At 33.1% G+C, this 140,000-nt stretch overlaps 6 protein-coding genes, 1 long non-coding RNA gene and 1 pseudogene across 10 annotated transcripts; 6 read left to right on the forward strand and 2 right to left on the reverse strand.

Annotated features, from left to right (window-relative positions):
- Positions 1 to 14,403: 14,403 nt before the first annotated feature.
- LOC130814517 (uncharacterized) lies at positions 14,404 to 15,536 on the forward strand. The gene is made up of 2 exons (XR_009042432.1): positions 14,404 to 14,485; positions 14,554 to 15,536. It is a non-coding gene; the product is annotated as an uncharacterized LOC130814517 (long non-coding RNA).
- A 12,508-nt stretch (positions 15,537 to 28,044) lies between these two features.
- LOC130814518 (uncharacterized) lies at positions 28,045 to 37,662 on the forward strand. The gene is made up of 5 exons (XM_057680611.1): positions 28,045 to 28,273; positions 31,589 to 31,820; positions 32,601 to 32,715; positions 34,725 to 34,843; positions 37,249 to 37,662. The coding sequence occupies exons 2-5, from the start codon at positions 31,597 to 31,599 to the stop codon at positions 37,298 to 37,300; spliced, it is 510 nt and encodes a 169-aa protein (XP_057536594.1). The 5' UTR covers positions 28,045 to 28,273; positions 31,589 to 31,596; the 3' UTR covers positions 37,301 to 37,662.
- Positions 37,663 to 64,758: 27,096 nt separating this feature from the next.
- On the forward strand, positions 64,759 to 66,345 carry LOC130815067 (umecyanin-like). Its single transcript, XM_057681403.1, has 2 exons — positions 64,759 to 65,018; positions 65,656 to 66,345. The coding sequence occupies exons 1-2, from the start codon at positions 64,835 to 64,837 to the stop codon at positions 66,096 to 66,098; spliced, it is 627 nt and encodes a 208-aa protein (XP_057537386.1). The 5' UTR covers positions 64,759 to 64,834; the 3' UTR covers positions 66,099 to 66,345.
- A 909-nt stretch (positions 66,346 to 67,254) lies between these two features.
- Positions 67,255 to 80,675, reverse strand: LOC130815056 (uncharacterized). Of its 2 annotated transcripts, XR_009042534.1 has the most exons (6): positions 80,335 to 80,675; positions 80,083 to 80,197; positions 79,860 to 79,980; positions 78,407 to 79,333; positions 76,980 to 77,235; positions 67,255 to 67,359 (listed from the first exon to the last, which is right to left on the reverse strand). XR_009042534.1 is itself a non-coding variant. In XM_057681391.1 (5 exons), exons 1-5 carry the CDS (start codon positions 80,433 to 80,435, stop codon positions 77,210 to 77,212), a joined length of 1,290 nt encoding a protein of 429 aa, XP_057537374.1. In that variant the 5' UTR covers positions 80,436 to 80,675; the 3' UTR covers positions 74,583 to 77,209. The 2 variants fall into 2 exon arrangements, 1 of the variants encoding a protein (XP_057537374.1); XM_057681391.1 differs by lacking the exon at positions 67,255 to 67,359 and having other exon boundaries at positions 74,583 to 77,235.
- On the forward strand, positions 70,166 to 73,052 carry LOC130815057 (blue copper protein-like). The gene is made up of 2 exons (XM_057681392.1): positions 70,166 to 70,665; positions 72,114 to 73,052. Exons 1-2 carry the CDS (start codon positions 70,485 to 70,487, stop codon positions 72,749 to 72,751), a joined length of 819 nt encoding a protein of 272 aa, XP_057537375.1. The 5' UTR covers positions 70,166 to 70,484; the 3' UTR covers positions 72,752 to 73,052.
- A 1,550-nt stretch (positions 80,676 to 82,225) lies between the features above and the next one.
- On the reverse strand, positions 82,226 to 87,729 carry LOC130815844 (protein LURP-one-related 12-like). The gene is made up of 2 exons (XM_057682348.1): positions 87,230 to 87,729; positions 82,226 to 83,377 (listed from the first exon to the last, which is right to left on the reverse strand). The coding sequence occupies exons 1-2, from the start codon at positions 87,467 to 87,469 to the stop codon at positions 82,964 to 82,966; spliced, it is 654 nt and encodes a 217-aa protein (XP_057538331.1). The 5' UTR covers positions 87,470 to 87,729; the 3' UTR covers positions 82,226 to 82,963.
- An 18,366-nt stretch (positions 87,730 to 106,095) lies between these two features.
- On the forward strand, positions 106,096 to 107,095 carry LOC130815517 (probable galacturonosyltransferase-like 3; annotated as a pseudogene).
- A 148-nt stretch (positions 107,096 to 107,243) lies between these two features.
- On the forward strand, positions 107,244 to 133,700 carry LOC130816161 (uncharacterized). Of its 3 annotated transcripts, XR_009042718.1 has the most exons (21): positions 107,244 to 108,387; positions 111,063 to 111,531; positions 111,849 to 111,936; positions 112,041 to 112,222; positions 112,385 to 112,521; positions 114,506 to 114,572; positions 115,218 to 115,386; positions 116,337 to 116,451; positions 121,813 to 121,888; positions 121,972 to 122,154; positions 122,585 to 122,745; positions 123,659 to 123,752; positions 125,307 to 125,511; positions 125,620 to 125,897; positions 125,996 to 126,117; positions 129,610 to 129,754; positions 129,871 to 129,963; positions 130,503 to 130,576; positions 131,008 to 131,111; positions 131,327 to 131,380; positions 133,006 to 133,082. XR_009042718.1 is itself a non-coding variant. In XM_057682819.1 (20 exons), the coding sequence occupies exons 1-20, from the start codon at positions 107,384 to 107,386 to the stop codon at positions 133,304 to 133,306; spliced, it is 4,017 nt and encodes a 1,338-aa protein (XP_057538802.1). In that variant the 5' UTR covers positions 107,244 to 107,383; the 3' UTR covers positions 133,307 to 133,700. The 3 variants fall into 3 exon arrangements, 2 of the variants coding, with proteins under 2 accessions (XP_057538802.1, XP_057538803.1); XM_057682819.1 differs by lacking the exon at positions 131,008 to 131,111 and having other exon boundaries at positions 133,006 to 133,700; XM_057682820.1 differs by lacking the exons at positions 131,008 to 131,111; positions 133,006 to 133,082 and adding an exon at positions 132,858 to 132,988.
- The last annotated feature ends 6,300 nt before the right edge of the window (positions 133,701 to 140,000 follow it).

A 140,000-nucleotide genomic window follows, 5' to 3' on the forward strand; every position in this document is an offset into this window, starting at 1 on the left:
TTATTAACTAAAAGTTTACAGAAGAAGGCTAAAAGCTTGGAATTAACTCATGGAATCTTATTTTAGCTTATAAATTCACAACAAATGAGTCTTCAAAAATACCTTAGTATGTGTTACACAAACAAAACACAGATGTAGCAATACATATGGTACGATTGAAGGATTTTCAACTATTAGTATTTTCAATGGTCATCAAAAAACATAAAAGGTTACTAATTTAAGTATTGTTTTCCAAGATATAATTCTAGCATCTGGTTTAGGACGTAAAATCTAATCACACTACTATTCAACTATATCACTATAATAACATCATTAGCACTTTAATTAAGTATTATTATGATTAACATAGTATAAATTTGCTATTGCTTAATTGATAATTATCATGCATAATTACGAAGTAGTGAAAGATTATATATGAGGACTTTGTGCAATTTTGACAAAGGTCCTACATGTTATAAAGCCAATTATCTATAAAAAAACAAAAGTAAACTTACATACACTGTGCACATGTATAATCCTAGTAACTAACTAAATTATAATTAAGCACTCATTAATGATCCAATTCATTTAGACTTAGTGGAGTGTTTTATTCTTTATCATATCCCCTCACATTATTTCATGTACTCCCTATTTAAAATCAGGCTTGTATATTCTTAATATCGAATTATCAATAATATTGTATGTGATTATGGAACGATGAGTAGACAATCAAACAGTCTTTGTGATAAGATATTCCCTAAAAGTACTTTACGTTTCCTGTTTATTATTGTAATTTTGATGATAAGAATCAGTTGCAAAAATATGCAATTGAAATTATATCAGAATTATTGGGGGTGTTAAAGAGATGAGGTTAGATTATTTTTAGGTTCGGATTATATATAAATGGGTTAATAGAGCATTAATCTGGACCTAACCTGTTTATTTAAATGGGTCAAAATTGAAATTCCGACCTGATCTGTAGCAGGTCGGGTCAACCTGCTAAAAACCCATTTAGCCTGTGTTTTTTTTTCGTTTAATTACATTCGGGTTTTTCGGGTCATTTAACCCATATTATTCATGTCATTTGACCTATATACTTCAGTTGGGGGTTTTTTGAGTGCGCGCATCTCTCCTTACTTCCTCCTTAGGGGAACGAGTATGATTTGTCCGCATCTTTTAGGAAAAAGAAAAACCCCCACCTGGACCCTGCCTTGTGCGGGATACTGGGAATATCCTTTACTTTTACCTTTACTTCAGTTCATGTGACCCATTTTTCAAAATTTTAAAATTAAACATATAAACATTCACATTTCATAATAAACATGCTTTAAAGTTCAACTATCATCATTCATCATATTCATAACAAGATAATACTAACTTACTAAATGGTTGCATACTTCCTAGTTAAAAGTCTTTAAAAGTCAACAAACAAAGCAAAATATCACAATTAATTGTTTAGCTTTTTTTTTATTCATGTCATTTGGCCTGTTTAGCTTTTTTTTTTTTTTTTTATGTCAAAGTTATATAAAGTTTTAGGTAAAATATTACATGGGTCAATATCAGATAATATGGGTCGACCGATCTGATCGACTCATTTAATAAATGGGTTAAATAGGTTTTTTTCGAGTTTAAATATTCAACCTGAACCTAACCCATTTAATAAATAGATCAGGTCGAGTTGATCCATTCAATTAATTGGGTCAAAAATCTAAACCCAAACCCACTAATTTTAAATCGATTTCAGATTAGGTTAGTAAGTGGGGTCAGCTTATGTCAACCCTAATAATTATAGATTAATTGGACACTACATAATTTTCTTTATTTTTTAAATAAAAAGTTATTCGTCCATCTAAACCATGTTTTTTCACTTAAAATAAATGAACAAAAGTACATGGCAAATGAATTTTGACTAAATTAGTTACAAGATATATTTTAGTATTATTCATATAATTCGTAATTATCATTATTCATATAATTCGTAATTATCATTAGAGTAATCTTCTGAGAGATATGGCTCTCAGGAGGTCCAACCTAAAAAATTGATAAATTAAAAAAAACGCTAATAACTTTTTAATATTGTTGTAGTGAGAATTTGATATTAAGTAGAAATTTTAGGTATACCAGTAGGTATTTAGGTTATTAAATAAGGGTTTGAGGGATATTAACACTACAAAAAACTATCAAATTGGCGACAGACAGTTTCGTCGCCATTTGATAGCTAAATGGTCAAAAATAGGGTTGGCGACAGGCTGGCGACGGGTTATTTGGTGGTCGCTAATTTCTTCGTCGCTAATCCTCAAATGGACGCCCGTTCGTCGCCCATTTAAACGAAGACTTGGCGACAAGCAGGCGACGAAATTATCCATCGCCCAAAAGGTACACCTGGCGACAAAAGGGCGACGAACAATGGTGTCGCTTTTGGCGAAAAACTGGCGACCACTAAGCCGTCGCCCGCAGACATGACTGGCGACCAATTATATTTCATAGCCATGCCGTCGCCTTATATTTTATAGTATAATGTGTTTATATTTTAAATTTTTATATATATTAGTTATATATATTTTATATTTTATGTTTATATTAATTATATATATTTTATATTTTTATATATTTTATATTAGTTATAATTATAAAACAAAAATATAAGCACATAAAACAAATATATTAAAATGAAAAAGCTGAAAATATTATATATAAATGTAATATTTAATTACAAATTCACAAAAATTACAAATATTTTTAATCATTCATTGAGGAGGTGGAGGAGGGGGTTGATTCAAATTAAAATGCGATTCAAGGAATTTCATAAATTGTTCTCGTTCTCTTGCTATTTGTTCAGTCATCCTTTGATGATACTCATAGGCTGTCTGAGCATTTCCTCTTCGTATCGCTTCCCATAATTGATTATTAAACTCCATTTGCCGGGCTTCTAAATCCGCAAACCTTTGTTGTATAATGGCGTCATAATCAGGTTGTGCAGGCTGAGAATACGGAATATTCGTTGGCTCGGGAGGATAAATAATCTGAGAGGCGGACCCAACCCCAAAAACCTCTTTGCTTTTTTGTTTTTTTTATTTGACCCGCTTTCTACGTTTTTTATTGCATCTATATCCGTTCGTGTAACAGACATTGTAACTCCGAGCATGTTTTAGTGGTTCTTCAGCAATCTGCTTCAAAATGTCACTGTTCACTCGGTTATCGAATGATCCTTGTCTTGCCTGTAACACAAATGGAAATAACTTTATGAATTTAATTAACGTAATACTGACATACATACATAATAACTAAAGTAATAGATGAACAACATACTGCAGTTCTGAACGCATCAGTGAAATTATCTTGCACAAATGCTTCAATCCTCTGACTTGACCAATTCGGTTGATGTCTTTGAATTGAACTTTTAAACTCAGATACAAATACATCCACCTCTGGACAGTTCATTAACACGTATCTATGTGCAATCTCGTAATCTCTTTCATCCAAAATATATGCTACTCCTTTTCCATGAAATCTTATTGGATGACTGAAGATTGTGAATACACCAGTTACAACATTTTTGTAACTTCCATCGTCATTCCTAGGAAGGTCTCTGACCCTACATCGCACATGTGGCTCAAAATAATGGGAAACAAAATGCGATGCTTCCTCGGTTAAATATGCGTTGCATATCGACGCTTCAACATGAGCTTTATTTTTGACATTCAGTTTCAAATGTCTAAGGTACCTGTACGGAAAAATTAGTTCACTGGTAGAATAATGAAAATTTTAATTACATATGATTTATATACCTCTCAAATGGATACATCCATCTGTATTGGACCGGTCCTGCAATTCTAGCCTCATATGCCAAATGGATAGGAAGGTGCTCCATGCTATCAAAGAATGTGGGCGGAAAAATAGTCTCTAGTTTGCAGATGATAACCGGAATATCTTCTTCCATTTTCCTCAAATCCTCCACACATAGCTTTGTGGTTGTCAAACTTCTAAAATATAAGCTCAACTCTGTAAGAGCTTCCCAAACCTTCACCGGTAGCAATTCTCTGAATGCAATTGGAATTAAGTGTTGCGTGAAAACATGACAGTCGTGACTTTTCATGCCGAACAATTGATGCTTGGCCATGTCAATATTCCTTGCCATATTGGAGACATAACCATCGGGAAATCTAATACTCTTCAACCATTGAAGCAAGGCACGTATTTGTTCTTCATTTAATGTATAGGAAGCTCTAGGAATAGACGTACCTGTATATAATCATAATAAGATGTTATATGAATTATTATTAATTATTAATTAAATAAAGGTTTGAGTGTACACGTACCTATAGGATGCAATTCTGAACGTATACCAAGTTCACGCAGATCGTGTCTACCCTTGATGTGATCCTTTGTTTTACTTGGCACACACAACAAAGTGTTGAAAATGTTATCAAAAACATTCCTCTCTATGTGCATAACATCCAAATTATGTCGAATCGTGTTAGTTTTCCAATATGGCAAGTCCCAGAATATGCTCCTCTTCTTCCATCCAGCAGAGTATTTACTAGCCTCTTTATTATGTTCCGGTGCATCTTCTTCATTGACTCTCAAAAAACCAAACTGGTCTAATTCGTCAAGCAATTGAAGTCCTGTCCGAATGATAGGTGGGTCTCTATTCTCAACAATGCCTGCTCTGAAATTTGTTCTATTTCTCCTGTAGGGATGACTTTTATCTAAAAATCTTCTATGACAGTCAAACCAACACACCTTCTTGCTATGCGTAAGGTAGAAAGCTTGGGAATCATCCATGCAGTAAGGGCAAGCATATCGGCCCGCAGTACTCCACCCGGACAACATCGAATAAGCCGGAAAGTCATTGATCATCCACATTAAAGCTGCTCGTAGTTGGAAATTCTCCTTTCTTGACACATCAAATGTACAAATACCCTCCTCCCACAACATATTCAACTCTTGTATTAGTGGTTGAAGATATAAGTCAATGTTGTGCTTTGGGTTACTCAGCCCAGGGACAATCACGGTCAAGAACATATACGGCTTCTTCATGCACATCCATGGCGGAAGATTTTACGGTGTTAAAATGACAGGCCACGATGAATACTATTGACCCGAACTTCCAAATGGGTTAAAACCATCTGTATACAGACCAAGCCGCACGTTTCGAGTCTCCAATGCAAAGTCTGGATGAATGTCGTTAAATTTCAACCACGCTTCAGCATCGGACGGATGTATCATCTCTCCATCCTTAGTGCGGTGTTCTGCATGCCACCTCATATGCCTAGCTGTTGCCTCTGAAGCATACAATCTTTGTAATCTAGGCCCTAGGGGAAAATAATGAAATTGTTTCCGCGAAACCTTATCACCCTTACTATTTCTTCTCCATCTAGAAGTTTCACAAATGTAACAGCAAGTTGCATTCGCATTATTCCCCCAATATATCAAACATCCGTTAGGACAACAATCTATCTTCTCAACAGGTAATCCAAGAGCAGCTATTTGTTTTTTCGTTTCGTAAAAGTTGTTTACCATCGTATTCTCTTCTGGTAACACTTCGTTCAGAATACCACAAATATCGTCGTAACACCTCTCAGTGAGACGATGGTCTGTCTTCAGGTTTGTAAGTCGACCAATAATAGACATCTTCGTGTGATTTTTACAACCTTCATACAGAGGACTATTTACAGAATTTAACATCTCAAACAACTGTTGACACTGTGGGTTTGGATATTCGTCAATGTGTACCGGTGGTTCATTATCTACTGACTCTACATTATGCTGTGAGGGAAAAAAGTGATGGTAATTGTCTGGAAACACACTAGCTACTGCATCATGCACCATCTGTGAGTATGGATTTGGATTGTTTGACGATTGCTCTCCGACTTCCGCTACAACATCAGATGTTGTTTCTATCTCTGTGTTCTGATGATATTCCCACTCATAGTAATTTTCAACAAACCTCCTTCTCATTAGATGTTCCCTTACTTCATCTGCTTCCTTAAAACAACAATTTTTACACTTTTTACAAGGACATCTAATCTCAGAACTCATGCTTTGTGAACGAGCAAAATCTAAAAACTCTTCCAACCCTCTCATTAATCTTAAACTAAACTTTCCATTTTTTCGTCGGTTGTACATCCAACTTCTTTCTTGCCTACAACTCATTTTTAACACCTAAATATAATATAATAACATAATTATTCAACTTATCAATAAAATAAGTTAATGACAATAACAATATATGACAATAATAATATAATTATTCTAATAAAAACTACTAAAGCAAACTAATGTCAATAAAAATAAAATATAAAATAATAAAAAATATAAAAACTCAAGAAAATAACAATAGAAATTAAATAATAAAATTAAATCAAGTAAATATAAAACTCAAGTAAATAACAAAGTAAATAAAATATGTATTAATTCAATAATAAAATTAAATTAAATTAATGACAATAGAAACTAAAAATAAATAATAAAAATAAATAAAACTAAATCATATAAAAAAAACAAAAAACACACTAACCTCTTCAAATTCTTTAGCTTTCAATATATACTACGATACAACAATCGGGTTATTTATAGAATAAAATGGCGAACCCAGAATTCAAATTCAAATACATGGCGACCAAAGGGCTACCAAAGAAACTGTCGCCTGCTATTTGAAAAATGGACCGTCAAGTGAAAACAAAACTGGCGACGCATTCGTGAGAAACTCTGCCCGTCGCCAACATTTAAAATTACAAACAAAAAGGAAAAAAGAACTTGGCGACTAACGCGCGACGACGGAACCTGTCGCCCAAAACAGGGAAATTTAAAATTAAAAAATTAAAAAGAAATGTCTTCAGTGGCGACGCCTGGGCGACCAAGAATCCTGTCGCCAATTTGCTTTTTGCCTTTGCGACCAAACTTTCCCTCGCCTATTCGTCGTCAGTTTGCTTTTTGCTTTGGCGACCCATCTTTTGCTCGCCATGTCGTCGCCATTGGGCGACCAACACTTCCCCTCGCCAATTTTCCATCGCTAATTCAAGAGTTTTTTGTAGTGTAAGTAGGGGATTAACATATATAAAGCTGATATTTGAGGTATATCAAGTAGATATTTTGGGTTGTCAATAGGTTTTGAGGTATATCAGGTACGTATTTAATATATAATTAGGTATTTAGATATACCCAGTAGGTATTTGAGGTATGTAAAGTAGAGATTTGAGATATACCAAGTAAATATTTAGGGTTTACTAAATACGTATTTGGGTTATCAAGTAGGTGTTTCATGTATATTAAGTATGTGTTTTGATATGTAAATTTTGAGATATGTTAAGTAGTTGTTTGACGTATGTCAAATAAGTGTTTTGGGGTATAGCATGTAGGTGTTTGAAGTTTATAAAAATCAGGTGATTAAATACAGCTATTTGACAACTTCAACATGCTAAAAACACCTACTTTACGTACTGTGAGCCCTAACTTGACGTATTCTAAATGTATACTTGAAATATTTTAAAATCGTATCAAATAAGCATATCGGTACACTATATTTTCCTTTTTTAAAAAATATAATAAACGTTTCAATTGAGAGAACGTCTCTCCCAACAAGTTGTGTTAAAAGAGTAATCAAAATAATCGAGCGCATGGAATTTTAATAAGGTCATTTTTGTATTGTGGTCTGGAGTATTATTTTTGTGGTGGGTTGACTTTGGGTGGGGTAATGCTTGGATATGATTATCCTTGGTTTGTGTGGGTCCGAGTAACTCGATTCGTCAAGGGTTTAATAAATAATCTTTGTATCATTAAAATTAAAATTCTAAAAAGTTATAAAATAATTTTTAAAATTTTAATTATTTAATTTTAACGATAAAAGTAAATTAGCTAATATATGATTTTAAACTTCAACAATAAAACATTAACTCAAAATCATAGATTTATAGTTCATCATAGCTTAAAGATGATAACTTGAAAGTTACAAAATTAAAAAGACTTAAAATAGTCAAATTTGACATATTTTAAGACGTTTTGTTCCTGAATCTTTTGGGGAACAATTAATTATGAATTTAATTTCTAATAAGGCTTTATCAGATGATTATCTTGCCAGGTTATGCAATAAGACCACTCCTGAAGATGTCTGCTCCTGCAAAAGTAACAAGGGGTTAGCAGGGTCCGGAGTGATTTTCCAGGAACCCACTCCGAAGCCCAAGTTAGTATCTGAATGAAACAATTTGCCTAATAGGTCCTTCCAAGTATACTGTGACAATAAGGTGGATTACTACTTAGGACTTTATCTTTGTGTGAGGGCCTTTGTAGAAAAAGGATTGTTTGAAAATTATTAATAATCTTCTTGTAATCTTGTTTTAAACGTTGTTTTGAAGATTAATGTGAGTATTTGAAAAACAATTGCAACAAATTATCAAGAGATTTGCTTCAAGTATACTTCTTTGTAAAAGAAATTAATTACCTTATTTATGGGTCTATTTTGGAGCATTTAAAACCTATCATTTGGTGCATGGAATGTGAACAATGTTCGTACCCCTCAGAACATGGTCCAAGCCCAGAGGAACTACAAGCTGTTCCCAGCAGACAAGCTGTTCCTACTGTTCCTGTTCAAAAGCATATTACTAAACACCCAAGTCTTGAGCATGATAAGAACAACAAGACACGCCATGATCAAGATGCCCAAGCCTAAGAAATTCACGAGAAGCCCAGAGATCACAAAACATACTCAAGCAGCCAAAGTACTGACCAGCAGCCTGTTTGCGACAAGGCCACTTTGCACGTGTTCCTGAGACTTGAACACACGTGCCCTAATACAAGTCAACATGGAATTGGCATCTTTGCACCTGGGCCTAGCCATTATGGACCTAGGACCCTCCTAGTGATCATCACAGAACTCTAAAAGTGCTGTCCAAGGTGCCCCTGTCAGAAGAACAACTCAAACAAGCCTTCCAGTACATAGCCTAGTTTCTGTTTTCTGTTTTTAATAAAGCTTGTGCTAGTCACGTGTGTAAACTAGCCGTTAGTTCTTAGAAAGCTATATATAGGTGCATAGGCCTCGTGTAATAAACACGTATTGGTGATTAATCAGATTTCAATTCATTTCATTTTCAAAGTGCATAGCTGAGATTCTCTCTTCTTTTCATCCTTGTGTGTTTGTGTTCTTCATTCAATCAACTGGAACAAAAGAGCGTGGAACGCTCCTGAGCAATAGGCTGTTGAATAACTGTTGTGTAACCTTCAATCTTAAGGAGTGAAACTCCAAGGTAAAGGCGTGGGAACATCCTGAAGGTGAGTGAAGCCGGAAAAAGGGAACCCACAGGTTGGCCTGAGAACCAAGAATTGGTTTCTTGGGTAGGTTTTGGTGATCGTGAGTGTTAGGAAGAGTCGAGCAATTTGTCTCCGAGTGAAGGGGCTGATTGTGTGCAAGTTTGTGAATTCGAAGGACACAAACTTGGTGCAAATTGGTATCAGAGCGTAAGTGACGAGAGGGCACAAGACACCATCGTGCAATTGTTAATCTGGATAAAGGTGATTTCGAATTAGTCATTATTATAGTTTTCATCGTTCAATTCAATTTCTAATTGATACAATCGAAGTTTTTAAGATCTGGGAAAAACGTAATCTGACATTTTTGATTTTCTGATTTTCATTTTCCTGATTAAATTGGATTACATTGATTTGTTTGTTGGTGTTTACATATTGTTTTGCATCATTCAATTACGTTTCTATACAATTACATTGATAATAAAGCATTACACGGTTTTGATTTCAGAAAAAGAAACTCGCATTCTTGCATTATCTGGCATAACATTGATTGGCTTTTGTCTGCAAATCTTAAATCAGTACAACTTGTTGTTCATCTGCGAATCTTTATTCCTTCTATGCTATAATTTATATGTTGATCTTGGATTTGAATATTTGTTGATTATATTGGCTATTGTGTGCTATTGTTATCTTTGTCAGAATCTGCTGTGATATTTCTTTATTGATTGTGCTTTGTGTGCTGGAACATAGCTGGGAGACCTAGAGCCTGTTGTGCATTGCTTGCTTGTGTGTGTTTGTTTTTGTGTTGGTATCTAGCTGTTGAGACCCATACCATGGATGCCAGGTTAGAGACCATTGAGGAAACCCTATATAATATCACCCAACTCTTAGCCCAGGCTGGGATAGGCAACCAAGGGAGACCTCCTGTCCACCACCACGAAGACCATGAGGATAGAACAGTGAGGGTTGATCTAAGTGATTTTGATGGTCAGTCCAACAAGCCTGGAGAGTACATAGAGTGGAAAGCAAGCTTGGATAGATACTTTGAGTACAAAAACACCACACCTGAGGAACAATACAAGTTAGCTAAGATCAAGCTTACAAAGTTGGCTGCTATATGGCTTGAAGGTCTGCAGAGACAGAGGAGAAGAGAGGATAGACCGAGGATTGATACATGGATAAACTGAAGAAACATTTGAGGAGGAAATATGTGCCAACCAATTATAGCCATCAATTATACATTAGATGGAGTACCTTGCATCAAGGGGGGAGAAGTATAAGTGAGTACATCCAAGAATGGGAAAAACTGGTTGTGCTTTGTGAAATAAATGACACAGAGAACCTGAAGTTAGTAAAATTCATGGCTGGTTTAAGGGAAAACATTAGGGAACAACTTATGACTATACCTAATCTTGACCTACAGCTAGCTTTCAACATGGCCCAAACTATTGAGCAATCTTACACTAAAAGGAAAATGTTTAAGAACAATCAACCTAAGTCCCCTAAGAGCCTCACACCCAGGAACAACAGCCCTAGTCCACCCAGAATGCAGAGGAAAACAAAGCAACCCTCTAGTGCACCTGGAAAGGCCACTGTACCCATGAGAAAAATAGTTTGCTTCAAGTGTCATGGCCATGGACATTATAAGGATTCTTGCCCTAATACTAGAGTGTTCACTGCCCAAGAATGGAAGGAAATTAGGAAGGATATTAAACCTAAAATGATGTTGGTAGCAAGAAATGGCAGAATAGAAGAGGATTGGCCTCCTGTACCTGAGGATGAACCTGATGGGTCATATAGAGTGAATGAGTCAGGGAGATTGGTCAAGTATGAGCATAGCACTGATGAGGAAGAATTAGAAGAAGTAAGAGAGAGAGTTATGCCAGAGGATGACCATTATATCTTGATCATAAGGAGGAGCTTGCACTCAGCATCTGAGGAAAAAGAGAGCGATCAAAGAGACAACATTTTTCAGACCAAGTGCAGAATTGAGAATAAAGTATGTGATTTAATCATTGATGGTGGAAGCGAGTCCAATTGTGTTAGCCTTGACTTGGTGACTAATCTTAACCTCAAGACTAGACCTCACCCACATCCTTATAAGCTCAAATGGCTGAATAATAATACTAGTGGTTCCGTGACTAAGCAATGCCTTGTGGGATTTGTCGTTGGGTCATATAAAGACAGGGTTTTATGTGATGTTTTGGAAATAAGTGCTTGCCATATGCTCTTGGGAAGGCCTTGGCAATATGATAAGAAGAGCATACACAATGGGTTCACTAATACATACACAATCAGACATGAGGGGAAACTCAAAGATTTGATTCCTTTGCCATCTCATCAATCCATGCCATCTCCTGTTAGGAAACCCGTTCATTTGATGAGCAGGAAGATTTGTGAGAAGGAGTTCAAGGGCAAGAATGAGGTCTGTGTGTTGAGCAATAAGGAAGTAGACCAAGATACAGACACACCAACTGAAGTTAAATCCCTGTTGCAGCATTGTACTGATGTGTCTCTTGATGAAATAACTAAGACACCTAAACCATCCTTACATTTAACCTATGGAAGGAAGCGTGACAGAGAGGTTAAGGGAAAGAAAGAGCTCTATCTGGTATCCATTAAGGAGGACAGTAGCCATACAACTGTATCACCTAAGCTGAGAAAACTCAAGAATCAATATAGGGATGTTTTTTCTAAAGGTTTACCACCCGGGTTACCACCTGAAGACCTACCTAAGAATACCACACAACACCCATCCCTTCAACATGTATATAGGGAAAACCCATTGCTGCCATTTAATCTCACACATGTTAATTTTTATGACAAGAAGCAAAGGGATACCAAGGAACAAGCTGAAGGATTGCTAAAGCTGCATCGAGTAATTCAAGAGAATATCAGCAAGGCTAATGAAGGATACAAAAAGAAAGCTGATAAGAAGAACATGGGCAGAGAATCATTGAAGGTTGGAGATCTAGTCTGGGTGCATTTAAGGAAAAAGAGGTTCCCACAATTGAGGAGGAACAAACTCATGCCCAGAGCAGCAGGACCCTTCCCCATTACTGCTAAGTTTGGTGACAATGCCTACCAGGTGGACTTACCTGCAGACTACAATGTCACCAACACTTTCAATATCGGGGATTTGCAGTTATATACAGAGAAACAAGAATTGAGGTCAATTCTTCCCCAAGAAGGAGGAGTTGAACCATGTTCGTACCCCTCAGAACATGGTCCAAGCCCAGAGGAACTACAAGCTGTTCCCAACAGACAAGTTGTTCCTACTGTTCCTGTTCAAAAGCATATTACTAAGCACCCAAGTCTTGAGCATGATAAAAACAACAAGACACGCCATGATCAAGATGCCCAAGCCCAAGAAATACACGAGAAGCCCAGAGATCACAAAACATACTCAAGCAGCCAAAGTACTGACCAGCAGCCTGTTTGCGACAAGGCCACTTTGCACGTGTGCCTGAGACTTGAACACACGTGCCCTGAGACAAGTCAACCTGGAATTGGCATCTTTACACCTGGGCCTAGCCATCATGGACCTAGAACCCTCCTAGTGATCATCACAGAACTCTAAAAGTGCTGTCCAAGGTGCCCCTGTCAGAAGAACAACTCGAACAAGCCTTCCAGTACTTAGCCTAGTTTCTGTTTTCTGTTTTTAATAAAGCTTGTGCTAGTCACGTGTGTAAACTAGCCGTTAGTTCTTAGAAAGCTATATATAGGTGCATAGGCCTCGTGTAATAAACACGTATTGGTGATTAATCAGATTTCAATTCATTTCAGTTTCAAAGTGCATAGCTGAGATTCTCTCTTCTTTTCATCCTTGTGTGTTTGTGTTCTTCATTCAATCAACTGGAACAAAAGAGCGTGGAACGCTCCTGAGCAATAGGCTGTGGAACAACTGTTGTGTAACCTTCAATCTTAGGGAGTGAAACTCCAAGGTGAAGGCGTGGGAACATCCTGAAGGTGAGTGAAGCCGGAAAAAGGGAACCCACAGGTTGGCCTGAGAACCAAGAATTGGTTTCTTGGGTGGGTTTTGGTGATCGTGAGTGTTAGGAAGAGTCGAGCAATCTTTCTCCGAGTGAAGGGGCTAATTGTGTGCAAGTTTGTGAATCTAGAGGACACAAACTTGGTGCAGAATGTTCTTTCTGACCTTCGTCAATTCCTAAAATTCCCTTGCATGCCCATGTAGTTAAATCCTTAACGTGTGAAACCTTTCTCTCTCTTCTTAGTGGTTCTTTTTCCATTTAGTCGGCTGTTTTGGTAATGAAACAAGGAAGTACAAGAGACACTTGAAATATCTGAAGTGAAAGCGTTATCAAGATCAACGGTCAACGAACTGAAAGTGTGATATAATTATTCCACGGACGCAACCTAAAGTCATGCAACACAACACGTTAGCCTTGCTCGGGGGTGATTTCCCGGAAAACCCCTCTGACGCTCAAGTCAGATAGGAGATAAGAAATTACGAGTTTATTTATTTGACCCCATAACACCGGCATTTCTCTCTTTATCGCTCAACACGTGTCCCACTATCTTTGTATTAAATCCCAATAGTGTACAACTGTACTAACGAATTCACGTGGACATTTCATGTCATTATTTCTTCTTCCACTTTAATACACTCTTTTCTGCCTTCCCAAATACGTTACTAACTGCTCCCAGATATCTAACTCATTGTTTCCAGATTCCCAGAAACTTAACTATTTCCTTCTAGATTATTCTACATTTTCTTCTCCCAGATAATTTTCTGTCAGATTTACTCGACATTAATAATTTACACATACACTTCTAGTTATCACTAATATGATAATCCATCAAATATAGCAATAATCTAAAATAATATAAATTTAAAAATTAAGAAAATAGAATAATATTGGTCCAATAATTTATAATGATGAAAGAAAATCAAAGATAAGAATTGACAAAGCAATCGATTCCTTGTAATCTCCACAATTATAAGAATATATTGTATCTCCATTTTTCCCTTGAATATCAAAAATTAATGTGCATCACATGCATTATTCTTATATACACATCTACAAGAATCAATATACTCCTACTTGTGTTGACAAGAATATATTCTTATAACCACTTTCTAAAAGATAGGAAATTAAAAACGAAATTATTGATTCCATTTCTCATTCTATAAATTTGAATTGTTTTGAAAACTAGATTACTCCAATACAATTACAAACACTAACAATTATAAAACATTTGCGTAAACCATAAGCAAAAATGGCTCAAAAAACAAGATCATGTAAGCATTTTCTTTTTCCTTTTCAATTTCGTTTTTCGTGTAACTCTTTTAAACATTTTTTGAAACAGTTAGTCTGTTGAGAAGACATCTCTTTGAGAGACGTATTTCAAGCCCAACTCATTAAAAGATAATGTCTACTTACATTATTCTTAATGCTTACTTACCGTATCCTTAATGCGTATTTTAATATCGTAAATATTTACTTATATCAATCTTAATGCATACTTACAATATTTTAAAAAATATATAATGAACTTGCCCAATAAGAGATGGTATCTCAAAGAGACTATCTCTTACAAGAATTTGTGTTTTTTAATGTGTATATGAGGTTGTCCGATAGACAAGTAGGCCATATTATTTGTGTGTATTGATAGCATTCTTTTTAATCTAGTTGATAAGATTTGTATATTTATTAAAAAAATTTTGAAATGATACGATTTTATGATGATGTCATCTCTATTGGGCTAACCTATATATTAAAATAATCACTTATAATTTTAAATGAGACGGTATTATGGTGAGATAGTCTACTACAAGATGAGTTGTATTAATTATGGTTTTTTATATGTATATACTCACTCCGTTCTTTTTGGTTGTCCACTTTTGACAAAAAAAACCTCTTATAAAATAGACAATAAAAAGGAATTAAGAGAGTATTTGATTAGATTTTTATATTAGTTGTGTTTATTGATAAAAATTTACTTAAAAATAATAAATAATATGCAAGGAGAAAACTTAAAAGTTTGAAGAAGCATTTGAGGCAGAAGAACAAGAGATAATTGGTGCTGTAAATGATGGATCAATGGTGAAGAAGAAAAGGTATGAAGCACTTGTGTATAGGAATTTGGATGAGGGGAAAGCACTCATTTCTTTGAAGCCTTTCTTGCAAGACAAACAACGTATGCTACTTGCCTACGCTAACTAATTACACAAATTAACCTTTGAATTTTTTAAAAGGTTATTCACATTTGGTGCTTTGTACTTTATTATTACTACACTATTTATGCACCATTATATGTTTATATATGTTTATAAATTAACCTTAAAATGAGATGTTTTTACAAATATAAAATATATGATTTATTCGAACAAAAATTATTACGACCTTACTCTGACACGAATAAATCTTTTAGAAATAGCTTTTAATTTTAAGTTAGAAAATTAAACACAATAACATAAGTCAGATCACAAGATGCAAACTTTAACCTGCATTAAATCAATATATGGCCACTCGATCACTTGAATAACTAATCCAAAAATTACAACCAACATTTATTCAATCCTAATCGAGTATGAGCTATAGCACAACTAATTTGACAATCAACCCAAAATTTTTAAAACTATCCTATTCAACACCTCTAATCACTAAGGATGGTACCAAGTAGGATTTGGACTGGGTTTCAATGGACCCGAATTCAAATCCATTTTTTCATGGAGGACAAAGACTCGGAACTTGATCCGCGGGTTCCAATTTTTTTAAGACCCATATTCGTATCCACTTCCTACTGATCCAGGATCACATTAAAGTCTAAAATGGGTCAAAAAGATTATTTTCAAACACTTAATTGAATTTTGCTACGACTTGCGATGGCGATAGAGATAAAGACTTTAATTAATTATAATAAAATTTTAAATTTTAAATAAAATTAAAAGTACATCCAATAGTATGCTCTCTTTATTATTTGTTATTCTCATTCACTTTTTACGCAGATTCGAATAATAAATTTAATTGTTAGTTTAAAAAATTCTAAAAAGTTGATATTTAGAAAAATATAGATTTAGATGAGTCTATCAAGATCCCACATGAATATTTTTTTTCATATAGATCGATGATAAATCATTATTAAAATTTAACATTAAAATTCGTAAATTCTAGGAAAAATTACCAAGAATAATCCAACCTATTCGTGATTTTCCTACAATAATTTCACCTATTGATTTACAATGAATAATCCCAATTTTAAGGGGTATTTGCCTAGAGTAAACTTGGGTAATCCGATTACTTGCTATAGTAAGTAATTCACCAAAAAAAATAAGATGAAAATTAATTTAAATTTAGAGAAAAATTTTAAAATTTTACATAAAAAATTCTAAATAATAAAAAAAAAATCATAAAAATTTCTTGAACATTTTTTTTGACATTTTATTTTAATTAATCTTTTTTTTTTACTAAAAATTGCTATAGCAAGTCATCCGGTCACCGGCTTTACTTTAGGAAAATACCCCTCAAAATTGGGATTATTCATGATTAATCAATAGGTGAGATTATTATAGGAAAATTACGAATAGGTTGGATTATTCTAGATAATTTTTCCTAAATACTATTTGAGAATAACATGTAAAAATGAAGAGAATATTAATTAAAATTCAAAATTAACAGCTTTTAGTAATGCAATAAATGCATGTACTTAATCAGTTGCAAATTGTTAGTATATAGAGATCAACAAATCAGCAATGGATGATGCGAGTTGAACTACGAGAAATTTTTGAAATCAAAGTTATTAAAATTGAGATTCTATTTGAAATCGTTTAAAGAAGTAGAATTGAATCGGTAAGATTGAATTGTAGAATCGTACGATATTATAAATAAATTTAAATATGCTAATATATTTAGTGCCCTAGTATTAATTACTCATTTTAAATGTTTAAACTTATGAATTCAAGTTTTATTTGAGTTATTTTTTAAGAATTAAACGGAAAAACATATAATAATTAGTTTAAAATAAAAATATCGATAAAATTTTTATTGTTTTTAAATATGATTATGGATTTTTGAATAATATTTGTGGATGTAAAAGAAATTAGGGAAAGATATTACTTATCAAAACTTAATAACAATTGAGTCTAAATTTGCTGGATCGGATCGTTAAATCGTAAAATTGTGGAATTATTTTATGATTCTACCTCTCAAAATTTTATTTCAATAAAATTCGTAAGTAACTACCAACGCTACGATTCTACCTAAAATCCGGATCACTTGCTTGTTTTTAAATCGTAAAATCATAAAACCGTAGATAAAAATTGCGATTTTAACAATGGTCTAGAAAATTTTGTGGAACATAATAAATTTTCGTATCATATTTTCACTTCCTTTCATGTGTTCTAGACCAACTAAAATCTGTAAACCTGTTGGGATGAGTTATCCCACATCGATAAATTGAAAATGGTGTGCACGCTTTATAAGCTATTAGAGACCTTCTTCCCATTGTCATATGGTTTTGGGATGATATATATTTCCTTGGCTTATGAAGTGTGCACTTGTGTCCCCCCGTTAATATGCTGGCATTCACAATAAGTACAGCCTAATTTAACATGGTATCAGAGCCGATGGTTCGATCAACAATTTAAAAATGGTAGGTTCGAAAAGAATGGCGTTCCTACCCTAATTGATTACTCCCACATGCGAACTTTACGGGAGTTCGCATGTGAGTGGGGGTGTTGGGATGAGTTATCCCACATCGATAAATTGAAAATGGTGTGCACGCTTTATAAGCTATTAGGCTGGACTTATGAATGCCAACATATTAACGGGGGGACACAAGTGCACACACTTCATAAGCTAAGGAGATATATACCATCCCAAAACCATATGGCAATGGGAAAAAGGTCTCTAATAGCTTATAAAGCGTGCACACCATTTTCAATTTATCGATGTGGGATAACTCATCCCAACACCCCCCCTCACATGCGAACCCCCGTCAAGTTCGCATGTGGGAGTAATCAATTAGAGTAGGAACGCCATTCTTTTCGAACCTACTATTTTTAAATTGTTGATCGAACCATCGGCTCTGATACCATGTTAAATTAGGCTGGACTTATTGTGAATGCCAGCATATTAACGGGGGGACACAAGTGCACACACTTCATAAGCCAAGGAGATATATACCATCCCAAAACCATATGGCAATGGGAAGAAGGTCTCTAATAGCTTATAAAGCGTACACACCATTTTCAATTTATCGATATGAGATAACTCATCCCAACAAAACCTTATTATTATTCTAATATTAGTTTGATCTACTTTGATTACTATGATTAGTAATTGACAATATTATTTCTAGTTTAGAATAAGGCATGTTGAATCATTGTCCTGCCTCACTAGTCACTACACACCACAGGTTGAACTATTAGCTTCTTTGCTTTATCTTAATGAAGGTTAGTATTTTGTGTTGGTGAACAAGGTTGCAATTTATTATGATGTGTACTTGTTGGCCGGCTCATGCAGGCCTGTTTCTGGACTTTCAGTAGCCTAGGGGTAAGATTCGATTTAGGGCCCTTATCACTAAAAAAATTCAATTACTATCCTCATAAAGGTTTTCATTGTATTAAAGAAAAGCCAAATTATTTGGTGATTCTAGTATTTATTGAATTCGTTTTTTTTTCTTTTTTCACAACAATAAGTATATTTTTGTGACAAGATTATTATAATATAATAATATAAATAAAATTAATATGGAGCAATCTAACCCGATTCTTAAATACCGAGTACCAAGCTCTTCCAAATTGCAATCCCTTTAATTTAATAAATCCTAAACTTTACATGCCAATAATATTCCACTATCACTATTAATTATTTATTTTTTATATTTTTGTTTAAAGATTTTAATTTAAATTTAAACCTATTTAATATCTAAAATATGGGGCCTTGGGTCTTTGCCCCACCTGCCCCTAGTCAAATACGTGTCTGGGCTCATGCGTGAGCATCGAGAAATAATAAGGCTATGTATGAGGCCGTATGATTTAAAAACAGTGTCGTTCCTGACATTTTGTAGGCCCTAGGCAAAATAAAAAATATTGGCCCTCCCGGTAGTTTATCAATTCTGATTTTTAATAAGTACTTGAAAAAATAATACAGACGAATTCCTTTATATTTAAATAAATTATTTTAAAAAAAGTTCATCTTGGCTTCTTCGTAGAAATGTCTACTGTAGACTCAGGGATTACATTGAAATTAGACCCTTTAACTATGCTGGGTCGCAGGCAACGACACTTGTTGCCTACCCTCAGGAACGACCCTGTTTGAAAAGTGAAATGGATTGAATTAGGCTAAAGATACTACAAAAACTGCAACCACCTCTAATTATTAGTCGCAAATCCCCACTAATACGACAAATTTTTGCGATTCAAAATTAAAATACAAGGAAATATCCGACTCACAAACTTAGCTCATGAATATATACAACTTCACATCTAATTTTATCAATACACAACAAAAATTATTGTTATTATATACACATTCCATTAACATTTGATTTACTTAATTAATTTGTATATTATAAATTTTTCTTGGTGTTTGTCGAGCCGAGTGGGTCGAGTCTGACGGGTAACCGCCCATTAACAATTCTACTCCAAATCAATGAATTCCATATATATAAATTAAGTCTATACAAACAACGATGAATTTCAATCTTCAAAGATAACATTCATTTTATCACAAAATATTGAAAAAAATAAAATATAAGAGTTTAACTTCCTAGCATAAATCCGATAAACAAACCTTACAAATGCATTATTATGTATAGTACCGATTTATTCATAATTATGACTCCATTAATTTTACAATGCTTTATAACTTTACAATGTATAGACTATAGAATAATTATAAATAAATTATTGTGAAAGAATGTTTGAATCAATAATGATAAAATAATAATAAATTAAGGCCCCAAAAAAATCTAACCTAATCATATAAATTTACTATCAAATCATAAATAATAATTAATTTTGTTGTTATTTACATGAAAATCTATCCAAAAGCAACCTAAATTGATGAGGTTGACAAGGAATTTGGATGACACCTTGTTGATGATACCCAAACTCATTAGCAGATAAATCAAGTAAACCAAGAATAGTAGGATGGTTGATTAGCTTAAGAGGCAACATAAATCTCTCTTCTTCTTCTTCACACATTCCTACCAATACAGGCACATACCCTTTTCTATTTTCATCATTTCTATGATTAATATCATCCAATCTCGAATATCGAGGCGATGATGATGATGATGAAGATTTCTCCTTCTTTCTCACCATCTTCTTCCCTATCAAATGCTTCATTTTATGATATTGTGAATCTCTAATTCTTAGTTTCTCTCTCTTAAATATTGATGAGAGAGAAAGCATGCATGCATGCATGTTTGCATGGAGTTTTTGGGCTTCTTATATCCAATACAGAATATATTTATATTTATATGTACCAAAAGTGGTGGTATCTCCTTTACTGTTGTCTTTTACTATAAGAGGTTTTGAGCATGTTCAACATGTTAGATCGCATAAGATCTCAAAAAATTAGAAATCTTATTATTAGACTACGTAGTATATGTTAAGTGTTTAAAGATATAAAATTATTATAAATATATCATTATTTTTTTAAATTGCATAGAACATTCAAAGAATTAGAATTTCTGAATTTTTAGTCAGCCACTTTTTACAATCCCACAGAATAAACGAGTGCATATTGTATTGTTTATTAGAATGTTGACTTGGTTAGCTCACAAGTTTGGAGCATAAGTCAATTATTAAGAATTAATTAATATTCCATAACTAACAACGTTATTATCCACCATTTATATTTGATATGACATTCTTCCATAGCTTATTGCCTATCTTTGTTGAACTACTACTTTATTGTGCTTGCTTAGTCAAGTTTTCAACGTGTCAAAGTTAATTATTGATTTATACCATCATTACATTCCAAATTTAATTTTATCTTAATTTTCCGTTTAGTGTATTTCATCAACTTATCCATTTTAATTTTTTTTCATGACCCACACTACGCCTTTGATTGCGATATACACGTTTAATTTACTTTTTCATTAAATTTATACATTTCTCTTATTTTGCATAAAAAGACACTACAATGGGGAATTTTCATGGGATAGAAAGAGTAAAAGTTGTGACTAATATATACTACTCTACCCATTTCTAATAAATTGCAACAATGACATTTTACGTGCAGATTAAGCTACGATGTGACTAGGGCTAGCCCTGAGATTTAAAGGGCCCGAAGCAAAAAATAAATTAAGGCCACTAATTATCAAATATATATTTATTATTACAAAAATTTATAATATCAAAAAAATGTTACAGTACACTAAAAAAAGAGCTCGATGTTATCCACTTTTTGTTTGTTAATCGTGCATTTATAATTTAATAATCAGTAAATAAGGTAACAAATATCATTAATAACACTTTAACTTAGTGGTTAAATGCATAATTTAATCACATAAGGTGTCAAGTTCAATGCATATAAAGGCAAAATTTATCTACTTTTTCGTGGGCCTTAAGCATAGGCCCTTCTTGTCCTTGCCTAGGGCCAACCCTGAATGTGACTAATTAAATTGTGTGGATGATGTAAAATAAGAGTTGATATGTCTGGATGAGAATAAAAAAAAATTAATAAATAACAAATTTTCCCATAAAAAATATATATATCTATAACTATTATTAAAACAAAACACTACTGACATTAACATTTTTTAATATTGTTTACGTGACACAACTTTAACAAAATTTTTTCCTCCTAAATTCAATGATGATGTCATTATTATTATGACTACTATTGATATCTTTTACTTTATTTTTTTTAACTATGACTATAATATTATCCATATTGATTGATATTATACTTTTCTTACCATATCTTTTAATGTATTAGAAAACCATAGATTTTATTTTATTTTTCAATTATTTATAAAGTCTTATCGGTTTTATTTATTAAATAAATATTTTTTAATTAGTGTATTGGATATTTTGAGATGGTTAAAAGATAATATACTTTTATTAGGATTTTTTTTATTGTTACTATTGGTTACTTAGATGAAATACTTAATTATAATATGATTTAGGTTGTGACTATCTTTATGCAAGTCACTTATAATTTATACGACGAACAAATTATTATTTTTATGTTTAAACGATTTTGAAGTGTGTTATTAATAGTTGTAATACTTTATAGAAGTATAAATTAATGTAAAATTTGTTTTTATTAGCATATATTGATTGGTACATTTTATTAAAAATACTCATAATTTTGAATTATATACTTCATGTACGAACCATTTTTGCCCTTTTATTCAAAATAAGTTAATAGAAATAAAAATATAACTATACTAAATATTAATCAAATTTTTTGTTTTTATTGTGATTTATTTGTCATGAACTAAATTTTTACAGTCATCTGCGCACACAATACATAGATGATACAAATCATACAATGTATGTAATGTATACAACTATCCTAAGTGAAAAGAGATATAACTAAAGCATAATTTAAAGATGATACAAATCATACAATGTATGTAATGCAAAGATGATACAAATCATACAATGTATGTAATGTGTATAACTATCCGAAAATTTAATAAAGTCGTGTATTGCACGAGCATTACCTAGTATTATAAAAAAGTAAAATGGAAAAATTAAAATATTGTGGCAACCTGATATGGACTCTAGAGGATCTATTAGTCAATTTACAATTTATTCCATTTTCCTACACTCTCCTTCAGATGGGTTATGGGAACCTTAGCACTCAATTTGTACAAAACATCCTTTAATAAATGAGCCCTAGATATTTTAGTTAGTATATCACCTACCCGATCCTTTAATAGCACAAATTAAAGATTTATAATATTTTCTTCTTCATTATCTTCTACAGAGCCGTTCCGTTTATTTTTGAGGCCAGAGTAAAAGATAAAAAGGGCCTCTATAAACTTAAAGCGTAACAAAACATATAATACACCTTTTGTTTTTTATTATTGATATTTAAACTACTTTTAAAAAATGCATATAACTCGGCAAAAAATAAAAGTACATCTAAATTAATTAAAATTAATATCACTTATATATATATAAATAAGTTTTTTGCGCCCCAAAAAATTCTGGACCCTAGACGGTAGCCCACTTTACCCTTACTGGCTTACTAGTCGATCGACATCATCTTCTATAAATTGTTTGTTAACTTTGACATACTTTTTTCGAACAAGTTGAACTAAATCGATATAGATGTTGAGTGCTACCTTTTTGTTGCAATAGAGTTCAAGACCTTTTTTCAAAGGGAAATCTAGTTACGATAGTACTTATTTAGCCAAAGAAACAAAGTAGTTCCTTTCAAGATGCCCTAGATTCAACTTTCGCACTATACACATAGCAATACATTTTGCTTTTTAGTATTTCACGTTGCGAAGTTCCTTTCAACCAAAGTGAAATTACGTAAAGTAGACTTATTGTTCTAAAGATCACTTGTTTGCATTAGTATAGGGGTGGAGATCCACATGAAAGTTCATCTTAAACAATACTCATCTTCCCTAGAGTAATTTTGAGATATGCTTTATATGGTGAGTCTGAGATTTATGTATGAATATCGTTACAACTCCAATTATGTATGCTATAACAAGTAAAGTATGTTACAACTTATTGTTTTGAAAATGAATGTGAATAATTTTATAACAAGGAGTTTTTAAAATCGTTTGTACAAAAAACAAAATTAAAGTAAGAAAACAAAAACAATATATATCTTTTATGTGGAAACTCTTTAAACCCAATAGAGAAAAAAAAAAAAAAAAAAAAAAACCACGATCTACAAGGGATTTACTAAATGGCAACAATAAACTCAATTGCAAACTCTGGTACCTCGCAGCTCTTTGACCAAGTAGAGTTCCTGACTTGAATATTTAAAAAAAATAAGAAAATATTAATTAATGTTTTACATTTTCAATTCATGATTTGAATTTATTAATAAAATAAAATTAAAATAAACAAAATTACCATTAAAAGATAATGTCAATCGTAACATTAAGTTGGAAGAGCGAGGTGACCTTGTTCACCCCAACTCTCGTGTTCGCCATTTTATGCTTTTTTTATTTTTTTTATTTTTTATACTATGGATATGCTTTGTCTCATTCTCGGAATTTCAAACAATTCTTGGTTCCATAGAGAAGTATATGAAGGTGTTTGACAAATGACTGATAACTGATTATAGTGGCTGATTTGATCAGTTGATTTTATTTATAACACTTTCAAATTTGGTAGCACTAATATATAACACTTTAAAATTAGTAACACTAGTATGTAACACTTTAAAATTAGTAACACTAGTATGTAACACTTTAATAATTAATAACACTAAATGTAACACTTTAAGAATTTGTAACACTGATATGTAACACTTTAATAATTAATAACACTAAATGTAACACTTTAAGAATTTGTAACACTGATATGTAACACTGTATAAATTAATAACACTAATAGGTAACACATGCACTTTAAAAATTGGTAACACAAAATGTAACATATTTTATATTAGTAATATTAATAAGTAACACTTTTTATATTAGTAACCCATTTGTAAATTTTTTTACTTAATTATTATATTTATTTTTTTAATTTTAAAAATTAAAAAATAGAAAAAATTATTAATATTGAATTTTTAATTACTTTGATCCTTTTTTCAATATTAATAATCAAAACTATTTTTTAATAATTTATATCCTAGCAAGCTAATTAATTTTTCAAAATTTACCACTACTAATTAAAGAAGAGAAAAAATAAATTTAAAGAATTTAACTCACCCTAAAATTTTTAAAGAAAAGGAAAAAAATTAAAATTTTAATGATAGTTCAATCTAAAAATCTTAATAAAGAGGGAAAAAAAAATATAATTAAAAAAATAATTAAACCTAATAATTTTAAAGAAGAGGGAAAAAAAACTTGTAACAAATTACATTTAAACCTGCAGCAAATTACGCCCAATTGCAAAAAACTGATCTAGATTGAATTCAACCTATTATTCTATTGAAATTGAAATTTGAACCGCCAGGCTGTTTCTTAGACCTGCAGCAATTTCCTTCAAAAATAAACTTATCCAATTCTTATATATCGCCACCCCTTTTATTTTATCGCCACCCCCTGAATAAGTTATCAATTTATCCCTGGATTTTAAAAAAATTACGAGTTTGCCATTAAACATAAAATTTTCTATATATACTACACTCCCACTAAAATTATTCTCACCACAACTAAAAATCAACTTACAAAATCTAATTTTCTGAACAAAAATTAAGTTCAATCTGCAAATTATTAATCGAGGTAAGTTATTTTTAATTCAATTAGTTGCAAAAATTTTTTTTAAAAAAAATAAAAATATGATAGATAATATATTGTTTTATATATTGTTTTATATATTGTTTTTAATATTATAGTTAATAATAATTTAATTTATTGAAATTTAAAAAAAAAATAAAAAAATAGGTGAATCACCCAGATTTAGGCGATTGAACCGGGGTCCAATCGCCTAAATCTGGGCGATTCACCTTAATTTTTTTTTTTTTTTTTCGTTTGTTTTTGATAAATATTAATAATTTTCTTATTTTTATTATTGTTTCTATTATTGTTATCATTATTATAATTATTGTTATTGTTATTATTACTTTTATTTTTTTTTATTTTTTTTGTTTTAATTTTGATTGTTAAATTTTTTGTTGTTAAATTATTATTTATGTTTGAATTATTAGTTTATTATTTGGTTTTTTTTTGGTTTTTTTTCCATTTTTAATTTTTGATTATTATTTTTTTTAGAAAAATTATTATTTCTTTATTTGTATTATTACTGTTGTTATTATTATTATTATTATTATTATTATTATTATTATTATTATTTGTTATTATTTTTATTGTTATATTATTATTATAGTGCTTGTTGTTATTATTAATGTTATTAGTTTTGTTAATGTTGTTATTAATGTTCATCTGGTTAATGTAACGTAAATATTGATTATGTTCATTTATTTTTAATATTTAATGAAACTGTAAAAAATTGTAGAAAATGGCTGGTAATCAAGGAAAAGGAAAGGTTTTTTTAGACAATTGTTGAGAGGTAATAGTTCTAGGCCTACCTTACTCAGAGGGGATCCGCATGAGGGGGGTAACGGGTTCTGCTCGGAGGGCTAGGCAGGAAGAGGCTGCCAGACACAGTGAGGCCCAACGGTCGAGTACGCTGAACCAAGTGCGTATTCCTTTTGATGACCAGGCTAACAACCTCCAGAGTAGTTGGGGGGTTTATAGTGATGATGATAATGATGCTGATGATGTTCAGTTCCAAGGTCCTGAGTCTCGCCCATTGGACTGGACTGTTGTTCATACTAGCATAAAAACCAGGAAAATTATCTCTAATAGAATTCATAATAAAGGTCGGTTGCATTCCGGTTGCACTAAGCTGTCGTATGTGCTCCCGAATATCTACATTGATCCTATTCGCCCTTACATGACCATCTCTGTAGACTAAGAACGGGTGGTTATGTTTTCCTTTTTCATCAGGACACACCTTTACCGTCCAAGGTCTTTCTGGTGGTTTGCGACTACTTCCTACAATCAAAAATTTACACTCGCAACTTCTACTTTTAGAACCACGTCGGACAGTATTATCTAGATTATGTACATCACCCCTAATATTACCATAGCGGTGACATCTTAAATAGACACTAACTCTAGAACGTCCTTCTTTCTTTTTATAAGAAACATGTGTAAATTGAAAACTGATTGTTATTGCTATCGCATCGGCCCAACTATATAACTCATCTACGGAGATAAATTCCCTACCCGTAACAAAGCTACCGGAGTAGTCTACATTGTCTCCAAAGTTTTCAAACTCCTACAAATTTGAAATATAAATAATATAAATTAATTACATTAATGATGTAAATATAAATAATAATTATAACAAAAATTAATACAAATATAAATACTAAAAAAAATTAATACAAATAATTATAATAATAATAATGACTACAATAATAATAATAATAATAATGACGACAACAACAACAACAACAATAATAATAATAATAATAATAATAATAATAATAAATAACAAAAAGTAAAATTAATAATGACAACAACATTAACAATTTTAATAATAATAAAAAAATTACGTAAATAAAAAATTGAAAAAAAAAATTATCAACAATAATAATAATAATAATAACAACAACAATAACAATAATAATAATAATAATAATAATAATAACAATAATAAAAAATTAACAAAAACTAAAACAACAACAACAATAATAATAATTTAAAAAAATTAATACGTAAATTAAAATTAAAAAAAAAATAACAATCGCACAAAATGGGGCGACTGAACCATGGTTCCGTCGCACAAAAATGGGCGACTGGACCATGGATCAATCGCCCAGTTTTGTGCGATTTATTTTATTTTATTTTTTTTAATTTTCAACAATTCTAATCGAAAACTTTGCGTACCGCATCCGACTCATAGTCGCTTTCGTTAGCCATATTTAACCAACTACGGGTTACAACTTCTTTAACAATTTTTAGAGAGATAGTACCGTGTTTGAATTTGTACTTCATACGCATCTCAGAATTCGATATATATAAATAAATCTTTAAATTCTTAATAGTGTTATTAAGCGTGATTTACATTTATTAATTAAGTTTTAAGTCTAGTGGTAATTTTGTAATTTTTTAAATTCCAAGGATAAATACGTAATTTTGAAGGGGTGGCGATAAAATAAAAAAAAACGAATTTTAGTAACACCCTAAACTTATTCATGAACCGCAGCCCTTTCTTCAAGAAATAAACTGATCGAGATTGAATTCATTCAAACTGAAACTGATCTGAAACCGTCTCCTTCAATCTTCCCTTGCAATTAAACGCCACAATCACCGGCCGTAATCAACCCGGCCAACGGCGGCGCTGCTTCTCCATCAGTCAGCAATTACTGATCTTCCCGCCATTGCTTCTTCCTCGTCATTCCCAATAAAATCTGTGGTAAGTATATTGCCGTCATTAATCTCTCGATACGAATTCATATTGTTTAATCTGTAGTTACGGTTCGGATTCTGCTTCAATGACCTATTTTAATTTGCTTGTTGCCGATTAATTTCTTGCTTGTTGCCGTATTAATTTTTTGCTTGTTGCCGATTAATTTGAGTGACCTATAGTTACAGTTTTGATTAAGTTCTTGCTTGTTGCCGATTAGTTTCAGTGACCTATAGTTACAGTTTTAATTAATTTCTTGCTTGTTGCCGTATGAATTTCGTTATCTATGTGAGAGGATATTGACTATTGTGTTATTAGCAAACAATTACAGTTATTGACCTGGACTTTGTTTGCTGTTATGTTTCCAGTGCTAGGTAATTAAAGATGTATTATTGCTAGGGTTTTCGGTTATTTTATAGCTAATTTTGTGTATGATTTTTAAGGGATTGTTCACTCAATTTGAATTTGTATTGTTCATGCGAGTATACTGATTCATTTTAGCTTTAGTGTGAGACACCGTCTCTCCTACGATGACCTCAAATAAGGAGCCAATTCTAATAATTTGGATTAGTTGGACTATAAGTAGCTGTGTACGAGGTGCCTCTCAAAGTGAGACGGTTCGTATAATAATTTGTGTTGAATTAGTTATATCGCTTTTTTAGTGAGCGGGTATTGACTATTGTGTTACAGTATTAGCAAATCAATGAAAATAAACGAAAATACATCCATTGGTATTCGTCACTCAAAAATTGGCATCCACAAAAAGGAAAATGCATCCCGTTTTTCTATTTGATTCCCTCAATCCAATCCATACTACGAAATTTGGTAATAGTTGCGATTGCGGTCCTGAAAGTGATGCGGTTATGTATTGCCAAATATCGGTCGAAACTCGAAAGCATGAGATATTCCTTGAAATATTTTTGCACTATCCAAAATAGTGTGATAACATGTATGTAACGGGTGACTCAAATTTCATTGAACTATTTCTATCTTACAACATTTGGGATCTCAAAAGTCATACCAATGTTGAACATTTGTTAAGATGCTGAATGAGGGCGATGATTTTAATACTTTTTAGTTGAGATATTTATTTGAATTTGGGCTTGCTTTGATAGCTTGTGGAGAGAAATATGGATGATATTGAGCTCTCCTTTATATTGAACAATATAATTTTTGTGGCTCATGGATGATGTGAGCTACAATTTGATAAAATGAGATGGTTGTTTGTATTCACACTCCCGAGACATTTATTTTACCTGATCCAAGAATTTGGTTTGAAAGGATGATGTGTAACCTATAAACGTGTTGTGTAAGATTGCTAATAGATGAGTTGTAAAGGAAATGAATAATATTCGGTGAGTTATATCTAGGGGCGTGCTAAAGAAATGTTTTTATCAGTTTAATTAAGTTGAATTATATCCTTTTATATTCAGAAAAGTTATATTATGAAGTTCTTTTTGCGCAACAATAAATGCAAAATAGTTTAATTATGTTCTAATATGGGCAAATCAGGTTCAATCTACTCCATTATTACCTCTTATAGCTGAAATAAGAGTAAGATTCATGATTTTGAGGTGAAAAAATGCTCTTGGGTGGTTGATAAGTTGATGTCATTTAACTTTGTTTTTTAATAGTATATTCCTATGAGTTCACATTGTGCTTGATTTCACCAATTCTTTTTGTGTGAACTTAAAGCCATATTTGTCTGATTTTGAGTGTTGCCAATTGACAATAGTTGTAAAAAGTATGGTTATGACCTAATAGAAGTAGCTGGACTTAAGAGTTATGAATTCCATGGACTATGGCTTTTGTGAAAACTTTGCTCCAGTTTTTGCACATCACTCAATTCTTAAATTGTGTTGATGGAAATTTCTTGGTTCTTTTGGTTACAACCTTTATATTTCAATGGAAATGTTACGTACCTATACATTCTTGGACACTTAAGTTATGGATTTAGTTTTGTTGCTTCATTGTTTAATGTTTAGCTTGATGTTGAATTTGTGACTACCTCTTTGTAAGATGGCATGAAGCGTTAAAATACCACCTTTCTTTTTGTTCAAACTATAAAGATGAAATCGTGAAGGACACTGTGGCACTATTATTGGCGTTGTTCAAGCAAAATCTTCCTCCTGAATCGTTTAAATGGTTTGGTCTACGGTCTAAATAGTCTGGTCTTTTTTTTCATTTTAAAAATTATGGTTTTTGGTCTGGTCTAGGTTTATGAAATTTTTAAACTGGATCAGACCGGAAACCGTAATATTTCTCGATTTGATGTATACCGTAAACCAAAGATGGTGTAATTTTTTTTGAAAGAACTTCTGAAATAAACTTTACAAAGTATGCTGCTGTGCGTGTAATCTCGTATGCTCCTTTATTATTTTTATTATTTTATAAACATTGATTCAATTTTCTTTAACTTTCATTATCTTAACTTTCATTCATTAGTTCTTCTGCATAGACATTTTCTTCTCCTCTTCACTTTCATTATTTCAAATGTGTTGATAAAATTTTCCAGTAAAATATTGGCAGTGGATTTGATCTTGTAATGTCATTCATTTAAGATTTTTCTATTGAATAATTTGTTAACTATGAGTTTAGTGGTTCAATAATTTTCTTTAAATTAATGGGTATGTTTGGTAATTTAAAAAATGCTTTATAAAGAAAAAACCGTAGACAAGCCAGATCAAACCGTTCTAAAACGGTCTGGTCCGGTCTGGTCTGGTCTAAAAAGTTTCCAGACCGGAGTTTTTGGTCTGGTCCAATTTTAGTGTCGAACCAGATCAGACCAGACCATGTGCACCCGTAAATAAGACAATCTTAAGTATTATTGTGACATTCTTAGTGAATCAAATGTGAATTCATTGGTATTCACATTATAAGCATAGAGCCAAATCTTAAAGGAGAGATGAACATTTTTATGTGTTTGATCAAGTATAACTTTTGTTAGATCTTTGTGTAAAATTTAAACTAAGGTTTGCGTAATATAAGAGACATGTTTAATCCAGTGGGAGTTCTACCATCACACGCATGTCATATTGTGTGTGTTGCGCTGGTCGCTATAGGGAGTGATAATAGAGTATCACTTTTTTTTTTATTAAGTGTGATCTTATGGACTTATGTTATATATATTTTTTTCTTTTTCTTTCTTTCCATAAAATCTTAAAACTTGTGCAATTGTTATATATTTCTCATTTTTTAATGTTAAATGTTAAACATTTTTTGTTGATTCATGATTATTGATTATATAATACCCCATCTCATTCTATTTTATATCTAAATTCACATTCAAAATTGTCTAATTTTGTGATTTTGTTTATTGATCAGAGAGAAAAATGCAGTTTTTTGGAACAACAGAGATAAACCCATCACCACCAGCTATAACAGCTGCAGGAAATAATGCACACATGATGTACATTTTCAATAGAAATGGGGTTTGTTTGCTTTACAGAGAATGGAATCGTTCACTTCGTACTTTAGATGCTCAGCAAGATCAGAAACTCATGTTTGGTTTGCTCTTTTCCCTCAAATCTCTCACCGCTAAGATGGATCCCACTAGGTAAGCTATTAATTTCATTTATGGGGTTCCACGAAGTTTGTCAATCTTTATTTGACTTTTTTTTTTTTTTTCATTTGATTGATTGATTACACAATATTCAGGTAATTGATTTAGGTTTTCATCATAAACATGATTTTTTTTGATATGACAATGTTGTTTAAGATTGCATTTATTTGCTAAAATTTTGTTATGGTATGCAGTGAATTACCCAGTAGCTGAACTTTAGGTTTTGTTATAGAAAAAGGGTAGTTCTTGAAAGTCAATTTAGTTAAAGATTATTCTGTTTTATCCAAATTTTATTCAGGTGAGTTAATTGCTTAATTTCAATTTAGATGTAGTTTTTAAAAGAAAAATCTATAAAAATGAGCAAATCATATCAAGATACTAAAACGATGTAGGTGTAAATTAGTTTAGCGGTTAATTTTTGATGTGTATTGCTATTCATCTGCGTACGTGGTTGAAGATAAAAAATGTTTTTGTCAAAATGTTGTTTTGGTGGATCAATTGTTAACTTTCAATAGCAAATAGGAAAATAGTGCAAAAATTTTAGACATGACTGAAAATCGTGCCATAACCATCCATACTGATTGCGTAGTTGTTCCGTGATGCTTACCGTGACTATGACTGAAAGCGTATTTTTGCATTATAATTACCCCTTTTGTATTTGTGTTAAATAATATGTATCTCAATTTTGTTTGCTTGTTTGGATACTTCATATTTGAAATAATTTTCACATGTTGGTTGATGAGAATGTTGATGGATTTTGTGAGCTTTGAACAGTGTGGATAAGGTTAATCTTGGAGTACCTCAATTGCCTGGCCAAGGGTGTTCTTTTCATAGCTTTCGTACCAATACATATAAGCTTAGCTTCATGGAAACTCCATCGGGAATTAAGGTATATGAGCATGTTGTTGTCTCATTTGACGTATTCATATAAATGTACATCTTTCATTGTATTTATATGAAAGCTTATATTTATAGCTACATCCACCGAGATCATGATTACACCTATCAAAATGGTGGGTTAAAGGAGTTTGGGGTCGGCTTGCATTGGTAAGGTTCAAGTTTTGGCTGACCCAAAGGGTTAAGGTGTTTTTTTTGTAATAGTATTCTCTTCACTAAAAATTTTCAAAAGGAATTACAATAAAATATTCTCTTTGGTCTTTATAAAATTTTCTTGTAAAAAAAAAATCAATATATCGCCTTTGAGGATTCAACAAAGAAATATTGAATAGTCTCGATCAAAACATGATGATTGAAATTGACAAAATTGACAAATTTGAGAAAATATGTCAAAACGGTTGGATTTGAGTTATGGTCAACCCTATTTTTTCGGTTTTTTGGATTCGGGTCATTTTCTGATTACGAATTATGACCCACTAATTTTTTGTCTGTTTGTTTTGGTCTATTTTGGTTCAGATAAATATTTGACAAGCTTTCCCATATTTAGTGGCTTTTGCTTCCGCTTGCGTGAGAATTTTTGGCTATTTAACAGATTGTAGAATCCACACATCATATTGTGAACATATTAGTTTTGCAACCATAGACCCCTTTACATGCACCTTCATTCGTAGCTGGATCATATCATTCTCATTGTCAAAATATCCATGAACTTATGTTATGATAATTTGAGCTTGCATTTTTTGGTTACCTTTATTGAGAAGCTATTGGTTCCGTTCTTTTCATGACGGTTTGCAAGAACAGGAAGCTGTTGACTTATGGTTCTTCAATCTTACCAAAATAATATATAATGTAAATTTGAATTGAGAAGGAAACCAGAAATCGAAATCATAAATTTTGTCGAATGTACTAGTAATCTTTTGAGACGGGTCATGAGAGATCTATCTATGTAAATGTTTTTGTTTTTTTTCTGTCAGAATAATGAAACATTTGTATTCAGAACACATATTTGAACTGCAGTTATTTATCACAATTTTACATGCTAATAAAAATAAAAAAGTCAAACTGAAATGTTTTGGTTCATGTAGCCGATACCAATCTTTTGGGATTAAGACTCTGGAATTGTTGAAACTGTTGTAGAATTTGCATTTCTCCTTTAACGTTTTTTTTGTTCATAAAGTATATATTTTAATGTTACATTGCTACTCTTTCATTGTCCAAACTTTGTTTTGTAGCCAGCGCTACTATCTAAACTCCTTTTACTTTGCACCGTTATTTCTCTTACCAATTAGTGTTGTTTAAGTGGCTGCTGCCTATAAGGGCCACCGACAATAGATGGGGTCATAATCTCTATAGTTATGCTGATTAGAAATTCATAAGTTAGCTTGGTATGTAACAGCAAACAAAATTTTTTTAAAAAAGTTTAGTTTAAATCAAAATTTTGAGTTCATAATATGAATCTATTGTAATATATTAAAGTGGTAGCTGTGCAAATGTAACATGTGAAGAAAAAAAAAATAGCATATCAGGCATAATGACAAAAAGAAAGAATAGGAAAGGGGAAGAAGGAAAGAATGTTAAGAAAGATAGTAGCAAATTTTGAGCAACTGTAAGGCTCCCAAAGATAGTCTTTGATTCATTTAATTTCATTGCTCCTCTACATTATTACGACATAGGTATTTATAGCCATAATGGCCTAACAACCTGATATTAGATTTTCTTCTAAAAGACCCACTTTAACAAATTTGATGACAATCCATTCCCATTTAAGCTATAACAAAATTGTTATCAAACTATCTCTCCAACTGAACTCATTAATATTCCCCTTAGTTATACTTATACAACTAATCATATCATTTTCCATTAATCACATCAACCGTCTCTAACTTTTTTTGTAATTTAGTTCATTGTAGTATAACTACATCATACGTCGTTTTTGACGTTGTATATTTGTTCCGTTGGAAGTATTATTAATCTTATATTAATAGTTTGTTTTTCTCGCAGCTTATCTTGGTCACTCATCCTCAAACGGGTGATCTACGAGAATCCCTCAAGTACATTTACAACTTATATGTTGAATATGTTGTCAAGAATCCACTTTATACGCCTGGAACTCCAATTAAGTAAGTTTTTTACATTGTTGATTGTGTTCTTATATCTCTGACTTTCCCCTGAATAATACAATCTGTGTCCGACAATATTAATCAAATTCTATAGTCTATAATATAGTAACATACTGCTACTTCGAAGTTATCCCTAGTTAATCTGCCTTGTTATCACTTTTTGAAATGGTCTTTTATGTGCCCTCTCATTTTTTATGCTATAAGCTGTCCTTCCCATCCAACATGACTTTCTGTGGATTATATTTTAGTTTCTACTTGAGAATGATCTAATTTAGATCTTGTTCCACCTCTAAATTTTTCTATTTGCTCTAGATTCTGTGGTATGTGTTGGTTTTAGGAGAAGGCATAAAACCAAAGTGTAGTTGGCTTGAGAAATTGCATGTTTGATGTGTTCAAAGAGAGTGAATAGTTCTGATTCTGAAGGTCTTGGTAATTGGGATTTTTTCATTTAAGTACTCCACTTCCTTGGTAGATTATTCATAATTCTAATCTTATATACTTTGGATTAATATCCATACGTTCTATGTTCGTCGAAGAAATATGCTAGTTGGTAGCTTTTGGTAGTTTTGAATAATATTTTATTGGGCTTTTGAGATACAAATGTGTACTATGGTTCGTAACAACATTCCAGAATATTTCTTAGGTAAGAAAAAATTTATTTGTAAATTAAGAATAACATAAAAGGTTAGGGATGAGGAATCCCTAAAAAAAAACGTGTAAATTACATGAAAATTATCCATTCATTCCTATAATGATCATCTCTGAAACAAGCCATTTGACTTGGCCCAAAACATGGCGAGGAACTTGGCTCTTTCCCAAAGATAATCCAACAGAAGAGTTTTACTCTTATGTACCCCTCCCGATAAAGTGATAAAATTTAGATTTGAAGAAAAAAACAACTTTGTTTACAATTTCTTAAAGATGATAATTGATCGTGTATATATATATATATATATTTTTTTTTTATTAGAAATAATTGAAGTAATTTGGCATGGGAGCCAAACAAATGACTTAAAATAGCATTAATCAACTATAATTTTTTTAAAAACTTAAATACATATGCTGTCATGTCTCCTTTCTTATGTCTAAAATGTTAAGCTATGTGTCCAAACTCCAAGGCATTTCATAACATATATATAATCCGATTAGTAAACCAAGCACCCTTTGCTTGAGCAATTATGTTTGCACTCTTTTTGGTTGGAAATTTACAACGAAAGACTTACTTGCTCATTGTTTGAATAGTAGTTAGTGCTCTATAATGGGAAGCAAAACATGTTAGTTATAAACATGCAATAAGTAGTTTTAGAGGGAAACTTTCCTCAGCAAACAATAAATCGGACATGAGATAATTCAACCTTTTCTCACAAAATTTTGTCATGAAGATGCTAAGTGAGGAAAGAAAATCTAAAGGCCCGTTTGGTTTTTTGTACAAAATGCTGGTAATGAGAATTATATGTAGTGTTAATTTTCAGTGCAATGTACTATGTCATTCCATGATGATAAAACTTTATTCATAAATTTTTTTTTTTTTTATCTTCATAATTTTCCAATATCAGCTTATACCACCTCTCCAAATGACAATATGCAGGAATGAATTTTATGAAGAAAAATAAGATAATTGAAGTAGGACAAGAATAACTATCAAACTTGTTAATAAATTTTCCAATCAAATTACATTAACTTTCCATTACCATTCCCACCTTTTGATATTGACAAATAAATGCGCCGTAAAATTTATAAATTACATCAGATAAAGTTAATCCTGTGTAAATTAGCTTCCTTAACAACTATTCTACTGAAGTTATGCCGAAACTGTCTAGATTAAGCTTTGAACACAATTCCTCTTCAACTGTTGAGTCTTTGCCAAGAATTACTATTCGTTGTCAGCTTTACTATGTTGAAGCTTCTTTATTCACATAAATTATCCATCTAAGATTTAACAGTTGGACATCCCTCAAGTCCAAGGTGATCATGAATGTGTGAACTATGAGGCTTTTAAATTATCCACTGCCAGAAGGTATACTCATGTTGAGGGAAGTCTTGAAGCTTTGGTGCGTGGATTCAGATATGATCATCAAACTTCTCGACCATGACTCATGAGTGTCTGAAGCTATGACCATAACTAGTGAATGATGCTTTCGTCTATCGGCATGCTTGGATATTTTTTGTGGGGTACCATCAACTAGTCTTGATTGTCTTGTGATACATCCCCACATCTTTAATTATGCTAATTATGTTCCCAAATAACCCCAACTAACTCATCATAAAGTTCCCAAACGAATCCCTCATACGATGTTTGTATATTGTTGATACTGGATTATGTTTTAATGCATTGTTTACCCTCTAGTATCTGTTGATTTCATGTTTTCTGCTACTGATTGTTAAATCATGCCACCCTTTCTTAGGTACGAACTCTTCAACACTACGTTAGATCAATATGTTCGAGGCCTGGGTTAACGTCCAAGAGATCATGAATGCATTCTTTATCCTGAACCTGCTTCGTTTACTGACATGAATTCTGTTAGCACTTTCTTGCATCACCTTCATCTTCTGCAAGAAATCGACTTTACCTTAAAGCGAGCGGGGATAATTACCTTCAAGAGATGTTTTCTCAATTATATACTCGGGTTGAAGTTGTATTCTTGGTAATGTCACTAATATAGTTATCTATTTTAATAATGTAGCGTGCTCGTTTTTATATAAATTTGATGTGTGGGTTAAGGACCAATTTGAAATAACCTCTTTGTATTACAAGGGTAAGATTGTACCATTGATCCCCTAAATTTCACTTCGATGAAAGTTTAATGGTATTGGGTTGATGAAATGTATTACATTAACAACTGGTCTTGGACGAGATGACCTCATAATGAGACCGTCAATTTGGGCCGACTCAATTCGCACGTGTAACAACCTGGACATTTTTTTCATTTTCTGGGCATTTTTCAATTTTGATCTTAAAGATATCAATCTTAACCTTAACGATATCATAATGATAAATGCCTAAAAAATTAAAATGTTGTTACATGGGCGAATTGGACCGGCTCAAATTGACGGTCTCATAATGAGACCATCTCGTCCAAGTTTTTGTGTTACATTAAATACCTTAGTTTATTGTAGATGGAGGGAGATTGATGAATGAACTATGAAGTCTTTTTTTTTTTTTTATTTTAGTGGCCATAGTAGTAGTACATAACCTAAATCATACTTGGATAATACATCATTTTGCTACACAATAAAGTTGTGATGTACTTGGAAGCCCATTTATTTATGTAGTGGCTATAGTCTATAGTAATAGTAGTACATAACCCAAATCATGGAGTATCCGTGTTAAGGGAATTGTATGTGGGTTAATGATTTAGTTAGGGACCAGGGCAGTGGCATTCTCTTGCAACGTAGGCTTGAAGTCTTCCAATTTCATGATGTTGTTCCATTCCTCAACGAATACTTTTGCTTCATACTTGCCAACAAAGGGAATTGGTCCACCATCAGAGGCCTCAACATCTACGTAATATAACATACCGACTACCATTTCTTGTTCTGCTTTCAAAGCATTTTCAAATTTCAGGCATGCTTTCTGCAAGTAACTAACACATATAAGCCATTAGCCATCCACCCTCAGACAATTTCACAAATTATTAAATGATACAAGTCTTTCCAAGAGATGCTCTTTATATTTGGGTTAAATTGCTCTCCTTATACTTGGGTCAAATTGCCCATTTAATATATAATATGAAAAGATAGGCTTGTTGTTTGAGGTTATCTCACCGAGAGACGATCTCTCACAACAAGAGTAGCTCATACAATTTTATTTCATTAAAAATGATGACCTCTTATAGAATGACTTTTCACGCCCAACCCATTAGCATTTTATGATAACAATAAAACTTTAAAAACAGCACACACATTATACTTGTTTTAACCTATTAGGAGTTGGTTTTTAACTTACTGAAATTGGTATTTTTAAGCTATTTGAGTTGGTATTTTAATGTATCAAAGTTAGCATTTGGAGTTGGTGTTTCAGATGAGAAGAAAATTGTCAAGAAGAAGTTATAGTTCTAGGGAAGATTATGTGGGGGAGACTTAAAGGGCATGTGGTCACAACCCTATCAAGCAAGATAAATTCATTGGCTTACCCAAGCTAGTCTAATGATGCAAATCAAATGTGGGTGACAATTGCAGAAACCATTCGAAGAATGGCAAAAGCGACATTGGCGGTGTCATCGGAGAAACCAAAAGTGAACAATGAGGTGCATAAAAAAATAAAGGACAAAAACAAGAGATTTAAGGAGCTTATGTCTTGCACGGAGGAGGAGGTTAGGATAAAAAAAGAGAGAGTTACAAAGAAGCAAAGCGGGTAGCAAAGAAAGCAATAGTAAAGGCAAAAAGTCGTGCCTATGAGGACTTTTATCAGAAGCTTGATACCAAAAATGGGGAGAAGCATATTTTTTAGGTTTGCAAAAACTAGGTCCAGGCAACAACAAGACTTAGAGACTAGGAAATACATCAAAGGTGAGGGAGGACGAGTTCTCCAGAGATAAGAGGACATCAAAATAAAATGGCGTCAATATTTTTCTCAACTGCTCAATGAGACTAGGGCGCCAAAGGAGGAGGATAGACAAACTACCGACTTCCAAAGACCACATGACTATGGGTCAATGAGTGACATTACCACAAAGGAAGTAGGAGAAGCTCTCAAAAAGATGCGGAGAATAAAGGCAATTGGATCTGATAACATCCCAATTGAGGTGCGGAGGGGTTTAGGAGTAGAGGGCATTCGTTGGCCGACTAACCTCTTTAATGTTATCTTGAGGACACATAAGATGCCAGAATAATGGAGGAATAGCACACTAATACCACCGTATAATAACAAAGGCGATACACAAGTATGCGGGAACTATAGAGGAATCAAACTTGTAAGCCACACAATAAAATTGTGGAAAAGAGTGATAGAAAGGAGAATTAGACAAAAGACGATGATTAGAGAGAACTAAATCGGTTCCATGCTAGAAAGGTCAACTACTGAGGCTATTCATGTTTTAAGGAGACTGAAGGAAAAATATAAGTGCGGAAGAAGGATTTGCATATGCTGTTCATCGACTTGGAGAAAGCGTATGATAGCATACCAAAACACATCATTTGGGATAGCCTCAAAGCTAGAGGTCTTTCATTAAGGTCATTTAAGTTATACGAGATATCTATGATAGAGTTTCGACTAGCATTCAGACACCGGTGGGAATAATAGAGCCTTTCCCAGTTAAAGTAGGACTCCATTAGGGATCTGCACCAAGTCCTTTCATTTTTGCGGTCATTATGCAGGAGATTTCTAAATGTATATAGGAGATGGTATTGTAGTGGATGTTATTCACTAATGATATCGCGTTGGTAGAAGAAACTAAAGAGGAAGTTAAAAATAAATTGAGAGAGTGAAAGGAAGTTTCAGAAAGTCAAGGGTTGTGCATAAGCCGTATGAAGACTAGATATTTACGATGTGACTTTAATGGGACATCACAGATTGGGGAGCCAGAGGTATCCATTGGTGAAGAAGTTGTTACAAGTACAACCAAGTACATATATTTGGGATCGATTAGTCAGAGTAATGAAGAGATTGACGGATATGTTACTCATCGAATACAAGCGGGTGCTTAAGTGGAGAGCAACCACCGGGGTGCTATGCGATAGGAAGTTTCCAAGTAGGTTAAAAGGTAAATTTTACTGAGTGGAAATCGGGCCTGCTTTGTTGTATGGACAAAATGTTTGCCCGTAAAGAAGACTTTTGAACATAAGATGAAAGTACAAAAATGCGTATGCCGAGGTGGATTGCAGTCACACATTGATAGATCGAATTAGGAACCAGGAGTTTAGAGAGAAAATAGTGGTTCCCTCTATTTCTGCAAAGATGCACGAAAATAGATTGAGATGGTTTGGACTTTTACAGAGAAAGACTTTTGATACCCCTGTGAGGAGGACATAATGCATCATAGTAGAGAGTAAGAGAAGTCAAGGACAACCTTGGAGAACTTGGGAGGAGCAAATAAAAGTTGACTTGCATGAGTTACACCTCTCTAAGGACATGACTAGGGATAGGGGTAGTTGGAGATGCCTTATTGGTGTTCTTGATGTCTGGCTTTTACTCTTTTTTATTATTTTTTCTTTTATGTTTTTATTTTATGTTTAAGGGTCACGCTTGTGTGATAAGTTGTAGGCTTGCGGCGTTGGTTTCAACTTCATTCAATTTTATTCGTTGCGGGAACTTCTCTTGAGGGACTCTTTGGTCGCGCTCTCCTTTATGGGTATGAGTTGCCGTCTTTTTTCCCTCCCCAGACCGTGCACATAGTTTTTCTATGGGCGGGATACACTGGGTATGCTGCTGATGATGATGAAATTGTTCACCTATTGAAGTTGATATTTTAATTTATTGAAGTTGGTGTTTTAACCTGTTGTAGTTGGTAATTGTAGTTGGTTAAAACAACTATAAAATACCAACTTCAACAGGTTCACATATCAATTTTATTAGGTTAAAACACCAACTTTAATAGGTTAAAATACCAACTTGGATAAATCAAAAGAACAACTTAAGCAACATAAAACACCAACTTAAACAAGTTAAATTGTCAACTTTAACATGTTAAAATACTAACTTCAATATGCTAATAAATTTTCAGGTTAAAATACCACTCCAAGTAGGTTAAACACCAACTTTAAAATATCAATTTCAACAGGTTAAAATATAAACTTTAATATGTTAAAATACCAACTTAATAGATTAACAATTTAAAAGGTTAAAACACTAACTCCCAAAAGATTAACATACCAACTTTAATTGGTTAAAACACCAACTCGATTAGGTTAAAATACCAACTTCAATATGTTAAACACCAACTCCAAATATGTTAACACATGTAATGAAACGTATGTTTGTTAATTTTTTTTTATGATATATTGGGCAAGCTCAAATGGACGCGTCTCTCGAGAGATCGTCTCTCACAATAATTTGTGTATTAAGTTTGAGTCCAAGTCAGAGTTATTATTGACAACTTTGCTTCTCTGCACTTCCATGGTTTTGTTAAAATTTGTGAGCTTAACAAACTTTTATTTAATATTATTCTATTTTGGTAAGAAAATTTGTTTAGTGTTTTTCCCTTTAAAGTTTATTATGCTAAGTTTTAGAAACTGTATCGGATGGATCGAACTTCGAATAGTGGTTTCATCATTACTTATTAGTAAACTTAACATTAGGATGTTGACTAACACGACAAGTCATAGATCCTAGTTTTCTAACGTGGCTATACAAGTGTTTTTTTTTTAAATTTTCTTATTAATTTGCTTATTATTAGTTTTAAATTTATTATTTATGCATTAAATTTTATTATAAATAAAATTTTAATTTATTTATTCATTTATCGGAGGGAATAATTTGTTGTCTTTGAAGAAATACTGCTTCTTGCCCAACAAACTCTCTGCCTATCACCTCCCAAGTGCTTTTAAAGAATAAGGCATTAAACCCATCCAATCCCAGAGCTTTGTTTTCCTCCATCTCGAGTAGAATAGCCTTAATCTCACTATCAGAATTATCACGGGTGAACATCCTAACGTCACGAGCTTGAGCTTGGGTGGCAACCCTCATGACGACTCTATTGATCATGTTAGTGCTATTGAGCTAGAAGGGACTTCATTATGAATATCTAAGGTTTTGGTAATGACCTTTCCATAGACGTTCTAAAGCACATAAATTTTCCTCTCTTTGATTGTGGCATGGAAGAACTTAGAACTCTCATCTCCATGCTTTAACCAACTGATGCGGGCTTTCTGGTGAAGAGAAAACATCTCAATATATCTCCAATGGCGAAGCTTTCCCAAGATATCCTTTTCATGTCTATGAAGGTCCACCTGGAGGTGATCCGCAACCAAGGCGGTTTGAGAGTCATTAAGATCTTTCTCAAGGGTTCTGATCCTATCTGTAATGCTGGAGAGCTCAACTTTGTGAAGATTTTTGAGCTGCATCTTAACCCCTTTAAGTTTAGCCCAAACTTATTTCATTTGCCTGCTAATAAACGGGGTGCTCCAAGCCTCTTGAACAATCTTTACGAAGGCCTTCACTGAGATTTTAGGGAAAGAATTCATCCACTCCAAGTTACCAAGAGCATGGTTAATTTTGGAACAAATTCGGTCGTTACTCTCCTCCTTATTTGTGTACAAGAACTCATTGCCTAACTCCTTAAGAGGATTATGTCTCTTTTTTTGTCTTTGAATTTATCTCCTATGTGTCTCCTCATGAAAATCACATGTCAACACGTGAGAACTAGCGAGGATAGTGGCATCTTGATTTTCAGATGCATCCTCAATGCTCCTTGTTCTACTTTATAGAGATATAACCAGATTATGCACACGGTCAGGCTTAGCGGTTGAGGGCGTCAATACTATACTCTAAGCCTATTATTTTAGCTTATCTAAAGTACATTCCTCTTTGAAAACCAGTAGAGGTAGTGGGTTCTTCAAAGTTTTCCATAGGTTTAAAATATAGCTTTTGGATCGAAACTTTATTCTCCAAAAATAGTTTTGACACTGTATCAAAAAACTATACAATTTAATAGTAAAACAAAATTATCAAATTATGAAATTTTATGTGTGCGTAGAGCACAAAAGATATGCAAAATAAAAAATTATTGATTTTGACTCTAAACCTATATATGGCCTCTGCTATCTAGTACTGAAAACTGAAATTCTGTTTGAATTTGTTTTGTGGTGTTTTGGTTTATGTTTGAGGTTGTTTTATGGTTGAAAACATTCCAAAATCACAATTGCTCTTATACCAAGATGATACATAAGTTTTACGATGTATTGGGCTCTAAGTGTTTAAATTATAATGATAAAGAAAGGATGGAAAGTGAACTGATAAATAGCATTCTACACTCACTAAGGTTGCTACAATCAGTTTGTGTATGAAACTAGTATAGCTATCAAACAGAAATACTTCTTAATAAGTTAAACTAGTACTTAAACCCCAACAACGTATAAACTTGCTTTTATGTTGATAAAGGTATTAGGATTTAAAGACTAACTACTTACTCTTACAAAGACGTAAATGCATCAAACACATAAATTATGACTGTAAGCACAATGCTTGTATTTAATTCTCAAAATTGTGATTTTACAATGAAATTTACGTGACTATTTGATGGAAAAATAACTTAACACTAAAGGAAAACTTTTAATTTGAAGAAAATAATAAAATAAATCTAAAAAGATATATTGTAGCTTAGTCTTTTGTTGACAACTTTCTTTTTCAATTAGAGTTCTATGTCATGACTTGTGCCACATATCTTAGCTATAAGGTAGCTATGATGAACGAAAGAGGTAAGCCTGTAAATTTTTTAAAAAGAGTGGGAAAATACCAAAATATGCTCCTACATATTGCTAGTTATCTAGGCGAACTGCAATATATAGTGCAATATTATATGTTGCGGTTCTCAAAGAACCGCAATATATAATGCCTTTTATGCTCCGGTTTGTTTCAAATCAGATCAGCAAATAAACTAATTTGTCGCTATTAAAAGTGCTTGGGGCCTAAACCGCAACATGTAAGAGCAAAAAATCCGCAGCACATGACTTTTTTTCCACTAGCGTTAGGTAATTGAGTAACTAGTTTAAGCAAATATGTGAGCTTTTTTCATGGTATGAAAACCTCCTTAAGTGACATTACATTATAAAATATCAAACAACCTGGGGAATCCGTTAGCGGGATTATTTCTACTTGATCATTATTAAAGGAAAAGATTCATCACCTTGTCAGTTCTATTAACCAATATTATTAAATGCCACACCCATATCACATACTCAGGATTATATACTTATTTTTACTACTATACGCTAGAATTAGTTTAGTTTGGAGGTTCAACTTTTAACAATTGAATTTAGATAAGATTATATAAATTATCTCAATTTATTTTTGCAATAATTAATGCGCCTAATATTAGGTTCCTAATTATAAATAAACACTCTTAACGTTAAAACAAAATCTGCTAAAAAGGTTTGATGCACTTTATTTCCACGCTATATGATTGAAGAATACTACCTTAAGTCCTTAACCAAATAGATTTCTGCAAAAGAACATATAATTTTTTTTTCAAATATCATTAGTAATTTAAATAAATGTTTTACAGTACTATTTCCAAAAAAATTAGAAATTATGGTAGGGTAAAATCGAGGTACCTATTCTTTATCAAACTCCAAGCTCTTGTATCTTTGCACTTTTCGGATCAATTGGTACACGACCTCCTGGCTTATTTTTGTGAGAAAAACAACTCATTTCTGTATCTAAAATCTGTGTTTTTTTTAATGGATCCTATCTCTCAATTTATAAGAGAGAGCAAAAAATCAAAGTCTTTTTTTTTTCTTTTTCTTTTTACCAACTTTAGCAAAAAATTCATTATATTGTTACTATCAATTGATTCTTTTTGTCGATAGTATATTTTTCATTCGTTCTTTTTTGTTCTAAAATGTAATCTTTATATTTTAGAGCTAAATTTTGATTCTGAATTCTAATTAATCTATTATTGTCAACCCCTTTTCATCTTCTCTTGAATTACCCTCATCTAATACCTTAAGAACATCTTCTCCCCCACCTTCCACATTATTATTAGCCTCGACATTATCTTCCACAACAATACTCACATTCTTTTGAACTTCTTTCTTATTCTCCACCATCATTCCTTCCTCTTCCAATTCAAGTATTCCTTCTTGCTCCCTTATAATGTGTATGTTGTGCATGTTCTTATACGTGGTTTTTGATGTTTGAATGTACTAGATTGGATCTCAATTCATAAAGGGTCAATATTCAAGTTGTGCAGTGAATCATGTTATAAAGGTACATACAATGCATGTTATGCTATAGGAAGCTTGTTGAGTAATATTTTATTCATTCATGATGTATATCTTATAAGGACAAAGATACCACAAATAATTTATAAGAGTTTTAACTTGAAATTTTATAATTAATGGTTGTTATTAGTTACCCACAAGGGTTGTTATTTACGAAATTGGGCACCCTAACAGGTTGAGACTATGAGGTAGAACTCTGGTCCGTCTCTAAATCGGGTAATATTTTTCTTTGACTTAAATAGGATTAAACTCCTCGGGTTGGGTAGAATTAGGGGCAAATTTGGACTGTATTGTCATCCCTAATTTCACAAAAAAAAAATAATGTAGTTTTTGAGAATCAATGCTAAAATAGAGTTAGAAAAGATAAATATTCGCACTTTGGTGTTTATTGAAAAATGTTTTCCAAACCGGTGTTGTAGGTAATGAAGAGCTATATTTTTTTGGTTTGGAGACTTCAAACCTCTAGTTTTTTTATATTTGCCAAATTAGTTTTTTTGTAAGGAGATATATTTATTAAAATTTGGAGAATTTAAGCCTTTGATTTGTTTAGAAGTTCTTAAAAATAAATAGTTTGGACATGTGCAGATTAAGACATTTGACGCCCCATAAGGAGGATAGAAATTATCATAGTAAAGGGTAAGGAGATATATTTATTAAATTTAGAAAAAGCCTTTGATTTTTTAGAAGTTCTTAAAAATAGATAGTTTGGACATGTGCAAAAAAAGAAATTTGACGCTCCGTGAGGAGGATAGAAAGCATCATTGTAAAGGGTAAGAGAAATCGACAAATACCTAGGAGAACTTGGGAAGAACTGATAAAAGATGGCTTACATGAGTTACACCTCTCTGAGGACCTGACCAGGGATAAGGGTAGTTCAAGGAGCCTTATTCATGTCTTAGACAACTGATTCTCTTTCACTTACCTGTTGGTGTTCTTGTTCTTTGCCTTTTACTCGTTTTCTTAATATTTTTTTTATTTTATTTATATGCATTTTATTCATTTTTATTTTATGTTTAAGGCTCAATCTTGTGTGATAAGATACAGACTTACGGAGTTAACTTCAACTTTACTCGGTTATATTCCTTGCAGGAACCTCTCTTTGAGGATGTATCTCAATTTGAGAGACTCTTTAGTCGCGCTCTCCTTTATGGATATGAGTTACCTCCTCCCTTCCCTCTCCAGACCCTGATCATAGTTTTCTATGAACGGGATACACTAAGAATGATGATGGTAATAATGATGACTTATAAATTCTTATCTCTAACCTCAAAATTAAAATTGATAATATAGATAATTACAAATAATAATAGTCGTTAATTAGAAAATACATTATTAAATGCATATCATCCATCCATGCACTAGTCATTCTCCATCTTTACTATATATATCAATACACAAGCTTATAGTGTTTAATTGGTGGTAAGAAAACCAATTTGAAAAAAAGTCAAAGTTACACTTTTTTTTTTTTGAGGATTAAACGAATACTGTTGTGATTGATGTAACCACACAATGAATGCATTGTCATGTGGATTTATCTATCCCTTGCAATAGTACTACATTTGTTCCTTTTCCCTTTCCTTGTGCTATATATATGTGTAAGGTAGTGTAGTACTGAGTTACAACAGATAATGAAATACAAGAGAAACTGATATAAGTTTATCTCTTATAGTACTTTTCTCCTTATATTCTCACTACCTTTTAACACGTTATCGGCACCATTTTCGCTCTCAAAAACCCAAGAAAGTAATTTTGTTTTTTCAAAACATTATAACTTTTTAGCCACAATATAGACCAACAATCAAAAGGTATCAATATTATTATTCAAGGTGTTACTAACACCGTTTTATACTTTATCCTTGAAGAAAATTGTATATCTGTTACTACCAACCCAGCTAATAGTGATTCAAACCAACTGCGAAGACATAATCCAAATAATACCCATATAAATGAAAGCTCAATGCCAAGTCCCAATAATGCAACTAATCCACCAGCACAACCACCTACTAATCAGCCACCACAATCTACTGATAACCCACCAGTCCAACCTACTAATGATCCTACAGTCCCACAAGAAAATAATAAAAGAAAAAATGACGACGGCGAAGAAACTAGTAACAAACGTTTTCAGACTATTAACCCATAAAATAATTTATTTTAATAATGTCGTTTAATTTTTATGTTCGTTTTTACTTTTTCAGCCGCCTATATGGACTGGCTAATATTATTTTGTAATAACCGTCTTTATGGACTGGCTAATTTAGCATTGTTATCGCCTTTATGGACGGTTTGATCTCTATTTTTCTAATCATGTCATCATATTATGTGCATATGCATTTGGTTATTTTAGTCTATAAATTATATAATCACTTAATAAACTCATAAAATATAATTTCACCTTCAAATAATAATAAATAACGATTTTATTTGATTCTATTTTAACATTATAATAATCAATTGTCTTAATTTACCTATAACACAGATTATTAGCAGACATGACCACATTATTTATATACAACATAAAATCCTTTTCTAATTGTAAAAATATCACGCTGGGATGAATGCCAGAGTGGTCCGAAAATTATAATTTAAGTAAATCGTCAAGGGTTCGATTCTGAAAAATAATAATAATAATAATAATAACAATAAAAAAAAAATTTACCATTTTTTTTTAATCTTGGAGATCAATTATGAAAATGGTCTTTTTACCCCCTATAAATAGGGTCTTTTACCCGTCACAAACACACACACACACCACTCACACCTTATCCCAAACACAATAAATAAATAAATTTTTTTTTTTCATCTTCTTCTTCCTTCAACCATCCATGGCAAACAATACATCTACAAACACCCATATCAATCCAATTGCCGACAATATAAGTAAAATACTAGATGCATTCCTTATCATTATGGGTTTAATTGTATTACTCGTGACGCTAATGCTCTACCTCATTATCCAAAAATAAATTATAAATCTTGAATTTGGTAGCAATTTGTATTTTTGTTTTATCATCTATTAATACTATATACTTTATTTTTATTTATGATTATATTGTGCTTATTATGTTTTGAGATATTAAATCAGGGGGAGATAAGACTAATATGCTTTTATATCACTAATGATACACAAAATCATTAAATAACCTTGTCATTTTCTCAATTGTAGAAAATAATGGCTGATCTCAAAAAGAAAGAATTCAATGCCCTGGAATTAACAGAAAACAATTTTATACAATGGGCTTCAGATGTCAAATTAAATCTAAAAGGAAAAAGTTTATTATGCACAATAATTGAACTTCATCCCACCGACAAAGGAAAGGGTATTGAAAGAGATCCCATAAAAATTGAGAAAGATAAGACAAAAGCTGCATTAATTTTGAGACATCATTTAACCGACAGTCTCAAACATGAATACACCAATTATGAGGACCCAAAATTACTTTGGGAAGAGCTAAATAAAAGATTTGGCCATAATAAAAGTGTACTTCTCCCAAAGGCTATCGATGAATGGCGAGAGTTAAGATTTCAAGATTTCAAATCAATCAGTGATTATAATTCAGCCCTTCATCTGATAAAATCAAAATTAATTTTATTGTGGACAAATAATAACAGATGAAGAAATGACAGAAAAAACATTATCAACCTTTCACGTAAATAGCATTTTGTTACAACAACAATATCGTGAAAGGCATTTCAAGAAATATCATGAATTGCTGAAAACACTTCTTGTTGCGAAGCAAAATAATGAACTATTATTGAAAAATCACAACAGGAGACCGGTTGGTACTATGCCCTTTAATGAAACAAATATGATTGAGAGGAATGTGCGCCATCGAGGTCGTGGGAACTATTTCATAAGAGGCAGAGGTCGTGGAAAATATCACGAAAAGAGCGGCATGAATACTTTTGAACAAGGAAATTTCTATGGCCGTGGTCGTGGTCGTGGTCATAGACTTAGTCGTGGCCGTGGTCGTAGCCACGTTTATGAAAGAAATATATTTCCCCCCGAAATGATAATTTTAAACAAGTCCAGAAACACAAAAGCACATGTAATAGATGTGGCATGACTGGACATTGGGGGCGAACCTGTCGTACCGCGAAACATTTAGTGGATTTATATCAAGCTTCCCAGAAAAACAAAGGAAAAGGGGCAGAAGAAAATTTTGTAAATGAAGCAAGTACATCTGGGCCCACCTTAGATGTCTCCGATTTCTTTACTGAGGATGTGAACCTCCACAAACTTGATCCCCAAGAAGAAGATAATTACATCTTTTGAGATGACTAGATGCATTTTCTGTTTATCTAACTTGTTTCTCATTTGATAAGTTGTAATTCTCTACTTATGTTTTTTTTGTATTGAGTATTCTAGCTTTATATTAATAATATAAAATTTTTTTTTCTTCTTCTCTTGTCTTAGAAAAGGAAATGTCAGTAAATAGATCAACATTTCATTGCCTCCTGGACAGTGGAGCAACGCATACGATATTGAAAAAACGAGAATATTTTTCAAACCTAACATTGCTTGAGGCAAATGTCAATACCATATCAGGAACAACAAAATTAATCGAAGGCACTGGAAAAGCATGCATCATACTCCCTATGGGGACAAAATTAGAAATAAATGATGCACTATACTCGAGTAAATCTCGAAGAAATCTCATCAGTTTCAAGGCAATAAGAAAAAATGGTTACCATATGGAAACCAAAAGTATAAATGAAAAAGAATTCTTATGCCTTACAGCAGAAAGAAATGGAACGAAAATTATCCTTGAAAGGATGCCAACATATTCATCGGGGTTGTATCTCACCCATATACGCCCGATTGAAATAAATATAATAAGATTAGACAATAAGGAGCTATTCACTTTATGGCATGACCGCTTAGGTCATCCTGACATTGGGATGATGTATAAAATAATAGAAAATTCAGTCGGGCATCCACTAAGAAATATTAAGATTCCCCAGTCGAATAAGCTCTTATGCACTTCTTGTTCTCTTGGAAAATTTATTACTAGACCATCAATAAATAAGATTGTTGCTGAATCTCCTATATTTCTTGAAAGAATTCAAGGAGATATATGTGGACCAATTAATCCACCATGTGGACCTTTTAGGTACTTCATGGTCTTAATAGATGCTTCCACTAGATGGTCACATGTAAGCCTTCTATCAAGTAGAAACAATGCATTTGCAAAACTACTTGCACAAATCATCAAATTGTATCAAGTAGAAACAATGCATTTGCAAAACTACTTGCACAAATCATCAAATTGAAAAATCATTTTCCTGATTATACAATAAAAAATATTAGATTGGACAATGCCGGCGAATTCACATCTCAAACTTTTAATGATTATTGCATGTCAATTGGAATTAAAGTGGAACACCCTGTGCCACATGTTCACACACAAAATGGTCTTGCTGAATCCTTAATTAAGAGATTGCAATTAATTGCAAGACCACTGCTAATGAAATCAAACTTACCATCATCGGCCTGGGGTTATGCAATATTACATGCAGCATCATTGATTAGGCTAAGACCTACAGCTTATCATAAATATTCGCCAATGCAATTAGTAGCTGGTCATGAACCAAATATTTCATATTTGAAAATCTTTGGATGCGATGTATATGTGCCCATTGCTCCCCTCAACGTATAAAAATGGGTCCACAAAGAAGAATGGGAATATATGTCGGTTTTGAATCTACATCAATTATTCGATATCTTGAACCATTAACTGGTGATCAATTCCAAGCTAGATTTGCTGATTGCCACATTAATGAGACAATATTCTCATCCTTAGGGGGAGAGAATGTGGACTTACAGAAAAGAAATATGGAACTTATTTGGAAAGCAACACATTTAGAATATTTAGACCCAAGAGAATTACAAAATCACATATACCAGCAGCAAATACTCCAGCTCGAATAGAAATTCCTGATGAAAAAGCAAAAAGTAATGAAATTGTTGTGCAAAGAAAGCGTGGAAGGCCACTTGGTTCAAAAGATTTAAAACCAAGAAAATTGAGAAAACTAGAAGGTGCACAAAATAATATTCAAAATGAAAATGAAAATAAAGGAGAAAATCAAGACATTTCTAATAATGAAAAGGATGAAAATTATGAAATCTCAATGAATTATATTTTCTCCAAGAAAAAATGGAATCGAAAAGGGATCATTCCAAAAATGAATCCTTTGCTTATTCCGTAGCTATTGAAATAATAAATGATGAAAATGATCTTGAGCCAATATCGATAAATGAATGCAGAAAAAGACCTAATTGGCCAAGATGGAAAGAAGCAATTGAGGCAGAATTAAAATCATTAAAAAAAGGGAAGTTTTTGGGCAAATTTTACAAACTCCAAAAGGCATAAAACCCGTAGGCTTCAAATGGGTATTCGTAAGAAAAAGAAATGAGAAAAATGAAATTGTTAGATACAAGGCAAGACTTGTAGCTCAAGGTTTTTCTAAAATGCCAGAAGTTGATTATGAAGAAACATATTCCCCAGTAGTTGATGCAACTACACTCAGATTTTTGGTAAGTTTAACGGTTTCTCAACTCCTACACATGAGATTGATGGATGTCGTAACTGCGTATTTATATGGGTCACTCGACACAGACATCTATATGAAGGTCTCTGAAGGGCTAAACTTACCAATGAAAAAATGTACCCAGAGAAATGTTTTCTATAAAATTAAAGAAATCATTGTGTGGGTTAAAGCAATCTGGGCGAATGTGGTATAATCGTTTGAGTGAATATCTTATGAAAGCAGGATTCAAAAACAACCAAATTAGCCCATGTGTATTCATCAAACGATCTCAAGTCGATTTCGTAGTAATTGCTGTGTATGTAGATGACTTAAATCTGATTGGAACCCCAAGAGAAATTGAGATAACAGCTAAATATTTGATGAAAGAATTTGAGATGAAGGATTTAGGAAAAACTAAATTCTGTCTTGGTCTACAAATTGAACATTTGAAAAGTGGAATATTTGTTCATCAGAGCAATTATACTGAGAAAGTTTTGAAACGATTTTACATGGACAAGGCTCATCCACTAAGTTCCCCAATGGTGGTACGATCACTAAATATAAAAGATGACCCATTCCGCCCACAAGAAGAAGACGAAGAAATTTTAGGCTCGAAAGTGCCATACTTGAGTGCCATTGGTGCTTTAATGTACTTAGCAAATAATACAAGACCTGATATAGCATTTTCTGTAAATTTATTAGCTAGGTATAGCAATGCACCAACAGAAAGACATTGGAATGGGATAAAACATCTATTTCGATACCTAAAGGGAACTATAGACCTTGGATTATTTTTCCAGTCAGGAAATAATGCCATACTCACTGGATATGCTGATGCAAGGTATCTATTTGATCCACATACGGCCAAATCACAAACTGGATATGTATTTACATATGCAGGAACCGTAACATCTTGGAAATCAACAAAAAAAACTCTAACGGCTACATCCTCAAATCATGCAGAACTGATAGCTTTATATGAAGCCAGCCGAGAGTCTGTATGGTTGAGATCCATGATCGGCCAACTCCAAAAGGATTGTGGCTTAAATAATACATCTAGGGCACCAACTATAATTTATGAAGATAATGATGCATGTATCAACCAAGTCAGAGAAGGATACATCAGGGGAGACAGAACAAAACACTTGTCACCTAAATTATTCTTCGCACATGATCTACAGAGAGATAAAAAGGTGAAAGTCCAAGAAATTCAATCTAGTGAAAACCCCGCTGATTTATTCACAAAGTCACTCCCGTCAAAGCAATTCGAGTATTTGGTACGCAAGATTGGGATGTGCCGATTTCGAGACATATGTTAACTTCAGGGGGAGAAATATGCTCACTGTACTCTTTTTTCCTTTGATCAGTTTTTTTTATCCCACTGGGTTTTTCATGATAAAGGTTTTTAATGAGACAGTTTTAGGATTATGAATGAGCTCATTAACAATCCTTCTGAGGACGATTTGAATGTCGATGAGGATGCACTAGCAAATGACATGACTCTAGGCAACAATCTTACAATCATTCCTCCTACACCTTATGCCCTATGTCCACCTCTAGACGAGTATAAGGAGGACAACTCATGGAGGACTTGGGCTTGTGATACAATTTACACCTAAGACGGAGAGTTGGAGAAGAATATGATGTTAGATAGCAAGAAAGCGTTGTTGGAAGCTATCAGAGTCTATCATATTCGTAGAAATGTGGAGTATAGGATGGAGACCTCAAACTAAACTATCCTTACCTTGAAGTGTAAGCGAGGCTGTTCGTGGAGACTTAGGGCTACGTTTGATTCATATTTATCTTCATGGCGTATTGTTACGTATAAGGGTAAGCATGGGTCTTGTGTTTTGGGTAATGACACTGTTTCGGCTGGACATATTCACTTGACATCTTCTATCATTAACAATGTCATTAGAAATTGTGTTGCTAAAGACCTATCCATTAAGGTATTTGTCGTACGGCAAATGGTTAAAGATCGTTTTGGTATGGATGTGAATTATAAGCGAGCGTGGTGTGCTAAGCAACAAGCCTTGTTATCCATAATTACATAATAGGAATATTAACTAAAAAATTACTGCGAACACAATTGTAGAGGAGATGGATCCAACAGCTCAATGACCCCAAGACCCTAGTGTCTTAACTATGCAGCAGGAGCACAAGAGCACTCCTCTTTGAGATGCTCATGTTAATTGTACGATAGTTGTGATTTGCATTTTATCAATGATAACATACAAGTAATTTATGTATAACTCCATATTCATAGGTGTCCGATACAGACACGTTAGTCACTAGGCATCCAGATTTCGTTTCATGGGTGATCGATGAAAGGGTCATCCCGTACCTGGAGCTCACGAGGTTGTATGACTTTCACCTCGTTGCATACGGCAGAGTTGACCGTGTTATTATCACAGAACTGGTCGAGAGATGGCGTTAGGAGACGCATACATTTCATCTCCCCCTAGGTGAGGCTACCATCATACTGCTTGATGTAGCCTTACTAAGGTGGCTTCCCATCGAGGGACATGCCGTTTGTACAGCCAGACGCCAGCTATCAAGCTGGCGTGACATGATGCACCGCATATTGGGAGAGCGCCCTTCAGCGGAAGTGATCAGGGAGAGCGGTTTGCGCTGCACATGGTTGGTTCAGACCTTCTCGCATCTCCCCGAATATGCTGATGAAGGCACCATTTCGAGGTTCGCCAAGGCGTACCACTTATATTTGATAGGAGCAGTGTTGTTTGCCGATAAACAAACAACCAAATACAGCTCCTATACTTTACTTTACTTGACGACCAATGGGAGCGCATCGCTGAGTATAGCTGGGGCTCTGCAACCCTAGGATACCTGTACAGAAGGCTATGTGGTGCTGCCCACAAGAACGTCAAGGAGATTGCGGGACCACTAGTCATACTAATTACATTTTCAATGTTCAGCTGTGGGCGTGAGAGCATATCCATATCGGTCAATCTTACAGAACCGTTGGTCGTGGTGATGCTGCTCCTCCGCAACAACCCTTACCAGATGCTGCATATGATTCAAGGTGGAATTTTGCACGTCGGACGCGCAAGCACACCTGGACCGGTCTCGGATTCTACCGAGATCAGTTAGACCTGCTACGACCCAACTAGGTAGATATTTTAGTACTCATTAACATTAGTGCAATTTAATGAACACATCACTTACATTTTCATAACATGTATTTTAGTTTTTGTGAGACCCGTACCCTGCGGAACCCTACGCAGCTATACCCGAGCACTCGGGGATTCATTTAGGTGCATGGAGGGCTTTGTGCCACTCATATGCTTCGACATTGTCGAAGTACATCTACCAGAGTGCGTATTGCGCCAATATGAGTTGATACAGGGCATTCCACCGCCTTGTGACACTGAACCCGAGCTGCACCTGATTTTGCTCAAAAATTAGGGTATGGCAAACTGGATGGAGATCAACTGGCGCCACATCACTCTTTGGGATCGTAGACTTGAGCTGCTGGCCCAAGGTGCGACGATCGATGTTCATAGCGCACCTACTACACCAGACTACATGCTGTCTCCATCACTCGCCGATGGATGACACCACGTGGCATCATCGCAGCATGACATTATGCACTTGCTGCGACTACGATGACCAAATTCGTAAGTCTTTATTTGCATTTAAATGATTAAGTTGTCGATTAAATAATATAATATTACATTAACTAAATATTAATTGCAGGCACAATGTGCGGCAACAGCGATGCGATACAGCCACGAGGAGTCGGTGAGGGAGATTGCGCAAGGCGTCGGTACGCAGTTCCAACACTTCATACCGGAAGTCGCTGGAGAGTCCCTATCGGCTACCGCCTATACGCACGTCTCATCTCCTACTTATGACTATCATTTGGAGGAGATGGACCTTTTATACCCCGTTGACGTTGCGGGCACCTCGCAGGCTGGGCCATCACAGCCATCACAGTACCAGTCCCCTCCACTGCCAAAGCGACACCCGAACGCCTCTTACTACCATAGAAGGCGTACGAGACCAACTCAGTTGGATAGAGTAGGTGAGTGTCGTGAGCATTAACGTTTCGCTTTTGTGTATTTGGATCGAATATATATATATATATATATATATATATATATATATATATATATATATATATATATATATATATATATATGTATATATATATATATATATGTATATATATATATATATATGTATATATATATATATATATATATATATATGTATATATATATGTGTGTATATATATATATATGTGTATATATATATATATATGTATATATATATATATATATATATATATATGTATATATATATATATATATATATATATATATATATATATATGTATATATATATATATATATATATATATATATATATATGTATATATATATATATATATATGTATATATATATATATATATATATATATATATATATATATATATATATATGTATATATATATGTATATGTATATATATATATATAAATGTATATATATATATATATATATGTATATATATATATATATATATATATATATATATATATATATATATATATATATGTATATATATATATATATATATATATATATATATGTATATATATATATATATGTATATATATATATATATATGTATATATATATATATATGTATATATATATATATATGTATATATATATATATATGTATATATATATATATATATATGTATATATATATATATATATATATGTATATATATATATATATATATGTATATATATATATATATATATACATATATATATATATATATATACATATATATATATATATATATATATATATATATATATATATATATATATATATATACATATATATATATATATACATATATATATATATATACATATATATATATATATACATATATATATATATATATATATATATATATATATATATATATATATATATATTTATATATATATATATATATATATATATATATATATATATATATATACATATATATATATATATATATATATATATATATATATATATATATATATATATATATACATATATATATATATATATATATATATATATATATATATAAATATATATATATATATATATATATATATATATATATATATATATATATATATATATAATTGTATATTTCAAACATTTGTATATATTTTGTTATATATATATATATATATGTTTATTTACATTGATTTGTAATTAATTATTCTAATGTTTCTAATGCATATGCAACAAATAACAACTCAATAATTAGGAAAAAAAATTAGAGGGGCTGTACGCAATTACTAACTGTGAATAGATCAAATAGCTGCGAACAACTATTTTGTCATTTTCAAATTTTTTATCCAATTGAAAGTTATTTTATTATGTTTATTTTTTTGAAAATTTGTTTTATCCTTTTCAAATTTTTTCAAAAACGGACCCTACACTAACCCAACTACCAAATAGGCCAAGCAAGAAAGGAAACCTAATCCTTCTAACCCTATCAGCCGCCACTCGTAACTGACTAACACTAGACGTCACACGCATCGTCCCGCCGGGGGAAACCAGTAATGAGAACCACCGACATCGGCAAGACGGCCAGGAGTGTGAGTTTGTGATGCGATTATGCGTGTGAAATGCAGAATTTAATCGCGAAATTGAACCGTGACTCAATTTGGGGATATTCCAAGACTGATATGTCAGTGTATTGATAAGAGTTGAACTGCCAAGCCTCTTTTCAACACAACACCGATGCTTTCCTTTGATCAATCAATGGAATGCTCCGCGTTCTTGGATAGAATGAAGTGTAATCTTGAAGACTGATCAAGGGTTTACACATTCATGAAGGGTAGACTGACCCTTAGTAACCCAATTGCAAGCAATTGAAAAAAATTCAAACACTGAATTTTTTCTGGAATTTTTTCATTAAACAACAACGTGAACTTTACAATGATTGTATCTACTATTTATAAAGCTAGGGATCAGGATTAGGCTGATTACATGAAGTTTTAACGGCTAATAACGGTAATATACCTCACGTGCCTATACACGAGCCTAATTAAACCCAAAATAAAGCAACCAGAAACTCATGTAACAGCTGCTGTGCTGACTGTCAACTGGGCGACCTTGGACTCCGTTTTCAGCCCTTCTCCGATGACTTTCAGAAGGATTCTTGGGCCATGGCAGTTAGGCCCATGTGTGAAGATTCCAAATCTTCCCTCCACGTCATCCCATGGGCTCAGGTCTCGTCTGGGCGGGCCTACCAAGGTGGCCTGGTCAGTGATTGGCGTCAGACTTTGCTGCTGGTCTGTTTTGCTTATTTCTGTCGGGTTTTGTTCTTTTGTTGCTTCATTCATTTGTATCTGGTTTCCCTTAATTAATTCATCATTTCCTTGTATGTACGTGTTGCATTGGAAGTCTTTCTTGTTTAATGTTGAAGCTAGTTCAGAATCTGATGCTAATTCAGAGGCTTCAAGTTCAAGTGTGTTGTTCATGACATTGCTTGTGTTGCTTGGGTACTCTTGGCTTTCGTTGTTGCATCCTGAGCCTTGACTTGGCTCAATCCCCCCTTCTTGAAAAGGAATTGTCCTCAATTCAGACTCTTCATGGTATGGTGCCAAATCACCAATGTTGAATGTAGATGAGACACCATAGCTGGTTGGCAAGTCTACTGTGTAGGCGTTTTCTCCTACTTGAGCTATAATCTGAAATGGTCCATCTGCTTTGGGCTTGAGCTTGTTATTTCTTTGCTTAGGAAATCTATCCTTCCTTAGGTGCACCCAGACATAGTCTCCCACCTTGAAGCTTCTCATGTCTTTGAATCGTTTATCTACCTTCAGCTTGTATCTGTTATTAGCTTGCATTATGTTGTTCTGAACTTGTGCATGTATCTTCTGTGCTTCCGCAATGTGCTTATCCGCATTCCACGTTCCTCGTTCCTACAATGGTAAACACACTAAAGTAGCGGGGGTCATAGAACTAAAAAGGCGTACATACATTCCAATGGAAAATACTTAGAAGTTAGACTAGGGCATCTATTATATGCAAATTCAGTATGGGCTAATTTTTCATTCCAATCTTTGGTGTTCTTCCTAATTAATGTCCTTAAGATATTTCCTAATTTCCTATTTGTCACTTTCCTTTGACCATCCGTTTGAGGGTGGTATACAGTTCTGAACAACAACTTAGTTCTCATCATGGTCCATAAACTAGCCCAAAAGTTGCGTAGAAATTTAGAGTCTCTATCACTTACAATGCTTTGGGGTATGCCATGTAGTCTAATGATCTCGTCAAAGGATAGTTTGGTTATGTGCCTAACATCACTAGTCTTAGCATCACACTCCTTCCTTCCTAATAGGTGTGTAGGTGATGGCTTGGTCTTGGTAGGAGGTATGGTATTGTGAGCGGGTAGTGGTATCAACTCTTTAGTCTTACCCGCGTGTCTTAGGGAATATACATTGGTGAGCCATTGTGTAAGGTTTTTCTATCGTGTTGCCATGGCCTCCCAAGCAACACATGACAAGCATCTATGGCTAAAACATCGCAAAGCACTTGGTCGTGATATGTGCCTATGCTAAAATTCACCAAACATTGTTTACTAACCGCATTCCTTGTATTATCATCTAACCACCTTAATGTGTAAGATCGAGCGTGAGGTTTAGTGGTCAATCCCAAGGTTTTGACTAGCTCCTCCTCGGGGTAAACATGTTCTACGTCTCCTTCCTCCTCACTTTCCTCAGTAGTGCTTCCCTCCAATCTTTCCATGCAACCATAGCTATTTACTTTAAAGGACCCCTCATATTCATCCTCGGGTGTGCGTGGTAAGTTGACCTCCTCTCTTCCTCCTATGGCCACTAACATAGCTCGTGGTCCCTTTCTACTATGAATTTCGGTCCATTCCTTTTGTGTGAAGACTCGTGCATTGGGGCAATTTCTTTTGTGATGGCCATGCCCGTGACACTTAAAATACATAACATCCTTAGGCTTAACGTCTCTTTCTTTGGCATTAGTTGGTCGCTCTGTGTAAGGACTAGCTGATGCAATATAGGGTTGTGTACTCCTACTGTCAGAAGGTCTCTGTGCAGTAGACCTACTGTTAGCAATGGATGCATACTGCTGTGTTACCTTAAATTCAGAGGAGTGCTGTGCAGGTTGCCTAAAGCTACTGGACTTCTTGCTTCTGTTAAACGTTTGTGCATGTTGTATAGCTCTTCTTCTTGCTGATTTCTCTAATATCAATGCACTATTGCATGCTCCTTCATAGGTGAGGTTCTGAATTACTTTTACTTTCTCCCTCGGGTCCTCTCTTAATCCCCCTAAGAATCTACCTATCGTCAATGCTTCTGGTTCATCAATATTGCACAAAACAGCCAGCCTTTCCCCTTCTTGAATATATTCAGCTACTGACCTAGAACCTTGCCTCAAATTACTCCAGTTTAGCGTATAGTTGTTGCCTATAGTTGTGTGGAATGTACTTCCTCCTAAGGTGCTTCCTAAGTGTTTCCCAAGTGCTGATCTTAGGCCTATTCTCACGAATTTTCTGTCTTTGCACGCCTTCTAGCCATATTGCAGCCAATTTGGTTAATTTCACTTTGGCAATTTTATATTGATGGTCGGGGTGTGTGTCCTTGTATTCAAAGTAACGTTCTACCCCTTTCTCCCACTCAATATACACCTCTGGATCATGTGATATGCCATCAAATTCATGCACATCGACTCTCATGGTTTTGTCTTCTTTTGTATTCTCAGTATTAGGGTCTTGGTATGGGTATTGTGGGTACTGTGGTGTTGCGTTCTTTAACTCAGTGATAGTCAAATTCAGTTAAGTGACCATATTGACTAATGCATCAAATTTCTCTTCCATATTCATGATGATCTATATGATGCAAACACACACGGATATGCAAAAGAGCAATGAATGCAGCAAGACTGTTCTGTTTGCAACAACAATCAGAATTGAATAATCTGTATTCTGTGCACAGATTGCTCTTCAATGAAATAGCAACAATCACCTTGCACTTTAAATGAATTTGCTAATGTGAATTCCTTAGTTATTTGTTGATTACAGCTAGATATGCACAAAGGAAAAAAGAAATATCAATCATGCACAGCAAGATCACACAAAATCAGAATTTGAACAAAACTGTTCGTTTGTGATTGATATGCAGATTTCAGCCACAAACACAATCACCAATTGATACCAATTGTTCCAAGTAAAATATCAATCAAGAATTGGATTTAATACACAAACATAAGGGGAAGAAAAAAAAATCAATTACGAACAGCAATATCAGAATATGAAGAAATTGTTCTTCTATGATTGTTATGCAGTGCACAATCCACAAATACGATCAATTTGCAAGTAAAATACAATGATGATGTGAATGCAATCCTCTATTTTACCAAATCAAAATGAAATTTATACAGCCACGCAAAATCAAATCGTAAAATGCAGAAACTCCTTCAAGAACTGAGTTCTTGAGGGTTTCAGAATACTCTTCGTGAGTATCAGATTTAATGCTTGCACGATTATCAATTAAATTCAATGGAAATGCTTCGAATTAAATCTAGGAACATTAATTCATAAAGTAATTAAACAAAAGGAAGAAAAACAACCGAAATTTGTAGAGATTTGCCACTGAAATCGAACACGAACAGAAAATTGCCCTAGTTTTCTGAATTCTTAATTTCTCTGATTATTCAAGCAGGATGTTAAGAACTCGTCTTCACCAATGAATGAGGATGAAATTCAAGCCCTACACGTCCTTGCTCTGATACCAATTGATGCGATTATGTGTGTGAAATGCAGAATTTAATCGCGAAATTGAACCGTGACTCAATTTGGGGATATTTCAAGACTGATATGTCAGTGTATTGATAAGAGTTGGACTGCCAAGCCTCTTTTCAACACAACACCGATGCTTTCCTTTGATCAATCAATGGAATGCTCCGCGTTCTTGGATAGAATGAAGTGTAATCTTGAAGACTGATCAAGGGTTTACACATTCATGAAGGGTAGACTGACCCTTAGTAACCCAATTGCAAGCAATTGAAAAAAATTCAAACACTGAATTTTTCTGGAATTTTTTCATTAAACAACAACGTGAACTTTACAATGATTGTATCTACTATTTATAAAGCTAGGGATCAAGATTAGCCTGATTACATGAAGGTTTAACGGCTAATAACGGTAATATACCTCACGTGCCTATACACGAGCCTAATTAAACCCAAAATAAAGCAACCAGAAACTCATGCAACAGCTGCTGTGCTGACTGTCAACTGGGTGACCTTGGACTCCGTTTTCAGCCCTTCTCCGATGACTTTCAGAAGGATTCTTTTGCCATGGCAGTTAGGCCCATGTGTGAAGATTCCAAATGTTCCCTCCACGTCATCCCATGGGCTCAGGTCTCGTCTGGGCGGGCCTACCAAGGTGGCCTGGTCAGTGATTGGCGTCAGACTTTGCTGCTGGTCTGTTTTGCTTATTTCTGTCGGGTTTTGTTCTTTTGTTGCTTCATTCATTTGTATCTGGTTTCCCTTAATTAATTCATCATTTCCTTGTATGTACGTGTTGCATTGGAAGTCTTTCTTGTTTAATATTGAAGCTAGTTCAGAATCTGATGCTAATTCAGAGGCTTCAAGTTCAAGTGTGTTGTTCATGACATTGCTTGTGTTGCTTGGGTACTCTTGGCTTTCGTTGTTGCATCCTGAGCCTTGACTTGGTTCAGTTTGGTTATATCTCGCACCAACGAAACACCCTAATGAAATTAGGCGAGTTCTTTGCCTGACCTACCAGATCCCCAAGCGTCTGAGAGGGGTCGCCGGCGAAACGCATCATCACCTGCACATCATACGGGAGGAAGCAACACAAGATCGTTGCCGAAACAAAAGCCCAGCACCATTTCAATCGCCACCTAGCGCCCTCAGTGGTTGGGCTGGAAATACGGAGGAAAAAGCGAAACCCCCTTAAAATCACTCCGACCATCCTTGTGATGGTGGGCAAACCTAGCCCTAACCTACGCCATGAACGAGTTAGGACCAAAAACATGAGGGAGGCGAGCAGCACTGGACATCAGCCGACAAGTACAGCCGCAAATCCCTAGCTAAGAACCCACAAATCAATTTTGATCCCCCAAAACCATTGAAGACTCTTAGAAAACTTCATAGACGGTGAATACATAAAAGTATAGTTAACAGTGCCCCTCCCCTGGAGAAATCGACGGTCAAAGAGCCCATCCAACCTTCATGGGAGGAGAAAATCGTTTCCCCACTCTTTCTCTCTCTAGAGGCTTTTCCTAGATAGAGAAAAGTTTTTGAGTCTAATTTTAGTTTTTTGTAACCATTAAAATACACTAGATATTAATGGAGAAATTGCTAAGTTTGTAACAACTAATGTTGATTAATTGATCGTATGAGCTACATATTTTTTTATGTATAATAGATAGTGAAGTTTTATAATATTAATTTTTTAAAATTTTTTATTATATATAATTAAAGATTATTAAGATTAAAATTATGCATTTAATAGCGTGAAAAAAAAAATATTAACTATCATAAATCTAAAGGAAATATAAGTCTTTTTCATCACATCATTGTTACAGTATACTTTTTTTTGGTAAATTAGTTAAAAAAAATAAAAACAAGATAAAAAAAATTAAAAATAATAATTTAATTACCTAACATTTTAGTTGGTTATTAATTTATTTTGGTTTGTGGGGCTTGCAATTATTTTAATATTCTTTACAACACCTTCCTAGCTAAATACATTATATGATTCAAAGTAATACAAAAACTTGATTTTTGAATATTTTCTTGCTTTTGTTATATCCATATTTAGCTAGAGGCTTGAAACCCCAAACCAAAAAATATAGCTCCTAATCTACTAAAATACTAATCTGAAAAATATTTTTAATTGAATACTAAAGTAAGAATTTTTAATTTTTCTGGCTCTATTTTAGCATAATTTTGTTTTGACAAAAAAATTAACGATCAAAGCTGGAAAACACTATTATCCAAAGGTTTTAACAAAAAAATATCAAAATAATTAAGTTCATGTAGGTTTTTATTCAATAATCCTTAAAAATAATATAAAAGAAAATGCTATGGAGTGGAATATGTAAATGCATACTATTGAAAAATTTTAAAAATAACTTTATAAGAAGCATCGTATTAATATTTCTACATATATTCAATTTCTTTCATAATTAATAAATAACTCTTCAACCATTTTTGACTAAAGCATTATTTTGAACATTTGAATAATTCCCAAAAAATTAAACCATCCAAATAAATAAAATAGAAAATTTGACTTGTTCCCTCTTTGACTATTTTAATTCAACTAAACTAAATAAATAATAAATGTATATCTCACATCATACGACTCGGCCTTTTAACAGAAAAACAGCAACACGTTAATTACCTTTTTTAAGTATTTTTTTTTTTTTTTTTTGTTTATAAATACCAATAACTCATACCGCATTTTATTTATCATCCCATCAATTTCTGCTCTCTGAACCAGAAAATAAAAAAACAGAAAGCATAATGGCAGGAAAGAATGAATCAGTAATGTTATTAGCAACAATGGTGATTATGGCTGCAAGTATTGGTATTAGTTCAGCAGCAACATACACTGTTGGTGGTAACACTGGATGGAAAATTCCTCCACAACCTAATTTTTACTCTAATTGGGCTTCTCAACAAACCTTTCAAGTTGGTGATGTTCTTGGTAACTATTCTATCATCTTCATATATTTAATCATATATAATTCCAATGGATACATAATAATAATATAAGCTCTAAACAAATTATACTTCCTCCTAATCACCCTAATAGTCTCATTTTATTGCATACATTTATCAATAAAATAATTTTATCAATATTTTTAATTATACATAATTAAACATCATAAAAGTTGCTATTAATGATATTTGTACTAAAACGAACCAAATAAGATCCAAGGTAAATATATTATAACTTATAGATCAAGAATAAAATACATATATATATATATATATATATATGGTTTCAAGCTAATTATTACTAGTATTTTTTTGCTTCATTGAATTTGTTGTATTATTTTTTTAGTTTGTTTTAATAAATTTATTTTATTTTTATGTAGGCAGACTCATTATTTTTACTGTCTATATTCTCTTTAATTTTTTTTATCAAAATTAAATAAGGCTGAATGCAAAGATTATAATTACAAGTTTACTTCTCACTTTTTTTCAGTAAGACATATATCAAAGGACTAATGGATTACCTAATTATTGGAATTGCAAATTCATTGCAAACTTAAATGGAGTAATTAATTATGAACACTGCAATTTATTCATTTTACTAATAAAAATATTGTACAATGCAGTATTTAATTTCCCGGCTGGAGCACATACAGTAGCCGAAGTATCCAAAGCAAACTTTGATTCATGTGGCACCGCCAACACCATTGGCGCACCCAAAACAACCTCCCCCGCCAGCGTCAACCTCACTAAGGCTGGTACCCAATACTTCATCTGCACCGTCAATGGACATTGCGGTGCCAACCAGAAGCTCGCCATCACAGTCACTGGTCCATCATCTGCACCCACCGCTTCACCCACCCCACCTGGTGGTGCATCAACACCCTCCGCCTCCAGCCCAACCATCCCAGCTGGTGGCTCCGCACCAACCGGAAACCCAGTCGCTGAAGTTCCATCAAGTACTACAGCCCCACCACCTGATGGCAATTTTGGTGCCTCCACCAGTGTTGGATTGTTGAGCTTGGTCTCAGTTGCTGTTGCAGCTTTGATGGCTTCTAAATCATTTTGATAGCATTCATGTTGGCTTTCGATGTATTCGTGAGGTTTATATATGAGTATTGCCTATATATATATATATTTTTTGTAGCTGTTGTATAAATTATAATAAGGCTGATTTTAAATCCAGCTTTTCTGTATTTGTATTCGGTCTACATAAATACTTTATCCGTTCCCAATTACTTCATACATTTTGGTTATGAACAGACTATTTATTCAAGTTTATTTTACATTTTAATGTTAACATATTAAGTAAAAATATAGTAATGTGGAATCTTTTTTTATAAGTAAAAATATAGTGTGAAATCTTTTTTAAATCGTCTATTTACATATTCATAATATTAACTTTTTACACTAATGGAAAAAACATCATTTGTTGCAGTTCTTTTGCCATAATATGTTGCGGTTTTGACCCCAAGCATTAGTGATAGCAGCAGATTGCCTATTTTAAATGCTGCGGTTTAAAACCGCAGTACAAAAATACACTATATGCTGCGGCTTTTTGGGAACCGCAGCATATAGTGTGTTTTTTTATTTTTAAAAAAACACACTATACGTTGCGGTTCTCTCAAAACTGCAGCATATAGTGTGTATTTTTAATATCAAAAAATTCACTATATGCTGCGGTTTTGGAAAAACCGCAGCATATAACATTTTTTTTGATTTTTTCATTTTATAAATAATCCAATGCTAATGTACAATGTAATAAACAGTATTGCAAATATATATATATAATCACCAATTATCACCAATAATAACCAACTAATATACACTCTCGATCAAATATAATACGTAATAAACAAATATATATATATATATATATATATATATATATATATATATATATATATATATATATATATATATATATATATATATATATATATATATATATATATATATATATGTATATATATATACATACAAAGTCATAAATCCAAACTATTTATATTAATTACCAAACACATAAATTATCAAGATACACGACAATCTTGTCTTTCAATTCGGTCATGCCCCCATCTCTTAAAGTGCGTGTTTCCCTTAGATTGTCGTATAAAACCTATAATATTATATGAAATAATTAAAAAAGTTTATATCATACATAAACATTAGATTTTACCAATAGTAAATATATAATATTATAAATTAAAAACATAAAAAATACTTACGGCATCAATATATTCCACTCCAACGTTCTTCACGGCTTGTAAGAGATCGTCCATATATTTGAGAATGTAGTAGCAGCAATCAACGCTATTATCTTGTCGAAAACACTAAGAGAAAAATAGATGTTAGTGCCAAAAACGCTTAAAAACCCTATCGCAACTTAGCATGTTTTTCCAAGCATATGATAATTGTTTACGATTCTAACCATTTCAACACAATAATATATACCAAATAGTATTGCGTGTCATGTTTTGTGCAAAACAAACCAAGTTTGAGCTACTTAATGCACAAAAGTGCCAAAACGCTTAAAAACCCTTAAAATTGCAACTTAGCACGTAAATCCAAGCATATGACTATTGTTTTCAATTCTAACCATTTCAACACAATAATATATACCAAGTAGTGTTGTGTGCCATGTTTCGTGCAAAACAAACCAAGTTTGAGCTACTTTATGGCGAAAGTGCCAAAAAACCTTAAAAACCTTTAAAATCGAAACTTAGAACGTAATTCCAAGCACATGACTAAGATTTTCAATTCTAAATATTTAAACACAATAATATATACCAAATCCTGTGGTGTACCAAGTATTGTGCAAAACAAACCAAGTTTGAGCCACTTAACGCGCGAAAGTGCCAAAAACGCTTAACAATCCTTAAAATCGCAACTTAGCACGTAATTCCAAGCACATGACTATGATTTTCAATTCTAACCATCTCAACATAATAATATATACCAAATAGTGTTGCGTGCCATGTTTCGTGCAAAACAAACCAAGTTTGAGCTACCTAATGCGCGAAAGTACCAAAAACATTTAGAAACCCTTAAAATCGCAACTTTGCACTTAATCGAAGCACATGTCTATGATTTTCAATTTTAACCAATTCAACACAAAAATATATACCAAATAGTGTTGTGTTCCATGCTTCGTGCAAAACAAACCAAGTTTGAGCTACTTTATGCGCGAAAGTACCAAAAACGCTTAAAACCCTTAAAATCGCAACGTATCACGTAATTCCAAGCACATGACTATGATTTTCAATTCTAACCATTTCAACACAATAATATAAACCATATAGTGTTGCGTGCCAATGTTTCGTGCAAAAAAAACCATATTTGAGCTACTTTATACGCAAAAGTGCTAAAAACGCTTAAAAACCCTTAAAATCGCAATTTCGGTCGGGTTATTTTCGGGTTGGGTCATTTTCGGATCGGGTCATTTTCGGATCGGGGTCACTCTATGTTTCAGGTCGGTCGGTCTGAACCAACTGGTTATGACTTATAAAACCATTTTTTATTATTTATGAAACTTTTTTTAATAAAAAAAGCTATTTCTCATCCCTCCGACATTAATCCATATATCAATTAACACAATATTAAAGCCTTATGTGATTAAATTCAAGTTATAAGAAACCAACAATTGCGACGCTCGTGTTTTAAACTTTAAATCTCTATGTATAGTTGGATTTGTGAGATACGTGTCACACTAGAGAAATCAGATGTACGATTTTCAAAAAATAGTTGGTATGTCAGGTTCATTTAAGTGTTAGAAAAATAGGGAAATTAATACTTATTTTGAAAGACTTGTAAGATACGCACTTCATAAAAGTTAAATATCTTCTCATTTCCTCATTTTCATGTTAGAAATATATACAAATAACTAAGTACGTATTTCGACTTATAATATATGTTTTTTATAATTTAGGGTAGCGGCATTCCTAATCTGAAAAGCTCGTTCAAATGTGCATAATGTTCTTATAAATTACATCGATTTGATTACTGAAATGTAAAAGAATTAAAAACTCATTTGACTGATGTAACAAGATATATGTATTCAATTAAGATGATTATAATGTCTTTTTCTTAAAAAAAATAATTACGATGGATAAAAAGACGCTAAATGCATGTTTTTTGAGATCTATTGATGAGTTTTAGGGATCAAGTGATATACTCAATATGTTAAGATACTTTGAAAACTAAAATTTTATTTGAAATGATTCTAACATTGAGATTACTCTAAAAATTGATATTGCATCTGTCAAATCGGGTCGGTCGGATCTGTTGTAGGCCGGGTCCTTTTCGGTCGGGTAATTATCGGGTCGGTCATGTTTCGGGTTAAGTCGCTTTCAGGTCGTTCGGGTTTGGGTTTTGTCAGGCCGATCTCGGGTTCATTTTTGGGTCGGATCAAATTTTCCTAGGTCTATTTTGAGTGACTAAGAAAATAAGGGTTTAGTTTTTATGAACCAAAATAAAAGAAAAAGGGGAAGAAGGATTAAATTGAGAATATTTATATCATGTATATTTATTTGCATTTAGATCCAAACTTGATGATCTTCTTAAACTCGAGGTAGCTCTTATACTAATAATTCTTTTAAATTATCTCGTTCTAAATTATTAATTTTTTAAATGTTACAAAAATAAGGTAAGATTGAGTACTCAATATATATAATTGTTAAAAATAATATATATATATATATATATATATATATATATATATATATATATATATATATATATATATATATATATATATATATTTGCTATATTTTCTACATGAATTTTTATAATTAAAGATAATATTGAAATAAAAATCTTGCAATGGAACGTGGTGAATTAAGAATGCTACTAAAGAGTGAACCGAACATATTATCACTACATATGTACAAATTTACTCAGTTACCATATTACTATGCTATATATTCCACAATATAATAATAATAATAATAATAATAATAATAATAATAATAATAGTGTTTTTAATTAGATGACCAAGTCATGACTTAAATGGATTCGAATCTAAATTTATGAAAAAACAGAAGATCCATTTATATATAAATTTTAAAAGTCTTTTTGAATTTTAATATTCCACCAATTTTGACTAGTTTGAACATTTGAAATCTAGAAAAAACGAGTCGATAAAAAAAAGATGTTTTGACTTATATCCGTATTAGACTCTTCATACTTCTACATAACCAACAAATTCACATTTCACAACACACCGCTAAACCTAACCAACTAAGACTTCTCCAACTCTGAATTGAACAACTGAAGAACAATCATAATTCCACTACACGGTTTTTGCCTACTTTTTCTTACCCTTTTTTGCTATAAATACCAATCACACATTCCATATTTTGCTCATCATCATCCCACCACTTTAGATCGCTTAACACACCAAAAAAAAAATTATCAGAAAAAGGGGGTGATCAAAGAACTTAAAGAAATCACACGAAAAATGGCGGGAAAGAATGAAGCAGTTTTGTTGACAGTAACCATGGTGATTGCTACACTTATTGGGATTTGTTCAGCAGCAACATACACTGTTGGTGGTAATACTGGGTGGACTATTCCTTCACAACCTAATTTTTACTCTAATTGGGCTTCTCAACAAACCTTTCAAGTTGGTGATGCTCTCGGTAATTATTTATCTTCTTCTAATTCCTATATTTAATAATTCAATATTTTACTCGTTCCGATGTGAATAATCTATCTTAAAATTATTTTCTAATAATCCAATAATTGTATCTAATTTAGTTCGTCGTGAATAATTTTAGATTTGCTTTAATTTGTTGATAGCATACTCCTACCTATTACCAGCTAGTCTCTTAAGAGACCGTCTCTTTGAGAGACATATCTCAAGCCCATCCCATTAATGATCAATATTTACTTACCATATTCTTAATGCCTACTTACATTATCCTTAATACTTATTTACCGTATTCTTAATACCTATTTTTAATATCTTAAATGTATATTTACATAATTCTTAATACCTACTTATAATATTTTAAAAAATATATAATGAACCGATTTAATTAGAAATGGTCTCTCAAAGAGAACGTAGCTCACAAGAATTTGTGTTATTAGCTCTGAACAAATGTGTAGTAGATGTTAGATTATTTTATCAAATCATTTATAGTCAATTTTCAAATAATCAGTAAATGATTTATATAACTCTAATGAATACATAATATAAGCTCTAAATAAATTATAGCTTTTATAATAGAAGTAATGTCAAAATATGTCCTCTCTTGTGATATATGGAAATGTGAAAATAAATTGTTATTAATAATTTTATTTATTAGTTATCTGATTAAAATAACCTCATTCGTTATTTATTTACTGGTGTATAATTATATTGCTTTTATATGTTGATAATTAACTAAAGTCATTTATTTTCAGCAAATAAATACTTCGATATAATCATCTTACGCATCATTCCTCTCCGGAAAGTAGTTTAAATATCATTTATTTTGCACTAATCCCTCATACTGAATGTTGAAATTATTAAAAATTATCTAATAACAAGCAAATGGTAAAATATTATATTTATATATATATATATATATATATATATATATATATATATATATATATATATATATGCCACTTTGAAGGATTACTATTTTAAATACCTCATTGATACCTTTTGGATTTGCCACTAAATATCACTCAAAAAAAAATAAAAAAAATTACTAATTGATGTTGAATGACATTAATGTGAGTTGGTGGACAATTCAATAATGGAGCCTGAGCTGCCTATGTACTTGCACAATATATGGAATCTTATAGTGGCATTAGGCTTTATTGCATTATTTTCACTTTTGCCTTTCTTTCTTTTGTATATTTTATTCTTTTAAGAATACTTATGCTATTTTAGTTACTTTTTATTTACTACTCCTAAATATTTATTATTGATTTAAGTATCACACTCAAGACCAACCTTAAACAAATTAATTAATTAATTACTTTAATTAATAATGACATCTTAATTACTACAGCATAGATCATACTTCATCAGATCATTGTAATAGAAATCGAAAGGGGCATATTTTTTCTAACAAATAAATTGTTGAATTTACAGTGTTTAATTTTGCTGCCGGAGCTCACACAGTAGGCCAAGTGAACAAAGCAAACTTTGATGCATGTGGCACCACCAACACTATTGGACAAATCCAAACCACCTCCCCTGCCACCATCACTCTCACCACCGCCGGGACCCACTACTTCATTTGCACCCTACCCGGACATTGTGGCGCCAACCAAAAGCTCTCTGTGGTGGTCACCGGCTCTTCAGCCACCACCCCCGCCTCCGCTCCTGCCCCTGCCCCTGCCCGTAAAGTCATCAGCCCTGTCTCTGCTCCTACTACCCCTGCCTCGGCTCCCACCCCAGTTAGTGGTGTCTCCACCCCTGCCGCCGCTCCTACCCCTTCCATTGTAGCCCCCACTCCTTTCAGTGAAGCCCCTACCCCTACCAGTGGGGCCCTTACTCCCGCCACCGCTCCCACCCCTTTTGGTAGAGCTTCTACCCCTACTGGTGGGGCCCCCACTCCTACTAGTGAAGCCACCGGTAGTCCTCCAGTCCCTGACACCGTTCCTTTGTCCCCCTCAGGCAGTCCCACAACCCCTGCGCCATCTTCTCCCGCTGGAAATTTTGGCAGTTCCACTGGTGTTAGCTTGTTGAGCTTGGTGTCTGTTGTTATTGCAGCTTTTATGATGTAGTGATGAATTTTTTATTCTTTATTTTTTGAGTTTTTTTTTTACCCAATTTTTAGTTTTGATGTTAATTGTTTGTTGTACAATTGAAATAATATCAGATTGCTTGTTGTTTGAACTTTAAAGTACACATTCTTTTTGGTGGCTACTGGCTAGCTCCAGATTACTAAATTTTTTTGTCACAATCATAGTTGTACTTCATACAAAACAATTTTATTTTCTTTTCATAATGCATATAATTTTCCTATATAATGTTCCCTCCAATTGTTTGGATCATCAATATTACAAACTTATACTCTACCCGTAAGGCCAGACTTGAGATTTGAAGGGTTTGGTGTGAAAAATAAATTATGAGTCATAACCACGTGACTCTTGGATTTTATTTTACTTAGCAATCTTAATATAACAAATGTCACTATTTAGATATATCAAAAACAAAACGAAGGAACTATGAAACATAGATTAAAAATTTTATATCAATAATAATTCATGTATGCCACAATATATATTATAAAATCTAATAAGATTTCTCTAAGAGAAATTTTTAATGCAAAAATCACTAATAACAAAATTTAAATCAAGAGACTATCTTTATATATAGCAAAACAAAAGTTAATTTAGTAAATAAACCTACAACTTAAGATCCTCTTAGGCCCATACAATCGAAAGTCATACTATAACAAAACAAAAGTTAATTTAGTAAATAAACCCACAATTTTAATCAACTCAAAAACAAAAAAATATAAAATTAGTCAAATAAACACACAAGCAAAGCATTATAAAAAAAACATATAGAAAAATAAAAAATTAAAAAATTTTATAAAATTATGAGATTTATAATCATAGAAAAAACTCACAAGAAAATTAAAATTATCTATTAGGAATATTAATTAGTGCTTAATAACTTAAAGTACACTTAAATTCCGTGCATGTGTAATTGTGCACATCATTATTTGATTACAGTTAATCTGTTGTGAGACGACCTTAGCCGTGCAATTGGCCCAGATCCAATAATTTTTTTAAATATTCTGACATACTAATTTTAAGTCTTAAAGGACAATTTTAAGACTTAAAAATACAACTTTAAGACTTAAAAGGTCAATTAAAGTTTTTATATCAATTTTAATGTTTGAGTCATTCTATTTCAAAGTTGAAATGAGAATTTAATATCCTGCAATTGGTCTTTTAAGTCTTAAAATTGGTTTTTTAAGTATTAAAATTGACCTTTTAAGACTTAAAACTGACAAATTCCATAACTTAAAATGTCAATTTCAAATCCTTAAAATTGGTCTTTTAAGTTTTTGAATTGGTCTTTTAGCTCTTGAAATTGACATTTTAATATGTGAAAATGGTTAAAAAAGTACATACAATTGGGCCGGCCCAATAAGACGCATGGGACGGTCTATCCCAAGTTTTTGCGTTTTAATTATTGTAATTATAGATGTTAATAATCAATAAACAAAGTATTAAATAAAAACATTATGACATAGCTTGATACTGAACTATCTTATCTTCCACACATTAAACTTAACTTGTGTTCAATCCTCACAAAGGCAAATTACAAATTTATGAATTGAGACAAAATTTCCTATGAAGAGAAGATTGACAAGTTTCTTATTTGATATTATTGCTAGAAAATCGATGTAGTAGCTTAACTATTAGGGTATACGTATTTTATTTTATTTTATTTTTTTGTTATAATAAGTACTAATTTGCAAATTAAGTGTTTTTGTGGCTCAACTCATAATATATAATGTGATATATAGTATATAAATAAGATCCATTTACTTGAGGAAAATTTGTTCAATATACTCAAAATATTCCCTATTATTAGTTGAGTTAAAATAGTCCATTGGGGTAACTTTTTTCGAATAAATCAAAATATGTTTTTTAGTATATAATTGGGTGTATATTAAAAAGATAAATAATACTAATGTTTTTGAGCATGATGTGGAGTAGTTGCATCATTAAAGAGGACGTAAGTATTAGTCGTTTTTAAAACTTTGTTCAAAAGAATCCTATAATTTTTTGTTTTCTTCATGAAGGTGGCGAGGCTAATTAATAGTTGAGTTAATATCATACTCTCTCTGTTGTATCATCATTTGGCTTGATCTTGGAGATTTCACTCCAAAGGTAACGGTCATATTCAAGAATGTTCCTCCATGTAAGTTGAAGCCATTGAAGATATGAGAATAAGCACAAGATAGAACAAACATGTATTACTTATGAACTAAAATGGTTAAAGGGTTTGCTTCAAAGTTAAGGTGTGCGAGTTGCGACACCCAAAAGTTATTAGTTTGTATCGTGACAGTCAATATGCCTTACATCTTGCTCAAAATCCAGTGTTTCATGAACAGACAAAATATATAGAAGTTGATTATCGTTTTCTTCATGATGCTATGGTGATGGTATCTTTCATCCTTCTCATGTTTCTACTCATAGTAAAGTGGCAGATATCTTCACTCAGGCTCTAGGCCATAGTCAGTTTACTTTTCTCCTTAACAAGTTAGGCATTTGTCATCTTCATGCTCCAACTTGACTACTTGCGGGGATGTTGAGGAATATTGTGATATTTTAAATATTCTAAAGAATATTAGTTAAGATATTTTAGGTTGGTGAGTATTTTAGGAAGATTTTAGCTTAATTACAGTTAGAGGTGTTTAACAGGGCAGGGCAGGCGGATCGAGTCGGGACAATGCCCGTTTAAACCCAACCCACTTTGACCTGTATTTTAAATGTTCATATAATAGTTTTTTTTATTCTACTTTATGGCCCGTTGGGTTAACTCACCTATGTATATAATAATATCATATAAAAATATTTTAAAAAAAGCGGTAAAATTTTTTCGCAACCAATTCGTGTAGTTATCCGACCCGACCCTTAACACCAAGGCTCATTAATGATCTGACCCGTTACTGACTCGACCTGTTAATGACTCGTTAAAATATAACTCCACCCCCCCATTGAACGCCTCTAATTACAGTCTTTTTTCTATTTTTATCATGATTTACACTTATTTTTAAGTTTCATCCACACACTTAATTTATCTTTTCATCACTTTTACTCTTTTCTTCCTATTTTCCATAACACTCCATACTATTTTACCCACTTTTCTTAAGTTTTCCACTAATTGTCGCTAAGGCCAAATTAAGGGCACAGGATTAGAATATATAGCAAAATACCCCTTCCAACAAAGTTTGCCTCATTTTCCTTTTTAGTTCGTTCTATTAAATTTGCCTCAATTTTTATTTTAGTTATGATTTACATTTTTTCTTTAATTTTTATTCAGGCTTTAAACTTATATCTTTATCCCTACACACACCATAAAATATACATTTTTATCATTTTTTTACTTGTTTTGGTTTGCTTAGTAAACATATTTAGAGCACATTTAGTGGGACAAAGAAAATAGTGCTTAAAAAAGAGAGCAAGAAGTAAAACATGTTTGATATTTTCAAACAAGTACAAAGTTGGATGGATTATGTTGTCACATTACATTATTACCATAAAACAGTTTGTGTGGGTCAGGACAGGACAATTAACATCTACCAATGAACTATCAATAGTCCTCTGCAAACATGTTACTCTTTTTACTTGCAGTCAGGGATTTGACTCCTCCACTCCCATTAGGGTCGCTTCCGGGATGGAATCATTTTTTCTAGATAACTCTAGGGTTCACTTGTCTTAACTGTTTCGAATCTAGAACTTAAATATCGTCAATTTTGTTTAGGGCATGTTTGAAATGGTCTATATTGTATGTTTTCAGTCATTATCACATATTCACATTGAAAGCATTTGATATGAAAGAAAAGGATATGGTAGAGATCACCCGTATTCTCACATCCATTCATAGAAAATCCAAAACGGTCAAATTGAACAAAACTTGAATTATTGAACATATTTCTGAGTCTGTGTGGAAACAAGATTCTTAATCAATTTTAGGGCATACAACAATGCCAAATCTTTTATCGCAACCTATAAGATAGACTACATAAGCCAAAACAAATCAACGGAATTTCATCAGAAATAGAGATAATACTTTTTATCGGACTGTAAGAGTAATCGAAAAAAAAACATAGATCAATTCCTTGAAGTACATTATCATATTCAATTAAGAATTGGGGGTGGGGATAGATGTATATCCATATTGGGCACGAATCGAGTGGGTATCACTAACAAGGCAACAACTACATGACGAATTGTGCTCAAACTAATAATTAAGACTAGAGAATACCTCGCTTTGTAGTCATGTACGACGTTGCCTTGATATACATGTACCATTGCGGATGCAGTAGAGAATGCAAGAACGGGCTGGACTTGCAGGGAGATGGAGCTGCTACTGTTATGGAGTTTGTACAGAATACCTCGCTGCTGGCCACCAGTTCTGGGAAAATGTTTCTGGGTAGTGACAAGGTGGAAAGGCCCAGATGGGCCACCTTCCATTATATTGTTAAGAGGACATGGTCAGAAGAAGACCAGGCTTGTTGACGCTGCAGTTGGAGTTCGACCACCACCTTAGCATTACTTAAAAAGCTCATAATATATCTTACCGCTTACAAGACTAATCACTTCCCTATAATCTAACTATGATTAAGCTTAGATGGCAATGGGTCGGACTCGGCTCGGATTATACATACTCCAACTTTGCTTCGGATAATAGTCGGACCTTTTTTTCAGTCCACCTCCGCTCAGAGTCAGATTATGCATACTCCAAGTTTGCCCCGACTCGGACTCTCGGACCTCCAATGGAGTCGGATTTTTATCAAACTTTATCGTTGTGATATTCTACTAATGATTTTAAAGCATACAAAATTAACAAAATATATTTTTTAAATACAATTTAACAAAAAAATATGTACTTTAAATTCAAGTTTAACAAGAAAAATAGTAACAAAATTTTCTCGCATTTTGATTTGACGTATTTTATTTCTCTTGATCTGATTTGTTGTATTTTGATTGATTAATCTAAAAAAAATACCAAGTAGTTTTCCAAAATCGAAATTCGAAAATTACAATTAGTATGAAAGAGCTTGAATTAGTCACGTCAAATGTCTAGAGTTTTAAAGGAAATAAAATATTAGGGTAAAAGTCAAATTCAAAGTCGGATTTTCTTCAGGGTCAGAGTCGGTTCAGAATGTCGGATTTTTAATAAGGTCCCACTCCAGTCCATCTCTAACTCGGACTCGAATCGTAAAGTCGTAGTCAGATAACTTTTCCTCGGATTCGAATCGGATTATTTTTCTCGGATCGAGTCGGACTAGGGTCCAATTCAAACTGAATTTTCATCCCTAGCTACTACCTCCTACCACAATTTGACAACAAAACCTCAAGAACGATTCAAAACTCAAAAACTAGAAATGCACTCTACCCACTACGGTCAAAGACCTAGTCTGAATGAAAGAATCCCTATAATGAAATATATCCGAGCTAATTTATTTCATGGATCAAATGCTATATACAAACAACTTATACAATGAGTAAGAATGGAGTACTATTGTACATAAATAAGCTTGTAACAGATTCTGATAACTATATTGGAATGTTAACGCTATTAACTTATAAGTAACAAGCAAAATTTAGCAACAGCGCCAAGATAAGAGCATAATTTGCATTGATAGAAAAATTTTTTTTATTGTATTTGCTAAAGAATGTGTTACAAACCTGGCCATCTATATTGACCATGAAAACTGTTAGGTTGGAACTCTCGAAGCCATTGAACATTTCCATCCTCTAACTCGGACTGATCAGGAGCTTTCCGTTTTCTTAGAGCTGCATTTATATCCAAAACCCGACTCTTCTGTTCCAGTCTATGGTCGCTGCAGTCGGAGGGACCATTACCGATGTGGCTTGGAAAGAAACATATTTCTGTGTTCTTAGAGCTGCATTGAACATAACTACTTGAACCATCATCCGTGGACAGACAACCAAAACCCCTTCCAACACTTGTACCTGGGTCGGAAGGACCCAATCGTAAAGATAAATCACAATCCGTTTCATCAGCCATTTCACGGCTGACAACGCATGTCACTTGACCATTCTTTTCAGCGGTAGAATCCACATTTTCATCAAGTAGTAGGTTCCTTGTCTCGGTAATACAAGTAGGCTGTGCTCTTTGCCAGCCCACGGGTGTGCCAAAAATTACACTCACTTGATTTGATTTTTGAGGCGGCCTATACCCAAAATGGGGTTCTACATTCTGAATTTGACTACCATAATACAATGTATTCACAGAACCAAAGTTTAACAAAGAGTTTGATTCCATAACCAGGGAAGGCCTGGGCCCAGGAATTTTAGGTTGAGGATAAGGGCCAGTTTGGGTAGCAATGTAGCTGGGACTGGACACCATTTGACTGCCTGAAATCGAAGATGTAGTAGCCTGACTCCCCATCGTTGATCTCGACAAATTTAATGGACTGCCAGAATGATTTGGTGGTTGAGGAGGTGATCTGTGGTAATTCGTATTATCGGGAAAAGCAGGTGCTGCTGCCTGAGAATGTTCTTGGAGTCTTGGGTTGAGATAACTCCTCGGATTACTATTCCGCTGGCTACGCGACGCTTTAACAGGATGACATCCTAATACAAGGGCAGCTGAACAACAGAATTACATGGGGAAGGGTTAATCTTTGCTGACAACAGCCCATACACAATGAATAGGGCACTCCCACAAGCTTATGTGGGCTTTTCACTTGTTGGTCGGTGAATCAGCCAAAAAAAGTATTTGGTAATGGCTTTTAAACTACCTGAAAAGCTGACTTTTAAATCAAAATAAAAAAGTTACTTCAGTTAGATTTTTGTTAGCGTTTAGCTTGTTAATTCACTTTTTCTCTGATAAATAACCAACATGACAATACCTAATAACCTAAATTTACCAAACATACCCATAAATAGTTAGCCTTTTCAGCTAGCTTTAAAGCCAACAAATACGGCCAACATTTTTAGGTAGTGATAAGAACTACTTCAAAATCATCAAAATTTCAACTGCATATCGCAATGTTTAAATTTTATCACAAATGCACACATAATAAAGAAGAAAAAAGCTCAAGAACCAAAGATTACTTGAACATAAGATCCAAAAAACTAGCAATCATTAAGAAACATATAAAAAAAGAGCTACCTTCAATACATGGTTGAAGAAATGGACCAGTTTCAGTTTCAGTACTCTCATCTCTTCTAATAATAGTGTCAACAGCATCATTAAGTCTTTCCCAAAGTGTCTCAGGATCTACATACTCAGCCTAATCAATCAAGCAATGTACACCCAATAGACTCAAAATTCAGGTCAATAGAACAAGATACAAAAAATACTAAAAACCCACAAAAACCCAACAAATTTTTACCCCAGAATTAGCTTTAGAATACATAATTTCTTCAGCTTTGAACACAACAAGAGGTAATTTCTCTTGCCATTCTCTGTTCTTTCTAGTGACAGAACTATGAGCTTCAATAACCACTCTGAAAAACAAACAAAATTAGTAAGTGGGCATTCTTCAAATCAGTGAAAAAACCCAAAAGATTGAATATTGAATAAAAATGAGGACAAAAGATTGAATCTTTAAGAAAAATGAGTAGAAATAGAAAGACCCAGAAACCTGAAAATTTGTTGAATAATAGAACCTCTAATGGGTTGGAGTGTATCACTATGCCAAGCTCTTCTAACACACTCATATGGTCTAGGACCAGGTCTAGGCATCTTGTGTTTGTAAGCTGATTTTGTTTTGGTTAATTGAAAGATGAATTAAGCTTTCAATTTAGTTGCTTTGCTGTTGTTGCTGAGGTGAACACAGTAAGAAGAAAGAGAGAGGAAGAAAAGGAAAGACTGATAAGGAAGTTATTCGATACATTTGGGGTTGGGGGTTCCCCTTTTGGTGCACCTTCTTAGCTCTTTGTTCTTAACTTCTCTCTCTTGCTCTCCACTTCAATCTCCTGTTGCTTTCATGCTTTTTGGCTAAGTAGACAATAACTTCTGAGGGTATAGTAGACAAAACACATGGGGAGGAAGATGATTTATTTTTCCTTTTTTTTAAACATGATTGATTTTTCTCGAAATTATGGATGATTAATTAAAAGTTTATATTAATGGATGCGGCATTTGCATGTTGAGGGTTTACTGGATATAAGTATCAGCTGAGGGTTTCTTGACTGCGCACATCCTCTTTACCACCTTTTTAAGGGGAACAGGTATAGTTTGCATCTTTTAGTAAAAAACCTCTCACACTGACTCTACCTTGTGCGGGATACTAAAAGTGTTTATTACCTTTACCCTTATTAATTAAAAGCTTGTATTATTGTTAAAAAAATTAATGTTTTTATAATATTTTATTATTCACTCTAATTTTTGATGTTTTTATTGTGGAATACTCCTTCAATTTACACTCTTAAAAGTTAAAATAATTGGCAGAAAATTTTAAAATTTGATTATTAATTTTTGGTTGGATTAATTTAGTTCCTTACAGTAAAGTTGAATATTATTTGGTTTATTTTAAAGTATATTTTCATAATATTTAATTTTTATGATTTTAAATTATGTGTAATTAAAGATATTAAAGCTCAAAATAGTATATTGTATGACATGAATATAAATATTGTGGCAATTATTTAAAATCATTGAGTATAGATTGATTGGTTTTGAGAATGTAAGGTTGTTTATCATACGCATAATAACCTATAGTTAGACGATTGGAGTGGCTTATTTGGTCAGTTTATTTGACCAACATATTTTATCAATCGATTTGACCAGCTAATTTTGATCACACTGATAGAATAAACTTGTTGAAAAATAATTGATTCACAATCACAATAATAAGTTATTTTAACGAACTAAGTTCCTACTAGCATTTAGATGTTTTTACCATCTCACAATTTATTTAAGCCAAAATAAGATAACATTTTTCAATAAGCTATTTTACCAAGAGCACATTTTTTTAAGGTTTCAATCACCAACTTTGCGTGCTATATTATGGTATTTGTCAATATTCATCATTCAAGTATGTTTTATATATTGCAGCTATTATATAAAGAAAAATTTTGTCAAGTCGGATATCGTTTAAATAGTTTAATCGTATACTTTTAAAATATTATCTTTTATAATTTTTAATTATGCGTAATTTAACATAAATATGATCAAAATAAGGTATTTGTTTTCGTAAAAAAGTAAATATAGCTATTTAAAACGAAACAAGAATGAGTTAATATGATGAGGAAGTGATGGTATGATTAAATTATAAGGTTTAATTAATGTAAATTAAGTTAAAGAAAACTAAAATTAGTTCTTTCATTAGAAAAATTGATGGTGCTAAAGATTATATAATTGATTATTGTAAAGCAAAAGCTATCTAAAATTACGACCACTAAATTAGACCTCTAACAACTACCTATACAACTAACGTTGTATCGAGCAAGTCCATAATATATAAGGGTTGAATTATTTAGATTTAATTAATAGTATGAATTATTCACATCAAATAGACGATAGATGAGAGTATTATGGACAATTTTTCCTTAATTTTATTATTAATGTATTGGAAAATTCCATATGTTAGCATCGAACTTTCATGAAACGCTAGTAGTAGCACTCTTGTAAGATTTTTTTACATGGTAGCATCCAATTTAGACCTCATTTAACTGTCATAGCATTTTCCGTTAAATTCTTGTTAATTTCCGTTTAATTTACGATTCTGATGTTTCTACCCTTATTAAATGTTGGTTTTTGTCTTTAGAATTTGTCCTAAATCATTTTTATGCTCTTAAATGTTTAATTCACCATTTTGACGTTTAATTTAACTGTTTAATTCATCAACGCTCTTAAACGGTGAATTAAACATCAAAAATTGTAAATTAAACATTTGAAAGCATAAAAATGGTTTAGAGCAAATTATAAAGACTAACAACCAACACTCAATAAGAATGAAAACATCAAAATGGTGAATTAAATGAAAATTGACAAGAATTTAATGAAAAATGCTACGGTAGTTAGATAAGGCAAAAATTAGATGCTATCATGTGAAAAAATCTAACAAAAATGATACTATTAACGTTTTATGAAAGTTCGATGCTACGATATGATATTTCCTAAACGTATTTTGACAATGAAAACAATCTCGTTCTATCAAGTACTTGCAGTGTTTACACTTTCCGTGTATCATTAAAAGTGCAAGTTGACATGTCACTGAACAAATAAAGGTGTATGAGATCAGTCCAAAGTTTCCCACCTAAATATTGCTATGTACCAATGTCTTTGTGACAATCCATATGGCAATTAACGTCATCACCATGTATTCTATCAAGTGCTAAAACCAATCCCATTGCAAAAGCAGCATCAAACCCAGCCTTTAGAATCAGACTGAAAACTTCTCTTCCTAGCACTATTTTTTTTGTGGGCTCCACTTTTCGTTTTATCTCAGCCACTGAAATTTTTGACGTGTCGTCATCTGAAGGTGCATGATATATACTGCACCTTCTCTCACTAAAACATCCTTCAATGTGGTACCTTCCATGGGGTTTATTGTGGACTTCAACCATCACGTTTGACCGTCCGATCATCGTTGATTTCCATATGCAAAAGATGGGTGATTGATGTTGATCGCTTAATTTCTCCCCCAAGAATCCTTCCCACCTACGATGAAGTGTTGGCCTCTAATTTAAAACAAAGGATGGTTGATTCAAATATTGTTTAAAAATAAAGAAAATTTGTTGATTTAAATTATGAAATTATAAAGAAAGAATTAGAGAATAATAAGGTATGAAAAGTTATTCACAAAAATTTGTAAATTTGTCTCCTTTTAAAACATTGATAGAATTGAATCAAATTAAAAATTAAATTTTATTGATTTGTCAAATATTAAATGTAAGTCAAATTTACATTTTAAATAAAATTAAAGTTGCCAATTATAACATAAAAAATCTAGGCTGAGACCTAATAAATAAAATAAAGTCGTATAATACTACAAATATTAAATGTTACACCCTCTATTAATTACTTACTCCGATTCAACAATCATACAATCTATTAAAAAGACTGCAAATGACAAATGTCATTTTCAGAATAACTTTGACAAATGAATTGATTTTATTTGATATATATGCCTACTTGGTGATATTTTTGCTTACAAGGCCACTTTTTTGCTAATTTATTTATTTTTACTCTAAATTAAGCCATCGTACACCTTAAATCACACAATAAAAATTGATTGAGATATTAATATATATTGATGAACTACTAATTTCTATTATTAGTCCTTGATCGTTCAATTATGTGGTCAATAATAAATTATTTGATTTTCATTCAAGAATAATATTTTGCTTTCTATAATTCTGCATTAATTGATGTAAAAAAATAGTATATAATATATAATACTTATATTGAGATATTAATACATAATAAACTACTAAATTCTATTATTCTGCTGAGATTGATGCTAAATATGGTCAATAATACATAATTTGGCTTTTATTTAAAAATAATATTCTAATTTATATATTTCTGCATTGATTGATGCAAAAATATACTATATAAATTATAATATTTTCATTCAAAAAAAATATTTGATTTCCATGAAATTACTTTGCTTGATGCAATATTATTAATTTACATATTTATATAGTTCTGCCTTAATTGATGTAAAATTATGATTGACAATCAAATAGTCTCAAATCTCTGTTAAAAAAGGTAATGAGAAGACAATTTTTTTGTTTTGTCTTTGTGTGTTTGGACAATTATTATTACACGTTGATTTGTTCCTACCTAAGCATATTTTTAGTCACAAATAATTTTATATTGCGGTTTCTAGAGTGACTAGCAGAAAACATCTGAAAATTCTTACATGTGATCAGAAAGGTGAAATAAGTTCTCGCATGGATAATATTGTATGCAAGAGGGCTCTCAAAACCTCTAAATGTTATTTGACATTATATTTTGAGTTATTATATATATATATATATATATATATATATATATATATATATATATATATATATATATATATATATATATATATATATATATTATCTATATTTTATTTCTTATAGTTTTTACATAAGTTATATAATATGTAGGATTTGAATAATTATTCACATCTAATTATATGTTATGTAACATGAACAATATTATTATAGTGATAATTATATTTAGTTTGAATGGAAATATTTGAATCTGATAACGATAATACATAATATATCATTAATAAATTTATATTCTATATATTAATTTATACTAAAAGTTCGTGCATTGTACGAATTTCTATACTAGTTAGAAATATTTCCTTCTTGCTATCAAGATGATCAAACTCACAATTACACCCAATAAAATAAATGAAAAATTGATATTAATAATCCAACCTTTCATCCATCCATCGTAAATGATTCGACCTTTGGATTTTTTTTAATATTCTAACCTTTGCTCTTAGTTTGATATCAGCATAATTTTTTATTTTATAATAATTCAAATTTTAGTTTTAGTTTGCTATCAGCATACCCTATTAGTATGTTGACAACAAATTAAGGGCAAAACTTTATTTATTAAATGATAATCCAAAAATAGTATTATTTATAGTGAATGGGTGAAAGGTTGGATTATTGATATCAATTTTTCCTAAAATAAAATTGTAATACTACAAATATTAAATTTGGGCTAAGACTCAAGAAATAAAATAATTAAATTTAAAAAGTCAAACGTTACAAATATTTTAGGAAAAATTACCTTAAATAATCAAAACTTTCTTTATTTTTCTATAATAACCTCACATATTAATTAACCATGAATGATTCAATTTTTAGGGGTATTTGCCTAGAATAAACTCGGATAACGGGATGACTTGATATTAATAGGTAACTTACTAAAAATATAAAGTGAAAAAATTAATGTAAAATTAAAGAAAAAATTAACATTTTATTTTAATTTTTTAAAAAAAATTAAACTTGCTATAGCAAGTCATTTGATTATCGAGTTTATTTTAGGCAAACATACTCTAAAATTTAAAATATTCATAGTTTACCAATACTTTATTGGGACTACTGTGGGAATTATAAGAAAAAATGAGATTGGTTTAGGCATTTTTTTTAATATTTTATCATCCGAGAAGTATAATTTATCACACAACGCTTAACAATTGTGCGGGCAATTCAGGCCCGTATTATTTTAGTTATTTCAAACCTCGTTATTGGACTTTTTCTAATAGTAATTGATGACCTCATGAATTTAGCTGATGCAAACACTCTATTCTGAAAATTTTAAAACTTTTTAACTAAATACCTTAATTATTATTTATTGATAAATAAAATTATACATCTTTTTATTGTGACTACTCAATTTTACTGTCTGATCTATATATGCTTATGTCTTAAAAAAAATAAAAGAAAAAAACTCAAGAAAATAATGTTAGCTAAATTTATTTATTTATTGAAGCATGTATGTATATCAAGAAATTAAATAATTTGAAACCATACTAAAAGAATCAATAAGATAAATTCTTATTAATAGAATTTCACTATCACATTTATTCTCATTTATTTTCTGTTCAAGATCCATCCCTTTGAAAACAACATCACATTCATATTTATTTTGATATATAAATATTGTACTTACGGAAACATAAACCAAGAAAAAAGTAATGGAATTTTAATTACATTATTATTATTATTATTATTATTATTATTATTATTATTATTATTATTATTATTATTATTATTATTATTATTATTATTATTATTATTATTATTATCTAAATGTAAATAAACCATCGTCGGCCATCATGAGTATAAACTGGGTTTATATCATATGTGCATCAGAATTCAGGTGAATAAATTTAACTATTTTTTTTATTCTTTACAATAAATTTGCAGAAATATATTGTTGATTATCTTTATATATATGTTATTTATGTCCTTTTATCTATGATTTATTTATTTCATTTTTATTATTTCTTATCAGTTTATGCCTAATTTCATAATTGATTTTGTAAATTTTAGTAATTAAGTTTTGCGAAAGTAATAAATGAGATTAATGCACATCTATTCTATCAACACAAATTCTTCCATATAAATTTATTTGGGCTGAAACCCAAAAAATTAAATAAAATTGTATAATACTACAAATTCTAAATATTAAACCCTAAATTAATTACTTAATATTAACATGAAGAGTTTAATATATGAAGCGTGAATTTATAAATTAAACTAGATAATACACATGGGATACACAACTTAATTAAAATTTTAAAATTTTCTTATAAAAATTTAAAAAATAAAATTATATATTAAAAAATGTAGTAAATGTACTATCATTTCTATTTTATTATATAACATGAACATATTAATCTTTGTATCATTAAAACTCATTGAGTATATCAAATTGGATTGAGACCAATGTATTTTTTTTGAGGTGAAATATGTAAAATAAATAGATAGATTAGATGAGACAAAGAATATAAATAATTAGATAAAATGGAAAATAATAATAGAAATGTTAATTAAGAAGAGTAGAAAATGGACCTTAGGAAGGAGAGTCAAAAGTGGCTTGCCAAAGCTATCCATAAGAAGGAGACGATGTTTAATGGGAGCATAGGAGTCGACTCGAAAGATGATATCACCCTTTGAATCATACACAAGAAATCCATCTCCATGACTAAACATTGATGTTTTATGGATTGTTAACTCTATTTCTTTCTCATAACAATATCTTTCTTCTACCACTATTTCTTTCTTCATCACCTTCTCTTCTTCATCACACATTTTTCTCTTTTTCTCTCTTAATAATATTCTAACTATTTGAACAATAACAATAAATATTTATAATGATGATGATATGATCTAGAAAGAATGTGGGATACCTCTAATTGTTGTATTAATGAATTTAATACTTAATAATTAAGTTAAGGAGAATGATTTATTATTTATTAGAAGTCTTGTAAGCCCATATGAGAACATCTCACTGTAAATGAGAAGAAGTCATAAAATTATTCAATTTTTTTAATTGATTATTTTAAAATGGTAAGTTATTATTTTAATATTATAAATGATCACTTTAAGATTAATAAAATTATTTAATTTAAAATAGCAAGTGAATCAATTTATGGTTAAGTAATTACTTTAATGTATTAAAAGTCCATAAGGTCAATCCAAATAAAATAATTTCAGCATAAAACTGTCTTATTTCAAAATTTTGAGTTATTTACTTTCTCCGTTTTATATTAGTTGCAACATTACAAAACTAGCACTATTCATTCATCACTCTTAATTTGCGATTAGTTTTTAATCTATAAGTTAAAAACATAGTCAGGTGAGATATTGTTTGATTCGTGTCATTACAAAAATTATATATAATTAGAGATATTTAAGATTGAATTAATACATTAGATTGCGTAAAAAAGCAAGCGTTGTAAGTGGGACAAAATAGTTTGTTTTGGTGAGGTGGTTGAAACTTTATGTTTGGTGTTATAAATGAATTGTCTATCTTATCTCTTTTTGCCGCCAAATTAACGTGACAGTTATTATTTTTCTATATAAGAAAATAGTGGTAAAGTGTTGACATTTGGAGAAGTAGTCTTAAAGAATAAACTTATTCTTTATTTAATATTTGTATACAAGTGTTGAAACGTTCAAATATCTATAAAAGTAGTAGTTTTATGACGGGACTGTATTTTTTTTATTGAGAGCTGATACCCTAGGGATGGTCGGGCAGACTTGAATTTTGATTTATTTTTCTTTTTTATAGATTTGGACTTGAATTTAGACCTATTTATTTTTTATAGATTAGGGTTTAAAATTTTCAGATCCATCTCAGACCCTCCGGATTTAATAGGTCTAAAAACCTTAATAGGTCTAGAAAAGAGTCTCTTTGATTTTTGAAATTTAACCTTTTATAAGTATATTAAGTATGGATCAAGCAACTCGTATGGATCGAGCAACCAAAGATAACAAACAATTCGTAAAAGACAACCAAACAAAAAGAAATACAATCACTAAAAAAAATCACTACGTATATTACAAAAGGCTACACTTACAAAAATGGAAGTTTTATGGTGATGAAGAAAGCAAGAATGGTGGAAGTAAAGAAAGGCAGGAGATGATTATTTGCATAGAATTTTTTGCGCGCTAGTGTCTCAGGAAAATGAGAGTCAGTGTCTTATTGAAGTATAGTTTCAGCCTTTTAGGGTTAGCATATTGAATAACTATACGGGTTTGGGTATGGGTCTATGGGGCGGGTCTAGGATTTCAAATCTATCAGTCGGGTCTGGGTACAAGGTTTGGGTTTTAGGGTTAGGATCCAAATCCGAATCGTCAATTATTTTATAGATCCAGATCCGATCCAGATCTAATGGGTCTATCTATTTAAGTTATGCATAAGAAGATTGTTGTAGTGAGATAACACTTGTTAAAGTTTTGAGTCTAACTATGTGGACATGTAGGACGTTTGTACAGAAATGATGCCATGAGGTGTAATTATTTTGGGGTGAACAACACATGATTAAGTCATTGGGTAAGTATTGAATCGTTTGAATCCATTGGATGTTTATGTTCATATTAACCTGAAGCAAGTAAGTTTGATGACGAATTGTATTTCAAGTTGGGTAGAATCATAAGATCTTGAGAGGAATGTCATAGCATGCATCATTTTAGAATGATCATATATCTTAGTTTCTTGTCAGTATTGTTTATGAGTTATACTATTCGAGAAGAGATATTATCATTGTTTATAAGAAATTTTTATCCAATCTTTTGTTATCATGGAGAAATGTTTTTTTTAGGTTCATTGTCATTGTACATTGGAATTCAGTATTATTGTGATCGTTTGTGGAGCATATTTTGGGAACTATTTGTTAGAGATTTGTGCTATTGATCGAGTCGTATTATATATTTGAGTTTTATTAATTGGTTACTTCTCAGTTTGAGATTTTGATTTACTTAAATTAAGAGTCAAAAATTATATTATCATGAGAATCACATTTAAATTATTTGAGATATTTAATTCGAAGATGAACCTTATTTTATGGTAGCTAGAATGTAACATTTGGGTTCGATCATTAAATCTTGAGTTGAAGTTGACTTGAAGTCAAAGTTTGTATTAAATTGAAGATATTATAGCAATTAAGTCTTTATCCTGAGTTGAGTTTGAATTTTGAGGACGAAGTTTGTTTAAAATTGGATAGAGTATAATGCCCCGTTATTTTACGGTTAATTTAATTTTTATTTTATTTTATTATGGTTGTTATATGTTTATATATTAAATAATAATACTTTATATTTTATGACCAATTGATATTTAATAAGCGTAGACTGAAGTACATGTAAATTATGAATATATAACAAGTGATAACGCAAAAGGCCATATATAATTAAATTTAAGACATTGAAAATCGTTCACTATAATTAGCTTTATTAGGATAAACTTTACATTTATATTAGAATAATAATATACATTTAGGTTAAAATAAAAAAAAAAGGAAAAAAATGATGATAAATGAGAATAATTGTAAATTATTAATATAAAACTTAATAGTATTAAAAGCAATGGAATACTAAGTTTTTGTTAACTAAAAAGTCTGAAACGTATGAAACGTATTATGCAATTGATATGCATACTGTGTTGGGTTCCTCCATTAATGGCTTTAACCTCTCATCTTCCCCATCTTACCCTAAATACGTATCAGGGTGAGAAGTCAAGCACTCCTCCACATTCTACATTCTTCTCATCCATTAAAGTAATAATAGAGTTTTATAAGTAATATTTATGGTATGATTAATAGTTTTATAAATAATATTAGTAAACATTCAAGTTGTTTTTTTCAATTGGATTCTTATGTTATATTAGTCAACTCTATTTACAAAAGTTCCTAATGATATGCCGTATTTACTTCATCATTAGTAATAAATAATTGAAGCATTTTTTTTTGATTTCACGCGTGTAAATTAAAGTAAAAACAAAAAGTTTTGCCCCGGGCTATGTAGGGTAGGTAAACCTTTGGTGCACCTAAACGTGATATGTGTTTATATTGTCAAAGATAAATTACCTTCCTAAGGTTTTTGGTGGATCGGTTTTTTAGGAGGAGTCCATGAAAAGGAATGTGTTATTTTTGTGACATTATATAAATGGACATTGTGAAAAAAACTTACAAAGTGCGTGTGATAATTCAAGGGTTTTATACTATATGAATATATTTTGATTGTATATTAAATATATAAATGCTTTACCATTTTGTGGATTTCAAATAACAAACACAAAAAGATTATTATTTTAAAGTCAAACGTTTTCAAGTATATATAGTTTGACACGTTGGAATAATTATTTACTGAGTTGTGGCTCAAGTTTTGTGTTTTTGTTTTTCACAGGTAATGACAAGTTGTTTAACGTGTTTAATGCATGAGGGTTGGCGACGTAAATCACACGTTATGAGTTTATTTAAATAATTAGTGTTAGAACATTTATTTTCCTTAAAACTATGTTGGTTTTAAATATTTATTTTGACGCCTTACACTTTTGGGTGTGGCGGACACCCCGTTTGAACTTTTCGATGCTATTAAATATTATTTACGTCTTATTATATTTATATTTTATTATTGTAAAAACTAGGGGTGTAAAGACACTACAAGGTGGATGTTAGGTTCATACATGTATGAAAAAATCTTAGTTTCGTGGTATGTTCATACATACATGTATCAGTTAATTCATTATATAGTTGTGTCATAACAACACGATATTTAATAGCCTTGTTTAAAAGATATATCATGGGTATGTTGAGCCCCAACGTGTTGAATTATTCAATTCCTAATATTTCTTTTGAAGTCCAAAGTGTTTACATAATTGTTTGTATCTCGTCTTTACTTCTCCTAATCTAAGCCACTTATCCACATTTCTCATGAGATCTAATAAATTACTTAATTCTTTAATACCTTCTGGACAAGATAAGTTAATTATATAAGCATAACATCGCATACGTGATAATCTACTACATTATAAGATGAAACTAAAAGCATATTCGTCATACAAAAGTTCCATGCATTTAATGTTTGCGGACACGTTATCTACGGAACAAGATAATATCTAATCTAGCAACTTCCATATTATATATATATATATATATATATATATATATATATATATATATATATATATATATATATATATATATATATATATATATATATATATATATATATATATATATATATATATATATATAATCTAGATTTTATGTTATGACCATTATGTTTTTCGGACATTAATTCAAAGGCGATAATTCTTTTTTAAATAAACCAATTATGGTTAATCCAATGTGTTAATACAGACATATAAGGTTCACTGTATGGGGGAGAAGACCAAATATTGGTTGTTAAGCTAAGCCTACCATTGAAAGATTTACATATTTCTACTAATTCATAACGTTTTAATTCATATAACTTAATTGTGCGGTGTTTAAGAGTGTTCCTAGGCACGACTCTCTATTTTGGTTGCAAAGTTTTTCAATTGAAATGCTCATAAGTCTGGATTTCATCTCTCACTAATTACATATTTAGAAAATTCATCAATCATTTCATTACGATTATAATTAAAAGGCATACCTCCGTCGGGCATTTGTGTTGTCCACCCACCTAGTTGTGTTTGTCGCCTTCCACTTGTGGTCCTGCTAGCACTTGTTGCATGAGTTTTCTTTGTTATTCCGTGTTTCTTTGCTAAATATTTGGTAAAAGAACTCGCACCACCACCTAACACGTATACAGAACAAATGCATTTTTAAGGCATTCTTAATTTACAAAATATAATTCCAATTATAAAAACTTAAAAAGTATCTATGTTTGCTAAAAGTGTATGATACTAATGGTTTGACGCCTTGACTTTCAAAAATTTGACATGTGCACATGAATACATTAGGATTGTCGGTTGGGTGGTTTGAATAATACGATCACACATGTGAAACAACTCTACCACTATATGGTGACATTGTCGGAAAAGGATGCCTTACTGGTATCTTTTCTTCTAAATTATAACGTGAAGATATACTCAAATACTACAATAAATAAACAATTAATAATTTTAAATTTAAGAATATTTGAACAATAAAACTAGCCGATATGGAAAGTGAAACATTTACCATGATCTTGTTGTGGTTGTTGTACTCCTTGTGATCTTGGTGATGATTATCGAGATTTAATTATCTTAGTAGGGGTCAATGGTTCTTCTTCTTCTTCTTCTTTTTATTCATAGTGTTTCTTCCACGTTATTTGCATAACAATCTATTCTTGGTTGTACCATCCTTGATATGTCTCATTCTCATAGTTAATAACCAAAAGGTGTTCCTGATATCGTCAAAGTAGAAATGACCTTTCTTTTGAAGCTAGATCATGCTATTAATTTTGCCAGTTTACTAACTTTTTAGAGACTTTTTTTAAAAATGAAGACATAATGATAGTTAACTAATGGTAAATTAAAGAAATAATTACAAAATTAAGAGACTAATTGTGTAATTAAGAGAATAATTGAGTAATTAAGTAGAGAAAAGATTAGAGAGAGAAATAGATGAAAAAAATTGAAAATGAATTAATGAATCAATTTGCCCCTTACTTATAGTGAAATTCCAACGACTATAATTAAAAAACTGATAGTTTCTCACAGAATCCATGGAATCGATGGGTTGAGTGAATCGACCGATTCTAGTTCACAGTTCTAATGCGGTTCCATAGAACCAGTGGGGCGGATGAACCTTCTAGTTCCAAGGTGGTTCCATGGAACCAATATGGTAGGTGAATCGGCTTGTAGTTTCGCGGGCCGGTTTTTTTATGACAGTTCTATGTGTTCGTTAGATTATTTTTTGTACCTAACGGTTAGCGATTCGGACCGGTTCAAAACCTGTTGCATACAGTTTCGGTTTCGGGATGGTTCTTCGACATTTCGAGACAGGTTTGATTTTGGGTAACCCGCCCCGTCGTCATCACTATATGTAGTGATACTGTTTAATCTCATTATTATCTTATGTTGGAGTGACCTAACTTATGGCCCAATTAAAAATATCCTTGATCCTTTTACAATACTTAAGAATCTAGATGATGTAGAATGTAATAGTTAATTGATTCAATGTTGTCAGCATAGCATAATGATAGCTATATAAATCAACACAAATTGTTGTATGAGAAGGTCTCACCGGGAGACACACTTCATACATAAGTTATATAGCCCATCTCATTCATATTATAAGATTATACGCTAATTGTTTGAGATAGTGTCACTGAGAGACACTCTTTCACAAAAGTAGCTCATAAGTCATAAATCAAAGCCTTGGAAAATCTATAATATAAATTTCAAGATTATCCCTTCAAATCATTCTTTAAGGACTTGAAATCTTTACACCATTTTCAAGTCTCCAGGCTAATTTGACAAAATCTGCATTTACTTAGCTGGTATAAGTAAGCTTCATGAAAGTCATATCCTTAATAAAATATCTTTGCCTCTTGGTTCTCTTCCTTTTAGATACTTGTGAGTTCCTTAAGACTTAAAGAACATTTCAACTTGTGACTGTGAAAGATTGGTGGAAAAAATGACAAGTAGAATTAGAGGCTGGCAAGGCAAGAAGCTCTCTTATGTAGGTAGATGGCACTTGTGAACTCAGTGCTTATGAATATTACAACTTATTAGTGTCAAAACTTCATCTTGCCAAAAAAAGGTGATAAAAGGACAATAACAATGTTTGTAGATCATTCATGTGGCATTATGATGGACTTGATACAGAATGTGGCAAATGTAAATCAGGATCAGCTATGCAGGCCAAAAAAATAAGGTGGTTTGGGAATTCGAAATCTTGAGATGGAATCTGGCAGCAATTGGGAAAATTGCTTGGCATATCAACAGGCCAAAAAAGGTGATATAAGATGGCTTCATGGGGTTTATACCAAATGTGGTAATCATTTGATTTTCAGCCCTTTTGTTCTTCAAGCTAGCAATTCATAAAACTTAGCAAAGTTAAAGAGCAAATGAGGCCTTTGATTAGTAGTTGACTTAGAATGTCATGTAGGAAAGTTAACATATTTAGGAGATTTAGAAAATATTTAGAAAATATTCTTTAACATATTTTAGGATATTCAGAAATATTCTTATTTTGTATTTATTTTCTTACCTTTCTTGGTCTCCATGGCTGTGTATATATTTTGACATTGGTCTTGATCATATTTAATACAAGAAGTATTCAAAACCTAAAATCTGTCTTATTTCTTTGTTTCATGGTATCAGAGCCGAAAGGTGTTCCAGGGCTGTCGAACATCTTTTGGCCTCATCATCTACCTTTATTTTTCTAAACCTTACCTTACCTATGGCTGATTCCGAAATTACAGAAAACCAGACATTAACCATGGCACAGATGGAGCATGTGCTTCGCCTGTTTCAACAGATGAACAAAACCAACAAAATTGAACCAGACCCAGAACCAGAACACGCAATACCAGATCTCAAAATATCCGAAAAATTAACCTACCACAACTATACAAAATGGTGCAAACTAATGCACATAGCCTTAGACAGCAGAGGACGGCTCAAACACATCATTGCCGCCCCCCCCACACCCGCAGACCCAAGTTACAGACAATGGAGGCAAAGAGATCCGATAGTTCTTTCATAGATTATCACAAATATTGACTCTGATTTAGTTAATCAATTCTTAGATTACAATACAGCATGGGATTTATGGAAGGGTATTGAAACCCTTCTTGGCAGTGGAAGAGACGAGCTCCAAATTTTCGATCTCAGTACAAAGGCAAGCACAATAAAACAGAATAATGACACTATTGAGGTTTACTTTAGTAAACTAAATACCATTTGGAAAGAAATAGATCGAAGGCAACCGAATCCCATGAAAAGTGATGAGGATATAACCATTTTCAATAAATTTATTCAAACTCAGAGATTGTACCAATTTTTGGCCGGTCTAGATGAAACGCTTGATAAGGAAAGACGAGATCTTATAAATCAAGTACCGCTTCCAACTTTAGACATGGCGTATGCGGCGGTTCGAAGGGAGATCTCGAGGCGTGGAATTATGGTCCACACATCATCATTGGGGCATCACCCCTCAAAAATTGGTTGTGGCCTCATCGCACATCACCGGTCGGAAAAACCATCATTCCGGCGAGAGGATAGAACAAACCTGAAGTGTACTCACTGTGGTGGTTCGAGACACACCAAGGACACTTGCTTCAAGCTCGTAGGTTATCCGGATTGGTGGGAAGATCTACAGAAAAAGAAGGCTGCCACCAAGACACCGGTGCACCGGGCCGGCGGCAAAGCCCTCCTCAGTACCGCAGAAGTTACCGGCGAAGAGGATCCCAACCATGGAGGTTTGTATGAGGAAGAAACTGTGGAAGAGACTCATGAGGAAAGAACCAGAAATAAGAAAGGAGAGAGAAACTCATGTTCTAGAAAGAGGGAGAAGGAACCGGCCACAAATGAGGGAGTGAAGAAAAACTTGCCTCATTTAGCCTTTTATAGTAGCACACACACAAACCCTAATCACCCCACAAATCCAAACCCACGGCCCATTTATAAAAAAATTCAAAATACAATTTCTTACCCCTTGAACCATGAAAACCGGCCCACTTATAACCCACAAACCCAAATACCTAGCCCCATAATTAATAATTCACCTTGGATTTTTGATTGTGGAGCTACCGACACCATGACCTTCGACCCACAAGATTTGGCCCAACACAAACCCATCCATCGATCTCATATTAAAACTGCTAGTGGAGAGTGTGTCAAAGTTCAAAGTGCCGGTTCTATTCATGTGTCTCCCTCTATGCATTTAAAAAATTGTTTATTGGTTCCGAGTTTATCACATAAGTTACTTTCTGTTAGTCAGCTTACTCGAGAACTTAATTGTACTATTCTTATGACTTCCACTGGTTGTGTTGTGCAGGATGCTCAGTCCGGGACCATCATTGGACATGGTACTGAACGAGGAGGCTTATACTATGTTGATGAGACGACTCAAAAAGGCCAAGCTTTGCTTGCTCGTGGTTCATCTGATCAATTGTTCTGGTTATGGCATCGACGTCTTGGTCACCCTTCCCTAGCTTACTTAAATTTTTTGTTTCCTTCAGTTAAGAATAAAATGTTAACTCTTGATTGTGAAACTTGTGTGTTAGCTAAGAGCCATAGACATTCTTACTTACCAAGTGTGTCTCGTGCTAGTACACCTTTTTCTTTGATACATTCAGATGTTTGGGGACCAGCCCCTGTTTTTGCTACTAGTACTTATTCTTATTATATTTTGTTTGTTGATGATTGCACTCGTATGAGTTGGGTTTATTTTCTTAAACACAAATCTGAAGTTTTCTCTGTGTTTGTTACCTTTTGTAATATGCTTCATACCCAATTTCAAGCCACCCCGAAAATTATACGTTCTGATAATGGAGGAGAATTTGTTAACTCTTCCATGAAACGTTTTTTTTCGGATCATGGAATGATACATCAAACCTCTTGCCCATATACACCTCAACAAAATGGAGTGGCTGAGCGTAAAAATCGTACTCTTCTCGATATTACTCGGGCTATCCTCCTTGAGTCAAATACACCTGCCTTTTTTTGGCCTGAAGCCGTTGCCACTGCCGCCTATCTTACTAACCGTCTACCCTCCAAACCTCTCCACTATAAAACCCCCCTTGCAACCTTAGCCTCTTTTGTTTCTATACCTCCCTCCCATTCTCTCCAACCTCGTGTCTTTGGATGTGTGGTTTATGTACATCTTCCTCCACACTCCCGAACCAAACTCGAACCTCGAGCTCTTAAGTGTGTATTTGTGGGTTATGGGATACAACAGAAGGGATACAGGTGTTATGATCCAGTACATAATCGGATGTATACTACCATGGACTGTGATTTCTTTGAACAGTCTTATTATTATACCCAGCCTCGTCCTCAGGGGGAGAATACTAGTGATGACTTGAGCTGGTTGTTATATCCAGTTACTATTGATCAGGAACCAAAAGAGCAAGTAGGTGAAACCACTGAGGTTATCACTGAAAACATAGTATCTCCTCTTCAGACTGATGTCCAACCCACTGAGCATCCTGAGGAGTTACAGGAGGTAAATTCTAATGATCCTGAAATTGTTGAAAACATTACTGATGATAATCTTGCAGATGTGGAGTTGCCACACAGGTATGAGTTGCCACCTAGGAGTACGAGGGGTATACCTCCTAAGAGATATGATCCAGAGTTCGAAGCACAAAGATCGAAATATCCTCTTAAAGAAAATAATGACAATCTCTCTCTCTCAGCTGTTGCCTTCAATGCTGCTCTTTACTCCAATAACATACCTAGAAATATTGAAGAAGCCCTACAGAATCCTAGATGGAAGAAAGCAATGGAAGAAGAAATATCTGCCCTAAACAAAAATGAAACTTGGGAAAAATGTAAGTTACCAGAAGGAAAAAGAACGGTAGGTTGCAAATGGGTGTACACTATAAAATATCAAGCAGATGGTACGATTGAAAGGTTTAAAGCCAGACTTGTAGCTCAGGGGTATACACAAACCTATGGGGTTGATTACTCAGAAACCTTCTCTCCGGTTGCAAAACTTGATACTATTCGTGTCCTTTTTTCTGTTGCTGCAAATAAAGACTGGCCCTTGCATCAATTCGATGTGAAGAATGCGTTTCTCCATGGAAAAATAGAGGAAGAAGTATACATGAAAGCTCCTCCAGGGTTCTCAAGTGATTATAAGCCAGGAGAAGGGTGTAAACTAAAAAGGGCTCTCTATGGGTTGAAGCAGTCTCCTAGGGCATGGTTTGGAAGGTTCACAGCAGCAATGAGGAAGTTTGGGTATAAACAAAGTAACTCAGATCATACTCTGTTCCTCAAACGTCGACAAGGAAAGATCACATGTCTAATCATCTATGTAGATGACATGATTATTACTGGAAATGACAAACAGGAGATTGATACTTTGAAGAAGCAACTCTTTAGAGAATTCGAAATGAAAGATTTGGGGCAGCTAAAATATTTCCTTGGCATTGAGGTTCTGAGGTCAAAAGGAGGTATCTTTATAAGCCAACGGAAATATATTTTGGACTTACTTACAGAGACAGGTATGGTTGATTGTAAACCAGCGGAGAATCCTATTGTGACTCATCACGGGTTACAGATGATTGAAGGGGAGAAACTTACAGATAGAGGACAATACCAGAGGTTGGTCGGAAAACTTATTTATCTTTCTCACACAAGACCAGATATTGCATATGCAGTCAGTGTTGTAAGTAGATTTATGCACCTACCCCAAACTCACCATATGACAGCTGTTATGAGGATTCTAAGGTATCTTAAAGGTACCAGTGGCAGAGGAATTTTTTATAAGAAGAATGGACACTTAGATCTTATTGCCTATACAGATGCTGATTGGGCAGGAGACAGAGATGATAGGAGGTCTACGTCTGGATACTTCACTCTTGTTGGAGGAAATCTTGTTACATGGAAGAGTAAGAAACAGAAAGTAGTTGCTCTTTCAAGTGCAGAAGCAGAATTCCGGGGCATTGCAAAGGGAATAGCTGAAGTTATGTGGTTAAAGAAGCTCCTAAGAGAATTAGACTTTCCAAGAAGACAAACTTGCAGACTTTTTTGTGATAACAAAGCTGCTATTAGCATCTCCGAGAATCCAGTTCAGCATGATAGAACCAAACATGTGGAGATTGACAGACATTTTATTAAAGAGAAATTGGAAAATAATATTATCAGCCTTCCGTTTGTCAGATCAAAGGATCAGCTTGCCGATATCCTTACAAAGGCTGTTAGTTCTGAGGTGTTCGAACAGACACTATGGAAGTTAGGTATCGGTGACCCGAAGACCTAACTTGAGGGGGAGTGTAGGAAAGTTAACATATTTAGGAGATTTAGAAAATATTTAGAAAATATTCTTTAACATATTTTAGGATATTCAGAAATATTCTTATTTTGTATTTATTTTCTTACCTTTCTTGGTCTCCATGGCTGTGTATATATTTTGACATTGGTCTTGATCATATTTAATACAAGAAGTATTCAAAACCTAAAATCTGTCTTATTTCTTTGTTTCATGTCATTCCCCAAAGCACGGCTTGTCTTTTGGTTAGCCATGCTTAACAAGCTGAAAACAAGAGATCACTTAAAGGCTTTGTAGAGGATTAATGCCCTATTTGTTTGAAGGCACCGAGATTGCTGCTTATCTCTTTTCCACTGTAGATTCAGCAAGCAACGTATTAATCAGCTCTCATAATGGCTTGGTATAATACCTCTGGATTTTGAGCGACTAACTAAATTATACTATATTATATTGTAATTCTACCAAAGATTCTACAAAACTCCATTTGAAATATGTATTGCCTAAAATATTGATTTAGGACCGACGTCTAAAATATAAATCTATTTCAACGAATCAACAATTTCATATTCCAAATTTAGAACTCCACATACCTCAAATGCAAACGCATTTCCTAACTCAAAATTTAACTTGTTTTTCCACGATTATAATAAGAATAATTGCTAAGGAAAGGATTTAATGCAGATTAATATTTATACCTTTAAGTCTTAAAATACTAAATATACATAACACTAAGGCGAAAAGAAATATTATAACTATATACACAAAATGAGTGGACGTAGAGCACTACTCGTACCTCGACTCTAACCTTCATGTACCTGTATATATAATGACATGTAGTATCAGCCAACTGAGCTAGATTCCATACTATAAATCCAAATATATATGCAAATAGGATACATTAAATATCCACTAGTGGAAAAAACCTTATATGCTACGGTTTTATCCCCTTAATATGCTGCGGTTTTGACACGCAACACTAGTGATAACTGCATATAACCTAATTTTTTTTTTTTGTGTTTTTCATTTTATATTAATTCGCCAATAAATATTAATAACTATATACATAATAATTATTACACTAATAATCGTTCAATATTTCCCCAATCATTACCAATCATCATCCAAATTAATCATCACTTAAATATATATATATATATATATATATATATATATATATATATATATATATATATAACACTTAATTGAAATTGTTAAAATTTGTAAAATTACACATTCAACAAGGCTTTGAATCTTGTGTTACGAGGCGGGCTTTGAGCTTTATGTAACGAGTTGAAGACGTGCACAGTATTAGTCGAAGGACATATGACCAAAAGTATCCAATGCAAACTACAAACGCAAATTTAAAATCAACAAATTAGAGAATATGTGAACTTAGATAAAAATCAAAATATAAGTTCAATGTCAAAAATAAAACCTACTCTTCCACATATGAAGCCAGAAAGAACGTGTGTTTAGATGCAAGCGAATTTTTCAAGGCAGTCTAAATTTTCATTGGAGGTTCGTAACAATTTAGCTTTTCGTAAGCCACACTAAACTCACGAATAAGAAAATTTTGTCAGTAATTCGGTTATTAAAACAATTAAACAACAAAGCCTAAATTGTAAGATAATGAACATCACCTCATGTAGACATGGATAAGAGCTACATTCAACATTTCTCGTCTCAAAAATTGCCCAATGTCACTTGGACCGATAATTACAAAAGTGTTTTCAGCAAAGCTAAATTGGTCCTTCTGCAGGGGTAGCATGATTGGGTCCTCCTCTCACATGTGAGATGCACATGTGCAGCCATTTGCAATCTGGAGAGAGATCTTTTAGCTCTATATCAGTCAAAATTAGATTGGTCGCCATCGACTTTGAACCGGCCTTTGATGAGGAACCGATCTCTCTCTTAGAGCCCTTTGGACTTTTTTGCTATTTGAATTTATGCAATTTAATTAGTGTAAGCATGCAATTAAAATAATAAAAATAAATAAGATACAAATGATTATTACCTTGTTAGTGAATTGGAACCAAGCATATGGCCATGTGACGAAACTACCTTGGGCGTCTGATAGTTTCTCAAGGCTCCACTCTGGCATTGGAACCGGGAGTGAGAAATCTTCAAACCCCTTTATAATAGTTTCTACGGTCACACATATGTGGCCACTTGTAATAGGCATGGAATGCACTGTTTGGCCCTCTTTGGTTGGCTATGCCACACCATATGTAACCTCAGTTAAGTCGCTACCACTGGTCACACCTAACTGAGGCAGCAATAGAGAGCAAGGAGTCGCCTCCTGAAAATAGTGTCATTTAGTATACTTAGCATCACAATATAAAAAAACACATTGCAATTTAAATTAATAGGTGCTTATATGTTAAAAAACTATGTACCTTTACCACAAGCTCGGGTGTTGGCTTAGAATTTTGAGCAACGGAGTTCACGGTCTCCGGTGTAGGATTTTGAGCTTCGGAATTAATAATGGGCTAGGGTGTTGATTTTGAGCTGCGGGGGTAATGGGCTCGGGTGTTCGCTCGACCAAAGCCTTAGGATCCCCATGTTGACTTTGCTGATCCTCGACGATCATATTTTCCAAGTATACAATTGGTGCTCCCATCTTTTGCAAAACGAATGCAACTTTGTCGAGTACTTCCTTTTAATTTCCCTTCTGAGGGTCGCTAATTCTTCAGGTAGCATCGTTCTGGATTGAGTAGCGACACACTCTTTGCCGAAGGCCTTTTTTAACCCCACGCAGAACCCTCCTTTTCCGACTACCCGCCCTTTAATGGTCTTTCCTTAAGACTATATGCAATGCATCAACATTGCCTCTATGGGTGAACTCCCCCGTTGCTTCTTTTTCCTTGCAGCCCATCTGTTCAAATAAAAAGTGACATATATAACAATTAGTTTATAGTAAATCAAAACCAAAAAATACAAAATAAATCAAGCATATAATTGATAATTTCAAAACTCACTACAGCATCAACAACGTTCTTCGTTCCTAGATCATTAATGGTAAATTTAGCACTTGAATCTCGAAAATAAAGTCCGCAGTACCAATCTCGCACAAGATCTCCAGCAGGAGTATTCACGGATGCAGAGGTAGCCGTAGATGAGGTTGTCGGACTCTGATTAGGGTATAAACCTGCATCCACCTATTCTTTTATTATTTTCAATTCTCACCATTTCAACACAATAACATCAACTTGAAAAAAAAATGTAAAACTTAAAAATTAAACAACTTAAAAGACTTAAATTAATAAAAACTTGAAGAACTTAAAAAAAATGTTAAACTTATAAAATAATCAGCTAATTATAACATCAAATATTTAAACACATAAAAATATCAAACAAAATCAAAATGAAAATCATACCTTGAATTTTCGTGGGTTTAGATATGTGTATCTACAATTGGGTTGTGTAACTTATACAATGAAAACAAAATCAAAATTAGTATTAAAAAACTAAGCCCTTACACACAATGAAGCTTGAACAACTTAAAATAAGCTTTAAAAAATTATACCTTGAAGAAAAGTAAGCACTAAGCCCAAATTTTGTGGGTTGAACAAGAACAAAGAATTGATTTTCGTGGGTTTGAGAACTTGAAGAATATGACACTGGGAGAATTTTCGTGGGTTGAACAAGAACAACGAAGAACAAAGAAGATGATGAAGAATGTATTGAAGAACGAACAAGAAAGAAGCAACAGAATTTTCGTTTGGGTTGAACAAGAAGAAGCGGTATTTGAGAGGCGCGCTTTTTTTAAAAATAATTATACTATATGTTGCGGTTTATGGTGAACCGCAACATATAATCTAATTTTTTTCCCTCGCTTTTTCATCCTATTTTATGCTGCGCAATTGAAAAACCGCAGCAGATAAGATTTTTTCCACTAGTGAATGTTGGCTATTGAAATCCTATAAATATGCGCTTTTTCTTTTCTATTGCAATATTTTGTATCTTCTATATTATTAAACCTCATCTTTTAAGTTATATACTACATACTCATTTATCTTATTTTATATTATCTAATATTTTGTATCTTCTTTGTGAATATATATTGTGAGTATTTGTATATCTTGACACTTAGGGTCCTTGTACTACTCATCTCATGCTTAATATATACTGGATTATACATTATTTTTTTTTCCTTGTAGTACTTATATCGCATTTAAAATCATTCATACATTTAATTTCTCGATTCCCCTACGATTTCGCTTACGCATATTTACTCTGGTAAGTGGTACTAGAGTTAGCAGTTTATTATATCAATTAAGTTCAATATTGAAAATTTGAATGTAAGATATGTTTTTGCATCTAGAGAGTACTCTTGATGAGAGTCATTCTTACACAAAAGTAGATTTAATAGGGCACTAGAAGGAAATGCAATACATTGTCAACAATGGCAGACGAGCATAGGCAAAGAGTTGGACTAAAAAGCATTATAAGTGATCCAACTTTGTCTAACTAAGGAGGTGTACCTTACGCAAGGTTATTCTGTTGCAGGGATATTGTTAAAACTTGAGTTCCTATAGATGATTAAAAGCTTAACTAATAAGGTGCGTCTTAAGGAAAGCTTAATAGCCAAGTTACTGCTATCTAAACTCATCTTAAATAATTTAGTTTAACTATAGTAGATGTTGAAAATTCAAATGTTATAGTTAAAAATCCACTCACTTTCACCCTTATACTCATGTGTGTAACTAGAACACTACCATCAACACTACTATTCATATAACTAGCATCAACATATTTAGTTTCTTCTTTAGACCACTCATCATCATTAGAGTGTTTCTTTTTTCATTGCCAATAATTCTTCTTGATGTGGTCAAGTTTATAATAATTATAAGTTTTGTTTTTGTTTGGCCCTCTAGACTTAGACCTTCTTTTGCCCTTGTTTCTATTACCATTAGTAGAACCGTTTTGATTAGTTTTGACCCTCACAAACCAGCTATCATTTGAGACACTAGATGATTTTTGTGATATTTGTGTATCAATCAAATCCATTTGAGTCCAATCATTTTTCACATCATCACTACTCAAATTCTCCCTACCATAGACGAAGGTCTCCTTAAACTTCTTGTAAGATGGCGACAAAGAACACAACAAGTATATAGCTTCTCATCGTCAATTTTCGCATCTAAGTGTGCAAATCCATGATTATTCGATAAAAAGTGTCAAGATGAGACTCAAAAGGTTTACCTTCCTGCAAGGGAAGTTCATAGAGTCTACTTTTCAAAAGTAGCTGGTTGGTCACACTCTTTGTCATGTAAAGAGACTCCAACTTATCTCGTATGCGCTTGGTTGTATTCTTCACACCATAAATGACTTCATACACCCCGCTTTGAATCAGTATCGCCTTTATTTTGACTTATCATAAGCCAAGGTTACACTCCTATAATACTTTCAATATATAGCTTCATTAAAGACATATTTCACTAAGTTTACACTCCTAAATACCACCAAAAAAATTTAGATTATAATGCTAATTGAAATGCAACAAGATTAGGCCCTAAAGGTTGTAGCTTTATTTTTAAAATCACTCAAGAACAATAGTACAAAGACTTATGATAAAAACAAGTATAATCAATCTTTTATGAGGTTCACCAACTTTGGCTACGTCTTTTGTGGTGGCTAGGTTTGATAAATGGTAGAGAAAAAATAGAGTTCAAAGAACTCAATGCAATGGAGAATTACACTGGAAAAGAGAGAGAAGAACTATAAATGTAGGCTATGTGTTTCGATTTTTAGAGTAAGAATAATTAGAATAATCTCACTTAGGTTTATGTGTACAAGGAGAATTAAGAGAGTATCCGTCACCATCGTAATCGTAGACTAAAAACAGAAGGGTTGCAGACCTAGTTGCTCATGCAAGCGTTATAATGCTCGTCCGAGTAACCTGCCACGTGATGCTATCGGGATTTTCTTCCAAAAAGTGATCAAGGTTCCTTAATCAAGGCACTAATCTTACCTTGTTCGAACACAATGCTGCAACAATAATACAAAGAAGCTCATCACCTTGTACTTCATTATCATACACATCTTCCAAGTATCCACTCAAAACACCAACTCCAATCACTTATTAAATTTATATATAAAGTTAAATAAGACTCCATTTCTTAATAAAATTGGTTGATCTTTCAAATCAAATAGGAGTATTATATATATAAGGAAAATATGATTTAAAAGGAACGAACTTTAGCTCATCCGCTTTTAAAGGTTCGAACTTTCGTTTATTTTTTAAAGGTTCGAACTTTCGGGTGTTTCCGCTTCTAAAGGTTCTTTTTACCTTTAACCGGTTGAACAAGTTTTTCTTAAATACCAAAAACAACTTTCTTCTTCCTCATCAATGGCTTCTTTGTTTTCTTCTTTCTCATCCAAATTCAGCTTTTGAGTATTCAACTTTTGAGCTTTCTCTAGCAAAATGACCTACAGACAAAGACAATCACATCCAAAAACAGAAATACAATAACCAAAAATCTTTTCAATTCTCATCTTCTCTTCTCTGAAATCACAACAATGTCATTCTCACTCTTTTTCCTCTTCACAATCTCCAACCCCGCATTTGCCATTAAAATCCCTGTTACCATGAATCTTCAGCTTTTAGAAATGGAGAATCCCGTGCCATTCCATGTACACCATCTTCAACTATCCACATTGCAATGACTTTTGACACTACTTACTTTTGTGGTTCAATCGCCATTATATTCTCCGTTCTTCGCCATTCAACCTGTCTTGAAAATCTCTCTTTTTATTTCCTTACTTCTTCTCAAAACTTCTACAATCTCAATCGTACAATTACTTCTACTTTCCCTTCTCTTAGGATCTCTCTTCTTCATTTCGATCCACTTCTTGTTCACTAGAAAAATATCAACCTCAAATCGTCGTGCGCTTGATCAAACCCTAAATTACGCTGATCTTCTCTCACACGATGTTGAACTAGTTATTTACTTTGATCCTGATCTTATTGTTGTTAATGATGTCGTTAATCTTTGGAATATTGATCCTAACGTTCATGCTCTTGGAGCTCCAAAATAATGTCATGCTAATTTTACTAGCTATTCTACTCCCCAATTCTGGACCACACCAAAACTTTCAAAAGCATTCTTACGAAGAGAGAGAACTCGGTGTTATTTCAACACAAGGGTTATAATAATCGATGTTGCCAAAAGGTTGCGTATACACAAAAACTAGAAAGCTGGATGAAATTGCAAAAACGACACCGTATTTATCAATTAGGTTCATTACCACCATTTTTACTGGTATTTGGAGGTAAAGCTCAAGACCGTCCACTGTATGAGAAATTGTTAGTGCTTCTTCGTAGAATTGGGGATTTCTGTAGTGAGTTCAGTGCCTGTTCTTAGGACTCCATGAGTAGATCAAGGAAAAAACTATTGATGAGGAGGTTTAAGGAAGAAGCTATTGATGTGGAGGTTTAAGGAAAAACCTGATGAAAAATCAGGTTGAAGAGATGGTAATTTGATATTCTAGATTACTAAAATCGCTAGAATCTTAAAAAGTGAAGACACCTCAAAATTCAAACCTTTAAAAAATAAACGAAAGTTTAAACCTTTAACCTTTAAAAATAAACGACAATTTAAACATTAAAGGTATTTTTAAATCAAATTTTCCTTGCAAATATTTGATACACAAAGATTGTCATAACTTTTATGACTCGCCCCAAAGCTCCACTCCTTCACCATAATGTCAACAAACTCCCGCGCTTCACATTCGGATCTCCATTTAACCACCTAACCAACCCCTCCACCATTTCCATTCCTCCTCCATCTTCTTTCTTCCTTCATCAATGGCTACCCTCACACCGCCATTAACAAACACATTTTCATCAATGCTTCCAGGTCCTCCTGGTCGCAACAATGCCGGAGCTATTGACATCACATCTTCCTCAACTCTCTTAGCTTTCGCATCTGGCAGCTCAGTTTCTCTCGTCGACATCAGATCCATGCAATTAATCGCCGTCGTTCCTCTCCCACCTCCTCAATCCTCTTCTTCTTCCTCATCTCCTTCTCTTTCCCCTTTCGTCACCTCCGTTAAATGGGCTCCACACTCCCTACGTCAATTCGATATTCTCTCCTCCGATTCTCTTTCCTCATCTTCTCACCTTCTCCTTGCTGTTGGTGACAGACAAGGTAGATTATCACTTTTTGATTTCAAATCTAAATCCGTTGTTCTTTGGTTCGAAACCGATCATAATTCGCTTAAACTTGGAATTCAGGAAATGTGTTGGGTTAAATCAAGTTTAGATTCGTGGGCGCTCGCTGTTATTACTGGTCCACATATGGTGTCGATTTTTTCAGCATCAACGGGAAAATGTTTCTTTAAATACGACGCCGTTTCGGAGTTTCTTTCGTGTATACGGCGTGATCCGTTTGATTCTCGGCATCTTGTTGTTTTAGGGTTAAAGGGTTTTTTACTCTCGGTTAAATTGATTGGAGAATCTGAAGACGATGTCATTTTGCAGGAACTTCAAGTTAGGACGGATTGTTCTGAATTGATGAAATTAGAGAGGGATTTAGTTGGCAGTGGTGGTAACCCAGTCCCTACTTCTCCTGCATCGGCAATGTTTCCCAATTATCCTGTGAAATGTGCGTTTTCGTTGGAATGGAGACATATATTGTTTGTGACGTTTCCTAGGGAGTTAGTAGTGTTTGATTTGCAGTATGAGACGGCATTGTTTAGGGCAAATTTGCCGCGTGGAGGGAAGTTTCTTGATGTATTGCCGGACCCCAATAGTGAGCTGGTGTATTGTGTTCATCTTGATGGGAAGCTTAGTACTTGGAGACGACGCGAGTAAGTGTGGTTATTTTGGTGTTTTGAACTTGTACATTATTGTGATTATAAGTTTTATGAACTTCTGATTATTTTTATGATTTGTTGCTTGCTCTTAAATTGGATTTTAGGTGTATTAGTTCTATGATCTTATGATTATGTTTGTGTTTTGTTGTTTGTTCTTGAGAGTCAAATCTACAATGTTTAGAAATTTGGATGTTTACCCATATATCGTTTTGTGGGAACGTGCAATCCTTTATTGCAATGTGGGTTTGTTTTTAATTCTTTCTTTGGGAGAAATTGGAGTGTTGTGTTTTTAATGTGGGAGGATTGGATGTAGGAGCGGAGCGAAGATTTATGAGACCCTATTTTGTTTTTAATGTGGCAGGATTGGATGTAGGAGCGGAGCAAAGATTTATGAGACTCTATTTAATTTGTTAATTATTTAGAGAAAGGGACTTTAAACTGATACACTCACTGATTTTTTTCCTGAAATCTTTGGGAGAACAAAACCATATAGGGTAAAAATGAATTAAAACACTGAATTTATGTCAAAAAGTTCCAGTTTTGCAGTCTTTCCACCATAATGAATAAAACACTTAAATTAATGTAAGATATTTTCACGGTATGATAATGAATAAGACAATCAAATTAGAGTCTATAATTAAATTGGTGAAGAGTACTGAGTACTATCTTTAAATGAGATTGTATCTAGATTTCATGATTAAAACCTTAAAAAGCAAACTTTTAATCCCTAATTAATTCAATGCACAAAATGAGATTCTCTTGTTTTTCTTTGAAATTTTAAAACCATCTTTAAGCAATTTAACTACAACAAAGATGGCTGTAAACTGGATTAACATTCCCTTAGTTTCTTTCCAATTAGGGGCTAAAGTAAAGCTACTTATTAATTGTGATATATTCCCTCGTCTCTTTCGATCATTTTGCTTCTCTGTTAAGCTCTCTTTAGTTAAAGAGGAAGTTAAGAGCAATAATTCTACTACCAATAACTAGAATTAAAATGCCATTAAAAGAGAAGAGTTTTTAGTAACCTGATAGTGTTGCTTCAATGCATGACCATTTGGTCATTTTGTCACACTTTTTGCTAAAGAAACCGTTTGTCTCTTTTCCTCTACATTTACCATTTTCATCTAAGCAAGTTGTGTAGACCCAAGCTCGAACCATCCCGCAAGAAAATAAATAAGGAAGCAATGAATCACAATTTTATGAAATTAAAGTTACCAAAATATAATTAAGGGAACTGTTAAAAAGGGTGAGAAAAATGAAAATGCAAGAAACATGTGAGGATAAGGAATGAAGGAATGTTGAAAATCAAGAACAAGGAAGGAAAGGAGAAATGAAGATAGAGCATCAATTCTATCGGTGTTGGGGCAAGAGATAATTGGAGTACTAAACAGGCGTGATGGCGTAAATAAAAATGCACGCCTGTTTATTTTCAAAATATAACTTCAAAAGTCTCGAACCTTAGATCTGATGTGTATCACAACATTAAGTCTACCAACTGTGCCAACTTTAAAAACTGGTATAAAAATATTTCCTTAATATTTGAAGCCCACTATTTCTAGGGGCCCTATGTGGTTGGGCACCCTGATTGGGCCTAAAGCCACCCCTGATCGGATGTTTTGGGATCTTTGTAGGTGAAAGTTCATTAGTTAATGTGGGTCAAATACAGGATTGCACTTGGTGCTGACATTTGGATTTTGTGCACAATTGACATTCATTGACAATGTTTGTTTGAAGGGAAATCTTATAATTCCTTTATCCTGGGTTCTATCCTCTGCAAGAATAGATTAGTTTCCTGGAAAATGATTTGATGTCAAAACACTTCTTAACTTTTTCGTGTTGGATATATATTCTTTTCCAGTTTTCAAAAAGAATTGTACGCTGCTATTCATATTTTGCGTTCCTTTGTTATGTGTACAAGAGTTTTATATGTGTTTCATTCATTAAACTCTCCCCCTACATGGCTCCATACTATCTTGGATTTTTAATGCCTTCTCTAAATTATGTGACTAATCTGTTGAGATGAAATGTTGAATAGCCATATTGCCAAGGTTAAGGCTCCGTTCTAAACTAATAGATTTTAGCAGTTTACGAGAGTAAAAGATTGCACCCAATCTAGCTTAATAGTTTTAGTTTGTGGCATCATGCAGTGGCTCCCTTGAGTCATTATGCTTCTATTCTATTTGTTTGTTGTCAGGAGGATGTTCAATAGATACTTAAATCTTACTGTATCCTAAACTATTGTGATTGGAAGTTAACTACGACAGTGGGAGTATAAAATCCAAAGCCGATTCACAATTAGAAAACATTTTCTCACTCACAGGAGTTCAGAAGCTGTGGAAATTCTAGTTGCTTGTTGATTTTTACGTGCTTGTGTCACAAACATAAAAAAACAAGCTATGTTAATGTTGCTTAAGTGGTTAAGTATGCAATGGTTGAACGATATCTTAGCACTAGCCAAATCACCTCTTTTTAAAGCCAAACCAAGGATTATGTTTGTTTGGTTAGGGGCTTCAGGTATGCATTCTATCAGTTCTATATTTCACGCCCTTTGTTCTCACAATGCTAGCTCAATTGGTGTCTCATCATTGATGATATAGTGTTAGATCCATGCGTGTCTTACTTCCCTTCCCTTTCCTTGTGTAATGAAAAAATGCTAATTTTGTCCGCAGAGGTGAACAGGCATATGCAATTTGTACAATGCAAGAATTGATGCCTTCAGTTGGCTCATTTGTTCCTTCCCCCTCCATTCTTGCTGCTGTTATCTGCGAATCTGATTGTGTTCTTCAGAATATTGGCAAGATTTATTCTGATGTCCCTCATACTCCTTTTAGTGATGAGGACTACGATAATCCTTTCGATTTTTGCGATGAGTCTCTTCCTGCCGCGAAGACTCATTTGATCTCTATTTCTGATGATGGAAAAGTATGGAATTGGCTTCTAACGGCTGAAGGGCCTGAGGTGGCTCCCAAAGACGCGTCAAAGATGATAACACCTGTGAATAATGTATCACGTACTTCAGATTTGAATATCGGTAATGAAATTTCTAAGGGATCTTCGACAAACCAAAGATCTGAACGTGTAAGAGGGAGAGAGCGTTCATCTAATTTAACCGTCTATCCTGAAGACACATTGTTTAAGGTTTGTCATACTTCTTTTTCCTGATGTTTGTGTGATTCATTAATTAACTATTTATTTGTTATTGTTGTGGTTGTTTACTTGGTTAGTAGTTGAAAAGCTAACCTCGGAGACCGTAAAAGAAGATGTTTCTTCTGTTGTCTAGATTTGGGTTTGATCAGTTGTCTACCAATTGCTAGTATGAGGGTTTTGTCGAAATGTAGTATTTCTTTTGTATTTTCGGGAGTTCTATGATATAAAATTTTGGTCTCATTGTTGTTCTCAATTGATACTGTTATAAGAGTCTTATATGCACACTTACTTACTAATGCACGTTTCAGATAAGCTTAGTTGGACAGTTACATCTTCTTTCTTCAACGGTGACTACACTTGCTGTACCATCCCCTTCTTTAACAGCTACTTTGGCCCGTTAGTTTCGTTTCTGATCATTCTCTTACTTTTGACAAGAATATCATATCGACTCTTCTGGTATAATTGAATTCTGTATTCCTTTTTTTTTTTTTTTTCCAAAGGTGGTGGCAATCTACCTGCTGCGGTTGTTCCGCTGGTTGCTCTGGGTACCCAAAGTGGCACAATTGAGATCATTGATGTTTCTGCCAATGCTGTTACAACGTCTTTTGTTGTTCATAATGGGGTTGTAAGGGGATTAAGATGGCTTGGAAATTCTCGTTTGGTATCTTTTTCTTTCACTCAGGTAAAAAACTTTTATCTTATTTGTGTATAAGTTGTGCACTTTTCACTCGAAATGGTTTTTGTCATTCAGTTTGCTTGTCTTTGCTGATCACCATTATGCACCGCTAGAGTTGCCAAATGAGGTGTCAGTCTAAAAAAGCTCATGCATTTTTTTTGTTTGCAGGCCAATGAAAAATCCGGAGGCTACATTAACAGTCTTGTTGTGACATGTGTAAGAAGTGGTCTTAATCGGTCGTTTCGGATTTTTAAAAAGCCAGAAAAGGCACCCATACGAGCTCTCAAAGCTTCTTCATCCGGAAGGTTAACACTGAACGTTGAAATTGACTTGGTCACTTTTATGATCTGCTTCCTTTTAATTTTACATTTCCCGTCAACTAAAAGGACTGGCAGTTAGACTACCTTTATTTAGTTAAAGTGTGATTACTTGACATTATGATCGAAGTGTGATTATATTGCGCTTTTTGGGGACACTTGATGAGTTCCCATTGCAATCCGCCAGAAATACAATGTAATATGATCATATAACTGCTATGAACCCTATATTCTGTGTCCTTTTCCTGTGCCGACTATGTATCTGACACCTAGACGGATATGGATACTTGATATCATCCTTGATACATCATATATATGCTATGAAGATGCTGGTTAATTTTTATAGTTGTTTTGAATCTTTAATCGAGTTTCATATTAAAAAAAGGTTTTATAATATATAATTATATTATAGATCAAGGAGCAAGCTTTTTTTCCCCTTCTTTGTTATTGGTGCTGTTAGATAATGATGTGGCATCAGAATATCAACTCCTCTGTTTGAAAGATGGTATGTATGCTTGACTATCACATGGTTAGGGATTTTAAAAAATAAATTAATTGTTGATGTAATTGGTGACTTGAGTGCACCAAATGAATTTTATGCATTATGCGAGCATAGAGATTGAATCCCATGGGTGGATTAATGTGTGTTAAAGTGTGTGCATTGAGTATGCACATTAAGAGGAAAGTTTAATGTGGAGTTTAAGTGGGTGTTGAATAGACTTAAACATGGATGATAATAAACCAGGATGAATGATAGTTAATGAGGAATTTTAAGAGCCAAGAAAAGATTCTTCACGAGGTGCTTGTGCATAGGATTCAGTTTTGTGACTGTTTATGTTCATAGAGGTGTTTAATATGTAATTTATTCTTAGCCATAAATGTATAAGACTCATTATTGTAATCTCCCCTATAAATAGGGAGTTCATATGCTCATCAAAATCATCCACAAAAAACACCCTAAGCTTAAAAACAAGCCTAAACTCCTTTGATACTACACCTCGGAGAACGTAGCCTTAATTGGGTGAACCTCGTTAAATCTTTGTGTCGTTTTATTGCATTCTTATCTCCTACAAACATTGTTTTCATTGATAGTGTAATTTGTTTGTCACAAGACTTCATATATTCGATCTTGGTGATATTAGAGATTGAAACACGTTTGATTTCTAATATAGCATCGTTTTCATTAATAAATAAAAAACAGTAGAAATCTAGGTTGAATTCTTATACGGAGGTTCTTGCAGGTTGGTTTTAATAGAATATTAGCAAGTAGCTTCCCTTTTGCCAGGATTCTTATGAATCATCAATTCTCCAACAAGGCCGATGACCTTGCTTTTATAGTGAGAGAAGGGCTCCATACCTTCACTGTGAATTGTAGCATGTCATATAATTTTTGAAGTTTGCCTTCAATGGAAGCTACTTTGATGGTTAGCAGCTAGCTTTGTATGTGGTATATTTATAGAATTTAACCACGAAGGTATCAAATTGATGTTGTAGGGTCTTCCAAGTAGTTGTATACTTGTTTTAATGTCGAGATTGGAGTTGAGTCCTTTACATTAAACTCTTCCAACATTGTTCATGAGGGGACGAGGAGCAGGTTGACGTTTAAAATGACTGGATGTTGCAAATTTCAGTTAGCTATACTATAGCATGTAAGGACAGGCAGTGCAAGATTGACAAAATGGTGTTGATGACATGGTTATAATTGAGTGGATTGGGTTGAAAACATGAAATGGAGGGCTTGAATTAAACCAAATTAATCCTTTCTGTGTAGCGAGTTCATTTTTTTTTATCTTGCTTGCTTTCTTGCCCAATATTGTAGATCATGCAAATCATTTCATTTTTAGCTGCTCCGTCGTTTGGTTTGAATTTCTATCTTTGATTATGTTTTTCTCTTTGATCCTCATGATGCTTGTTAATAACTTCGTTAGTTCATACTCTTATAATAACCTAACCAATTTGATGAAACTTGCAGATATTTGCTGATTCTATTTCATGATAATCCTGTGGAGGTGTGGGCAATGACAAAGAACCCTATTATGGTCAGCTGTTAAACCTTCTATTTTATAGTCTAGTGTAGTAGTTCCTTGTTATGTTAGAAACCATCCGACATTCACCTATTGTAATGTTCTATTACTTTGCCACTCAGAACTACTTTTGTTTGCCTACAGTTTGGTTGAACATTCTGCACTTTTATACTTCAAGGAATCAAACATTTTGGCTGATTAACCTGTACAATGGTCATGTACAGTTGTTAATATGAGTTGATGAACCTGTACAATAGTAATGCTTGTGTTTTGGGATAACAAGCTGGGTAATTAGTTTCGGTCTAGATTGAAATGAAAGTGGTATATTCGGTGCTGTTCTTCTCTAAGTTTAGTCTTTCCCAATATGACTTGTGGTCATGTACAGTTGTTAATATGAGTTGATGAACCTGTACAATAGTAATGTCTAGTATTTTTGTACTAGAATTGCTATGCCTATAACAGCCCTGGCCTTTGCTTTTTTAGTCCAATATATTTTTTGGATTTATTTTCTTTAGTTTGTCAGAATGTTTAGTCAATGTTGAAAAGAGTTAATTGCTTGTCCAATGTCTTGGTGTACAATTTTTATTCCCAATTTCCTTTGTTTTCATATATTGGTTTGATTTGATCTATATTCTTATTATGTCTACTTATTCATTTTAGCTTAGATCACTAGCACTTCCACTTACGATACTGGAGTGGACTCTCCCAACAGTTCCTCGACCATCTGCACCAACTAGGCAATCCTCGATATCATTAAAGGATCGGATAGTTGGTCAATCTGGGACATCATCCCCAAAGGCCCCAGAGAATGAATCTTCTCAAGAATCTAGTAAGCATATTATTTAGTTTTATAAACATATGACCATATATATGTATATATGTTATATAGTATATAAAAACATATATACACACACAACTTCACATGATAATTAACCTTATATGAGAACATGAGAACTAAATCTTAACATTTTTTTCCAGTGAAAAATATACCTTTTCATTTCAACAAGTGAACTTTTTAACATAATTTTATAAACCATTTTTTTTGTAACAGTTTTTTGTTGAAAAGTAACACCTTTTTTTTTTTTTTAAAAATTAATACCTTTTTTGCCTAAAAGTAACACCGTCAAGCAGATTTGTTTGCACGGTTCTCATATATAATTTTGATTATATATATATATATATATATATATATATATATATATATATATATATATATATATATAGGAAGAAGTTCCGGTGAGAACCATCCTTATATAAGAATCGTGAGAACCAATTTGCCTGATGAAAAAGTGTTACTTTTTTACTAAAAAGGTGTTACTTTTGGGCAAAAAAGTGTAACTTTTTTTTTAAAAAAAAGATGATACTTTTAGGCAAATAAGTGTTACTTCAAGAAAAAAATTATGAAAAAAACTCACAAAAAGGTGTTACTTTTTACATAAAAAAGTGTTACTTTAAAAAAAAACATGTTAATTTGTATCTATATTTTTTCTGAAAGTAACATTTTTTTACTAAAAAGTACCAGATTTTTTTAAAACAAAAGTAACATTTTTTTGTCCAAAAGTAACATCTTTTCTTTGAAAAAGTAACACATTTTTATCAGAGAAATTGGTTTTTACGGTTCTCATATAAGCTTGGTTCTCACTGAAACTTGACCATATATATATATATATATATATATATATATATATATATATATATATATATATATATATATATATATATATATATATATATATATGCATTTCCAAATATTGACTATGCATGAATGATGTGTTATAGAGCCGGTGAGTGCTGAGGGATCTCAGGAGGAAAGCTCGGAGAGCTTTGCTTTTGCACTTGTTAATGGTGCAATTGGAGTTTTTGAGGTACAAGGAAGAAGAATCAAAGACTTCAGGTATTTTTCTAGGTTCATTAGTTATTGTTTTTTTGTTCAATGTTGAAGTTAGTGTCATACCAGCTATGCGAGAGACCCAACTCAATACTTACAAGAGGAGAAACAAAAACAATAAAGAAACATAAGGGACAACTATCTTAAGTAGTTCGTTTTATGTTCTGTTTAGGTGGTTATGTTTGTTATTTTTGTTACGCCAGCTGTCTCGTAATTAGGAGGGCAAGCAAAGGCTATATATAGGCCAGCTTGTATTCTTTGTAAAGGCATCCAAAAATTGAATAATAGAAACATTTTGGAGTAAGACAAGACTCAAACATTGTCAAAGTTACTGATTACATTCGGATTTTTGTGCTCTTGTGTTTTTGAGTTGTGGAAGGTTGTTATCCATAACATCTTGGTATCAGAGCAAGATAGATCTTATGGGGAAACAGACCAACCAACAAAGACCGGAGCAAATTGAGACAGATCTTGAAAGGATGTAGGATCATTTTGCTGAAAAAATGGAGGCATTGGAGGATAGAATATCAAAGAAACAGGAAGGGACTGATGGAATTCTTGCCCAACTTCTTGAGGGGCAGATGAGATTGTTGGAGAAGGAAGGAATAAGATCGTATGGACATGTTGAGCATCAAGAATTCAGCCAAAGAGAGCGAAGGGACAGGAGAGAAGCGAATGAACCCTTCAATTTTGCCAATCAAGAAGTGGAAAGCAATGGAGGGAATTGCAAGTTTGGAAGGTTGGACTTACCTAGGTTCAATGGAGAGGACCCAGATGGTTGATTGATGGAAGCCGAGAAGCACTTCACGTTTTACCAATTCAGTGAAGAAGAAAAAAAAAGAAGCAACAGTGGTTTTCTTGGACGGGGAAACCTTACTTTGGTATCAATGGGAAGACCAACAAAACCCCATCAAAGATTGGCAAAGTTTGAAGTCCTTGTTACTTAGAAACTTTAAACCGTCTGATGTAGTGGACCTCTACGAACAGCGTTCGTCAGTGGAGCAAGGAGGAAAGATGGCCGATTACAATGGTATCAGAGCGGTACGATTCCGGTGACCGGAAAATTGCCGGCGACGGCAAAAGTCCAAAAATTAATCAAGAAGATGATCTTGATGGGTTTCTTGAGGGTTTTGGACCTGGAATTTCTTCTTAAGACATGCTACAAAAGGCTGTCCAAAATGGTTTCATCCAATCATTTAAACCCACTTCCACCAATAAAATTTATGAGAAGTTTGGAAAAGGGATTTGTGATGAACATTATGATTCGGAACATAGTCACAAATGATATTCACTCCTCATCTTACATCAAGAAAGGAAAGATGAATTGATGGCATTTGTATTCCATAAAGAAAGAAAAGAAGATGTCCATGAAGAGAGTGTAAAGGTTGATGATATGGGACAGAAGGTAAGAGAGCCGGATATATGTGAGGGTCAAGTAAGAGATCAGGATGAGAATTGGAAATACCCAGAAGAGTACTTAAATGTGGTGGGAAAAGAAAAGGTCAATGTGAACATAATGGGCAAGAACCTGTTACAAAAGAATAAAGAACGAGGCCAGCAAAATAGGAGGAATTTGGGTAAAGGAAAACAAGAAAGGGAAAAAAGAAAAAGAAATGAGGAAAAAAGGAAAACAGAAAACAGAAAAAGAAGGGAGGAGAGAAAGAAGGCCCAAAAATGGAAAGGCCAAGAAAGAAAGTGTACAAAAGAGAAAAGCCCAAATACAAAAGATTTCAAAATGAGAAGCGGCGCTGTCGCCAGAAAATTATGGTGTTTGGCAGAAATTCTCGATAGGATCGCCGGCGACGACAAGAATGCAGAAACAGCCGAAAAACATGGGGGTCTCGCCGGTGACGTGAATACTGCAGAAAAAGTCGGGAAATGTGGGCGGTTAGCCGTCAACCGGCGGCAGGTGATCGGTGTGAGGAAAGAGGACAATATGGCTGATATTTTTGGGTTTGGTATTAAAGGAGAGAGAGATTTTGAGTCGTGTGTTGTGGGTCTGGTGGTGGACCGGGAAAGAGACGACGAAATATGGTGGGCGACTGTCGGAGAATTAGCTGGCGCGATGGTCGGAAGCAACAGAATTGTCGAGAGGTCAGTAGCGGCAAAAGTGGAAAGTGTGGAATTGTGCAAAAAAAAGAAAAAAAAAGTCGAGAGAAAAGAAGAAGCTGGAACCGCTGGAAGAACCTGACCGGAGCAAACTGTCGTAGGCAAAATACAGTTTCCTTGCTGGCGTGTGGGAGAAGGCAGAGAGGGAAGGAAAGGGTTTTGGTGTAGAAGTACTGCTGCTCTACTTAGGGTTTTGGTTTTGAGGAGGGAGTGAAAATGAAGGAGGTAAAAAAAAAATCAACTCGGAAAGAACAGTAGCATTAAATTTTGAATTCACTGATGACATTAGCGCGCTTGAAAAACAGTGGGCTTCTTCTGATACATACCTTGTTGAGTACCTAAGCCATTTTAAGCCCAAATTCGTTGCAGAGTTGAGAATTTTATTCACTCGTTATATTTGATAATGGAACACCCAAGCAAGAATTACTCATAATGTTAGAGTTGGAATTAGATACAGTAATGGTGGATGGCTCACATTTGAGGACAACCTACTGGACACACAAGGCTAATTTTTATCCACCTTGAGGGCAAGTTGGAACTTCAGGCGGTCGGTAATGTGATGACTCGGGTCAAAAGGTCCAAGGACATTATTGACATTTCACATTAATTAGTCTTTGTATGTTTTGTAATTAGAATAGTTGTTATTTTGTAGTTATCTTTTGGGGCTTAGGCTATATAAAGAGCCACCCTTATAATAATAATTAGTTTTAGGAGTATTTGAATAATAAGGAAAAGTCCTTTTGGGAGTCATTGGGCAGACTCGAATTGTCCATTATCGTGTGTTTACTATCCAGTCTTGGGTCGGCTTTTGGCCGATCTATTACAGTTAGACTCCTCTTTTGCAATTTTCCACCAAATTTATTAGTTTATTAAGCGTCATCTTTGTGATTTTTAAGTATATGTATGTTTGGTAACATAAGACACTAAAAGCACTTTGTTTTGCTGGTTGACAAAAGTAGCTCTAAGAGATTGGCTTTATACTGTCCATTTTTGAGTATATGTATGGTTCGTTGTACTTCGTATAAACGTAAAAATATCTTCCATTTATTGGTAACACAAAGGTTATTTTATTGTCAGTGGTGTTAAAGGATGGAAATACCATTGCTAGCAAAAGAGTGTTATTTGTTACCTCTGCAAATCCTCATATTGTACACTTCTCAAACTTGGTTTCCACTCCAATTGCTGACTGCTGATTAGTGGTGAAAGTTTGGTGTTTGATTTGGATTATGCACAAATCTAAATCAAACCAAATTAAATTCGGTGTAGACTTTTTTCAGTCCAAATCCAAATCATAATTTTTATAATCCAAATTAAACCAAATCGAATGTTAAAATACCAATCCAAATTGCACCGAATAACACCGAATTAACCAATTTCGCCGATTTGAGAGAATTGGTTCTAATTGAAAATTTCTAAACATTGGTCATTACAATTAAAGAGTTCATTAAAAATTAACTACAACCACTTATCATTACACATTACAAATCAATAAAAAGTCCAGCACAAAGTTCATTGAACATTGAAACAACTTTAATCTCCATAGAAGCCTTCAAATCCATTGGCATCAATCTTCAATTTCAATAGTGTTTGGATATGTTAAGCCATCCTCACTGAAATCTTCCAATACCATTTTTCTCAAGTCTTGCAAAAAAAAAAAAAACACTAAAAAACAGATCTAACAAACAGATCGCCACTGATCTAACAAAAACGAAAAGTAATGACTAAAAAACAGATCTAAAACGAATAATCTATACAAAAAAATAAAAAATTATGACTAAAAAATGAAGTTACAGAGCCACTGATTTCAACTCAAGAACATAGAAAACAAATAATGACTAAAAACAAATAATGAAAAATACAAAAAAAAAAGAAGGGAATGACAATGTAAATCTAACAAAAATCATGAAAAATTATGAAAAATACAAATGAAATCTAACAATGAAAATACAAAAAACAAAATTTGACAAAATAATCTAACAAAAACAAAAATGAAAATAATCTATAAATAAAACGAAATCAATTTGAAGTTACAATAAACATAGAAAAAACAAAGTAAAATAAAATAAACGAAAGAAAATAATGAAGATTTACCTTTGGCCTTCCATTTAGATGTGGTAAAAGAGATGACAATGGAATGAAAGATATCACTACTAGTAGAAGAAAGGGAATGAAAGAAGGAAGAGGCGCCCTCAGCTGGTAGGGTTAGAAAGTAATGAGTATGAAGAAAGGGTTAGAAAGAGACGACAATACAGTGTGCTAGTATACACATATTGGGGTTTGGGGATTTAGAAATTAGAAGGGTTAGAAGGAGGCGCCGTCAGCCTAGCCTCGGGTAGTAGGGTTTATTTTTATGGGTTCCTCTTTTTATTGGGCCTAACTATAGACATATAATTAGTTCGGTTTTTCGGTTATGTATTGTCCAAAACCGAAATGGAACCGAACACCGAAATAATTTAAAATTTTAGTCCAAACCAAACCAGATTAAAAATATCTCCAAATCAAATTGCTTTTTCAGTTTGGTTCGATTCGGTGTTCGGTTTTTCACCAAATTATTTACACCCCTACTGATGATACTAGAGTGATTTTTTTGAGTTAGTTTAGGCCTTGAGGGTCAAGCCCAAACTGGTATGAGAAGTTGTATCATCTTGTTTTGGTTTGTGGGGGAGGAAAATGTGTAGTACTTCCTTCTGATATCTTCCTTTGAGGATATGTATATTAATATTTTCACTTATTTGCTTTAAACTATTGTTATTAAGATTGACAAATTCTTTCGACTATCCTCAACACATTTTAATATTCTAATATCTTGTTTGCATACTAAACGTTGAATTCGCAAAAATTGCCCCAAACAGTGCGGTGGCCCTAAACAGTGCTCAATGTGCTCGGGATCTGGCTTGATTTGCTAGAAAGAATCAAGACTCGGGAAAATTATCACTTTTTGATTTGTTATTTATCTATTTATTTATTTTATTATTTAATAATCAACCTTTATTTGTCGGCAAATGGTCTATGAAAAAATTTTACATAAATAATCTAGCTCCATGTTACCTTGTCTCACAAAAAAATGTTCAACAAGTGAAATTGTGCTTCTCATGCATTGTAGTTGTGTGATGTGTCTGTTTAGTTTAAACTAGCAAAAGTTTATGTTTCTATACCTGCTTTAAAGAGTAGAACATATTGCATTCGTTTAAAGTGATTGCCTTCTCTGTGCTATGTTATTTATATGGGTTTTATTACTAAGTGTTTGCTTTTCATCAGACCAAAGTGGCCTTCGTCTTCATTTGTTTCATCTGATGGGTTGATTACTGCTATGGCTTATCGACTTCCTCATGTGGTATGCTCAGTGTATTGCTTCCCTACTATGATACCACAGAAGTATAAATATAAATATTTTTAACGGATAATTGTCCCTGTTAGGTTATGGGGGACAGATCTGGTAACATACGCTGGTGGGATGTAACAACTGGGCACACTTCCTCATTCAATACTCATAGAGAAGGAATAAGAAGGATAAAATTTTCACCTGTTGTTACTGGAGATCGAAGTCGAGGACGTGTTGCGGTTCTTTTTTATGACAACACATTTGCAGTGTATGACCTTGTAAGTGTAGCCTGCAGCAGAGGCATTTAATTGGAGTCATTTTTTTTTCCTCTTCTTCAACTGTGTTTTCCAATGCAACAGCACATTATGGTTTATATGTAAGGAAATTTAGGGAAGAGAAAGGCTAGCAATATCAGATCTCTCCAAATTACTTGACATTCAAGGCTATATTCACTTCTAAAAACTATGTTATTAATTTAAATCCGAATGACTAATCATGAACATTCAGGGCTGTAGTGTTCCTTTTAACTTAAAAATTTCCCTTTCATGTATCTAATGATTTATATTGACTTGATTTCTTCAAGCTATCATTGTAAAATGTAGAAGTCAAGTAAACAATTTCTTATACTTGTAATACCCGAAAATGCTGAAATATTTTGAAGTTTTTGTGATGGAATATATTGAATTGTCAGCTTTACTGATATTTCAGGACTCACCAGATCCTCTAGCAAACTCCGTTTTACAACCCCAATGTCCCGGAACATTGGTTTTGGAACTTGATTGGCTGCATGTGCGGACTCATAATGATGATCCATTAGTCTTGTGCATTGCTGGAGCTGATAGCAGTTTTAGACTTGTTGAGGTTACTCTGTATGTTTCTTGATACATTTCAGTTCAATACTTTCCTCATTAGTTTTTTGAAAATTGTAAAATCTGTAAGGGTTCAGCTTACTAAAGATGCCAATCTGTTAACATTTTCTAATTGGCCTCAGGTTCTTGTTCCTTGATGAGTTTCACAGACATATTATGATGATATACAACCAATTTATTACATTAAACTCAGCCATTTTATCTTTCCCTTTTTTACATTTCTTTTGCAACCTTTTTCGAATATCTATTATAAACGCCTATGTAATGTATTGTTGCACCATTGCGTTTCTTGATTTGCGTTAGAGGTTCAGCAGGGTAACTTGGTGGTAGCTTTTACCACCTAGTATTCTGTAACAAGGGACAACTCCTCTTAACCTCAACTGGGTCCTCCTCTCCCTTTATTTTGTTTTGTCAAGTTGGCCAATGTTCTCTTACCATTCAGAGAAAAAGCTCTTGGTTTTCTTTTCCTCATTTCCTGACCAACTCACAATCATTGTGTTTTAAAACCTCCTTAGCGATCTAATGAGGGCGAGGATGAACTCCTGGAAAAGTAAAATCTGCTTTTAGGGAGAATATAATGTGTTTAGGTTTTCAGATTTTAGGCTTGAATGCTTTAAGTTGTAGATGGGATAGTTATTGTTTCATAGTTGATAAGGTGAACCATTTTTGCAGATGTCCAATGTTTTGAAAGAAATACCATGTCTGACCTTCTTTTATTGATTGTCGAAAACATTTTTCTCTCAATTCTATCAGAACTTTAATCGTAGTCATTTTTTTAATGTTCTAAATCAAATGCTTTGACGACTGACGTTGCTGAAGCATAAACAAGTTGAACTTCAGTAAAATGTTTCCTTTGACTATTGTGTTGATATGCAATGCTATTCCGTTCAATCTGTCTTTTTGCCTTTTTCAGAAATGACCGAAGAATCGCACATGGAGTAATCAAGGAGAGGTTTCGGCCAATGCCTCTGTGTACGCCAATGTTACTTCCTACTCCACATGCCCTGGTAAATTAAAAAGATGCAATCTTTTCTTATCCTGGTTAATTTTAATCATGTTTCTGCATTATGATCAGACATTCAGTTCATGAATGTGCTTTGATGTCCATTTCAAGTTTTTTTTTAAATGATATTAAGATGGTTATATCAACTAAACACATGGAAGGCGCGCTTAGCCTTGCACTTTTCATGCAATGTTATGTTTGCAACAGCTAAAGTTTTTTATCGTCTCAAAGGCTTTCTAATTTCTATTAATGACATGTCAAACTATAGAGTGCATTATTGAAATTATTTGATGCACATGTAGCTTGGGTTTTATTTTTTCTTAATTTCTACTGCTCAGTGTGTTAAAGTCAAGTTCTGCCCAATAATGATCATATTTACACCTGTGCAACGGGGCCCGGAGCCGACCTTTTATTATGTTGGTTTGGAATGTGTCATGCTTTTAACGGGCCCTATACTATTATATAGAGCGGGCTAGAAGTAGGCTTTAAGCGGGTCCTAAACAGAACTTATTTATCACTTGAATATGAGATTTGAGTATTTGACATAGCGTTACTAGTTTGTACAAAATCTGTTTTGATGAGACTGAGATTAAGTTTTCAAACAATCTAAAAATTGAAATAAAAAGTCAAAACAGTAAACATGTACAAATACAAGAGGTTATTACAAGTAAATGTTGTTAGATATTTGATATGAAAATTAGGGGTTAAAAGTAGAAGAATATCTTTTCATGAAGGGGGTGTTTGGTTCTTAGCTTTTCGGTTGGCTTTTGGCTTGTTGGTTGGTTAAACAGCCAAAAAAAGTGTTTGGTAAATGGCTTTTAAAGCAGCTGAAAAACTGGCTTTTAAGCCAAAATGAAAAAGCTACTCCAGCTAGCTTTTTTGGTTGGCTTTTGGCTTGTTGGCCCACTTTTTCTCTAATAAACAGCCAAAAACTAATACTCAAATTTACCAAACATCTTCGAAATTTGGTGAATTTGTAGTTTGGAACGGAACGAAGGCGGCTAAAGAAAAATAAAAAAACAAATCTGTAACAATATATAGCCATTTGAAGCCAAGTTATTATTGCAACCATTCTTTTGAGGAGTGGTAGGAAGAAGTTTTTGCTTATCTTAAAGAATCCAAACAAATTCTCAAGATTTTTTTAAAAAAAGCTTTTGTTACCATAGCAATAGCAATAGCAATATATATAATAGGAGTATATAACAGAATAAAATTTAATAAACTAATTACTAACAAGCTCTAAATAAGCCTTATTAGTTTTATGAAGTTCATTCTTCTTGAAACGGGCCAAAGCCATTTTAATTTGATCCCAACCCGATTTTATTTGGCCCATTAAGCATGTTTAATCATATTTTATATGTCCCTGAAAAACTAACATACTACCTGATATCGACGTTAATTTAATACTTTCTCCAGCTTCAACAGGATACGATCCCCTAAATTGTGAAACTTTTGTTGGGAGAAATGTTGTAAACTTTTGGATAGAGAATTACTTGAAAAATGGGGATGAAACTTGATAGTACGTTAGTGAGCTTAATAAGTGGCACCTTTTTTCCAGGCATTGCGAATGATTTTGCAGCTGGGCGTAAAACCCTCTTGGTTTAACACAAGCAGCATAACAATTGATAAAAGGCTTCACCACATTTCGGGGACTCCAAAATCAGCTGGAGAACTTCGCAGTTACATTATTGATTCTTCATATGTTGGCGATGTTGCGGTATCAGAGATGCTTCTCAAAGTATTGGAGCCCTATCGTCAAGAAGGTGCTTTTGTCTTATTATGCTTACAGGCTACTGCACTCAGTATGAATGGGTTTTTAGTGGGAAAATCACCGCATTCTTGTAATCACTGCATTTTTCTTTCTTATTTAGGTTGCATACTTGATGATGAAAGAGCTAGACTGTATGCTAAAATAATGAACAAAGGTTCTTCGGTGAGGCTTGCGTTTGCTGCTATGATCTTTGGTGAATCAGCTGAGGCGCTTTTCTGGTTACAGCTGCCTCGAGCACTTAACCATTTGATTAATAAGTCACTTATTAAGCAGCCTCAGAAAAACACTTTGTCAGATCCAGTGCTTCAGGTTGATGATCTGACTGAAATAACATCATGCGGTAAAACATTACCTGGGTCAGACAGAAGGGAATCACTGGTAATTCATACGGAGTTTGAAGTACCATTGTCATCGTAAACCTGTGTATGTTTTCTTTGTTATCCACCCATTTTGTAATCTGGCTTCATTTGTTGCAGAGTCAAGGCCAACTTAGATTAATGGCATTTGAGCAAGAAGAGTTGTGGGAGACTGCTAATGAACGAATACTTTGGCATGAGAAATTGAATGGGGAAGATGCTATACAAAACCGTGTCCATGAGTGAGTCTTCACTGTTGTTTTTTTAATGTGTGAAGTCTTTATTCCTTTTCTGTTTGCTAATTAGAAGTTTGGTAATATCAAATTAGGCTACTCTCAAGATATCAAAACACTACAAGTGCTAGCCCATAGGCTAATCGCTAATGTTTTTGGAACTGATAAGTTTATGTCATGAGTTATGACTTTTTGAACTTCACCCAAATTCAACTAATTCAGATAATATTTTCACTGAATTTTGGGTGTTTAGGAAAATATTCACCTTTTCTAATCCCGAATGTGTTATTGTTGTCCTTGAAATAGGCCCCTTGCCATTTGCAACTAATTCACATGATTCGCTAATCGACCTCGCGAATCCCGAATCGAAAAGAACAAATTATGGTCGGTTTTAGGCTATTTTTGAACCATTTTGAGCAAATCACGAATCCAAAAGGCAAACCAACTAGCAAATTATGTTTCATTGGGCAGGGTTATTCTTTATGTGTTGTGAGCCTTTGTCCCAATGATTGGCATATGTCACTTATTACAAATAGGGTTGAATGCATTCTAACCTAGATTGATTCTAACCCTAACACCTAAGCCTACCTTCTCCATTCTCTTCTTCTAGTGTGATACCCCATTGTAAGACTTCTTGAAGAACCCCATTGCTTTCTCTACTCATAATCAAAGCTAACTACCACAGAGGATGTAGCCCAAATTGGGTGAACCTCGTAAATTTGCACCTTGCTTATCATTGCACCCATTTCCTATTGCATTTCATTCCTAGTTGATTGATTAAGGTTGTTTTAGAAGAAGAGTCTCCATACCTCTATTCTTGGGTGTTTTAGGGATAATTTATTAACCTCTACTAATCTTCATTCATTTCAATCCTATTCCTACCTACCCAAGGGCTTTAGAAAAAAAATTTGTCCAACAACAAATTCTTCTTATCATATCCAATCTAAATTGCTTCGTTTTCTCTTCACTGACTAACTTGTAAATAATGTTTTACTTGATTGCTTGTTACCTTTGATCATCTGACAAGGGTAAAAAATTTTTGGTTGGCCAAATATAGATAAAGTCTGAACACAAGCTTGGATGTTCTGTTTGTCAATTGGATGCCTAGTAAATGCAAGATATGTTCTTGTACATGATTAATAAATTTTGGGGCTTTGAGCTATAAGCAAGGCTGCTAAAAGAAAAAATGTGCTATACATGTCCCTTGGCGCACTCCATCACCTTTGCATTAACCTTTTTTACATACTAGGTAACGCTATCCAAATGTGTTTGGCTATGTTGGTCTACTCTGTGATTTAATTACGTTATTCAATTAACTTTAGCTAATAAATATTAGATAAAGTCTGAACACAAGCTTGGATGTTCTTTTTGTCAATTGGATGCCTAGTAAATGCAAGATATGTTCTTGTACATGATTAATAAATTTTGGGGCTTTGAGCTATAAGCAAGGCTGCTAAAATAAAAAATGCGCTATACATGTCCCTTGGCGCACTCCATCACCTTTGCATTAACCTTTTTTACATACTAGGTAACGCTATCCGAATGTGTTTGGCTATGTTGGTCTACTCTGTGATTTAATTATGTTATTCAATTAACTTTAGCTAATAAGTTTGAACATGAAAGATCAAGTCTTTATGATCTACAAAGCAGTCTACGTACCTAACATGGGTAATTCTACAAGCATTTCTCTAGTTCTCTAAGAGGCATTTGGCAGCATTTTAAACGTCTTTACATTTTGGGAAATTCCACATGGTAGCATCGAACTTATATGAAACGCGAGTGGTAGCATTTTTGTAAGATGTTTCCACATGGTAGCATTCAGTTTATGGACTATTTAACTGCAGTAGCATTTTCCGTTCAATTCTTGGCAATTTTTGTTTAATTCACTCTAAACCATTTTTATGCTCTCAAAGTTTGATTCATCATCTTGACGTTTAATTCATCAACGCTCTCAAATATTGTAACGATTTTGTTTTGATTCAAATTGCTGGGATTTTTGACAAAAGGTGCCTTAAGCACTATTACATAAGCTATAATGTTCACTTAATGTACTTAACTTGTATTATAAAGTTCAAAAGGTGCATTTCTAGCACTAATATATATGTACTTAACTAGGGTAAATTATAAAGACAACAATTTGAATGAAAACAAAATTGTTACAATATTTGATAGCGTTGATGAACTAAACGGTGAATCAAACATCAAAATGGTGAATTAAAAATTTGACAGCATAAAAATGGTTTAGGGCAAATTATAAAAACAACAACCAACACTTAATAAGGGTAGAAACGTCAAATTGGTGAATTAAACTGAAATTACCAAGAATTTAACGGAAAATGCTACGGCAGTTAGATAGTGCATAAACTGGATGCTACCATGTGGAAAAATCTTACAAAATCTACTACTCGCGTTTCATGAAAGTTCGATGCTACCATGTCGAATTTCCGTTACATTTTCAAGCATGTTATTGTGCCCTCTGCTATAGGGATGTACCAGTATAGCTACTACTTGACCCCTAAATTCTACAATCTTACCGTACATCCAAAGTCACAATTCCACCAGAATTGAGTAATATATGCCGTAATCTCTAATATCTCTCTTTGCGAAATCATGGGCAATTAATATCATACAATACTATAAAAATGTTGAAAAATTACAAGTGTCATTCTTTAAGGAGGCATGACAATCATACAATACTATAAAAATGTTGGAAAATTACAAGTGTCATCCTTTAAGGAGGCATGACAAATGTAATTATTTTAGTGGATGATAGTTGATTACATGGCAGTATTTACCTTATTTAGAATTTGATTATTTTTAAATTAGAGCTAAATTAGGTATAGTATGGAGTATAATTTATTATAGCAATTTTATATTATTAACCTAAAATTTGATAAAGTATATTTAATTGAATGAAAAACTGATGTATTCAATAAATGATTTTAAAAAATCAATATTTAACTTTTTCTTTAAAAAAATCATGTATTCAACAAATTTAATCAAGATAATATACACTTGCATTATTCTTTAAAGCTATATTTTTATATATTTAATACTTATAAATTCGTGCATTCCACGAGTTTCTATACTAGTTTGTTATATTCACAGTGTTGCAGGCCTTCATTTTGTATTGTAGCTTATCATCATGATCTTCTAGCTATAAATTTTTCTTGAAGCTTTTTTCCTTATAATGTGCATTCCAATTGGTGTGATATTCTGCCATACTAAGTCTGATTCTACAAACATTTTTATTAGCTTGTAAATCATTTGATTTACACTTTTTTGGGTAGCCTAAACAAAAGAATGAGATTTTTGCAATTTTATTATAGTTAATTTGATTTTTTTTGGTTGTGGAGGACAAGCGATCCCATTCTGCTTCTTTCATGTTCTATGTTTTTCCGGTTCCTTGAAGCACCAAGTAATTATTGAGTGATGAATGTTACTTGCTTTAAGCATATAACCTGATATATTATTCTCATCAGTTTTTGGTACTGTGAACAGTCTTGTTACAGTGGGAAACTTAGAAGCTGCTGTGAGTTTATTACTATCCACTTCTCCTGAAAGTCATTACTTTTATGCGAATTCGCTGCGTGCAGTTGCCCTTGCTTCTGCAGTGTCCAAGTCTCTTCTTGAACTTGCTGTTAAGGTATGAAAAATGTCATATTCATTGACATTCTTATCATCATCCTTGTGTCCTAGGCTCTTCTTCAAGATTGTTCAATGTATCTGAATTAATCATCATCCTGGATTCTTTATATCTAGGTTGTTGCAGCCAACATGGTAAGGACAGATAAGTCGTTGTCTGGTACCCATCTGCTTTGCGCTGTTGGGAGGCATCAAGAAGCTTGTTCTCAGGTCAGACTCCCATCTGCTGAACATCGAATCTGACCCATTTTTTATTGTGCCTGGATCTGTTAAAACTATCATTACCATTATATATTGTTTATATAGAATAATACAAAATAATATCAATATAACTTCATGGATTTATTCACCATGTACAGCTGAAGTGCTAGAGCAAAAACCACCATGCCTCCAGTTTAGCTTGTGCAGCTCTTGGTGAAACATTTTGCTTGTGTTTTGTGCCTGTAAACAAGTTCTTGTTCAGGCAGTTTCTTATTCGCTTGAACCTGTTATCACTACTATAGTGGTGTTTTGCAAGTGATTTTACATTTTTCTCATCATTTCCTCCACTTAACAGTTTTATCTTCATAACGAAAGAAAAGCTCAAATCTATGCTTACAGCCCAAATTAAAACTATTTCATTGAATGAGAATGCGAAGACAATAGTTTTTAAACTATGAGGGAACTTTGTAAAGCTAGGGCTAGGACTTTATGACTGTAGACTATCCAGAATAATTGATATGCTCATGCATTTCTTTTCGTTTATGCAGCTACAAGATGCTGGATGTTGGACTGATGCTGCAACTCTCGCTGCCACACATTTAAAGGGTTCTGATTACTCCAGGTCTGTCTCTACACAATTTCACATTTTACTTTGATGCTACCAAGTACTACCTGGACTTTGATGCAAGTGTTAAACTTGGGCATGGGCCAAATGTGACATGGAAAGCTCTGAAGACTGAGCTTAAATGTATATTGTTATGGCAATTGTCTTGCATGAGAATGCCTGTCAAACCCAACTGACTTGTATTTTGATTCATCCATAACCACAACATTGGCTTCAAAACTTCAAATGGACTTTTTGCCCCACTTTCCTTCAACCAATGTGGCTCCTGTTTAGTTTCTCCTAAATTATGAAGATTAATATATTTCTTGGTTTCAAATTATAGCGAATTATAGTAAAATGATTAATTGAACTATATACATTTATGAAAATGCAGATTATGTTTGCAATTTAGGGTCAATCGGAAACAACCTCTCTCTTTATTATTGCAGGGATAAGGCTGCATGAATTTGCATGAATTCAATACCCCAAATTCCCTCCTAGGTCCGAACCCCTTTGTGGAGTTAGGAAATGGAATGCTGTTGTATGGTAACTTGTAAGTCGGATTGATTATTGTCTGAAAAGTTGATGTAAGCTGATGATCAGCGATTTCATATTTGTACTTGGTAGTTCTTTGTCTGCTGGATTTCTGAAGTAGTAATGAATATACTCCATGATACTAGAAAATTATGGTACAAGGAATCTCTAGATTTACTACTTAAGCTTGTCATTCACATTGCATGTTAACCTGTTTTTTATATGGTACTCCAGGGTAATGCAAAGATGGGCAGACCATGTTCTTCACACTGAGCACAATCTTTGGAGGTAACATTCATACTAATTTTAAGTTTGCTCATTCTTATGTTTATCTTTCGTTATCATTTTTTTTTTGAATGCTCCAAAATTATCTTCCTCTTGCTTATTTTGGTAAAAATGTACCTTCCAAGATCCTAACCCTGTGCGTTTGGTCCCATTTTCTCGTACTAAGTTTCTCTATTATGATTAGGACATCAAATCTTTGGTCCTCTAAGAATATCTACGCTTCAATTAAATCTCTTTTCATACATTTGAAAATTTTAAGTTACATTTTTAAGATATCTTGACACCTCATCATCATCATCATACCCTGTGTATCCCGCTCATAGACAACTATAGTCAGGGTCTGGGGAGGGAAGATAGATGGCAGCTCATACCTATATAGGAGAGTGCGGTCAAAAAGTCCCTTGGCTCAAGAAGGGTCTTCAAAGAGAGAGTAACCTGCAACTATTCGAAAGCCTACAACTTATACCCACATTAACCATGAATAGTAATCAACTAACTGAATATACACAACAAATAGAATAGGTACAAATAACTAAAAAAACGATAATGGTACGAGAGGTGGTAAAGAGCGATTAATAAAGGCAAATATCAGTAAAAAATGATGGTAAAGAGGGACATGTCTAGTAATCTAAGACGTGGATAAGGCGCTGCCAACTGGCCCTATTCCTGGTCAGGTCCTTAAAGAGGTGAAGTTCGTGCAGGTCACTTTTAATCTGCTCCTCCCACGTTCTCCTAGGTCTTCCTCGGCTTCTTTTGCCCTCCACTATGATGCATTCGATCCTCCTTACTGGGGCGTCATGGATCTTTCTCTGCACATGCCCAAACCATCTCAACCTGTTCTCCCGTATCTTTGCCGAAAGAGGTGCAACCCCTAACTTCTCCCTGAACTCCTGGTTTCTTATCTTATCCATCATATTTTTACCACATATCCACCTCAACATACGTATTTTTGTTGCTTCCATCCTCTATTCGAAAACCTTTCTTACGGGCACATTCTGTCCCGTACAACAAAGTCGGCTTAATTGCAACGCGATAAAATTTACCCTTTAGTCTACTAGGGAATTTTTTATCACAAAGCACTCCGGTCGCTGCTTGCCACGTAAGCCATCCTGCCTGTATACGACTAGAAACATCTCCATCAATCTCCCCATTACTCTAAATCACCGATCCCAAATATTTGAACTTGGACGTACATGCAACAATTTCTCTCCCTATGGTCACCTCTGGCTCCCCTATCGATTTTGTCTCACTGAAGTCGCATCGCAAGTATTCTGTCTTCATATGGCTTATGCGCAACCCCTTACCCTCCAAGGCTTCCCTCCATTCTTCCAATTTACTGTTAGCCCCTCCTTAGTTTCTGCGTCCAAAACAATGTCGTCAGCGAAAAGCATGCACCATGGTACGGTCTCCCAGATGGTTTTAGAGATTTCATCCATAATGCCGTAAAAATGAAAGGACTAAGTGTTGATCCCTGATGTAGGCCACTCTAATTGTGAAAGTCTCTGTCATACCTACCGGTGTTTGAACCACAAGATGTAAACGGGGAGTAACTGGTGTCTCCTGAGTAAGGCCTTGTTTTCAAGTCTTCTTCTATTTGCCACTGCTGATGCAACTATCGAACATCGCAGGGCTCTAATTTTGTATGTAGCAGCTGGTGCATTTCGAGAAGCTTTAACAGCACTTCGTGAAGTACAGCAACCAGATACAGCAGCTATGTTTGTTGTTGCTTGTCGCGAAATTCATGCAGATATCCTTGCTAACATAGAGGATTCTGAAGGATCAACTGAGTCATCTTCAAAAGACAAGCTACAAAACTTGCCTGTCCTAAGCCTGGAAAATGAAGAAGTCATTGCAGCTTATGAGCTTTACGGACAATATCAAAGAAAGCTGGTGCATTTGTGCATTGAGTCGCTGCCTTCTTCCGACTAAACGCAAACAGTTTTGCCGGAGTAATGTTCGAAATTTGGTGGCCTAGGTTATATGTGATTTTATTTATAGTAACAATTTATTCTTTTAAACCACAAGTATAATACTCCTAAATTATTTGTTATAAGTTTTGTGCAACATAATCCAACTATTGTTGTAATTCAAATATTGTTTAATAACAAACAGATTTCATTATTGTTTTATAGAAGTAACATGTCCTACATAAAGAAGTATAGTTACTAGTAAACAATAATGAATGAAACAATAAAAAAATAAAATGGGAATTAATTATTATTATTATTATTAGGTTACATAAAAGTTGGAGTTGAGAAAAGTGAAAAATAATTCAAGGAACACGATAAGACTTGTTTTTACACATACATTTATAAGCCATAGGACAAGTCTCAGCTTCTTCAAGAGCCGCACATACAAAACTAACCATGACTAGCCTACATGGTGTGCATGACCCACATGCATGCGAGCAATCTGGCAAGCTTGAACCCGCTATTTCCACTGTGTCCGACCCTTTTCCCTTCATTGCTCTTTTTCTTCCATGGAACATATATTTACCAGCTCTACTAATATGTCTACTATATATCATATCAGGGAAGACAAGGAGTACAATGAGAAGAACTACTATAACATTACATTTCCTCATCTTCTTCTTCTTCTTGCACGTATACCTTTTCAGTATGGACAATACTTGAGATGATAAGGTATTATTTTTGCCAATATTATTGACGATGAGATAAAGTGAACAGATAGTCGACGGATGATATGTAGATATATAGGAGTATATTTATAATAAAGAGATGTTTGGAAGTTGACTATTGAATCAAATCACATAAAACAAGCTTAAAAAAGTAAGGTTATAAGCTGATTCAAAAGAGAAAAACATGATTCACTTGATTTCTTCACTTTTGAAACTCTATTTATACCAAAAAAAAATGTATATAATGATGTTGAAAGGAATTAAACATGCAGGGATACTTTTCTTTTACGTGATTTTCTGACTTGTACAATAAATATAAACCAATTACTAAATCTTTTGAAATTTTGAAAATTTAATATATTTGAACATAAATTTTAAAAAACAAATGAGTGAAAGTATTAAATAATCTGAAAGAAAGGGAATCATATAAATGTGGAGGAAGTGGAAGAATTTTATTAGATGTGTCTGCCATAAATGTGTGTTTGTTTTCTTGTTATTGTTTGGCAAATACAACACAAACATAAACATACTACTGCCCTTTCGCTATCTGCTAAACCCTAAAAACCTGGATTTCATTTATTAATTTCAATTCACTTCTTTCCCTCTTTTCTCTCTCCAAGCACAATTCTGGCGGGAAACTTATAGTAGAGGAGAAAAAAATTTAATATTGAGGTTGTTAAACAAAGAATAACAAAAATAATGACAAAAAAATTATTAAATTCACGGTGTAAATAACTAAATATCATTCACTATTCATTATACAATTTTATTTTATATTTTATTACAAAAATTTTATAATCTTTATTTAAAAAAAAACAATTTCAACACAAAATTACCCAAGTTTCAATTCAACTCAATTTATAACTAACTTAACACGTAAATGACCTAATTTAGTATCAATCCAATCCATCATTGACCAATTAAACTTGATGGTATTTCGAAGACTTCAAATTGTGATGAAAAAAATTGACCAATAATGGGGTTAATTAGTTGATGGTTTATGATAGAAGGGCATCTTTTTCGTTTCATGCAATTGATGAATTTGCATCTTCAGACAAAGTTTCTTTCTTTCTTAAATTTTCTTTATTTATATTGTCAATTTTTTTGCCATAAAATATTTCAATTCTTTTTTATTCATGGACTTTGAAGTTTGAAAATGTGTGGAGATTTATGTATTTCATGGTTAGATTTTTTTATGTTCAATATGCTAGCTTTGTTTTTGTCATCTATGATTGGTATTAGTTTTGAAGAATACAGGGTTAGTTAGAATGTTCTGCGACGGCGAAAGTAAGATTGATGAACAATAATGAAATAATAAAGAAATTCAAACAAAATAATAAAAAAATGACACGAGATTTAACGTGGTTCACTATCAATGTGATAGTTACGTCCACCAACACCGAGACCAAATAATTTCACTATGATCGCAAAGAATTTACAAGATGAATTAAGTATCACTCACAAATAATAATGACTCTCTTGTGATCTCTCTCAATTTTTGAATAATAAAACCTAACCCTAAGAGGGGTATTTATACTAATACTCTCATAAAAGAGGTTATAGCTTAATTAATACAAAATAACCGGCCCACAAGAAGAAGTAACCGTCAATTATGTGGAGGAAAAAACTGCTCCGTCTTTCCCGCTCACAAAGCCGACTTGGCTTCCACAAATGAAGGCCAACCGCCGAGTCGGCGTAAGCTACTGACCAAAACATCATATTTCCAGAACCCACAACCGACTCGGCTGTCACCCAATGTGCCTCGACGTTGAATCGGCGATACTTACTGGAACATTCTTTCAATAATAGCACGCCACGCCGAGTCGTCTTCTTCGTTGGCCACCACAACGCCGAGTCGGCGTTGCCTACTAGATTCCTTCGTGAACCCAGCACTTGATTCATCAAAAACATCAAGACAAGACTCTAGTCGAGTCATCATCTTCAACAATCTCCACCTTGACGAGAACTCGTAATCAGCAAACGGTCTCATCAACACATAGTAAACATATCTCAAGCCAAATTCCCGATGCAAAGCTCATGCATAAGCCGTACATCCCGATAAGTCTTCAACCAAGACCCATCCCAACAAGTCTTCAACCAAGACCCATCCCAACAAGTCTCCAACCAAAACCCATCACATACTCGTCACCAAGTATAACAACTCATAATGCTCCACCTACATCACCAACCCCAGGCAAGCTCCACCTTAAGGCTAACATGCCTACTTTAGGAGCTTCTCAACACCGCCCCAAGGGCCTACTACATCACATAGTAATCAATATTTAGTAAGTTTAAGCAATGTTTAAACTTACTAAATGGAACAGACTTAGTAAAGAAATCAGTTGGGTTGTCAGTAATCCCAATCTTCTTTACCTTTACCCTCTTGTCAGAACGCAAGAAATGATACCTGACAGCAATGTGCTTGGTCCGATCATGGTGCACTTGATCTTTAGCTAAGAAATTATATAGGGTATAGCATAGGTAAATTAGGATATCTTTCAGACCCTGCAAAATTGTCACTGAACCTGACCTTTGTACAAATCTACACTCTTTTCTTTAATTATACCACAAGCTAGCTCAATCTAATGGTTTGATATCTTCAATAACATGCATGTGGATGATATGGTAAAATATGAGATCAAAATATACTCATTTACGATTTTAAAATAAATTTAAAAGTCACCTAATAGTTTCAAGCAAAATTATGAAATTTTTGTTTTTAGGAAATGATATATTTTCTTTAAAAGTAATATAAAACCATAATCAAAACTTATTTTTAAATACCAAAAAGACTATAATATCATTATAAAACCTTTTTAATAATCTTTTCTATTTAGATAAGTAGATTTTCGTTAAATTCAAATATAAGTACTTTTCTTAAAGAACAAAAAATAAGCTTTTGTCAACAAATATAGTTTGTGAAGACATTTGCAAATAATATAAAGTTTTATAATGATAAACCAAATTAATATATTTATCAAATCAACCAAGTTTAGAAAGAAATTTATGTTATTATAGTAAATCAAATTAACTTTGATAAAATTAAGTACATTGAAATCTTTAATTTAAATATAATAATAACATTTAACAAAACAAGACTTAGTTTATTCAAACTTAAAAGTTTTAAAAATTAGACTCTCATTATGTTTGGCACTTAAGAATAAATAATTAGATAAGTTACTAGCACTAATCCATACTCATGGCTATTTAAGCTAAGATTAAAAGGGGTTTAAAAATAGGGCTATTACAGTTATTAGCTGCGAACAATCAATTTTGGCTATTTTTGATCAACTTTTTTGTTCGTTGTTAGTAACTGCGAACATTCCTGACCTTAGTCTCGGACATAGAGACGCTTATTTTTGCAATTAAGTTTATCCGAAGCTTATTTTTTTATTTTTTTTGTTAAAATTGCTTATTTATTTCGATCTTTCGGTTGGAATTAGGGTTTGATCAATATGGCTTGGTTTATATTTTGGGTCAACCTTCGAAAAATCAAAGCATTTGTTTATTCAAGGTTGAGACATTATAAGCACGTAAATATAAGGTGACCTTGTGATACCAGTCGATCACAACCCCAAACTGCACCTCCACATCATCAAATGATGAATGATAGGCTCAATCATCTGAAGCAGGTTATGTGTCAGATTGATGATCGCATCACAATTTAATTTCTTGAAAGAAACATGAGGTTCTTGTGGAGGAGCAACGACGAACAAGGGAAGATGTGAATAACTTGCTTTAGTTTGTGCACTCTATTTTCCAGCACTATCAGCCTCTTGAACATCCACCTTCTTAAATTTATCTATCTATTTTTATGTATTAGTTGTATTTTATTGGAACAATTTAATGTGTGTTATTTGTTTAACAATTATTATGCTAATGATTTTTGTATGTATATGATTAGTTATTAGTTATTGTCGGAAGATACCCATTTCACTTCCCACCAACTGTTTTCCAATTGAATTTTTAATCGGAAATCAAGTGAATTTTGGATATTTAAAATCTCCGAGTATTTTCTTACTAACAGTTAGTAGGAAACTTTTGACCGAAAGTTAGCAGGAAAATAATCGAAATTTCGTCTAAACAATACAGTTGGAATTCCAACTAAACACCTACCAACAAAATATTAGTTAGAATTCCAACTTAAATTACAATAAAATAATTTTACTGACTAATATTATTCCGATTAACAAAATCAGTCGAAATTCAATCGGTGTAGAGGTATACCGACTGATTAAGTTAGTCGGAATGTGCGTGTTTTCTTGTAGTGGAAGTAAGCAATATTGGGGGCGTCGAAGGTCTATTTAATGGACCAGTGAGGACCAAATAGAATATCAATTGGATAATCCCTTTGATGCAATGGCTTTTCCTATAATGGAATCCATGATTTATATTAGGGATAGAAAAATTTAGAAGGGGAGGAGAAACTGAAGATAAAAAAAAACCTAAGCCTATACCATGGTCAGAAACTAAAACTCCTTAATATATATACCTTACGACATGAATAATATATATTAAGGAGTTTTTGTTTCTGACCATGGTATAGGCTTAGGTTTTTTTTTTATCTTCAGTTTCTCCTCCCCTTCTAAATTTTTCTATCCCTAATATAAATCATGGATTCCATTATAGGAAAAGCCATTGCATCAAAGGGATTATCCAATTGATATTCTATTTGGTCCTCACTGGTCCATTAAATAGACCTTCGACGCCCCCAATTGCTTACTTCCACTAGAATAAAACACGCACATTCGGACTAACATAAACAGTCAGTATACCTCTACACCGATTGAATTTCGACTGATTTTATTAATCAGAATAATATTAGTCGATAAAATTATTTAATTGTAATTTAAGTCGGAATTCTAACTAACATTTTGTTGGTAGGTGTTTAGTTGGAATTCCAACTGTATTGTTTAGTAGGAATTTAGACGAAATTCTGATTATTTTCCTGCTAACTTTCGGTCAAAAGTTTCCTACTAACTGTTAGTAAGAAAATAGTCGGAGATTTTAAATATCCAAAATTCACTTGATTTCCGACTAAAAATTCAATTGGAAAACAGTTGGTGGGAAGTGAAATGGGTATCTTCCGACAATAACTAATAACTAATCATATACATAAAACAAAAATCATTAGCGTAATAATTGTTAAACAAATAAAACACATTAAATTGTTCCAATAAAATACAACTAATACATAAAAATAGATAGACAAATTTAAGAAGGTGGATGTTCAAGAGGCTGATAGTGCTGGAAAATAGAGTGCACAAACTAAAGCAAGTTATTCACATCTTTCCTTGTTCGTCGTTGCTCCTCCATAAGAACCTCATGTTTCTTTCGAGAAATTAAATTGTGATGGGATCATCAATCTGACACATAACCTGCTTCAGATGATTGAGCCAATCATTCATCATTTGATGATGTGGAGGTGCAGTTTGGTGTTGTGTCGCATCATGAACTCGAACCAGCCTTAACGAGTCTCTCTTTTTTGGAGCATATAATGTGTTATATGTTGCGATTCTCTGAGAACCGCAGCATATACCCTATTTTTTTTTATAAAATCCCGCCTTCATTCATACAACAGATTCAAAACCCACGAAAATATATTATTTGTTTTCAAAACCCGCCTTACTTCTTCAAAACCCACGAAAGTTGTTGTTGTTCTTCTTCTTCAAAACCCACGCAGTTGTTTTAGGGCTTCGTTTTTTAAGGTATAATTTCTTCTTCAAAACCCAGGAAAATTGTTGTTCTTCTTCGTTTTTTTAGTTTTTCAAGCTTCATGGTGTTTTAGGGCTTAGTTTTTGTATGCTAATTATGTGAATCTCACTTAGGTTTTTTATGGTTATGGTATTTATTGTTGTCTTTGTTTTCTAAGGTATATATTGTTGTCTTCGTTTTGTGATGCAAGTTATGTGAATCTCACTTAGATTTTGACAAATTGGTGTTTGGAGATTGGTATGTGAAGCCATTCTTAGAAGCATATAATAT

This window comes from Amaranthus tricolor, chromosome 6 (assembly GCF_026212465.1).
Source record: "Amaranthus tricolor cultivar Red isolate AtriRed21 chromosome 6, ASM2621246v1, whole genome shotgun sequence".
Classification (NCBI taxonomy): domain Eukaryota; kingdom Viridiplantae; phylum Streptophyta; class Magnoliopsida; order Caryophyllales; family Amaranthaceae; genus Amaranthus; species Amaranthus tricolor.

Coding starts and splice junctions, on each gene's coding strand:
- LOC130814518 (XM_057680611.1), top strand. CDS start 31,597: ATGCAGTTTTTTGGAACAACAGAGATAAACCCATCACCACCAGCTATA. Junction 32,716..34,724: donor AAACTCCATCGGGAATTAAG/GTATATGAGCAT, acceptor TTTTTCTCGCAG/CTTATCTTGGTCACTCATCC. Junction 34,844..37,248: donor ACGCCTGGAACTCCAATTAA/GTAAGTTTTTTA, acceptor ACCCTTTCTTAG/GTACGAACTCTTCAACACTA.
- LOC130815067 (XM_057681403.1), top strand. CDS start 64,835: ATGGCAGGAAAGAATGAATCAGTAATGTTATTAGCAACAATGGTGATT. Junction 65,019..65,655: donor TCAAGTTGGTGATGTTCTTG/GTAACTATTCTA, acceptor TGTACAATGCAG/TATTTAATTTCCCGGCTGGA.
- LOC130815057 (XM_057681392.1), top strand. CDS start 70,485: ATGGCGGGAAAGAATGAAGCAGTTTTGTTGACAGTAACCATGGTGATT. Junction 70,666..72,113: donor TCAAGTTGGTGATGCTCTCG/GTAATTATTTAT, acceptor TTGAATTTACAG/TGTTTAATTTTGCTGCCGGA.
- LOC130815056 (XM_057681391.1), bottom strand. CDS start 80,435: ATGCCTAGACCTGGTCCTAGACCATATGAGTGTGTTAGAAGAGCTTGG. Junction 80,198..80,334: donor ATTATTCAACAAATTTTCAG/GTTTCTGGGTCT, acceptor TTTGTTTTTCAG/AGTGGTTATTGAAGCTCATA. Junction 77,236..78,406: donor TGGTCAATATAGATGGCCAG/GTTTGTAACACA, acceptor CTCCAACTGCAG/CGTCAACAAGCCTGGTCTTC.
- LOC130815844 (XM_057682348.1), bottom strand. CDS start 87,469: ATGTGTGATGAAGAAGAGAAGGTGATGAAGAAAGAAATAGTGGTAGAA. Junction 83,378..87,229: donor TTTTGACTCTCCTTCCTAAG/GTCCATTTTCTA, acceptor GTTTTAAATTAG/AGGCCAACACTTCATCGTAG.
- LOC130816161 (XM_057682819.1), top strand. CDS start 107,384: ATGGCTACCCTCACACCGCCATTAACAAACACATTTTCATCAATGCTT. Junction 116,452..121,812: donor AGAAGAATCAAAGACTTCAG/GTATTTTTCTAG, acceptor GCTTTTCATCAG/ACCAAAGTGGCCTTCGTCTT. Junction 123,753..125,306: donor TTCCTACTCCACATGCCCTG/GTAAATTAAAAA, acceptor CCTTTTTTCCAG/GCATTGCGAATGATTTTGCA.